Genomic DNA, 134,900 nt, shown 5'->3' on the forward strand with positions numbered 1-134,900 from the left:
TTGTATTTCAGCGAAGAATAGCCACAGGCTGTTATAAAATAGAGCGTAATACGGTACGCACAAACGCACAAAATAAATTGTCACCACAAAACAGATTTCTGGATAAAGAACGGAAATTTCGTCTAGCTACTACGCAAAGCAGAACTGTTTAATTTCTGACCAGCTTTCTCATCGACAAACTACAAAATGACGAAACTAATTGTCACATTTCAAACGCACATAACTCGCCTCTATGACGTAACAGTTAATATGGTTTGTTGTGCAATTTCACACGATCTGGCTGATGCAATATTTCATAATTCGGAATGATGCAAGACCTCAACGTTTACAGAAAATTCCATGACGAAGACTCCAGGTAAATTATGACGTTAAAGGTTTTATCTGGGGAACGATTGTAACACTAACCATCACGACGAAAAACTGCGCAGGCAAAGAAAAACTTTGAATAGATTAATGGAACGTTGAAACTTGAAAGCAAAGACAGGTTAAAAGCACCTGCTCTTGAAGTTATCCAGAAACTTTGTCTAGACTTAGCCTGACATTGCCTTAGGGAACGTTCAAATATTACGTAACGCTTTTTTTCCGAATTTTTGACCCCCCCTCCCCCATGTAACGCCAACGTAACGCTTTTTTCAATCCCCCCCCTCCCCCATGTAACGCTTTTTCACTACGAATTCAGCACAAAAAACTTCCATTCCGTACTCGAAAGCGTTACGTAACGTTTTGCTTGAACCCCCTCCCCCCCAATGTGACGCTAACGTAACGCTTTGCATAAACCCCCCCCCCCCCTCGAAGGCGTTACGTAATATTTGAACGTTCCCTTACTGAAAACTAAACTGTCAATCTAATTCATTGTGGTTGCTTTGCTTAATGTGAATTTAGTTTACAGTTAATTGTGTAAATTGCTATTGGTATGGACAATTTTGGACATACAGTACTTAAATTTTTTGATCAACAACGTCTCAAAACAAAAACAACAAGAGTTTATTCCAATTTTCTTGTTTTTTAACAGACGCATTAAAATGGCGATTAGCCCACATGTGCAGTGATATATATGAAACAACAACAGCAAACAGGACATGAGGTCGCTGTTATTGATCTTTTTCAAATGTTTTTGCCTATCCTTTTAAGTTCATAAGTTTGAAAATTAATAAGCTATCAAGCTTGCAATATGGGAGAGTAGAAAAGTGATTGTAAAATTGCCTGCTGCAAAAAATAACAAATCTACTGCTTTGTTGGTATCGCTTTGTTTCTTGGATTGTTTTTGCATCTCCCAAAGATGGATATCAGAAAAAGACAAGGGCAGAAAAGCAAAGTTATACATACGAACTTCAGTCAGTCCAGAAATCGGTTTTTAATGTAAAAATAAATGTGGAAATTAATTCGACTTCTCATGGAGGTTTCAGCAAAGTTCAGGGTTTAGAGTTAACTTGGAAAGTCATCGGTAAGATTTGTTGACATAAGATGCTCTTTTTCTTTTGTTACGTCTTTCTCTCTTTTTACGCCTCCGCCGGCGTCTCTGCCGTTCCTCATACTCGCTATCAGTGGAAATGTCACTGCTTGTACAGCTCTCCAGGTCCGACTGGGGTTGGGTAATCGCGTGTATCTTTTCTTCAATGGCACGTAAATACAAAATTTCTCGAATCTGTAAAAAGTTCAAGATAAATTTATTCTTTGTTGATCTCAGAATGTCATGTGATTATTTCAGGGCCTGTGCAATTATCTGTAAACTTTTTTCCTGAGAAGGTATTTGTTTATTGCCGCAAATTAACTGTTCATTTGTTTTTGCAACTCGATAATTTGGCCAACACCAAACAAAAGTTCTCCGATATTTAAAAAAATATTATTTCTGGTGTTATACTAATGCAATGAGACCCAAGAGGCCGGAGTAGCTGTTTGCTAATCACATTCTTCCAGAATTGATTACGATATGTTTCTTATATGCCTTGCGGTAAGCTATAGCCTAGTAGGCCACTTTTCAAAAGTGAACTTTATTTACTCTTAGCCAACTTCAAAGAAACTGCACTGTCACGTAGAAATAAAAAAGACACTCAGTCAAAAGTGTGTCGGCTATTGCAATAACATTATGATTTATTGTAATCATACTTTAACCCAGTCGCTAGGTAAAAATTTAACAAATTTACTCTTTTAAATTCACCCAAATTTTAATAGAAGCATCTAAAGGGGGGTTATGATTTTGTGAAAAACAGTGCAAATTAGCCATTAATACTGATCATGTTGATTTGATGCACTCCACGTCATGATGCACTCTGTATATCGGAAGTCGACTGCAGAAGACGCAGTTGCAGTAACAAACTCTGTTGTTTTTACGGGTCAAGTCATTGCGCGCTGACAGTACACTACAACTACATTCAACAGCCATCTCAACTTGATCGTTCATTAGATATCCAAACTTAACCATTGATACAAAAAAATTCAAATATTATAAGCGTCTACACTCACCATAAAATGTATGCAAATAAAATTGACAAGAAAAAGCAGAATTACGATGAGCCAAACCCCGATAAGGATAGGCGTGTTGTTCTTAAGCCACGATGCCATCAGGTTCAGGCATGGAGCATGTATTGTCTTTTCGTCGCCACCTTCAAAAAAACAAGCAGCTATAAACTTTGCACCTCACGTGCGTACGTTAAACGTTTGACACTAAGTGAATGATACAGGAATGGTACACTATCCCTAGAATGCTTTAACTTTTTTGATATGCAAAGTTAATATGCAAAGCCTCAATTTTTTTTGTAATTTTTAATTTTCAAGTTTTGCGTTGTTTATTTTTACCACTTTTGCTTCGTTCAAGCTCTGGTGCCGCCTAGAGCCCTAGACCTTCTCCATATCTGCTACTGTCTACAACTATACGAAAGTGCCAGGATTAAACTTCTAGAGGCATCTCAGTGCAAAGATAAAGTTTTCTGTAACCATTAGTGGATACGATTTAATAGTAAAGTTTTCCCCATCAGAATAATCTTTATTGATGCCCTTTCTCATCATACCTTTACCAGCTTCTTCACGTTTACAATCGATCTGCAACAAAAAGCACAACGTTTTAACTTAGGAACTGTTTCAGAACCATTGCATGGCTACGTTAACTAAAAGCAGTATTTTTTTAACAAAGAACACAACTTTTCTTCGACAGAGGGCTTGCTTACACCAGTGGTTGTCAATCAATATTGGTCTGCCCAGGCTGTTTGCAAGTACTAGGTTACCTACTTCTGTCAAACCTTTAGCATTTAGCCGGAAATGGTGAGTTGTAAGTATAGGTTACGTGCCGTTGTGTAACCTTCCTCTTTATAGACAAGAGAGAGAGAGAGAAACCTTTTATTTTGTCTGTTGCGAGAAAAGTATACGGTACAAAATATAGACAATGCAAATAAAATAGCACCATAACTAGAATCTACAACAGACAGGAAGCAGCGAAAGACTATATTAGTCATCGAGTCAGCTGCTTCCCGCATAACACATCGAATTCTCTTCATCAAGTGTGGTTGGTACCTATAGTCATTATATCACTGTACTGATGAGGCTTAAATGGTCGAAAAACATAATATATGAAAGTATTTTTAAAGTAGGCCTACTGTAGCCTACTGTACATCACTTACTTCATCGGGTCGGCAGCACGAGGGTGGCAGGGGGCACACAGCATTTACGCACGAAAACGCACTGAAACGGAATTAAAATAAGGTATACATACGCGTATTGTAAACTTAACCAAAATAAACATCAAACATACACGCTATTGCACAGGCTAATGGTCAAGTTTTTCGTGTAGGACTTTGTAATTGATTTTGTCACAATCTTACAGTAGGCTATCGTTTTAATACGCGGTTTGCTGCAGTTTTGAAAATATTATAGTAATCTTATTTTTATGCAAAACCTATTATTTCTTCAATTACAATCCGAGTTCAGCTGCAATGTATATTTAAGTAGCTGATTATTATAAGTTCACGGCAGTTTGCTTTGATTTCCGACCCCTGTCACAGCGAGAACAATATTCTTACTACGCAGCAAAGATGTGCAAAATAAGTAGAAGCGACGAAATGCGGACATTGATAATACCATCACAGGTTTTGTTGGGTAGCTTTTTAAACTGGAAGAAAATCCCAATAATACTGCGCTTGACGACAAAAAAAATTGGTCTTTATTGTAATAATCGTTTGATACTACTTGACTAACAGCGACTGGATAAACAGTTTGTGCAGATTAATAACATCATAAATTTCAGCTTGATATTTTCCTGAATTTTAAGCATAGGCCTACCTAAAAAAAAAGTAAAAACTATGACATGTTTTTTTAATTAAGGCTGAGTTTTGAAATCTACACAAATAACCTGAATTCCAGCCCAGCTCATACAATTATAGGTTACGCGTTTGCAAGTGCAGCCTATAACCTAACTACAATAAAAACGTGAGCTTGCAAATACCTATTATCTTTCCATTCATCAATTTTCTCCATTCCACAACATTCGAAATTAAGTTGCATTTGGTCAACAATAAAGTCGGCCACTTTTCCATTCGTGACGTTATATTGTTCTATCATATCTTTGAATGAATCTCTTACCTATGCAACGACAAAAACGCTGTGTACTCAATAAAAGAATTATTGGACTAGAGGTTGCATATTACTGTAAGTAACGTACACATGACATAACCAGTAAAGAAGAAAGATAAAAATGTACAGAAACGTTACAACAATACATATTGTTGTTTGCCCAGAGAAATTAAAATCCCAGATGTACAACGTCAACTGTAGCCTACCAGATAATTGTAATTAATCTATTTGATAGAATAGCCTATCCATGGCTCAGCCACAGTTTCTTATATCACAGCAGAAATTATAGGAGACTACCTGGTATACTGTATATAAGCTATATCTGATCCCTCATAATATTATCAAGAAGCCTCAATATAAATTAATTTTTTACTTGACATTAGGACAGTCAAATCGGTTTTACATTAGTTAAAAAAAATTATTTGAATGGTTTTGAAGTTTAATTTAATACAGAATTTAAAAAACAGTATCTTTTACAATTTTTAATTTTGTTGGAGACCCAGGGATAGGCCTACTGTATAACAGGATTCTGTCACAACTACCGTACCAAGAATTGATCTAGCATACAAACAATTTAATCTATGTGACATTTTTTAAGTAAAAATGCAACATAGGCCTAAACGAAGGTATAGCTTACATAAATTTTGAGCTATTCATATCCGTTAACAACCATTTTTACCCGCCGTGCCTTTACTTGCATTTGAGTAGGCTACGAACAGAGATGTACAGTACGTACACGCCGCAAATTTTACGCCGTAGACTTGCGGCGTAGACTTTTTGTTTACGCTAACGCTTACGGCCACATATTTTTGGATAGTTGTCGCTTGAGGCTTTTTTAGCGTATAGCGTCAACGCATACTTTTTAATATATTTTTTCGCTGCAACACGCCAATACCTTCCAGCGCTGCACTTGAAAGAATGTTTTCAATGGGCAAAGACATATTGAAACCAAAACGCAGCAAAATAACAGATGAACACTTTCAGATGCTTGTGTTTCTTCGTGGAAATTCAAAATAAAAATTGTTTGTTTCAAGTGGTTTATACCGTGTGAATGTTTGGCACCTAGCAAACAAAATGAGTTTACACTAGTAGCCTATATGCGCTGACGCTGACGCCGCCAACTTTTTTACAAGTTACGTTGACGCATACGGCGTATGGTTTTACGAACGCTTGCGTTTACGCTGACGGCGCCAATATTTTTTGTACGCGCGTACATCACTGGCTACGAATAAAGGAATGTGACTTACAAAAGGTGTAACTAAGCTATCTCTGAGAACCCAAAATGAAATTCCACCACCAACAAACACAAGGCTGAGAAAAACCATAAACCATCCGAAGAATCTGCAAAAATTGAAAAGTTTTGTAAGTTATCCTGTTATCCGTTATCCTAAAGTCACTCCATTCAAAGATTTCTACAGTGTTTTTTGAAAATGAAAAGCAACCTTAAAACTAACGTTTGCTTAAATTGCATTGATTTTCATTTTTAAACGTTAGAAATTGAGATCGATAACGTTAAAAATGGTATTATTCAAATTACAACAAAACCACAAAAACACGATCTATGTTACAATCTTCAGATATAGCGTACAGTACAATAATCGGAAATTTTCTTAGCGAGGGTGTGACGCTGCTTCGATAAAGTTTGAAATTATTTTCTTGGCTTTGTTGTGTAGTTTGAATAATGTTGTTTAGATCAATTACTTTATTGTTGAGTATCTGTTGTTGGAACAGATAAGTTGGTTCTCTACCAAAGTGATACCATTTACGATTTGGTTGAATAAGCTATGACCATATACTATGACAAATTTATTTGACTATTTACGTATACTAAATACATATCTCACTAGCAAAATAGTGAAGTTTTAATTAAAAAGCTGTTAAAGAAATGAGGAACCTTTGTAATAATATTAATAAAATAATAAAGATAAAAGCAATAATAATAATAACAATAATAATGATGATAATAGTTATAATATTTGTAATTATAACAATAATAATGATGATGATGATACTTTATCATGCAGATGTTGTCTCGAAAAAATCCAACCGCTCCTTGAAAGCAAGCTAACGTCATCACCACTCCAATAATAAAGATGGGAAAGATTGGGTTACGAAGGATATTTTCCGGTTCATCTAATCCCCAACTTACAAGATTAGCAAATCCCCAAATTCCCAACCCCAAAAGAGCAAGACCGACCTGGAATGAATTTTAAGTTGACCAATCAGAAACACAGAAGAGTTGAGGCTACACTATAGTCCGATATTTTTTAAATTGTGTTCCTCAAAACACTAGTGTTTTGAGGAACACGAGAAATTTATTAGTTTGACTAGTGTTCTATAGAACACCGGTCGAAAATCCAAATCACAAGAGCTTCACATTTGTCTTTCTGCAATTCCTGCCTGAATATCAACTTTCTATTCATTCAAACACGACTTGATATCCCAATGAGAAAAACTGAGAGTGAATAAATTGTTGTTGCGATGTTCATATATTGCATCATTATAAAGTTTCGTTTGGTGTTCAGCGAGATTGTTTTAATGCATAAAGTCTTTCGTGGCTCAAAAAGGGTTAAAAGCACTGTTATAGGCAACGCATATTTAATGAAATGAGCAGACAATGCTAGCTCTCCAAGTACAGTGTACTGCAACCAGATTCCAAAACAACTGTCTTTCTAGGTGAGCACAGTGTTGCTCATGAAATAGAGTTTCAGCATAGGTCACGACGACATGATATTTTAATGCGCAAAAGATGACATCCAAAATGATGGTGATAGACAGCGGTGTATGTGAAAACGAACTTTACATAATATGTGCAATTTTATTTGTTTGTTTTTCATATGTGCTCACGTCAAATTCTGATAAAAATGAAGTTGCTCTGACGAAGAATATATTATGGCAAAGCAGAATATATGGCTTAGGTTTTTTCACTTACTATGCCAAATATGAGATTTAAGATAAATATGAAATGTTTGAGAAACAAGTAGCAGCATGTTGGATTCAGATATTCTCGTTTATACCATTCCATGTATGCTTTGGAAAGATCTTCTTGACTTACACGATCTGTGCAGAAACAAAAGCAAAACGTATTAATAAATGTGAAGTACACCGATAGATTAACGGTTAAAAACACCCGGCTTTGCAAAGACCAACATTCTTAAGATCTAGTAACGACGACGTAAACTCTGGAGGTATGCAGTTGAACAACAAACTTCTGAGACCGCTGTTTGCTCAGTGACATCTCGTGGTTGTGATAATTTGCTGGCTGCGACACTTCAACTAATGCAAGCAACAGCATCATTCTTTTAAGCATGAAGTTATTTACAGCATATCATTTTCTAAACGTAGTGCTGTAGTTTCCATTTTGGGAATTTTAATCTATGATTTTAGACAGCAATCAGAAAATGCATCACAAAAGCAATCACTTTTGGCTGATACATTTCTATTATTCTAAAAAGCTGTTTTAATTCAGTTTCTCAAAAGGTATCAAGGATACAAATTATTTTATATTCCAACCTATACTATGTTGTGTTTTTCCTACTACGTTTAGAGAAAAAAGAGAGAGGGAGAGAGAGGAAGAGAGAGAAAGAGAGAGGAAGAGAGAGATATGGAAGGAGAGGCAACTTCATTTGCCAATAAGATTCTATAATGAACCATAGGCATACGAAGCCGAGCAACGTGATCAAGTTTAACATCTTCAAGTTTATTACATTTACACAAACACAAAACTACGCAACAAATTAAGTATCGAACGTTTTCGACATCACAAGATGTCCTCTTCAGGAATAATAAAGGACATCTTGTGATGTCGAAATCGTTCGATACTTAATTTGTTGCGTAGTTTTGTGTTTGTGTAAATGTAATAAACTTGAAGATGTTAAACTTTATCACGTTGCTCGGCTTCGTATGCTTATGGTTCAACAAGACAAACTCTCTGCCGAAGCTCTAAGATTCTATAATAGTACACAATATGCTGACATCACAATAACATACAATTTACAAACATGGAGAAACCCTTAAGTACCCTCACTGTTGAACAATTCAATCTGATTAATGAGAAGCAGCAAAAGACCATTCGGTCATCTAATCTGCTGCTTCTAAACAAAGCTTCTTTTGTTACTTACCCTCATCGGCTGCGAGTTGCCTTCTCGAGACTCTTCTTTTATTACCATAATCTGATTCCTCTGAAGAAGAAGAAGAAACTCGTCTGTGGGAAAGAGTGCGTTTAATATAAAATGATAGCCTTTGGATTATGCAATGAAAGCTGGCCAAAAAGCAACAAAACAGTTTCTACTGCTATTCAAGAACTTCTTTTAAAAGCAATACCAGTTCAATGGTAAAGTATTTGATTATACTAGATTTCCCATATTTGTGAAAACTTGTGTCACCCTGAGCAATAAGAATCAAGTTATTTCCACTCCTTCAACGTAACCACTTTTACTTGGTTTTATTTTTGTGGTGTTTCATACCCCACGCTTGCTTTATCCACCAGAAAGACTCATTTCAAATAATTTCTTTTTGGTTGACTTAACTTTGCATAGTCAAAGTATAAAAAAATCTCTTTTAAAACAATGTAACGCATTTGCAACAGGTAACTTAGAAATTCGTGTGTAATTTAACAGGTAAGCAGCAGGTTTTACAACTGTTCTTGTCATAAGGTTATCCCTAACTTTCAATCTCAGGTATGATGCTCTAGCTGGGCTCTCCTTTCACTCTCTCCTCACTTAGATATTTTATACAATCTATGAACAGAGATTACGAACAATCAAGAACCTTAGTCTTGACAGTGAGACCAATCCCAGATGCGATATATACTGAAGTTTTACTGAAGTGAAGTAACCAATTATAACTTTGAATTTTAAGTTAACCACTCACTTCGCTCTTGTTCTTCCCTCGTAGTTTGTTAGATCTATCCCACTGTCTCCCCCGTGTCGCATCCTATTCTCAGGTTGAGGGTTTTGCGGGAGTGATCTAGACAGAAAATGTAACCGACCCCTGAGAAGTGTCAAAAAGTAAACGTGCCATAGAAGTCAAAAGGACAGCTATACTTCCTTGGCAGCCTAAGTATTAAAGGTCGATCCAAATTTGCTTGTATCAAAACTGTGATCAATTGGACCTCTTCAGCTATGTTTCCCTTAGAGGCAAGCCTACGAATACTCTACTGTTAATACCACAGACGCAATAATTTATCTGCTTAATCGACTAAAATACTTTCATTTAAACCAGTGGTCAAGCCACCCTTTGACTTACTGAAAGAATGTTGCAAAAGTCAAAATATGACTACCCTAATATGTGTCAAACATTTCAAGGAAATTGTTGCACCATGCTGTTAGCTTTAATCTAGGTTATAGAATAGGTATTGTCAAGAATACAATGTTAAATACGCAAAAGCAATCAACTTGGGAAGAATATTGCTTTAAAAATTGTAAAATATTATAGGCTACTGCAGATAGGCTACTATTTTGTTTCTGGAATGTTTGTTGAAAGTTTTGTATTTTACCTGGTCCTATCCATCCAAGAATTATTGATTTCAACTATTGCATCCCGAGGAGGCGGACTGCTCTCTGTTCTGGGATTGTTGAAGACTCTTGTCTCTTGGGTGAGGATGTGTTGAGGTTGGGATACTACCACTGGTTGAATTTGTTGCTGCGGTGCAAATTGATACGGCTGTTGCACTGAAGGAGGAGCAGAGGGTACGACTTGAGGCTCAGAAAAGATCACCGGAGTCGGTTCTGAAGTTAGAGGAACAATTTTACTGAGTAAAAAGGTGGACAATGCACTGCCCGCTCAACATCGTTATTTTGTCGTATTTAGAACAGGAGCATGAAATCTGTGATTAGGCCACATATGAGCTGCTAATATAACTTGTGCAGGATGTACTTTAAAAGATTGCTGTCCGCAAACAATTTTAAGACGACACTTACGAGCGATTTCCATGTTTTTTTGTTGACCAATGAATCGTATGTCCAGCTTATAACCGGGACGTAACTATGTCAGTGAGAATGCAAACCAATGACGTAGACTATACATGCCCTGCTATTTTTTGCAATTCTTCGCTGCAACTTAGGCTTTTACAGTTTATTAACCAAATTTGGCCCCCTTCACTGCAGTCATGATTTGATTTGTCTAGGTGCCATCTGATTTGTCACATTTTGCAAACCTTGTATATTTTGCCAATTGTAAAGGTAGCCTTCATTTATTTTGAACAGCAAAAGAGTTAGAAAAACCACGCACCCCATCGACATTAAAAGCTGTAAAAGGTGTTTAAACAATGATGTGCAGGTCTACATTAATCCGACCTTGCACATACACCGCAAATAAAGTTACTTTTCGGTGTTTTAGGGGGCCGATTGCCCCAACTTACCCTTCCTGGATATTTCACTGATTGAAGCAGTAGTATCTTTATATCTAACGTAGATACTTCATGTCTATTTTGAGTATTTTATCATATGATACTTATGCCGGCGTATTTAAACAGGCCAGCAAATGTGTAGGCTATCTGGCGTGTAGACAATCTAAACATTGCAATTGAAGCAGTGTTAGTATTTTGATATTTAATGTAGATACGCAATACAATCGTACGAACCTGGTTGTGGGAGAGGACTGCCGATGACAACTGGAGCTATGTCAACCACTCTGTGTTGTTGAGAAGAAAGAGGAGGATTAACTTCCTCCGGAGCAGGAGGAGGTTGAGCTACATGGGCAATTGCTGTGATTGGAACCACTGGCTGAAGCTGCTCGAGTAAAGGGAAGTTTGTTAGTGAAATTATACAGAAGAATAAACACTATTTATAGAATCACAATGAAATACCGATCTCAATGAAAAGAAAAGTATATAATCAATGCTTTCTCCCAACAATGACATACGGAGTAGAAACATGGAACTTAACGAAAGCACTAACACTCAAACTACGCACTGCCCAAAGATCACATGAAAAAGTACTCTTAGGCATTACATGGAAAGACAGGAAACCAGCCAAATGGATACGACAACAAACACAAATCAAAGATTCAAACAATAAAAAGTTTAAAGTGGAATTGGGCAGGACATATCATGCGAACAACTGACAACAGATGGACAAGAAGAGCTACTGACTGAATACCGCTTGACAATAAACGCAAAAGAAGGAAACAGAAAACAAGATGGCGAGACGAACTCTACCAATTCGACAAACACTGGACACAAACGTGCAAAGACAGACAAAATTATAAAGGTATGGGGAAGGCCTTCATCCTGCAGTGGAACAACAATGACTGACAATGATAGAAGCAATGAAAACTTGTTGGTTATGGGAATCTTTTTCTCTCCCAGCCGGCTTTATCAAGCAGTGGCGGTTCGTGGCTATTTTTAATGGATAGGCTGCAAAAATGTTTTACTGAAACAGCTTAAAAACTTACTACCAAGGATTGGCATCATTGTTAACTGGATTGCATACTTCTGTTGATAATATACAGATGTACACTAGGACAAAAATATAGGTTCAATCACTAAAAACTTATCCTCACAGGGTAAGCTGCAGTCTTGCAGCCTATATAGGACGAGTCGCCACTGTTCGGCTATCAAGTTTGGTTAGAAGAATTTGTTTTCAAACGAAATCTAAGAAATGAATTCATAGAAACATTGAATTTTCGGATCAAATGCTTTCCAATAGCCTAAATAAAATTCAGTATTTTCCTCTCTACATGTTTGCGTTAGCAATCAGATTAACTCCGCCCAAAATAAGGAGTGTTTTCCAAGATATGTGAAAGAGAGCATAGCAGATGAGGATCATGAAGATGACAGAGTGCTACATGAAGGATGCAATACAGAAGTGGTGCATGTCTGTTAATTTATTTATCCTTAGTTTCCCCTTCAAAGGCCAAAATAGGTTTCTGCTGCATACAAAGATTTCTTTGCCATTACCGTCACCCGTTTTAATCGTAACCTATTAAAATAAAATATGACTTTTATTATTATTATTGGCACTTACTGTCAAAGGAGAAAGCTCTGGAGATGGTTCTCTTACAAAATCTGGCATCTGGTGAACAATGGGAAGTTCTTTTTCCTTTGGAGGAAGAGGAGGAGAACTAGCGCTCCGGATGTTGAGGTTGATCACATTTGGATCTTCTGATGGTAAAAGATTAATCTGAAGGTTTTTCGGATTGGCTATGACGGTGTTATCTGTATCCGAAGTTGATCTGCTGTTTCTTCCCAAAGATAGATGAATATTCGGAGTCTATTTGAAAATAAAACAGATTTTTGAAAATAGTCTTCAAAATGGATTAAATCAGCGTCAGCTTCCACAAACCGACGAGAGCCCTTTCGTGTGTGGATAAAATATAACTAACTAATAATAATAATAACAGATGCTCTTGGGCGCTGTAGGCCTACATGACTATAGTGATAAAATAATATGATACTTCCAGCCATAATGTGCAGAAAAGTAAAGTGTTTTTAAGCGAGTTTTGAATTTATTTACATTTTCATTCAACCGGTTAGGTTACAATTGGAGTAGAAACATAAAGAAGCATGATAATATTATTTTATATTGTATCACTTATTCACTACTGCCTTTCCTCAGTTCAATAATTATTATATTGAAGTTATTAAACTCTGTACGTTTTCTTACATCTTGCTTTGGTTTCATTTTCTTCTTAGAAGCGGGAAGTGACCTTGGGCCACTATATGCCACTGAGGATTCTGCTTTTCGACTTTCTGGTCCAACTGGGCCCCTTGTTACAACAACGTGCGGTGTCTGTCCAAAAAATGAGACGGGTCCAGGTTCCGGCGAAAAATCAGGAATACTCTTGTTTCGGCGCAAAGGTGCTTTTCCTCCAAGGAAAGGCAGAGATGCAGGTTGAATGTGAGAATTTGTAGATGGATCAGTTAGAGGAACTGCCATTATGTTATTCAAGTTTGCCCTCTGCCTGTATAAACATAGATTAGCGATAAGTTTTTAAGCCACAAAATTTAATCGCAGAAATGAATACTAATTCGGCTCTTGCCCGTTCAAGGCAAGAGCCTAATGTACAAGGCATAGCAAGACATTACAAGACACTTCTCTACTTTACAAGGCATTTAAGAATATGGTAATGCGAATTTATTAAAATTAAAAGCAGAGCAATGCCACAAAAAGGAGTTACGCAGAATAGTAACTAATAAAGTATGTTTATATAACGATGCATTCATGACAGGTATAGGTAACTTTCAGTGCTTTTGAAAGCAGAATTAAGCAAAAAAACATCGCATAGCAATATCTGAGCTCTTGGGTGATAGGCGATCTTAAGTGGTTAGTACATCACCCTTCATATCTACATTTCACTTATAAACTGTGTCAAGCAAGCCCGCAACCAGGGGGGGGCATTGGGGGCATTTGCCCCCCCCGAAATTTTTTGAAAATTTTTTAAACGTTCTGTGCAGTATGAAATGTACTTGCAGAGTGTAGACTATCGAAACCGAAAGTAAGCTATGTTGGTTGGAAGCCATGCTAACGATTTTGTTCGATAAATTAGGCTGGCATCCTCACTATCCGTTTCGTTAGCGTAGCCTATACATAATGTCAGCATCTATCATCACCATAAAAAGCGTTTAAAAACAACTAAATAATTCGAGATCAAAAGCAGCTGCGATAGCGTGGTGAATAAGCTACTCTGTTAGGCTTAGGCATTTGTAAATACGTCACATAGAAACATTTGTATCACAATTTCGCAAAAAATTGCCTTGTTCTATGATTGAGCAGATCGAAGGCTGAAGCGCATTTTGAAGTTAAACTGTTACAGTAACAAGCGGCATGGCAAATAAACAGAATTCTATATTGAGTTTTTTTCCAAAACGAAGAAAAATTGATAACTCAGTCGAAAAATCGATAACTCAGATAGTCTCTACATGCAGTAACAATACCTAGGAAAGCTGGTCGCCAATCAATGAGAGCAAACTACGAGACAAATGATCCGAAGATTTCTATCGTCAATCTGTATACATACCGTATGTAGGCTAGATGGCCTTCTACAAGAATTGCAAGGAAGATTTCATGAGCATTTTAAAACAGCTGCCCAAATTCAACTCATTGTGGCTAGAAATGTCGCTTCAACAAGGTATAGTGACATTGACAATACAGTAGGCTACAATTTTACAAAGGAGACATTAACTGCGAAGCCATGATAGATGAGCTTGCCAGGTGGAAAATTAAGTGGGAACGAATTCTTGAAAGTAAAAGGCCAGCAAGTGCGGTTGATGCGGTGTCAGCAATAGAATCCCAAAAAGAGTTTTATCTAAACATTTACAAACTCTTGATAATTTTGGCTACACTTCCAGTCACAACTGCTTCTGCAGAAAGAACATTTAGCTGTCTACGATGCCTGAAAAGTTACCTTAGAAAGCACTATGGGGCAGGACACGCTTTCTGGGCAAGCTCTCATGCAAATCCATCGTACTCAAATTCCAAGCGCGGAATTGGTGTTAAACGAACTTGCCAAATCAAGTAGAAAGTTAGACATTATGCTCTAAATTAAAATGTCATTTTGCATTTGCAAAGTCAACTTCTTTGGGCCTACAAACATAAAAACTTGTTGAGCCAACAAAATGTTTCAGGATTGTAATTTGTAATTACCGTGTTGAGTTTATTCATATGTATCTGTTTGTTTATGTTGATGTAAATATATGATATTGATTAATTTATGACTCCAGTCGTGCCAATGCAGTTCGTAGCCTGCAGATGTTGTATTTTATTTGTAATCGACTGAACACCAGTAGCGCACTCAGAAAAAAATGTAGGGGGGGGCTAATTCATAAATGTCGGCTGAGTGATTTGCGACAATAGTGACAGTGACAATAGGCCAATGCTCATCCCTTTGATTAATATTTAAAGGCACTTACAACCCACCGGTTGCCGATACATCAGGATTTGTTCTCTCAATCAAATTAAAAGTTGGCTTAGTGAACCCCATGCTACTAGCACCATCAGCATCCTCATCCAGTGGCGTAGCCAGGAATTTTAGACGGCGTGTTTACCTAAGACGAAATCCAGCGGCGGGGGGTCTGGGGGCCACCCCCAGATTAATTTGAAAAATTACTTTGAATTTGCTGCATTCTGAGAGCATTTTCAACAAAAATGTGGGTATGAATATTCCTATAAAATGGTGCTTTCCGGTGGCATAGCAAAAGGATAAGATCATGTCTTCTTCGGCATTTTTCGGAAATAAAGCTGAGTCTCTATCTTTTCTTGCTGCTAATTCCTGGCTGAGATATTTGAATGTTTGGTATTGGCAAAACTCGCTTTCTTAATGCAGTTTCGTTTAAAATTAGGCAAATTTGTTTTAAAGACATAAAGAGTCTGAAAGCATCATTCTCAATATGGTGACGCCACACGCGTGCCAAAGAGGGTGTTGAAACCCCTTAAAAAAAAACTTGGCGACGCCACTGCCTCATCCCTACGTCCACTCTTGCAATCTTCTATAAATTTTGACTTTTTCGTCATGTATGACAAAACAGAATTAGCTTTCCGTTTGCCAACACAAATAAGTGCGAAAAATACAACTAGCACGAAAACAGTTTCAAACAAAACATTAATTTTGTAGCCTAAACAATAAATTTGATGTGGACGTTTTTCCTACTTACAAAACATTCAAATTCAGTTCGTATTTTCAACTAAAGCCCCAGACGCCTTCGTCTCTCTGCTCAAATGTCTTATACAGTTTTACATGTCCGTGTGATTCGGCATTGACGTACATCGGTATGTCCACAGACATTTGACCACGAGAGTAGGCTACAGGAGCATCTGAACTTTAGGGAGTTAAAGAAAAGTGCCATCAAAGACGATATCATGGAATATTCTTTTTGCTTTGATCGAAAATTCTCTGCCGACTCATTTAAAATTTTGCGCAAAGGCAAATCTCAATTTGACACCAAAATCTAGAAAGCACTTTTAATCAAACGCTACAACCCAAATTTAAACAAACAATTATTTGCTGGAGGCGTGTCCATTCTCTTCAACATTTACTTGATGTATCACGTTCCCTGTGGTGCAAATTTTTTTGTAGTTATTTATGTAGTTGCTTTTTCCTAATGTAATTTTACCTTCAAGTTGAAATTTATTACATTTTTATAAATATTTTCGGATTCCTGAGGAGGGCTTAAGTTAAACCGAAAGCGTTCAACTGTTAAAACTATTTGTAAATATGTAAAATATATTGTTATAATGCTCAGCCCTGTTGTGTCTTATTCATACCTAACCTGTAAGCAAAATATATAAATTGAGAACATGCAAAAACTTCATTTTTAGTGGCAAGTTTGGGGGGGGCTTGAGCCCCCTTAGCCCCATGCTGGGTGCGCTACAGCTGAACACATTACTGTATTATCGTAATTTTCTTCCTTGGGTAGCTAAATGCTAAATAATAGCTAAATGAGAAAAGGATACAAAGGCTAGTTTTCTTTAATGCTGTACTAAACAAAAACGTGATTGACATAAGTTATGACCACTGAACCGTAACATGGTAGTGCCACACACTCTGTCAATGGGCGTGGACATTAACATAAAAATGTCACAATGCATCATTTTAATGTTTGTTCTTTGATAAAAATTAAATGCCCCCCCCGAAAATATTTGCTGGTTGCGGGCCTGGTGTCAAGTCTTATTTTATTTCTTGATTCAGTAAAAAAGTAATTTTGAAAAATGAAAGGGTTGAATGCTTGAAGCTATTTTCTTATGCTCCATAGAGAATAGGCATAGCTGATATCGGTAGGCTACTTTTACATTGTAGTAACCACAAAGCAACGTATTTTATTGCAAATGTACTTTGGTTGCGCTTTGCCTTCCTTCATTCTTCTCGGAAAGGTGCTGTGGTTTTTATTTGGCGCTGTACAGATTTGATAGTCTTCGTTGACAATAGGATTCAAATTGTTTCCTGAAATTGAAGCAATTTGGTTTTTACTTATGAAAGCTGCTTTTGCTACGCAAGCAATAATGTCAGCAGCTATGTCAACCTGTCACGAGCCAGCACCTAAATACGCCATGTAAATGGAAGATTTTATAATTTTTCCTGCCACCTTTAAACAGTCTCGTAAACACAACGCGGACAATTGGCATTGAGAATATATGCTTCATTTGTATCTTGCCACAGACATTGAGCGCTTTGTGATGAAGTACAGTAAATGAAATCATCTACAGGCAAAACGCATCAACTACAAGCAGAAGTGTCCGTGCTTCACCATAGTAACTTAGCCAGGATCACTTGTCCAAAAAATTCAAAGTTAAGCGAAATTGCGAGGATTAAGCTTAAAAAAAAAACATTCTCACTTCACAAGCAAAGATACTCAATCAGTTGATAATACTGTAATGCAATGCAGTTTGTCAAAACTCAAAATTGATATTTTTGTAACGTTGAGCTTTCACCACACAAATATTATTTAAAGTTGTTACATTTACTTGCAAAGATTAATTCTTGTAGCTTTTGTGCAAACATAAAGGAATGCACGAATTTACGATCGAACTTAATATGCTTTTCATTGGATGTCAAAATATTATTCGTACAGCATTACTAAAAATTTACTTTTTAATAAAATTGTGAATAACATCAGATTACAGGAAGGTGAGTGTAACTTAATATAAGTCGCCATTACCTGGTCCTTCCATATCTGTATCAGCAACGGTGTCGTAGGGTGTCACGTCGTGATGCAGGGGATTGAACTGCACATAGCAATAGAATTATTATCTGTGAACATAAAACTATAAACTACGAACGTTTAACTATAAACTAACAGCGTTTAACTATAAACTACGAACACCTCTCTACCAAAATAGAATTATTATATCTTTCTTGTGTTGTAAATCGTTTAATGTTTATGCTACTTTTAGCAATTCATACTTTTGCAAGATGCTTTATACTGCGCGCAGCGCATAATAATCAGTTCTCTTTCAAATCGAAGATTCAAAGAAACGAAACATACCATTTAGTAAGTATACCCAACTGTGGAGACACAAATTTCCTATATGAACAGTAAAACAAAAGATAGACACCGATGATGGGGTCTTTCTGTGGCCTTATATGGCTCTACCTAAAGCGACAATGGATAGATTTAAAACCAAATTACTACCGAACGAAGTTGATTATTAATTTCCTTTTCATCTACGTCAGTGGCAGAATCAAAATCGGTAAAGTCCGACGGGTAGACGTCACAAAGATATGGAGTATCTTCATTCGATTTCGATGCGTCTTCTGCGGGTGGTGAAGCAAATCTGAATAACAGATATTTATCATTAGATGCAGTATAAGGATTGTAAAACGGTAGAGTTTGTTGTTTTTACTATAGCGTTAATTTTTTTTGTAAGCAAAGAACTACCTCCCAGTACTCACAAATCAGCATCTAATGTTAAAAGTGGTTTGCATCATTTCAGGGTTTGAATATACAACAGTGTAGGAGGTTAGGTATAGGCTACAGTGTGTTTTAACTTACCTCATAATTATGGCTTTAACCCTGTAATTTATTTGTGTAAAAATATGAAAATAGGCCCAAAAGTATAGAAAAATATATTTCCTACAAAAAGTTTAATAAAAAATGTTTTCTGAAATTGTTTCTCTGTTTTGTATCTATAGAAAATTAATTTCACATGATGCAGTTGATTGAACGTTAATTTCATGTTACAATGTTGGTGTGTTTCTTCTGAAAGCACGAAATGCATATTCACTGTAGTAACAAGATCTCATGGTGTTGTGGGATAATGTGACAGCTTCCCTTTATATGCAAGACAGCAATAACCAAATGACAGTTTTTCCATTGGCAACCCAGTCAACAAAATCCTTCATGCCGACGTCTGTAGACGTTAAATCAATGTAAAAAAATGGGTTTTGTTGACTGGGAAGGCGCCGTCTCCGTATCGTTCTTTTTAGTTCAAACAATTTTTTATTAATACCTATTGACCTTCACTGAAGAGTTCAAGCGCAGATGTGTAACTACAAAACGTTTATTAATTGTAATTTCACGTTAATTTAACGTTATATTCAATTTACGAGTGACAAGTCTAGTCTAAAATTCAATTTCAATGATTTGAAGAGTAAAATTATTCCATTTGTTTTAAAAAAATTGAATCACAATACAATTAATTGTAGGTCAATAGTGCGTTAAGCTGAAACGGTCAAGTAATAGCCTATATTGATTTGTTAACATAACATTATTATCATAAAATGTATAAAGATATTATCTTATTTTTGAAAAAAATTGTATATGATTTTTTTCAAACAAATATGGGTAGAAAAGAAACTGAACCAAGAAAATTCGAAATACCAAATATTGACTTCTGCAATAATGAGGAAATAAACGGTCACGCCATTAATGGATAATTAGGCCTAAATATTAGCTGCTAAGTATTCGAGGTATTAAATAAAAAATACAGTTCGCTTCGGCAATAAAAGAAAAAATTTGAAGACTTTTATCTTAAACTTAAAACTAACAGTTTTTATTATTACGTAAGCCATGTTATTGGTACATTGATTGCCAACTCTGTAGAGAAAGTGATGGCTAGAGCAGTTGCTTGCTTTCATTGAAGTTTTCAATTGCACATCCACCTCAACGTCGTGATTTTGATCATCGCTTTACAGAATTAAAGTTTGTTTGTTTTAACATGAAAATGCTTTATACAGCATCTTAATAAACAGACTTTACTTGAATACAAATAAATGACGGTGCAATCTTCACCGAAAATCTGATTCTGCTAAAGATATCTCATCATCGCCATCTTGCGGATCATGTGAAGCAAGTAATGGTTCGTCTTTAATTGACTTTCGCTTTTTCGACAAGCTTTTTGGATACTCAGTGAATGGTCCTTGCGGAATAGCGCTATAAGGCAAAATAAAAAAGTAATTCAAGGTTTCTATATTTTTATATGACAAGTTTGAGCAATTTTAAATAAAAGTTTAAAGATAATGCTAATGTGATATTAAGTTGAGGTACAAAGCTCAGTTGCACAATTGAGAATTAATAAAAAGTTTTCTTTGTGAGGCTTTGACCAATGGTTGCCTTCTTACCTAAACTCTATTGACTGGCTAGGAATCGATCTTGGTTCCTGAAAAACATTAATTTCTTGTTTTCGATAACTTACCACCCAGACAGAAAATTAATTGTTTTTTACATCACGTCTGCAGACGTTGAATCAACGTAAAAAACGACTGATTTACTGTTATTATATTCGCTTATTTAAATAAACGTTATAAATAATTTGTTTTTGCATTGTTTGCCAATGGACATGAGTGCATCCGACACTCGACAGTGAGACAAATGCAAGCATCCTTGAAAAGCAATGGGAAGAAATTGGCTATATTTCTTGCTTGTTCTTATGTCAAAAGTAGGCGCGAATCTAAGAGCTTTTTTTAATTTTTTTCGAAATTTTTCGGGGGGGGCCCGGGCCCCCTGGCCCCCCCATAAATCCGCGCCTGGTCAAAAGTACACAGAATTTACGTCAAAAAATAGCCGGTTGACTTTAGTTGCATTTTGTGTTTTGACATAAGATTATAGCAAATCATATAATCATAAGAAAATGCAATGCTGCTATTTGTAGGTATGTAGTAGACTGTTGAGCTTGTGCAGTATGAGAGTAGCTAAGGTAGTATTAAATTAAAATAAGCTACTTACTGGGCTGTTTTGTTTAGCAGCCAGTTTGTTGAAAACATCAGGATATGAAGATTTTAAATTGTTTTTAGAAGACAAACTTTTTGGACGATACGATGGATAGAGAACGTCAACCGCCGAGTCGTTTTTGTCATTTGAATGCGGATTGATATCAAGACTGAAAAACAAATCGGTGTGATAAAGTTTAAAAAAAAAAGTAAATCTTGTACCTCAGTAGTTGAGGCAGTTGCGTTGGACTTTAGGCTGCAACTCGTCATTGAACAAAGTTGTTAAAAAGTTAGTGAAAGCGTTGTCCGCCCGTTAGCTCAGTGGTTACATGCCCGGCTCAAGATCACGCGGCGCTGGTTCGACTCTCGGGGTGTGCGCTTGAGCAACGCATTTCAGGACTGCTCTCCATTCAGCGGCCCCTAGTGAATGGAATAATTCCCCGCTAACAACACCTTTGCTATGTTGACGTGTATTGTTTTTGATATGATGGTCAGAAATAAAAGCAACTGAACTGAACTTCAACAATAGGAAAAACTTCACTCTGCCAATCTCGGTAACCGGCCCTGCGTTAAGAGCTTCTACAAGTATGCGAAATTACCAGGAATAACCTATCAAGGCTTTGTCAGTCCGAGGATAAAGATTCAAAACCAAACCAATATCTCGTTGGTAGGTAACAGTACAGAAGCATTTTAGTGAAAATTTTCTAGCTACATTGGCAACACTTCATTTCCATCAATGAATTAATTACCATGGGTTATCGTTAAACTGTTGGATTTCTCTTATGAGTAAACTGTAATCTTTACTTACGAATACAAAAATGCATTTTATTTGAAAAATTAAAAAAAGCTGTTCAAATATCATACGTCACCCTCAGGTGAGGCTGTCGGGTACGTCATATTGGCGGGTATAGGCTAGGCTGGGTTTACGACATACCTCATATTTAATATCATGCAAAGGGAAGGGTGAAAAAGCTGGAAATGGCATCATATGATCTTTTAACAGCCGTAAGTTCTAAAAATAGTTCTACTGTATTTACTTGTTTGCTTCTTGAATGAGTTTATTTAAATCACGATTGTCCTCTTCTTGTACTGTATCGTATGGATCTGTGCCTCCATTCTGATGAGGGTGTGCTGACGAGTGCAGACTTACCATAGCCTGTCTCTTATACAAGTCATTTATGTCTTCTGTAGGACGTCTGAATGAGAGAAAGAATACAATCATCCATAATTCTGATGGTTCATTATGTCAACGTATCCCTTTCTTGTCTGAAGCGACTGTTTCTGACTTTGACAGTCAACTTGTCGCTGGTAACGCAACCATTATGAGTTTAGTTTAGTATATTTTTATCACAGAAAGCTCATTATTTGTGAAGCCTAAACATTTTATTTAGTGAAACTACCAGCAGCATACATATATCCGCCACAATCTTTCTTTCATTGTCTTCTGTTACCGCAATTTATGGATAATTGTATAATGCATTGTCCTAAAACATTTTTTGCAATTTAATCTTTTTTTAAACAACTGGTGTTCGTTTGTAGTAATGCAATGACTGCATTGTTCATCTAATTTACTGTAAAAAATAGACCCAATAAAAGGAGATGCATAGAATCTGTTTTAATGCTTCACTGACGTTTTCCATGCCAAAACAATTTGCATCCGCAAAACTTACCTCCAAGTCAACTTCACGAAAAAAAGGAAAATCTTGACTTTCCACTTATGCGAAGATTAAATGTCAGCATATTGCCTAAGGCTGTCAGTGAATAACTAGTTTTAAAGTGCATTAACATCTAAAAACCTCATAACTGGTATTATAAACTCCTTCGCACAAGCAGCTTGTGTAGAGATATAATTGTCTGTCATGCATTGTCTTATCATACTCTGTCATAATTGTCTGTCAATTGTCTGTCAGACAATGTAATGAAAACTGTTCATTAAAATCCTTAACAGGCTGTTTATTGAGATAATAAAAAGGTTCTTATTCAAATATACTTCTATTTGAATAAGAATCTTTTGATGATCTCGATAAAGTTAAAATAACATGTTAAGGTTTTTAGTGAATAGTTACAGTTACAGTACGGCATTTGATGTAATTTACTCTGCTTGGCTTTTTGTTTGGCATTGACCACTTTTTTGTAGTATTTAATAGAATATTTTTTGGTTATGTTAATTTGTTTATAGTGTAGCAATTTACAATTTTTTGTATGTATAGTAATGTCCATAGTGATTGTAACTAGGCTATATACAATTATCTCTATAAATCACAATACCGATTATTATCATACAGTATTTCCGAAAAGTAATACATTTCGATTTTGCATATGCAGCCTACTGTAATCTTAACATTCACTTTATATTTCTTTAACATATATTCTCAAGAAAACTGGTCTAAATTTTCATGACAAAACACATACTGTCAAAAGTCAAAAAAATCTTTTAACAATCTTACCCTGATGCGTCAAGGTCACGTGCTGAAGGGCCGTGATGACGTCGGCCGTGATGACGTGATTTTTTGCTTGGCTTCGATCCCTGGATTTGACATGTGGAAAAATGCATATAAAAACAAAACTTTAAATCGGTTTTCCTTTAAGTGATCATTCGTTATTTAATCGTATTGGCAAATAATTACAAAACATTTAATTACGCAGAGCCAACTGGACCATGAAACCGAACCAAAGCAACTTATTTTTACGGTGTAGATTACCTTCTCAATACCATGGATGTCTATGCTGTTTGTCTTCAAAAGTTCAAACGAAGCTTCAAAATTCATTTTTTTATTGTTCAACGTAGGTTACAGTACATAAGTTAAATTTAATTTTATTAAAGTCATTTTAGGTCTTTTCTTTTCTTTCGAAAAACCACACAACCTCGTTGAACGAACTTGATTTAATCAAAGCTAGTTGATAGATTTCAAATCAACCAAAATCTGCCTAATTTACTTCGTTTCAACGCCTGGAGACGTTGAAATGCAGTAAAAAGCAACTTTAGCTCTTGGGCTTAACGCTGTCCAACACCTGTTTAATTGTTAAATTCAAGTTTTGTTTCTAAGAGAAGTGCAAGAAGATCAAAAGTGTCATCACCTGTGAAAAGTCGATCACTCTATCTGGTGGTGGATGCAAAGGTGCCCGCTTATGGGCTAATGGGGGCTCTTCTTCGTCATCATTATCTGACCATCTACCTCGAGACAAACTTGCAGTCTGGATAATCAAAAAAATAAATGTTGGAATAAATAAACATACGTATGTTGTATATTCAAGTATATTGCTTCGTTTTAATATATTTTTTATTTTTGAAAAAGCAACGTTAAAACTACAAACAAAACTTGATATTGGTAGCCTACTTCAAATATGCTATTGGTATTTGAGGAATATTACTTTGTCTGGAGCGTGAAAAAGTCCAAGAGGATTGCTCCTTAAAGAATTGGTTTTAGACTTAGGAGGTAAAGCAGGAGGAGCAGTCATCTTAGGAGGAAGAGTTGGGGCTGGAGGTGAAGTATAGCTCTTGAAATCATCCGCACTTCTCGCACGTATTGACATATCTTCAACATCACTAGAGGACGGGGAATCCTCACGATTCTCTAGGTCAATAACAAATCAAATATGTTTAAAACTAGGCTTTTTAGGCGTTTTTGCAGAACTACAAACAGATTCAAGTATTGGTTTTTAAATTCAACATCAGGTTATTTCGTTAATGAAATTTGTTGTTTAAAAAGTTCTATTTTATTAGTAATTCATCTGGTTTTCATTAAATAACGAAAATGATTAAATTCAAGGCTTAGGTTCAACAGAAGACTAATTCAAATTTTCTGAATTTGTAAATAGATCGTTTGGATTCAGAAGTTACATTATGACAAATGAACGAATAAGAACGATTTTGATTATAACTGGCCTAAAAAAGCAACAAAAAGAAAAATCAAATAACCCTTGTTTTCCTGTTGCTTGTCTCTTTCCTCCAAAGCCTTCTTCAATGACTGTGCGAGGTCACTTCTGCTTTTAGGTTGCTCATTGCGACTATCATCTTCACCGTCTATTGATGGTTCGGAAGTTTTATCATTTGCGTTTTGATCGGTATTTTGAGCATCCTCCTCCTTTTCATTTTTTGGCTGATTATCCTGTTTTTTATTTACATCAGGAGCATCATCATCACTTTCTGATGATGAAGAAGAGGAGGAGGACAATATGTCCTCTTTCGAAAAACTGGTGCTTTTGTTTTCAACATCTTCATCTTCTGAGGACGAAGAAGACGATGACGATTCTTTTGTTTGTGGAAAACTGATATCTTCTTTTTCAGGCTCTTGATCTTCATCGTCCGAAGACGATAAATCCGATTCTGAATCTTTTGGAGTCGAGGGTTGGTTTGGCAAACTATTTTTTTCAAAGCTACCATTCTCTTTTTCAGATATATTGCTTTCTTCTTCTTCCTCTGATGATGAAGAAGAAGATGATGACTCTGACGATGATGATGAATTCTTATCATTGGATGAAATTTTGTTTGTGAAATTATCGTTGTCATTTTCAGTGCGTTCTTCATCTTTTTCTCCTTCTTTTGCTTTTTCTGTATTGTCTGATGGAGGTTTTATATCGTTTTTCTTTTGATCCTCATCAGAAGATGAACTGGCGTCTAATGTTGTGGAGATTTTGTCATTGTCATCATCTTCATCAGAAGAACTATCACTTGATTGTTCTCTTTCCAGTGATTTTCTTTCTTCATCAATATCGAAGTGATCTAAAAATATCACTGCTGTTCAACAGAAGTTATACAATTACATGTCATCTTTCTCTGGAACAAACCACTGGTAACGGTTGTAGTTAAAACTTGGAGGCACCACTGTGTGCTTCATAAAGTAGACCAAGTCTTTGCTCGGGGGTTTTGGAAATGTAAACTATCCATAGAAAACGTTGAAAGTATTTCTTTGTTTTGTCACAATAAATTGTGCATGTTTTCATACTCGGCTGTTTTCATACTTTCATGATCGGCTCCTAATGCTCCCAAGCGCCTTGGTACGCCACATTGTAGCCTTAATCCATTTTGCCTTGAAAAATTAGTAAAAAATAATTTAAGAATAAACTGACCAGAATCATTGTTTCCACGACTATTGTTGTCACCTTCTTGATCGCCTAGTACCTTTTCTGCAACATCACTGATCTAAAAAGGTAAAATATGTTGAGTTACTTTGAGTTCCAAGAATGCTGAATCTTTATGATTGCAATGTTAACTTTTGGCTATTTTCTTAATCCTGTTTTATTAAAACCACCTTGATGATGAGTGGAGTTTTAGTTTTCGTTGTGTAAAAATCGTATTTGCTTGAAAAGTTAACTTGTCTTAAATTTACAATAAAAACTTGTATTTCAATCAATATAAGCAGCAGATCGTGGGGTAAAATGTAGCTGTCGTACAAAAACAGAGTTAAATGAATGCGATTTAGTTTCACAAGGTACTGAACAGTATTTCTAGATTACCGTGTAAGTGTTAAGTAATGGAACTTGCTATATCACGACTGAGTCGAATAAAGCGTCTTATAGTCCAACAAGAGAATCCAATATAAAGAGTAGAAGACTAGGAAAAACAATTATCAAAGCAAAAAAAATATTGCAGATTAAAAGATCTGTTGGATACGTCATCAGGCCTAATGCACTTTAGCAATAAAAACAACACAAGATGGTGAGAATAATCGAAGCTGACGGGAATACATTGCAATGCATACATTGAACGTCACAAACCCACAACAGTTGTGAGATTTAAGGGAGTGAACAAAAGAAAGTATGAATTTTTAGGCAATAACTTGTAGAATACTTGAAATAAGTTACTGGTCGCGCACAAAAACAATTTGTATACAACTCACTTCAGAACTTCGGCTCCCGTGTAAATCCATATCTCTGCTATTGTAAACTTTGTCAACATTTACCTGTGGAAACATACTGGTTAGTGGTTATATTCTAACACTCTGCTTAACCCTATCTGTAGCGACACAGGGTTTTATGAGGACACTCCACTCTATTAGTGAAATATTTCTCAGAAAGAAATATGCTAAAAACGTGAAATTTCTTGTTTTTTAGTTTTTGTTCTTTGCGAATTTTCTAAACCTACACTGGTAATTTTTCTACCTTCCTGCCTTTCACAGTAAGCATTTCGTCTCAGATGGCTAGACATTTTCGTGCAACGCTAGATATACTGTATATAATTTAATATAAGAACAATATAAAGGTTAGTGCAATTACTTTGAAATGTAAAATAATGCCAATATAGAACTGACCTATTTCTTCCACTTCTTTTGTGGTTTTCTTTAGCTGTTTTATTAGATATTTTGTTAGCAATTCTTTTTCCAGTAAATTTGAATAATATAAAAATTAGATTCTGAAAATATATATGAAAAGACAAGCTATCAAATTATTTATGTAGGCTTTAAATCTTCATAATCGGACGATCTTTACAAGCTTCAAACAACTTACAATCTAGGTACGGTAGTCTGCTTTACTCTATTTTATAACAATAGGCTGATAATCGTGTTTATTTTCAAGTACATACATACATATAAACTGTAATACATATAATATACATATAATACGTAAAAACATACAAATAAAGTATGGCAAATGGAAGGTTACAGTAATCCAACGCTTGAATAAAAGTATAGATTAATTTACATGCCCTGCTTGATGATTTCTATTTGTTTTTGAACCGTTCTTGTTTAGTAACCAGTTGAAGACATCGGGCAAGTGATAAGACCGGTTTTAGCGTAGTTGCCCGAGGCAAGTGTTACGACGCTGACTTGTTAGACCACATAGCCTATTACTTTAGCTATCATATTCATTTGGTGACGCAAGAGTTTCGTATGCAACCGATATCCATAGGCCTATATGGCAAGAACGGTAATCATATGGATGGATGGAATTTGTTTCTCTGGGCAAGAAACTTTACGATAATTGCCTCTACCCAGTGATCGATTTCGAGTAATGGGTAGTACCAAATTTAAGTCATAAGTAGAGTAGACAACCGGAAACAGACATTGCAGTCGGCTGCAGCGTGGGTCAGGTGTATGTCGGAAGGCGTACACCGATGCATAGCGCTCAAGTCCGCTTTCCCGCAATGCAGGATAAAGATAAACAAACAAACAAACAATTCCCCGGCAACTACGCTTCAACAATTGGAAACTTCACTCTGTCAATCTCTGTAATCGGCTCTGCGTCAAAAGCCTGTACAAGTATGCGAAACTACCAGGAATAACCTATCAAGGCTTTATCAGTCCGAAGATAAAGATTCAAAACCAACCAACCAACCCTAGCATATAATTTGTTTCTTATCGCTCTCCAGTCAACTGCTTTTTATGCGTACATCTTTATTAGATCAGGTGCAGATTTGACTCAATCTGTAAAAGATTTGCACCAGGCAAAGAAATTGTCTGTGTCCAACAGTTTTTATTTTTCTTATTTTTTTAAATCATATTAAAAATGCGACCATATTTTGAGCCACACTTGGTTTCACTAAAAAAAAAAAGAAGTTTTTATGACCAAACTTAGAAACGAACTAAGATCTGTCACCACAAACTACTACTCATTCAACCTGGAAAATTACTGTAAACTTACATAGCTTTGCGCTAGAGTTGACAGGGGTTAAGAGGATACTTTTGAACCCGGGCCCGGGGTAATTTTAGGGGCCAGCAACCTTTCCAAGGGGGCTGAGAACGACGAAACTACCTATACTTTAGAAGTTTAGATATACCGCATTTTTCTTAGAAGTGGTTTGATCTGGGACCCGAGGCTCTCATTAGTACCGGGCTTAAGTTATGCTCTCAATAACCCTGTAGCTATGTCATGACAATGCGAAAGGTGAAAGGTAACTTAGCCTGGAAGATACGGGTTAGAATTGCTTACACATAGGCTACTGGTAGGCTATTTTGATAAGGTTTCAAGTAGCCTACTTTGTTAACCAAAAGCGATCAAGCCTACAATAGACAATTTCAAACATTTTCATTTAGGTTTAATCTAGTTCGACAGTATTATTGCAGGAGTTCTTAAACCGATGTGGATGAATTCCATGTGAGTTTTTGGACCGATATTGGTGCAAAGGGGTTTCAATCTGTAAAATACCGTTTATATACATATACTAGTGTATTTCAAATTTAGCCAACCTGTTCATCTTATTTTTAAATCTAAAATGCTTCTGAGACTGTGTCACAAATAGATCTCCACTGTCCACAAACATGACATAGTGTAAGGGCCATGTTGAAAAAAGTTTAAGTAGCATAGCCTACCTACTCCTGGTTTAGTGCCCCATGTAGCGGCACTATTTAAAGATGGGCCACCCATATAGCCTACAGCTGCAGTAGTGCAACAACATTCCGAGCACGGTAGTGGTGGAGATGAATAGAGAAGGACGTCTATATTCTTCTTGGTGTCCGACAAATTGTTCATAAGCAATTGTTCGTAAAACAATTGTTCGTAAAATTAATTCTTCGTAAAACAATTCTTCCTAAAGCATTTTTTCGTGCATGCAGTTAAAATTTGATGTAGGCTATACGTAGAAATGCATTACGAAGAATTGTTTTACGGATTTCATTTTACGAAAAACAGTTTACGAACAATTGTTTTACGAACAATTGCTTACGAACAATTGCTTTACGAACAATTGCTTACGAACAATTTGCCTATAACCATTCTTCTTAGTAGGCTAGTTTATTGCGATAGCACAAGCCAACTTGACACATCGAAACAAAAGAGAATAAGACCAGTTTGGCAAAATTAAGCCAACAACAGAGTGCAAAACTGATTGAAATCAACCTTGAAACTGAAGCTCATAACGAGAGTTTCTAGAGTTGGAGTATAGACTTCTGCTCATCTTGAAAACTACTGAAACTACTTTTTTACATTAGAGTAGGCTACGGTAGCCTATTTGAATGCATGTTGAAACTTCTTGAAACATATTTGGTCACAGCGGTAAACCATAATTTCTTCGTGGGAAAATTGTAACTTAAAGTTCCCGGATCCTTTCGTCTGCATATAATGACCGAAGAAACACACACTTGAACTTCTTTTCAAAAAGTGTATTTCTGTAAAAATTAGCCCACGGCTACCGAAAACGAGGGGGTGCAACGCGTACACCACTGAAAACTGTCACTACAGAACAGATTACTTGGATAAAAGACGGAACCTTTGTCCAGCTAGCAAGCACTAAGCCAACAGTTAAATGTGCGGCCAACTTTCAAACAATCATTTTACGAATGACCAGAATAGATAGCAATATCTCAAATTCACGTATGCAGTACTGTGACGCAATAATGAAAGACAATTATGAAGTCATTCCAACAGGTGTTTAAAGCTGATGTAATATTTCCTGTTTAAACAGGCCCAAACAGGCCCAAACAGGTTTGACACAATTCTTATGAACGCTGGTGCAATTTTGGCACATGCTTTAGGAATTTCCATGACGTAATATTCAGTAGACTTGAACGGTTTTTATATGACGTTTGATTTGGTGAAATTGTCGGGAACATAGCGGCCCCTAGTTATGACAGTCTGACATGGCATAACTAAAAAGAAATGACGACAATTGTGAGCCAATGAATAAAAACACATGATACACAAATTGTTTGAATCACTCACGTTTAAGTTAATACGCAAATACAAAGGGCATGCAAAGAATGAACAGCAATAAGAATAAACACGACGATACATGAAATTGGTACCATAGGTACACGCTAAAATGACGCTATATACAATAGTTGCGATAATAACCGACTGTTCCGGGCTCAGACAAGGGTCGGCCACCGCAGACAAAACCAGGCTCAAACCCTAACACTTAGGTGTTCTTTACGGGGGCGAGGCACGAAATATCCCTCAACACGTAGTCTACTTTTACTTTCCCCGTACTCTCATCATAGTTGCAGACGGCAACTTTGGCTCTACGAACCACAGGCTTCCCTTTCCTAATTTGTGGAACTACCTCATGCACCCTCCCAAGTTGATACTTCCCACGTTTACCAATGTCTTGGAGAGAACCTACCACTACAAGTTGACCAGGCTCCAAATTCTCGGCCATTTTTAGCCATTTTTTCCGGCCCTGAAGACCTGGCAAGTAAAAATCGATCCATTTACTCCAAAACTGCTGAGAAAGTGACAAATTGAACCGATAATCCCTTCTTAATTGGTCACGATCATGTGGTTGCCCAACAGCACAGTATGGGTCTAAGTATGGGGTCAAAAGTGAGGCAGGGGTGATGACAGTAAAATCCCTAGGGTCGTCACTCAAAGGTACCAAAGGGCGTTCGTTCACGATCCGAACGGCACTACCTGTGTACGTAAGCAGTTCAATAAAACTGGGCTTACGTATTGAAGAGTCCAAAATGTGAAAAAATGCAATTTTAAATTGTTTAACCATTGCCTCCCAGGCGCCACCTTGCGCCGGAGCATACGGAGGTATAAATTCCCAGTTTATCTCTCTCTGTCTCAGGGCGTTGTAAAATTCAGCTGATTCTATCAACTCGGGTAACTTCTTAGATGCTGCCTGAAAGGTACTTCCATTATCGGAATAGATAGCATTAACCTGCCCACGTAAATCTGTAAACCTTGTAAAGGCAAGTAAAAAATCACTCAGCGACAATGACGTAACCAGCTCAACATGAATAGCGCGAGATGCCATACATGTGAATAAGAGTCCCCAAGCTTTTTTGTGACTCCTACCTTCAACAAAGGTCAATGGTCCAAGATAGTCCAAGCCGCAATCAAAAAAGGGTTTCCTATGGGCAGTTGTGCGAGACAAAGGTAAATCAGACATGAGCTGCCTTATAGGCCGAGCTTTCTCAATCGCACATACACCACAATCATTAAGATACCTCTTCACGGAAGCATTACCATTAGCGATCCAAAACTTCTGTCGCGTAGACAACAAAGTGTGCTGTACTCCACAGTGCGCATTTCGATTATGATGCGACAGTACAACAAGCCTAGTGAAGGGGTGCTTCGAAGGCAAAACAATCGGATGCTTTGCTTCTAGAGAAATCTCGGGAGAATTACTTAAGCGCCCTTCAATGCGGATTACACCAGCATCATCTACACAAGGTCTGTACTTTTTAAGTGAACGCAATCCTTTCAAGCGTTCCTTCTCACGTTGCGAAGCGCCAACACTACCCCGCTTTATCACTTCCTCAAGTGCATCCGGCGATCGTTTGGTCATTAAATGTAACACATCGCCATACACGCTTTTCTGAACAAACTTCACAGTTAAGTCTAAGGCTCTATCAAGATAAGAGGCGTCCAGTTTTGGCTTCATAAAGCTACGCTTTTTGGTTTTACAGCACAAAAATTCAACAAAAGCAACCAAATAAGCAATTCTCTTTTTCATAACATACAAAGAAGGTGCGGCCTCGATCAATCTGTGAAGGCCACCCTGTCCAACGTCAAGCGACCCCTCTTTGTCACGAAGATATAGGCTATGGACAGGTACTGGAGTGGGGTTTTCTACAGATGGAATTTCTTCACACTGATAGAGAAGACTAGAACCATTTAACCACAACTCTCGAAACTCTTTCTTTGTAATAAGATTTGGCCTTGTGCCAACATCAGCTGGGTTCATATCGGTAGGGCAAAAACGCCAATCCTGGGCTCCAGATAACATTAAAATATGCTCAACTCGACGCGTAATAAACTTATTCAAACGTAAATCAGGGTTCTTAACCCACTGCAACACAGTCCGAGAATCACACCAAAAATACTTACTGCAGTCGGGCATCTTCAATGCCTCGTAGGCCTGCTTCACGAGTCTTGCTGTATTTAAAGCGGCAACAAGCTCTTTCCTAGCTATCGGCCAAGAAAACTGATTTTTTACAACAATGGTAGATTTACCCAGAACGAAAGACACACTCGGAACTCCGTTAACCAGTCTACGTAAGTAAACAACAGAAGAGAAAGCTTGATTCGAAGCATCACTAAACCCATGCAATTGATATGAAACAATATCATCAGGACTGCACACACCAGAGTTTGCAAAATACCATCTCGGTAACGAAAAATCCTTAAGCAGGTCCAAAGAGCGAAGCCACGACTCCCACTCTTTAACAAAGCTATCAGGGACCTCGGTGTCCCAATCAAACTTGTCTATCGCCAATTGCTGAAGTATAAGGCGTGGTTTTAGAAAAAATGGCGCTCCAAAGCCTAGCGGATCAAAATTTTGTCCAAGCTGACTGAGCATACTTCGGCGCGTGTGTTTAGCTAAGGGCTTTAAGGAACATGCGATACGCATCTCGTCAGACTCGGTTTGCCACACACAACCCAATGTCTTCGCTGATGGCAAAGTCATATTTTCAGTCTGAAAGTCAATGTCACGAATCAAAGGTGAAAGCATCTCATTATCCAAATTTGACAAGACAATCATAGACTCCTTGTTAGCACTCCACTTAACAAGTTTAAACCCACGGCTATCAAACAAAGCAATTGATTCATGAGTGATTTGCTGAGCTTCCTCTAAGCTATCAGCCGAAAATATAAAATCATCCATGTACATATTATTTGCAATATTGCAGAGAGTCAATTCACCAGCACTGCTGGGATTCTGCTCGATCATTTTCTTTATAGCCAAGCAAGCGATATACGGGCTACTCTTTATTCCCCAAGGGTGTACACAAAAACGAAATGGTACCATCCTACCATTTTCAAGGTCATCATCTTCAAACCACAATATACGAAACAAATCCCTTTGCGACTCCGGTAACTTTATTTGAAAGAAGCATTTAGTCACATCAGCCATGAGACCAAATCTACCAAGCCGAAATCTAGCCAAGACATCTACCAGAGGGTTTAACAAGTCAGGACCCGAAAACATTACATCATTAACACAAGTTCCTCGAAATTCAGACTTGCCATCGTAAACAATACGCTTTTTTAATTGTGACGTCACAAAGTATGGTAAATACCATTCAAATCCCTTGACATTTCCTGCTTCACCAGCACGCTCAATATAGCCATTAGATTTAAGATCTTTCATGGTGTCAGTAAGGAAATCACGAAGTTCAGGTTGTTTTAAAGCCTTCTTCCTTAAAGCAGCAGCTCTATCTGACGCCAACACAAAATTGTTAGGTAGATCAATATCTTCCTTCAACGGAACAGGTATCTCAAATCGACCATCTTTCAACTCAATATTCGGTTCGACAAGTTCTCTAGCCAAATTATCATTGCGAGACAATTCACAGGTTTCATTTTGCAAAGTCAAATCCTGAATGACTTTATTCAGGTCTGCTATTTCCATATCACGAGACTGAATTTTACGCTGAAAGCCAGAGATGACATCCGACTCTGAAGACGTCTGCACTCTGCACACTTTAGCAACGCTTTCAACTAAAGGTGACTTACCACCACAAGCCAACCAACCGAGAGGAGTGAGTAAAGCATGCGGTTCACTGCGATTTTCACCAACACGTTCTTCTTTTGTCCACATCAAATAAGCGTTGTCATTGCCAATCAGTACATCTACAGTACTACAATCATTCAAATGAAACATATTCACGTCATGGAAATGACGGAAACCACTTAAATCTTGTTTATGGGGTAAAGTTTTAACATCGTCAGCCCAAGCTGGGTTAACCACCGAGGTTATATCACAAAACAGTTCATCAGTCTCTAACGACTGGATGTTGAGTTTAATAAGGTCAGCACAAGTAGGTTTCTGACCAGCCAGAGTATCTATTTTAAACGACGCTTTATCATACGGTTTAAGACCAAGTTCGCACACCAAGTCACTCGAAACAAAGGTCAACTGCGAACCAGGATCATGCTGACAATACACCAACTTCGATTTGCCAGTCATTGGATTCAAAACACGAGCAGCAGTAACGCGGTTAAAGGCTGCTTTAACATTTCCAATCTTAACATTACGCACAGGAACTCTGGCACCAGCATCATCTTTACCGACCGAATCCAGAGAATCACGTGACGTCACATAAAAATCATGCAGAAGAAAATAGTGTTTCCTATCGTTGTTAGGCCCACACTGACGACAGTTGTTTGCATGATTACAGTCCTTAACCATATGCTGGCGCAAACAGTTCAAGCATTTTCCAGCTTTCACAATGACATCTCTCCGACCTTTAGGTGTCAAGCGCAAAAATTCTTTACAATTAGACAAAAAATGATATTCAACTTGACCACGTGACGAACAACAAAAACATGCCGGTATGTCACTACGTCTGGCCACACCGCCGCGCGGTGCGCCAACAGCAGTCGAGTACTGCGAACTCCCTGAAATCACATTATCATGGGGTTTTACCGACGTCTGCCTAACCGGACATGAAAGCAATTTTCCTTTGCCAAACTTTTTAAAATGCTGCGACTCACCAGAATCGCCCATTAGCATGATGCTAAAATCAGTCGACTTGCGCGTTTCCTCCCGTACTACAAAATCAAACAAACTCTGAAAAGTAGGTTCCTCAGTGCTACCATACTGATCACCTAAAAAGTCAAGATAACGCTGCTTAGCGTCAAACGGGAGTCGTTTAGCCAAATCCAAAACAAAACGTCCTTCTAATTTATCACGCTGACCATAAGCTTTCGCGTAAAGCAAACACTGCGACAATTCATCTTTAAACTCTTTCAAATCACTGGAAGAGATAGAAGTCAATTTGCTACCATAGCGATACTTTCTAATTTCTGGTTCTGCGAAAAGACCTCCACGAACTCCAAAACGTTGGGACAAGCGAGCTAACGACATTTCTATCCTGTCTTCCTCTGACAAGCCAGGAGTGTCAGAAACCAAATTAGCAATCGTTTGTGCAGCTGTTCTAACACAAGCTGCTTGCAACAAAGTCAAACGAGTTCCCTTAAAGGGCGAAGCTGCCATCAAGGCCATAACACGATTTTTAAAGAAGACAAATGGCATATTATTACCATCGTAACCAATCAAGGCCGCCTTATCGAAGAACGTCCTACTATTTTGGTATTCAAAAAAGCAATCCTGCTGTTGAGAACTCGATTTAGCGGGAGAAGACAAGCTATATCCCTTAAGGGGCTGAGTGGGCTCAGTCACATGCACAGCCCGATCACGATCCTCACACACGTTAAAATCAGGAGACGCGATACGCCTCTCACAACCACCCAAATTACGTGTAGCTGGGCGATCAAAAACTAGCGGCGCTGAAAACTGTGAAGGGGGCAAAGCATTACTGCTAATGGCGGCCCCGTGACCTGTACGCTCTGGGGGAGGAGTTCGGTTGTAATTTGCAGACCTTGGCTCTACAGCCTTCGGAAGACCCTTAGCCGCGGCCCCGAGACCTCCTGAAACAGCTGGAAAACATGTGGATTGTACAGGTCCATTTACGGATTGAACAGGCGTCTGGAAAAGGTTAGGTAAATTAAACTGTGATTGATGTTCACTTCTGGAATGCCTAGAAGAGCCCTTCCTAGAGCTACGCCGAGAGCCCAACTCAGAACGATATTCAGCTAAAACTACCTCTTTACGTTGTTCGGCCCTCAACTGAGCGTCTTTGAGTGCGAACTCAGCAGCTCTAGCTTCGGCTCTCGCGGCGGCCTCAGCAGCTCTCGCTTCGGCCTCAGCTCTCGCGGCAGCCTCTGCTCGTGCGGCCTCAGCAGCTCTCGCGTCGGCCTCAGCTCTCGCGGCAGCCTCAGCTCGTATGGCTTCAGCTCTTGCGATGGCCTCAGCAGCTCTTGCTTCGGCCTCAGCTTGGATCTGGAGCTCCTCTCGTCTTAACTGTAGGTTAATTTGTGCAACTATCCGTGACGAGCTCTCAGACATCCTAGTGCTTACATTTGAGGCGCTATCCTCAGGATGTATGTCAGCATCCAACCTATCTGAGAACTCACTTTCTTTTTGTTCGAAGTTATTTTTTAACGAGTTAAATTCGGGATCTACCCTATCACGAAGTTCTGCCAAGATTGCAGAGTTAACAATTTTACTCAAAAGAGCATGGAAATGCCGTAATTCCTCTTCTAAAGTAGATAACTTAGATCTAAAAATTAACAGTTCCTGCTTATCACTCAAAGAACCTAGGGCTACAGAAAGTTTCCCAATTTGAGTCAAAATATCCCGTCTAAGATGCCGGGCCTCTCGAACTGACTTAGCCTCATCGTTAATGGGTCCCTCCCCAGAATGGCCTGCCCGACCGCAAAAAACATCATCAGGCTTAAACTCAGTCGAGTCGACGGCGGTCGAGTCCCTGTCACCACCGAGTGTAGACATATTAAATGTTAGGGCTAAATTTAACAATTAAAAAATTAAGTTACACAAACACACAAAATTACAGTAGTTATAAAAAACTTAACTGCAAAGACCGTAAAAATACAAAAAAGAATTTAAATGCACGATACCGTAGCTGTACGAGTATGTGAAGTCCAAACGTCCACAAAACTTGCTTGGATTCTTCCACTTGAATCTTCAAGCACAGATGGATTGCCTTTAATCTTCTTTCTTGCCAATAAATGTCAAAGTTATTTTTCTTCTGTACCAAACTGAGAAGAAATGTCTTTACTTTTTAGCTTAAAGTTCTTCAGTTGCCTACCGAGAAGAAATGTCTTTAATTTTCTTTGCTTCTTTAGACTACCAACCAATAAGATCTTCTTTTATTATTTCTTTGCTTCTAAGTGCTTCTTAGCCTACCAACTACAAACTTCGTCTTTTATTTTTTATGGTCACAGCGGTAAACCATAATTTCTTCGTGGGAAAATTGTAACTTAAAGTTCCCGGATCCTTTCGTCTGCATATAATGACCGAAGAAACACACACTTGAACTTCTTTTCAAAAAGTGTATTTCTGTAAAAATTAGCCCACGGCTACCGAAAACGAGGGGGTGCAACGCGTACACCACTGAAAACTGTCACTACAGAACAGATTACTTGGATAAAAGACGGAACCTTTGTCCAGCTAGCAAGCACTAAGCCAACAGTTAAATGTGCGGCCAACTTTCAAACAATCATTTTACGAATGACCAGAATAGATAGCAATATCTCAAATTCACGTATGCAGTACTGTGACGCAATAATGAAAGACAATTATGAAGTCATTCCAACAGGTGTTTAAAGCTGATGTAATATTTCCTGTTTAAACAGGCCCAAACAGGCCCAAACAGGTTTGACACAATTCTTATGAACGCTGGTGCAATTTTGACACATGCTTTAGGAATTTCCATGACGTAATATTCAGTAGACTTGAACGGTTTTTATATGACGTTTGATTTGGTGAAAATTGTCGGGAACAATATTATAGCCTACCGTACCAAACATAAATATTGAAGACCAACTCATTCCGTAACTGATCGAAACTTAGCCTACATATCAAGAGTTAAGAATTCTACTAGTTGTCACATAACAGACCAACGACACAAATAGACGCAAAATCATATTGATTGATTGTTATGGTTTGTTTTATGTCGCTTTACAACATCTATGGTCTTTTAGCGACAGTCATTATTATAATAGCTATTTAGCACAGTTAGAACACAACAGGGCATAGTGAAGGGTGCAATACGACCAGAGATGGGCGTGATATTGATCTTGAAGATCACAAGTGATCTTAGAAAGTGATCTTAGATCTTGAAGATCACAAGTGATCTAGTAGGAGGTTAGGCCCACGAAAGTCAGGTACTTCTTTGGAATTGCACGCTTGGTGTTACAAACTGAAACAAAATAAGGAAAGCCCAGCCAGCAAATCAATCGCCTTCCACACCGATTCAATGTCCAAAGACGCTGAATCAATGTAAAAAGCGATCGATCTCTGGCTGGAAGCAGACACGACACGGGTGCACTACAGTATAACATGGATGATTACAGTGATTAAAACAATAATTTAAATGAGCTTATAGCAGGAGTTTATAAAAGCCAGCAGATGTGTAGTAGTTGGACGATTTTCAGCAAAATTTTTCACCGATATGTTTATTCCACCTACTTGCTCAGATTTTGTTCAAGACACTTCCTTTGAGTTGCATATTTACTGCAATGAAATAGAAAATGATTCACAGTCTCAGGGGTCATACATGTGTCGCATAGTCCAGAAGTGTGGCATCCGATCTTGAAGAGGTGTTGGTTTAAACGGCAGTGACCGGTGATGAGTCTAAAAACGGTTGGATGGTCAGGCACTTTGTTTGTTCCTGCACTTTTGGTGTCAGGATATATAGATTTGTAGAGTTGGCCTGAGGTACTGTTTATATAATGATTATTCCATTTTTGCAGAGCTAGATCTTTGGTGAGGTTTTTGACTTCACTTAGGCTGAGTTTTGTGTTTGCAGAGATGGGGGTAATGTAGGGACAGATTTTGGTATTGCTGGTATGGCTCCTGACAGACCAACGACACAAATAGACGCAAAATCATATGAATGAAACGTAGGCTAATGCAAAAAAGCAAGCACGCGCTTTGTGAAATTCCAGCCTGAGGATTTGTGGCCTACGCAACACAGGGAAAAAAACCTATGAGCCTGTAAGGTAGGAAGTAGGGACTGTAAGGCCACACGGATTCAAGAACAAATTATGAAAAAACGTATGCAGAGCCCGCAGGAGCTACACCCGACTTTGTCTAAAAAGAAATGACAAGAACAAGCAACCATGGTTTTGAGGTGTGCTCTTGAGCAAGGCACTTTAAGTCTTTAAGGACAATTTTCAGTTTAAAAAAGCGGAAAACAGTTTTACTTTATATCTTTTCCTTCAGTCATGACGAATTTGTTTCTGATATTATTTTTCCACACCTTTCGGAAACAAAAAGATAAGACTACATCTCCATTCTGCGTATCGGCCACTTCCAATCAGTATTGTGTCCACAGGAAGGGAGCTCTTGGTCGTGTGCCGTGGCATCTAGCATACATAGAAGATGGCCAGACTCGGTTTGTAAATTTTAAAACTTCTTTTGAATAAAAACGTTTGTTGCGTTTTGTGCTAAGGGGCGGACGGATGTAAGCTATCTGAAAAACTTGCCCTTCCTCTGAACTTACTTGCCCCCACTTTTTTCGGAATTTTATTTTGAGTGCATTATGTACATCAGAAAGATGAAAAAGCACTTCTGTGCTTAGTGCTTACAACATCTAATATATTGTTTTTATTTCAAAAATCCGACAATAGGCTATAGGCTACAAAACATTCTTCATTTCATATAGGCTAGCCTATCGCTATTTAGGCTACACAGAAAACGTTTAATTCAGTTTTTAACTCAACATAGTGAGATGAGTTAATAATTGCTTCTTAGGCTACTTGTCTCCGTGGATAGCTGATGGCATATTTATAAATTGAGGTGTTACGACCGTGCAGTGGCGTATTTAGAAAGTTTGTTAGGGGGGGGCCAAGACATTTTGTCAGTCAGCCGCGTAGCGGCTGACTCGGCGGTGGAGGCCAATGGGGGTCTGGAGGTAGTACACACCGGGTAGTCTCAACGGTAGTACGGTATACACAGAAAGCTCAAATTTGGTGAAAAGGGCTGTTGATTGGTTCAAATGTTTTCTACTTGGGTTAAAATTAGACTTGTTTGACCCTTTAAAAAGAATGGGGTATACCAAAATGTCATATAATGCGTCAGAACGGAGGGATGGGGTTAGCTGAAACAGTCAGAATACCGTCAGATAAGGGGAGGGGGTCCAAAATTAAGAGCGAATCCAGAGAAGTAAGTTACTGTTCCAATTAATGAACCAACAAAAGATATCAAACACTTCAGAATATAAACAATAAGTTAGTCTTTCCAACCTCGAATACCTTTTGAACATTCTCGGCGATTCACTATGACAATTTACAGTTTAGTGCGATGGCTGTGCTTGGCAAATATATCAATGACTGCGTCATACTCGAGTACAATATCCTTGCTTAAATACATCTGAGCTAGACCATCCAAACGTGGCTCGGTCATGGTCGTGCGGTAATAATTTTTCAGGTAGCCTGATTTTTCAAATTAGTGAACTGAAACATCGCTCATTGGAGGCAGTTGTAACTGGAAGCGTAGCAAAGATTCGAAGTAGCCTAATTTATGGTTGATCGGATAAGTGCGGAGTTGTTCAGGAAGTTGACACGCATCCACAAGAGTCGCAGGTCGTTTATCCGCAGAAACTGCAAGCCAATTCGCTCTCCATCTTTGCAATTCAACAGTAGCTGCAAAGTAATTGCTTGGTTCAACATCCAGCATTTCATGGTAGAAGTCGAAAATCTCGTCGATCAGGCAGTCCATATATTCATGAATCAATGACGGCAGAAATGTGCTGACTTTAAAAACTAGCGAGCAGTGCTCATTGAATCTCTTGTGAATTTGTGCCATGCAATTGTCTAGAAAAGGAAGAAAAACTGTTCGTTTGAAATAGACCTCCGCATTTTCAGCTGGAATTTTAGGTCGATGTTGTGGTTAAGATTCTCTCCGGGGCATTCGGATTTCTTCGCCAAAAACTGAGCAAGCCTTTGCTAACACGTTGGTGAAAAAGCCTATTATCGCCCCTTAGGTCTTTCAACACAGTTGCGCAGCTTCTAACATTCATCATTGCAGAATTCAATGTATGTGTAGGTCCTTGTAGGAGCTTAGAAAGAGGCTTAGTAACCTAGAAGAATATTATTTAGAAAATTTTGTGATGCTGCAGCACCACAGCACCGTTAGACGAGCCGCCACTCTATATGCAGTGTATACTAGTGATTGCTTGCTTAATTAAATATTTTTAACTTACTGTAATCACGATTAAACTAGAAATTGATTTGGAAACTCAGAATATTATTGAAAAAATACATTGCAAAAAGTATACCCCCGCGCTAGGGTGAATCATTCAAGCAATTATGTCTTGCGCTAGCCTAAAACTTTTTTCTTTGCAAATTTTTTTTTTTTTTTGAAAACAAAATTTTATCTGATCATTAGGGGGAGGCCATCGCCCCTTATCCTCCCCCCTAAATACGCTACTGCGACCGTGCCATATTTTAAATTGATTGTCCAGTTTTGGTATTTAGTTGAGTTTGTTTTTATTTCTGACCATCACAACAAAAAACAATATATGACAAGCATAGCAAAGTTCTAGAAAAAGGTAGAAACGACATAATGTGGACATTATAACGTGCATGATACCAAAATAGGACAATCAGTTTACAACATGCCTCGGTCGCAACACCTTTGAAATAATGGTTCGTCTTTGTAATCTTTTACCCTTTTTCATTTTAAATATGTAGCGACCCCTCGCTATTTTATTTCAGTCATGCTCCAGTTACTCCAAGGCAAGGTAAATGTGTTGTAACTTCTGTTCTGGTGGTCTTCTGGTTCTGGATAAAGGAAGAACTAGTTACACCCGTCTGTCATTTTTTTTATTTGATTTTTTCGACACGAATTATGTCTCGCGCAAGTATAAAACGCCAACTGCAGTATATTTTATACCACCAGGCCAATAGATACAGTAAAATCTTTAATAGCATGTCATGAAATTTAATGAAAAGTTGTGATCATGACAATTCAATTCAATTCAATTTATCTAACAAGAAACATTCTTTGTTTCGGTAGGCTATCCTTAGTAAAGCAACAAAAAAAAAAGGACTGGTTTAATAAACTTAACATTTCTTTATAATTTGTAATATTTACGACCACTTCTTCTCCACTTATTAGTAAAGTGTTATTCCATACGTTATAAAAAATGTTCAGTCAACAATTCAGGGTAATACGATAGGCAAACGACCTGCTAGATACTACACCATGACCTGTGTAATGTGGATGTTACAGACTTAAAGCTTTAAACTTTCATAAGTGTAAACATTATATTTTAAAGAAATTCTAACATAATTGTAAATAATCAACTTTTTACTTGTAAAATAGACGTCAAGAAGACTTGAGTTATTTTATAAGTTTGTGAGTAACTCTGTAGGCCATTGTTTAGCTTTAGGCTTATTATTACTCTAATAATATATAGCTATGAATATTTAAAAAAACTTGTAATTGACAATTTATGCTTATGACTTTAATTTTATTTTCAAGTAAAAGCCACTTATTGTCATTTAAGTTTAGGCAGTGGCTATTTGACCGGCTCCGGTCTTTGAATCTGAAACACTATTTGACCGGTCATGACGTCACTACATAAGCACTTTTTTCTTTCAAAGCAAAAGACGATAAGCGCCTTAAGTTTTAAATTCAACACGTTTTCTTCAACTGAGTCCGTGGCGCATACGTAACGTCTCGGGCTGCCGTTCTAGAGAGAATGAGTTCGATACTGTCCAGAAGCGTTCTTTTTTTTTTTTTTTTTTTTTTAACTACAAAAGGATACAAACTGATATGAATGAATCAACAAGTGAATAAAAAAGTTTCAAAACGAATTAAAAAAGTTTTTTCTAGTCTTTATTTTTAACAAATTCCTTTCATTTCTTAGCACAAATTCTCTGAAAAAATCACACCTTCTAATAGGCTGTAAGATTACGTTTCGCTGAAGTCCGAAGTTAAAAATTAAATCCAGTCTCATTGTCGCACAACAATCAGTCAAGTTTCAAATCATCATCTAAACCAACCCTTCAAGACAACTTTCCACTTTCACTTTACTACGCTACGCTGAAGAGGTCGGGAGATCGAAACACTGGCCTTTGTCCGTAGTTGCTTTTCTTAATGTCTTTTTAGACATTCTTTTTGGGTCAATAATGTCTTTTTAGATATTACTTTTAAAGAAAAAAAAGGAGTCAAAAGGCATGTAAATTTCACTCTGTGTGGAGCTACATGTACTTGAGAGGTTAACTGTTATTCTTTTATTCACAAATTTAAAAAACTTAACTTTATTACTCACATTTGGAAAGATTTAAAAAAATGGGCTGTAGGCTACTCAAATTAAAAATTGACGACAAAAATGCACTTTGGGTCAAAATTTAGTTAAAAAAAAAAAAAAGAACGCTTCCGGATAGTATCGAACTCATTCCCTCTAGAATGGCAGCCCGAGACGTTACGTAAGCGCCACGGACTCAGTTGAAAACATGTTGAATTTAAAACTTAAGGCGCTTATCGTCTTTTGCTTTGAAAGAAAAAAGTGCTTATGTAGTGACGTCATGACCGGTCAAATAGTGTTTCAGATTCAAAGACCGGAGCCGGTCAAATAGCCACTGCCTTAAGTTTACTTTTGCCCTTGCACTAATAAATTCCATAATACCGTAGCTGGGATGAGTAGGTACAGCTGTTTGAAAACAATTTTATTTGGTCGTAAGATAACAAAACATATGGATAATTCTGTGAAGCAAAGTTTCAAATGAAGCGTAATTGTATAATATGAAACCTGTTAAATCTATAAGGCTATAGTTACCACATATATATGGTAACCATTCATAATATTAAGACAGTGGCTATTCGACCGGCTCCGGTCTTTGAATCTGAAACACTATTTGACCAAATTTGGTTTTGTTCCCACTAGTGGGAGTGGCCAATTCTTTCCTTGCAGTGTTGCCTTCACTTTTATGATCCATCTCATTCTATCTATCGCATCTTCTTCCTTCAGTCCAACTTTGTCTGCTTTAGCCTATCTTGTACCTGTTCTTTTTATGTTCTTTTTGGACGTCCCTGTTTCCTCTTCCCATCTACCTTCAAAGTCAAAGCCTTTTGAAGAAAACTTGCTTCCTCCCTTCTTAGTACAATTAGTACGTATGTCCATACCATCTTACTCCGTTTGCCCTGGCTAGTTGTTCGGGTCTGCTACTATTCGGTGAGTCCGATTCGGTGAGTCTGATTCGGTGAGTTCCTAACCTCTAACCCCTAACCCTAACCCCAACCCCCTAACCCTAAAACGGCAATGCTAATTAGGCTGCGGTACCCAATAATTTAAAAAAAAAATTGAAAAAATCCCCCGTTAAGGGATCAGACTCACCGAATCGGACTCACCGAAACGGGCCATTCCCAGTTGTTCAATAGTCTCCCTCATCTCTAGCATATCAATCATTTCTTCAGTCTTTTTCTCCCTCCTAGTTTTTACCCCACATTGCTCTTTCCATTCTTCTCAGAATTGCAACTTTACTTTTTCTTAGCACCCATAGCTCGCTGGCATACAGTATTGCAAGCCGCATATAACTTTGGTAAACTTTCCCTTCCTATTTTTAATGAAAACTTTTTACCATGCAACATTTCCCCTCATTTTCTAAACTTTGCCCAGCCTTGCCCTTGTCACAGCTGTTTCGCATCCACCGCTTTTATCTATTTGATCACCCTAATAACAGAAGTTGGTCACTGTTTCAATTCCATGACAGAAACTTTCCTTGTAATCTTCAAATAAATCTTTTCTTTCATCACACTTCCACAAACAAAACATTTTGGCAGTCTTGTTGTAGCTCTCTTGTTAACACAATTAACACATCTTGCATGAACCCACTTACTACACCCCTTGCATTGCATCAAATTTCTCACTCTCTTTCCACTCATTGAGAGTGGGTCGACTTTGCTCTTTACAACTATATCTTCCACTCCACTCACCATCACTTTCATTTTTTCTAGATACCCTTTGTTTCAAAATCTTTCTTTCATTTTGCAAACTTTTTTTCTAATCCCTTCATATTATCCCTGGTCAGCACCAGGTCATATGTATACAAAATTTCGCTCAGCAAGCCCTCCCGTATCACTTCACTCACAACATCAACCTTATTTAGCAAATATAAGAGGTAACAGTACTGATCCTTGATGTACCCGGACTTTCACAATTTTTTTTTCTGATTACTGACTTAAACCAACTTTTACTTTTGTTCTCGTACCTTCATGCATCGACACCACCACCCTTATTGGCACCTCTGATATTTGTCTTTTTCTCGTTGCCCATTCCATTACTTTCCTTGGGATTCTGTAAATTAACGAAGCACATGTACAGTAGGGTGGTCCAAAAAAAACTTTTTTTGTAAATGTTAATGTCTCACCCTAAAATATTGTTACCATTGATGAGAAAATGACATATGTGAATTTTCATAAAGATTGGTTGATATTTAGAGGTTGCTACCGGGGTTCAAAGTTTTGTCGTTTACCCCTATTTTAACGCTTTGAGAGGATATGATACAGATATGATATTATACGGTAGTAAAAAATATGATACAGTTCCATGGTATATTGCAAGAAAAATATAGTTTAATTATTACCATACTCTATATATAGTCTGTTTATAAACTCATGTGTCTGTATTACAAATTATACTAACTGGTCTACATATAAAAATTGTGCGACTTTGTAAAAGGTAAAGGAAAGGTGAGTCCCATACTTGAATACAAGCATCGGGGGATGAGAAGATAAGGTTCTCATTATACTAAGCCTTCGGCACTCACGAGAGTAGAGTGGCCAGTTCCTTTCTCTTGGCCGCTTTTACTTCAGCAACTACGCCCACCCAATTTATTACACCCTGGGTAGAGGTGGGCGGTGTTTGTCAACAACCAGCATAAACCGGGAGTCAAACCTTGATTGCATAATTGGAAAGCGAGCGTCTTACCCGCAGCGCTATCCCACCGCTGCGACTTTGTATGCTTGTGTTTACAATTCAGAGACTGAATTGGACATTCAATAACAACTGTAGAAGACAGTAAATAAACTACATGTACAAATGTGCGTGATGTAAACTAATATACATAGTACATACACACAGAAATTATTGCGCGAGGGTCTTTCTACTACAGTCTGGATATCGCTGACGGTGATCGGCAACGACACGCAAAAGATACTGTTTTTGTTCTTCGTCACATGTGTGTAATATGTTGTATTCCATGATCAACGCCACTCCGCGCCTGTCAATGTCATTTACAATCTTCATTTCACTCACAATTGCTCGCTCTCTTTGATTTGCGTCATTGGTCTCCCAGTTATCTGGGTCTATCTCCAAAAACGATGAACACAAATTCAGAGCCTTAAAAATCGGTTTGTATTTGATGTACGGTAACAAAATCAATAAAATACCATTTTATTTGAAAACCAAAGACTTGTTGTATTTGGCCTGCCGTCATCATATTCACGAGATAGTTCTCGAGGCAATATTTTCATGCGCGATGAGTCGCTCGACTGGTCCGGACATTCTACTCTTCAAGCGTTTTCAAATGAAATGGTCATTCATTGCAAAAGATGATGTACAATGTGCGTGAACTGACGACGAGGCTTTAAAGCATGTGACAGACGTAGCAGATGCCATAATAACCTTCGCTAATGAAAATGGTTAATACAGCAACATTGTGACGACTACAGAGAGCTCCTTGAGTTGACCATCATATTCTTGGGTAGAGTTCCTCTTCATGGCATCAAAATCATGGCTCCTGGTCCTGGTGCCCTTCATCGTGCCAGGAGGATGGCAAAAACTATCTATGCACTCAAAGTTGGGATGTACCGAAAACAGTACACATTGACTAAAAGGGTGGATGTCGCTTTGCACAATATCTGTGCGTTTGTTGTGAAAGTGTATGTGAAAGCTTGGTTTGTCGCCCCATCGCCGATTCTTGCACCATCTCACATTTCTCAACAACTCGATCAGTACAAGGATATTCATTCAAAGATGGCGAAGGCCGCAGTGAACAAGATGTTGTGTCATTTGTGGTACCTGGGAGAGGAGCTTATCGCGTTGGCATTCTTTGATAATTCTGTATCATCAGCTACTAAACGGAAGATGATAACTGCAATAAAGACATGTGACGAAGGAGTAGAGCCTAGTAAAAAAGCTGTAATAGGCCACAAAGAAATTGCAGACAAAAGTTTTGAAGATTTTGTTACATCAAATACAAACCGATTTTTAGGCCCTGAATTTGTGTTCATCATTTTTGGAGATAGACCCAGATAACTGGGAAACCAATGACGGGTATCAAAGAGCGAGAGCAATTGTGAGTGAAATGAAGGTTGTAAATGATATTGACGAGCGCGGAGTGGCGTTGATCATGGAATACAACATATTACACACATGTGACGAAGAACAAAAACAGTATATATCTTTTGCGCGTGCTGATCACCGATATCCAGACTGTAGTAGAGAGACCCTCGCGCAATAATTCCTATATGTATGTACTAAACAATAAAAACTATTAATACTACAAAAAGCGCTCAAAGTCAAGCAGAGCGAATTAAATCAAATATAGTTATTACTCTCTAATCTAAACCCTTGACAGCCTGTTTCACTCCAAAAGGAGGATCATCAGAAGGTCCTTATTCAGATAGATTCTATTTGAATAAGGACCTTTTGATGATCCTCCTTTCAGGGTGAAACAGGCTGTCAAGGGTTTAGAGAGTAATAACTATGTATGTACTATGTATATTAGTTTACATCATGTACATTTGTACATGTAGTTTATTTACAGTCTTCTAAAGTTGTTATTGATTGTCAAATTTAGTCTCTGAATTTTAAACACAAGTATACAAAGTCGCACATTTAGTATATGTAGACCAGTTAGTATAATTTGTAATACAGTCACATTATGAGTTTATAAACAGACTATAGAGTAATTATTAAACTATATTTTCTTGCAATATACCATGGCACTGTACTGTATTTTTTACTACCGTATCATATCATATCCTCTCGAAGCGTTAAAATAGGGGCAAATGACAAAACTTTGAACCCCGGTAGCAACCTCTAAATATCAACCAATCTTTATGAAAATTCACATATGTCATTTTCTCATCAATGGTAACAATATTTTAGGGTGAGACATTAACATTTACAAAAAAAGTTTTTTTTGGACCACCCTAATGTACAGTTTGTTTTCCTTTTCTTAATAGGCTTCTTGCATTCTTTTTAAAATGAACAAAGCATCTGTCACTTCCGGCATGAATACAAGTCGCATGTTATTCAATTCCACCCCCTTTCTCAACTGCTTTTCCAATACTTATTCTACAATTTTCATTCCATAATCTAACAATTTTACTCCCCTATATGCACTGCAACTTCCCACACCCCCCTTTCCCTCGAATAGTGGTACAACTATAATTTCTTTCCACTCTTGTGGCATTTTCTTACCATCTACTACTTTTTGACAAAGTTGCATCATCACTCCAACCCCAGCTCTCCACTTGCTATTGTCATCTTGGCATTCAAATCTGATAGATCGACTGCTGCATGCTGTTTCATTTTTCCCATTGCTTCCCGCCATTTCTTTTTGAGTAACCTTTTCCACAAGTTCCTCGACACTGAACGCATACACATGAATGCATCTGAATGCATCCTCACATACACATCTGGATGGACCCGGAGGAATGGCTCATTTCGGCTAGTCCGTTTCGGCTAGTTCCCTATTCGGTTACAATCTGATTCGGCTAGTCTGATTCGGCTACAGTTTTGAATTGTATTTTGTATTTTATTCCACAATATCGTTTCTTTTGCATTCCAACAAAGAAAAATAAATTGAAATGAAAGTTAGCGCAAAATGTTTAAACTATTAACTTGAAATGTTTGCTCACATAAAATTGACATGTATCCTACGGCACTGTCTGTATGCAAACTTAGAATATATTATAATCCTCAACTATTACAAAATTCCAAATCCAACGACGCCTTCTGTTTATTTAGAGAATGTTGTATTTTTTTCCACAATATCATTTCTTTTATACAGTAGAATTCGCCTATAACGGCTTCGTTTATAACATCAATTCGCCTATTTCGTCACATTTCGCTCGGTCCCGGCAGAATTCCCATCTTTTACGCACATTGTAGTTCGGCTACAACAGCATCTCCTATAGCGTTAATTCGCATGTAACAGCACCCTTTATTGGTCTCCAGATGCCTTTTATTCGTTTATAACGTCACTTTAATTCACCACCTTCACCACGAACGGTCAGTATTCCGAAAGTGATGCAAACGTCATAACTCGTGAAATAGTAACAGAGAGCGACATTTTGCATGACATACATGTACAAACTGCCGCAGAAGATGTCGTACAAGAGGAGGCCGATGACGATGGTGATGGCGACGACCTTGTAGAAGCCGTTTCAACCCCAGTAGAAGCCCTGAAGTCAATCAGACAACTAGACCGAATAGAAGTCACGACGATAGCGAGCAAATCCTACATTATTTAGCAAAAGCTGAACGCTATGTGGTAGAGAAATCCGTGTCAAAACCAAAACAGCTGAAGATCAATGCCTTTTTTGCTAATAAACAATGAACTTCTCTACTACTGTATGTAACGAGCTGTATTGCGCAAATTTCCTGTACCTTTCGCTGTAGGTTATTTTTTTTAAACAATTTCTTTGTTTACTGTATTTTCTGCGTGACTTTTGTCAGTTTGGTGGTACACAGTAAACCTGACTGGATTATACACCTCTTTCTTTAGTCAAAAGACAGTTTTGGAATAGTTTGCGGTAGTTCGTCTATAACGTCAATTCGGCTATAACGTCAGTTTTTGCAATCCCCTAGAGGTGCCGTTATAGGCGAATTCTACTGTAGTTGAAATTATCGAAGCTTTAGATGGGTGGGGTTTAGACCTAACTACTGAGATCTTAAAACTAAAAAGCGAATTTTGTATTTTATTCCACAATATTGTTTTTTTTTGCATTCTTGCATTTTATCTAGTGTTTACCTTTGAGTGCCTTCCCAGATGACAAAATCCATCATTTTTACATTGATTCAACGTCTGCAGACGTTGAATCAATGTAATGACAAATTTTGTTAACTGGGTGCGTTCAAAATAAGTGTTTTACATCAAAACAACATTTTTCATGATTAACAATAGAGGTTAATGAGCTAAAGTCTCAGCGAAAACGTGTCAACAAAAAAAAGACAGTTGCTTAATAGTCTGCAGACGTTGAATCAATGTAAAAATGACGGATTTTGCCGCCCGGGAAGGCACTCAAAGGTAAACACTGGATAAAATGCAAAAGAAACGATATTGTGGAATAAAATACAAAATTCTCTAAATAAACAGAAGAATTTAAGTTTGCATACAGACGGTGACGTAGGATACATGTCGATTTTATGTGAGCAAACATTTCAAGTTAATAGTTTAAAATTTTTCGCTAAATTTCATTTCAATTTATTTTTCTTTGTTGGAATGCAAAAGAAACGATATTGTGGAATAAAATACAAATTTCAAAACTGTAGCCAAATAGGGAACTAGCCGAATCGGACTAGCCGAATAGTAGCAGACCCGGATGGACCCTATGTATTTTTCATTAGTGACTCTGGGTAATAATATGCTTTCTGTAGAAATCAGTATTTACAATGATAAATATTAGAAATTAGGATGGCATGGTACTATGCTTATAGGTAATTTATGGGACATTGCAAATCGGCTTCCTAGTTACTGACATAATTTCAGTAAATTTCTTTCAAGTGTTATGTCTCTTGAAAGTAGGTAACTACATAAAAACTTTGCAAATATTGTGTGACTTCTTTATTTTCCTTTCGTACTCTAGCTAGCTACTAGGCTTGTCTGTAATTACTTTACACTCACCACATGAAATGCCTAGCTGCCCAATATTTTATTACCCACTAACGAAATTCATCTGTATTTTTTATTGATATTGATATATACATATACTATTGATACAACATTTACAAACATTAATGTACATTATGACATGTATGTATGATTTTGTTTGTAGTTGATTTGTGACAAAACAATCTGCTCAGCAAAAATGCTTCAAAATGTGACATAGCTTGTCATCTCTTACAGCGTCTCGTCGAATAGATTTAATAAAACTATGTTGTGAGTCGAAACTGGAGCTGTTACATTTTTTGTGGCTCCAACTCCACAGCAAGTAAACTTGAAGGCTCCAACCTCACAGCAAGCCAAGTTAAAAGCTCTGACTCCTTTAAAAAAGCTTGGCTCTGCAGCCCCGGTTGCAACTGGAGCATACTGCCCCACAAGTAATGTGGAACTTCAGCCCTATAAATGTGTGGCTCATTAAATGGAAACCGAATTAAACTTAAGTCTCCACTCTCAGAACTGCTGTTAAAAAAGCACTTAAAGCTGTTCATTTTCCAATGGTAAACTGATGGCTATCAGATGAAAATACAGTAGTACCCAGTTAAGCCCACGGTTAATAGACTCGCTCGTTAACATTTTTGCTTACTTATATACTAAGCCTAATTTGGTCTGGTCCGGAAATGATAAATATACTTGTATATAGCCTATTATATAGGAGTGGCAGAGAACCATCCGATGAAATTGAAAGTAAAATTAACAACAAACAAGATGGTTTATTGCTTCACTGACGTTTCGCGCACCATGACAATGCGCATCCTCAGAGCGAATAACATACAAAATAAAATTTCACCAGGTTATATACTACAGTGCGATTGAAGGCACGAAAAAATAAAACACGCAATATTTAAAAAAGTTGGCCAATGATGTGATGTCTTAAAATATTGCGTGTTTTATTTTTTTGTGCCTTCAATTGCACTGTAGTATATAACCTGGTGAAATTTTATTTTGTATGTTATTGGCACTGATGATGCGCATTATCATGGTGCGTGAAACGTCAGCGAAGCAATAAACCATCTTGTTTGTTGTTAATTTTACTTTCAATTTCATCAGATGAACGTAGCAAGTAGCAACTAGTGCTAGAAACGATAATTGTCCTGATGAACACCCAAACTTTTCAGTATTCAGAGAACCATCCTACATTTAATAGGCCCACCCACTTAATAAGCCCTAATTTGCCTGGTCTCAAGGTGGGCTTCATAAGCGGGGACTACTGTAGTTGAAACAGCTTATGCCTTAGTGCCAGAGGTGGGCAGTAGTGCGCTGCTTTTGTAATGCTGCTACTTCTTTGGTAGCGGTAACGCTGCTACGTTTTTGTTGGAGTAGTGGCTGCAGTACCGGTCCTACTGCATATATATACTCAAGTATAGGTCGATTTCATGTTTAAGTCGAACCCCTACTTTTGAGCTGAAAATGGGTGATATTTCCTTCTCCCATAAGTCGAATATCTTATTCCCGACACTACCATTCGATGATTCATCTAAGTATTGGCATTGACATACGGTGAGGAAATTTTAAAGTAGAGCATAGAGTAACTTACGCTGCTGGAATAGTCATGTAACACTATTCACAGTAAGTAAACCAGCTAAATTGGATGTGTTATTTTCAACGAGGTCTTCCCGCTGTGAGATCAATTATGATTCAACAGAACGCATTGTTTTGTTAACAGATGCACAAGAATCAAAATCCGCTCATTAACACATGAAGATTAGCACTTAGCCTTCCTGTATTTAATGGTCTTGTTCGTAGATATTGCCTGCATTAACGACGTCTCTTACCACTATTATCACCTAGCCAACCAGACATCATTGTTTTATATGCTTCTATTACGGTTTGACATCAACTTCAACAATCATGGCATGTTACGTAATAAGAATGATTCTATCCTACACGCAAAAATAAAAAAATTGATCGTTTAAAAACAGCTCATTTTGCTGTTTTGTCTTGTGAGCTTTGCATATTGCTTAGCAAGTGCATAAAGTTTAGAATTGACAAGAAGTCATTAAGTTCAAAAATTAAGTTTGAATCACTGCAAATAATCGTATTCAAAACTTTTACTTTGTCCGACGCCTTTTCACAATTCGTAATCTACGACGGCAATGATTTTGTCACGTCAAAAATGCATTAATTTTGAAGGCTGCCGAGCTGGAGACAACAGCATTTCCTGTGTATGATATAAGTCAAACCTGTCTTTTTGAGGTGAAAATCACTTGCCATAATCTTGACCTATACTTGAATATATACCGTAGGCCTACTTTTTCTTCAATGAAGAGGTAGTGAAGACATGAAGAGGCTCTACATTTCTTTTGGTTGCACTCCTGCTACTCGCTACTTTCCAATTTAAAGTGAAAAAAATAACTCAAATTTGGAGATTTTTTATGGAAACAATACATGAAAAAATCAAAGCACAAATCATTTGACTAAATAGTCAATATTGCGGGAAACATGAATACATTTTGATACCAACACGAGTGACACCAGTCACAACTACAACGATGAGTTTTTTGGTGTTTTGGTGCTATCACATGAAATGTTGGTATGGAAAGAAAAGTTAATTGTGGAGGCTTTTTTTAGACAGAAGCAAGTCCTTGAGCTTTTGTATTGGCGATTTATAATGTCTCCATTAAATACGGTATAACAAACACATTCCTTCACAGTGTTGCGGTGGAGAGATTTTTCTTTGTTGGAAAAGATGTGCTAAAGCCAAAGCTGGCAGGACTCAGTGACATGCATTTTAAAATGCTTGTGTTTTTTAAAAATGCGTTACAATAAACTTTACATAGAACGTGTTTTCTATAATGACATTAAAATTAGTGTAAACAAATGATATCATTATTTTTCAAGGTCATTTTGAGGTCACAAAGTGCTTCCTGTGTCAGTTTAAGACAAAAGTAGCTTCTAGCACTCTACTTTTATCGATTGATAGCGGTAGTGCGCAGCGCGCTCTACTTTTGCCTGAGTAGCGGCTATTGTGCTATTTTTAAAGTAGCATGTGCCCACTTCTGCCTAGTGCTCTGGTTTTCAACCTTTTTGTCTTGGTGGACCTCTTTTGGTGCCTTCAAAGCAGTTGCACTAAAAATTTTTGTTTGATGTTCAGGTATATCGCGTTTCCTAATGAAAACAAAATAATGTTTCATAAGTTTCAAATCGCCACACTTCGAAGAATTTGCTGAACTCGCGACGTACTTGTGACAATTGATGGTATTAATAAAGTTATTTGTTGGCCCACAGGGTCGAAATTAGTAAATCTATTTACTGATTTAATGTTTTTCTATAAAATTTATCAAAATTAAAAGAATATTTGCAACCTTTACACAACATTTCTCCCTTTTTTCAATTGTAATCACAGTCATAGCAAAACTGTGAGTGCTAATAAAAATACAACCATTAGTCTGCAGTGTAAGTTAAGCATTCATCAACAATCTGCTGTCTCAAGAATTAAGTTGAGCATACATATAGCTTTGTAGAAGTTTTAACTTTTTTTATGTTTGTGTGATGCCCTTTAAAACATCAAATGACTTAAGAGTGCGTGGCTACGCACAGTTTGAGAATTGCTGTAACACACAAATAAAGCACAGCCAGTTTTTAAATTTTGTAATTTATCATTCATGCTGCAGCCCTCGAAATTAGCTTCCATCTACGACGGCAAAAACATTGCCGTCGCCAAATCAACAAACCTTGGATTGCGGCGGCAATTGCCGTATGCTTTAATCAAACGAAATTTTATGCGCTTCTTCTTCATCGTGTGTCACACGGCGGTAGCCCAGAGCATCACGCACGCTATTTTATGTGCTGACAATGCTCTTGTGAACTGTAAAAAGTTTGCAACCTTATCAATACTGGCTTAATTGTTACGCAAAAGTTATTCTTTCATCGAATGCTTATTTTTGACCGGTGTCGTTGCGAATATAAAAAGTGGTACAAAATTGGATAAATGGTTCTTCGGCAGTAAAGGTAAGTAATGCTTCCGATCATATGGCATCGAGCGTTCATGAACGGGCAGTTTTGCGTCTTCAAGTATTCCAGTGACGACGCGACAACCTCATCCTCCGATGATTCCGATTCTGACTAGTTCTTTATCCAACAGACTTTGTGTTGCTCGCAGTATCCTAATTGTGCCGAAATTATGTTAGTGTAGCCTACTGTAACGTAAATCGAGGCAATCTTCTCGCAGGGAGCTATTGATTTGTTATCGGTACCTGATTGAGCAATTAACGTTATTTCATGATAATTTAGCGTCGCTAGATGTCGAATTAATGTAAAACAAACGTAAATTTCTTATTGGGCATTGTTGTTACGCAATATAACTCTACTCGCCGGGAAAATTAAATCGATTTGTGCTGACTCGAACGTTGAATCAACCCAAAATTAACTTACTTTCCCTCCCCCCCAATGAGTTATAACGTGAATCACCGTAGCAGCGTGCGTATCGCGTTGATCACTTTATCGCTACTTTTGGTATTATTACATCACAACAAATCAAACCGTGCGGTCGTGATAGACTATTCGATTATTTTTTTCTCTTCTCGTTGAACGTGCTTTGGTGCAACTTTTTCGTAATAAACGTTCGCAGCAATTGCCGAGGCAATTTCAACTTTTGCCGTTTGGCCTCGTCAACGTTTTTGCAAAGTAAAAATATGGTAATTTCGTAGTCTGCGTGAGTGCTCACAGCAAGTAAAATAGTGCGAGGTGAGGTCTTGGTGCGGTGTTTCTGCTGATTAAACTCCTGCTGATTAAACTCTTGCTGCGAGTAAATCAAACAGGAAGAAATTTTGAACAATTTTTGTCCGAATTAAATGCTCATTTTGCGACGGCATTTTTATTGCCGTAGCAGAATGGCCATTATGACGTTTGCGGCGGCATTTACCACGGCAATTGCCGTGTGCCGCCGCTAAATTCGAGGACTGATGCTGCAAAATATCAACTCACACAATATGTACTAAGAATTATCCAAAAGCCAGATTTTTAAAAACTGTAATGTGGGCAGTTGTTATTGAAATTATGGAAAACAAAATAGCTGTCATGCAGATCAATGCTTAGAAAATTGGCTAGCCTCTTTGACTGGTACGGTAACTAAATTTGCTTTTGTTTTTAGCTTAAGTTTGTACATGAAGTATACAACTAAAAAAAAGTGAGATTGTGTTTAAAGAATGCTTGAAATGTCGCAGACTGATGAAGAAGAAACTTCAGAGGTAAATCTAACTTTTAAAGAATTAGCCTGGAGACCATTTTTCTTTGAATTTATGTCTGTATATGGACTTATATATGACATATGCTTCATAAATTATAATGTTCTCTGTTGTTAACTCTTTTTTCCATATGATGTATAAAACAGTGCTAGGGTAATTCTTTGGTCAATGATTCTTTCATGTGCTCCTTAGAGTACCTCCAACATGATCACGATTCAGTTACAAAACGTTTGTTCAATTGAAATATAATCAGATGAGTGGTCTTTGGATGTTGAGTGAGAAAAACAGTTATTTATAAGTTGCGCTCATCACTTGTTTGCTTTCCATGTTAACATCATTTGGACATGATGAAGTTGCGTTGCAAAGTTGCGTAGTTTAAAGTACGGGTATCCAGTTTTGATTTCAAGTAAGCAAGATGTAGAACCTATCTGCAAAGAAACTTCAAAGAGACTTTGATTGAATCTTTATCCTCGGACTGTGAAAGCTTCTTGCAGAGCTTAATCCTGGCAGTTTTGCATACTTGTAGAGGCTTTGAATCACTGATGCAGGCCCGGTCACCGAGATTGACAGAGTGAAGTTTCCGATTGTTGAAGGCTTGTTGTCGGGGAATTATTCCATCCATTAGATGCCGCTGAATGGAGAGCAGCCCTTAACCCTTTGCTTTTCAACGTTTTTTTGGAAGTTAACTGCTCAAGGGGGGGCCGTTTTTGGATCAAATTCAATCAGCTGTTACGTGTTATCCGCTGATGCTATTTCAACAGAAGTTGCACTGGTGTGAAAGCAAATCATTTGTCTATAAGTTTGAAAACTCATTATTTTAAAATTTTATATGTTAAACTTGATATTTCAATTTTTGCAAAGGTACCCAAAAACGACAATTTTGATTTAACTTGCCGCCTTTAATTAACCGTGCTAATCCGATTTCATGCAAACTTCTAAATAACAAAGAGCTCGATCGAACGCACGAAGTGTGTGTGCGGTGTGCCGAATCATTGCATTGATTAGAATTTACGACTTGCGAGCAAATCTTATTGTAAGCTACTCACTGATTCTAAAATAGTTACAATCAGAGTAATATTGTTACACGAATTTGAAAAAAACAAAACTGCGTTTGTTGTCTTACATTTTTATCCTAAACTAATGCATTCCGAAACTCATGGCTAGCTTCTAGTTTTATGGAACCAAATTTCTCATAAGTAACACCTTAGCCTGCTTGAATAGCTGTTTACATCTTCGTTTGTGTATTTTAGGTCTACAATTGAGTCTGTAGTATGAATATTTTTAGTAGAGAGAAGACAATTGAACAAGTTGTTGAAATAATCTGAAATTTCTAAGTTCAAATTAGGTGCTTTTGAAATTGTGGATTTGTGTCAAGTCGCATCACAAATATCATGCAGGCCACATCATAAGTCATTTCGCTTACGGGTGTTTATAAACATGACTCATAAATTACATCCACAAAAAATACAGCATTTACATCAACAAAGCTAAGTTCGAAGCTCACTTTTTATTGAAGATTGTGTCAATCAATTTGAAAATACATTTTTAGTCAGCCAGCGTCGAAATAATGCAACAGCGAATTGAGGAACATGCGTAAACAAAAGAAATGTGAAACAACCCACAGTCAGCAAACCTACATAAATTTAACGTTTACAAATGTTGAATCAATGTAAAAGGACTGGATTGCTGACTGGGTCCTTATTGTTTGAAGCACTAAAAATACGCGTAAAAGCGACAACGTCAGCAAGGCAGTGATTATGTTTCTGGCCAAAAAAAAATAACGTTTGACTTCAAAGATAAAAATGATTATAACGAAGCTTCAAAGTTTATCGTAAAACATTTTACTGAGATACAATAAACATAATCATTTTGTGCCAGATTGTGAGAAGACTTCCTAGATTCTTTGCAACCATTTGCATGATTGCAAATTATTTTCTATAACTTTACATTGCTAAAAATGGCTTCTTTGTTGAAACAACGTGGCTACAATTCTATAAAAAATTCTTAGGCCTACTACATTGAAGTAATGAATTTTTTTTTTGTGATTTTGCTGATGACGTTTTACAATATCCGAGAAGTAAAAAATAATAATGATGAATTATTTTACAAAACCGTGGTTTGCAAGTGCTTCACAAAAAATTGTTTTACGTCTAAATTTACTATTAGACGTAAAACGTTTGTAAAAGAAAATTGTCGGTTTACGTATTTATAATGTTTATTGCGCTGTTATCGAATTATAAACTGCCTGTAAGCTATTGTCTACCTTTGTGGTTGCCGGCCAGCTTAGAGCAGCATGCAAACTAAGCGTTTATGGTATTTACATCGTGTTATGATTCTCGAAAATTTCCCACAAGGTCTTTATTTTTATCGTGATATTTTGTGCCTCTTCTGTCCTAAACTTAAAGTTATTGTGCAGCACTATCCACATCGGTTTTTAGACTCAGTCTTCATTGAAAATTTTTTGTGTGGTGCATCATTTCAAGTAGTGTCTTCCCCTAAACTGTTACACAAATCGCCCAGAACCAGGTTGATTATTATGTATCTTACAGCAGTTGAGAGCCCGTTATTGTATGTGTGGAATTATTACTGTAGATGTCTGACTAAATTCATGCCAAAGTCGAGCAAATTCTGCTTTCGGGATCCTTGCCGTTATTTACTGTATTTTTTGTTGATAAGTTTAGGCAGCATTTTTCCAAGATAAATGAAGACATCGGTATTGTTCGTCACTTAGATTTAGTTTTCTCAGCATTATTTATTCATTCTTTGATCCACTAGTTTGTCCCACTTTTGGTATAATCGGATCGTTTATAAATGGCGGGTCTTCACAATAGCCGGCCTCTTATACATTGGCGCAACGTATTCAGATGTTGAATCAATGATGAAGAAAGCTGATTTGTTGTTTGTCTTATGTGACGCCTAAATTTATGCCTCGTCTACAGTACAAAATATTTTGTAATGTACATTGTACATTTTGTTTGTAGGCCTACATTACAAAATATTTTGTAATGTAGATGAGGCATTATCATCTTTATTTTGCGCTCTTTGGAACAAAACACAGTGCACTGTGAAACAAAAATACAGGACATAACAACAAGTAGGCGACATAAAGCAGTGAAGGGACGCCATCGAGTTAGCTGCTACGTGTAAATGGAGCCTATCTCATAATTTTGAGTGTATCTCACAATTACTGTTTGCAAAAACGCTATTTCTCAGGCTTCTCCCAAAAGCATTTGCAGTGATACATTTCCTCAATTGCAAGTTTTGTCAATGAGAGCATTTCCATAGAACGTTTATTTCGAAACCAGGTTTTCGTGTCTTTATCCAAGAGAAGATTTCTTATTGTAACGTTTTTTATTCGTCAATGAATATTATCTGCTTGAAACAACTGTTTTGAATAGTTTGTGGCCTCCATAGCCTACTATTTTGATCGTGGATTGCTATTCTTCTTTGTAGAGCTGATAACGCAAAAAAGCTTGCTATTATTGTTTCTAATTAACAGCTTTGCGATCACTGGCTTTTCTTTGTAGCATAAGAAATAACGCGCTTTGTATTATTGAGGTCAAACCAAACAAAAGAAAGCAAGAGGATGCTTCTCTCTGCTCGCGCATATCGATGCACGAAGCAATTATGAGCTTATGGCTTGTCATCGCAATGTAATCCATTTCACGCTTTGCTGGAAGTTAGCTAGAAATAGCAAAAATTCACCAAAATCTTGAATTTACAAGAAAACTACACAACTTTTAGCATCAAATTTAATATCATCAGATCCGCCTGGCAATTTTAGGAAAAGTCAAGAAAAACCAAGTGCATGGCGTTACTGTGCTTCAAATAATTAAAGGAAATATGAGGGGGGGGCCAAATCTGGCCTCCCTTTGAGGAGCAAAGTGTTAACGTGCGTTGCTCAAGCGCACACCCCGAGAGTCGAACCAGCGCCGCTATTGATCTTGAAGTTTCTTCGTCGATAAATGGTGATGAAGAGAGCATGGTGTGCTAAGCAAAGCCATGACCTTTTCTAACACCCAGGTTTTAAGTTGAGAATCTTACTAAATGTGCAGTTGTGCACTGCACATTGTGCAGCTCCTCTATGACACCAAGAAATGAACTTGCTACAAGAAAAAGAAGGAACTTGCAATACTTTCTGCATTTTGGGTTTTTATGCTTTCTATTTTCGTTTTGATCACAAGGAAAGGAAATATAATTGCCTTTCAAAATACAGTAATATTCTTTCTCAAGAAGCTTAATTAAAACCAAAACCATGGCAGTGAGTGAATTTTACATTGCATGGCATAGCTGTGCTTTAAATAGCCCAAGGATCATACCTACTTTATGTGCTAATAATTTGATTAGAATAAAAACTGTTGTATTGATGTATTAAAAGTTTTCATATTGTAGAAATATTTAGCATGATTTCCTACAAAATACTTCACATCACTTAATTCAATCACTGTACTAGACCAATTGACCTCACAGGAATAAGACTGTTTCTTTCATTTCTAATCTTCATATTTCCTTAGTAGTGAAGGCAATTGCTGCAAGGAAAGAATCTGCTACCCCCACACCCCACTAATGAGGACAAAACCTAATTTGGATGATAATGATAATATTTTTTTAGGTTATACAGTGCATGTTAGGTTGAGTGAAAATCCACTGTATTGTAACGTATTAGTTTCAAAGATTAAACAATTTGGTAGCTTTTTTGAAGTGGTTAAAGTTATCTCATTGCTTTGCTACACGTGCTTCAAAGTAAATTTGAAAAGGAACGTGTCTTGTATTATAAAACGTTAGTTGTGCGATGTATTGCAAAGTAGTTTCACTGTGTATGTCTGCTACATGCCATGAGCGGAATGGCCCATTTCGGTGAGTCCGATTCGGTGAGTCCGATCCCTTAACGGGGGATTTTTTCAATTTTTTTTTTTAAATTATCGGGTACCGTAGCCTAATTATCATTGCCGTTTTAAGGTTAGAGGTTAGGAACTCACCGAATCGGACTCACCAAATAGTAGCAGACCCTGCCATGAGTGGTCAGCACAGACTGGTTTACACTGATTTCTCGTGTCATTTGAGGATATGTTGTCACAGGAGCTAACCCTAATGTAGTATTGAAAATATCACAGGCCTTAAAACTCGTGTTTTTTTCCGGCAGCCATCGTGGCCTACCGAGAGCTCCTTCTCGGCTGCCAAATCTGAGTACTTGGAGGCCAAAATACAATAACGATAGCACAAGTAAATAGCATTAAACTTGCAACAATGTTAAAATGATCACTTAGCGTTGTTGAAGTCTGGGCGACGTCTTTCAATAGAATCGTTGTACCACGCATTAAATGCTTTATCGGGATTGTAATCCGGTATTGCAGGACTATCTAACGACCCTAAATTATTTTAACTGCTTGCAGCTCAGTAAATTGTTTCAACTGCATACCGCCTTTCATAAAACCTGACCATTTATTCCGTTATGATGTCACCATTGAGGGTGTGAAGTCACTAACCCACAGCGTTCTCAACTATGAAGTTTTACCTACGGATGTCAACTAACCTAGTTCTCCTTTTTAACAACGATTCAATGTTATTATAAAAACGACAATATTGCCAGCCGATGTAAATTAGCACTTCGGATTAACACTTCGTTAAAATAAACATCGGGAATTGCAAACAAGACTTACAGCGCTGGTGATCGCAGCTGGATGTATTCAATAGTGACTATGATGCGCTGACCTAATTCTGCGTCACTCTTTGATACTACATATTTTCGACATTTAATCCACGATCATTCTATTGCGAAAATAAAATAATTGGCTAGAAGAAACCGGCGGCCAAACTTGGCCGACGGAGGAGGTAGCACAGGCGGTCATTCAAGCACTACTTAGCGGCCATGGCCGCGATGGCCGCCGGCTGCTTTAAGGCTTGTATCAGTATATATATCATAATATTATATTTATAAATAAATTTTGGAGCAGATTATTATAAATGTGTGCTAGGTTGAATGTTGAGAGCAAGAATGATTCGTTTGTTAGCCTTGCCAATTCTAAGTTTTTGCCATGCCTTGTGGCCACAATGCCCTTGGGTGGTTTGTATGACCTGTTGCCCTTTGGGAATTGTGTTGTAAACTTGTATCTCACTGTCTTAAACTCAAATTCTGTGTTATTCTTAGCAATCTTAGATCGAATTTATGACTGCTTGTTAATTTCTATAGAAAATGTTGTGACTTACATCTTTACTGTTTAATCGTTAGGCATTATTGCGATTCTGTTACTTAAATATGCAATTGCATCACAGAACGTAGAACTCCGACCGAATATGCATAAGAATATTCACAAATATTACTTTTAAAGATTTATTATTCGGTTTTGAATCCTTAACAATCATCGTTGAAGTAATTGATTAACTTTTCTCCTTTCACCTTCTTGTTTCAGTTGGAATCTTATGTCTTTGATCAAGATAGTTTGGGAACTAATCACTCCACTCTTGCCTCCAAATTGGCATTACTTGCTGCCACTGGCCATGCGACGTCAGGCGAAAGCAATAGCGACGACCAAATATCTGTAGATGCTGAAACCCAAGCCAGACTGGAAGCTCTTCTTGAAGCTGCTGGTCTGTTTGCACGTTTTGATAGAAGATAGATCATAAGGATTTTTGTTGGCCGCCATGTGTAATGCAACTCTTCGGTTATTTTTTGCATTTAAGCACTGTTTTGACCATTTTATTTTCCGCGAAGCTTTACTTTTGTACTGTGACATATTTCAGTTGTAAGTTTTGCAAGTTTTGCTTTGTTTAGGAATCGGTAAACTCTCCACCTCGGATGGAAAGGCTTTCGCCGACCCGGAAGTGTTACGTCGCCTGTCGTCATCAGTGTCATGTGCACTGGACGAGGCAGCTGCCGCACTTTCCAAGATGAAAGCTGACAGTGATAGCGCCATTGAACCAGCGCAAGGAAGGTAAGTATTCTAGGTTGTACCACGGGTCTGCTACTATTCGGTGAGTCCGATTCGGTGAGTTCCTAACCTCTAACCCCTAACTCTAAAACGGCAATGATAATTAGGCTGCGGTACCCAATAATTAAAAAAAAAAAATTGAAAAAATCCCCCGTTAAGAGTCGGACTCACCGAAACGGGCCATTCCGGTTGTACCACTAACGTGTTTCTACTCAAAACGTTCTAGTTAGCAAAGAACCGCTTCTGCGTGGCAAAATGCCACTATACTGTACATCAAAAGGTTGGAACAGCAAAACCTATTCCTCATACACTTATCTTTTACTTCCCGTTATTTATTTTTATCGTTTTTCTGGAAATTCTGGCCTAGATCTAATCCATTTCCGCGACGTATGATGGTTATCGGAGTTTGACTGCTTCGTTGTAAATTGTAACTGCAATACGGTATCGCACTATTTATGAAAATTTGTTGTTCAATGATTAAAATGATTTTTTTTCAAGTACTTTTTCATTGCAAAACTCTGTACTAACCCAGTACCGACAACATACAATCCCGTATCAGTTGTCACACACCCCCAGTGAGAACAAGTTTACCGTTGTTATGACATTGAAACGATGTAAAAGTAGAGACTAGTTTTGTCTTATCGTTTCTGCAATATTGACTTATCGGTGCCATCCTAACAACCGGAATGAAACCCATCTTAGGTACTAGAAGCAGTGGTGAGGGTGTTAAATATAATACTTCGTTACAAAGCAAATTAGAAAGCAACTGCCTGCCTGATTGCGGCACGGTTTGAGATAATAATTAATAACACGTATGAAGATTCCCGCCTACTTTCTTTGATCGCCTTCTGATTCTACTCTTCATTTATTGACAAAACTAGGATCAGTTTACCGCTTGGTGATTGAAACTTTAATAATAATGTAACTTTTAATGAGACCTTTATTGAAAGTGTGATTGAAGATCAGTGTGAAGAAGATCTTGCCGATGGATCCCAGGCGTTATTGTCCTTATTGTACTTGTTGTAGAGCAACGTTGCATTGTTGTCACCGTCAAAATATTTATCTTCCTACTCCATTTAATATCAAACTTATGCTTCTAAGTTGATGCAAAGCGTACAACAATTCAATTATCTGCTTGTATAGAACTTTAGTGGAAGCTTGCAGCGACGGTGACGTCAACACAGTACGCAAGTTTCTTTTTGAAGGTCGAAGTGCAAACGAAACCACAGAAGACGGAGAGAGTTTGTTGTCACTGGCATGTTCTGCTGGTTACTATGAACTGGCCGAGGTTTGTTAGGTTTTAAATTATTCATTGTCTTGGTGATGTTGCATATTTAGACAGTGATGTCAAATATTCTTTCCGTTTTAAGTTCTGTTGCATTTAGACAGTGATGTCAAGTATTCTTTCCGTTTTAAGTTCTGCTACCATTAACATAACTTTTACTTCCTTTTGCCAGAGCGTATGGTTAAAAATAAGTTTCAATGATTGTTGATTTATCATCGGTATCAGTTTTGTGTAAATATTTAATAAGATTAATATTTTTCATTTGCCATTGTATCTCGTGAAGATCCAGGTTTTTAAAAGCTGCACAGTACCTTGTGAGACTTAAATTCAGTTCTTTGACCTTTTTGATCTCTTCTTTATTTTCCTAGATTTTGCTTTCAGTCCCTCCTTATGCAGACGCTTCAACTTATCTTACAAACAAGTCCAGTGAAAGACTTCGAAGCAAACTCAACTGTTGCTATCTTGCTCTTCTAAACCAGCAGCTTACGAAGGCAACCTTTGCGCATTATTCTTATTATCTTTTCTTTCTTTTCCACTTCATATTTTCCACTGCTTTTTCAAATCAACCAGTTCCCAGACAACAAAATCCGTCATTTTTGCACTGATTGAACGTCTGCAGAAGTTGAATCAATGTAAAAATGACAGATTTTGATGGTTGGGTTATTCTACGTGGAAAACGTCTTGCATTTTCTCCACTATATCTTTTTTAAAAATGAACTAAAAGATATTCAGACACTTAACGGACAGACACTTGACTTCCGACTTTGCAGGTCTTGCTAGCCATGCATGCGAATGTTGAAGACAGCAAGGGAAAAGGAGAATGTACCCCACTTATGGAAGCCGCTTCTGGGGGCTACTTGGATATTGTTAAGTTGCTAGTTTCTCATGGGGCTCAAGTTAATGCAGCCTCTACCACAGGTGGGGAATATGCTAACAATCAGTACCGTATTTTGCGTGAAAACAAGCTATTGTATACTATCATTACATAATATTTTTTAATCTACGTCATCGTGGACCTTTTTCGCCTGTTCAAGGAAGTTCTGTCTGTCACAACTCCTGAGAAGTGGCGGTGACCTGAACTACTGTAAATGCCAAGGGCATTGCTGCCCAGCCATTGCATTGTGTCGTCATCCAATTCACGCAGATCACAAACCCCCGTTTGTGGCGCGATAGGCGGTCTGTAGTTTGTCAGTTAATAAAATTGGGTTGTAATTCGTAACAAACAAAAACCACTATATTTTGTAAGGCAAGTTGAACCTGTGTCTACATAACGGCCCAATTTCAGTTAGTTTTCAACCTTATTAAACTTGTAAATGTATGAATCCAAAAGGTTTAACTGATATAATTTTGTATCAAAAGTTAATTTGCTTGTTATGGTTTCTGCTGAATGTGTGCGTAGATCCATTTACAAGAAGCAAAATATATCTAGCTGGCCTGTCATTGTGTTTACATTTCAAACACAGGAAATACAGCGCTGACCTATGCCTGCTGCGGGGGTTATGAAGATGTTGTCGCTTATTTGGTTAGCGAGGGAGCTAGTTTAGAAAATCCGAACGCAAACGGCCACACGCCGCTGATGGAGGCTGCTTCTGGAGGCCATATTGAAGTAGCCGCTATTTTACTCAAGCATGGAGCCGGGATAAACACACATTCCATAGAGTTCAAAGAGTCTGCGCTGACTCTAGCTTGTTACAAAGGTACGTCAATCAGATCTGTGCAGAATGGGCTGCAATGCCCAGTCTTGTGATTTTGTGAAACTCTTGTTGATCTTACGAATTTTGAATTATTGTGTTTAGGTCACTTACACATGGTTCGATTTCTTTTGCAAGCTGGCGCTGACCGGGAACACAAGACAGAAGAAATGCACACTGCTCTTATGGAAGCGTCAATGGTTTGTTGTTGATTTCAAAACGTGTTCTTTCTCAAGTTTGTTTTGTGCTAACTGCACGTTGTGCAAGGCCATTGATTTAGTTTGATGCTCCTGACCGAAAAGTCAGTAGCATTGCCACGTTGAAACTACATAAAAAGTGTAACCAGCGTTGTTTAGGATTACCTTAAAAGGTAAGTTTATGTCAAAAACAGGCTGGATTGGTTATAAAAGAACTTGGCCTTCAAACTCGAAAAGTTCAGTTTCTTTTTGTTGTATTAAACTAGAAAAATCAAAATCCTCCACATGAAAGCTGTAGCAGTGCCAGCCTGGAAATAAATTTACAAAAGTATTTTATTTACGTTGGCCATAAACTTCCTAAGACTTAAAACTTTACGTTTTATTGAAGTAGATAAAAGCACTATCGCTTTAAAAAACGACATCGAAAAGCTAGAACCCGCAGACTTTTCAACTCAAATTCAAACAAAAATCGATTCATCTTTCTTAGTTTTGCTTTATTGAATTGTTACCGTTTACAGGACGGACATGTTGAGGTTGCTAAGTTGCTGCTTGATCATGGGGCAAAGGTTAATATGCCAATCGATAGCTTTGAGTCTCCACTCACACTCGCTGCTTGTGGTGGTCATGTCGAACTTGCCGATCTCTTGATTCAAAAGGGAGCTCTCTTGGAGGAAATCAACGATGAGGGGTACACTCCATTGATGGAGGCCGCCAGAGAAGGACACGAAGAGATGGTTGCTCTTCTACTTACCAAAGGTTTTTTAGTTTCTACTTGGTGAAGATTTAAAGCAAGGGTGCTCAACGTTTTTTTGCCACATGTCGCTTTTTGCGAGTTTTAGCGACCGCATTGCATTTTTAATCATTTTTCTTTGAAATTCGGACTAAGATTGCATATTCTACAACTCAGATGGAGAGTGGAGACCTCAGGTAGTGTTCCTGCTGGCCGCACTTTGGGCACCGCTGATTTAGAGAAATGAACTTTGAACGCCAATTGATTGTCGTATTGTTCAAGTCGTTTGCCTTGTATCTTTTATTGCTGTGTCGCCAATTTCCTTTTGGAAACTATACCGATATTGCAAACTCGATTCACCATATTTCAAGTCTTGGGTGTGGAATTAGCTTGAAATCCTTTGAAATTCATTACAATAAGATGTAAATTTTAATCATTGTCATTTAAATCACTTCGCCAGTTGAAGTATGTTTTCGCGGTGCCAAGCAAAATTCAAAACCCTTGCTATTTTGTTAATAAATTTCTGGAAGTTGCTAAATCACTGTTTTCTCGGTGGTTGTTACAATGTAATTACCATCAATTTTTCTTTTCCCATTCGCCAGGTGCTGTTGTCAACACAAAAACCGAAGAAACCCAAGAAACAGCGCTAACCCTCGCCTGCTGTGGCGGTTTTCTCGGCTGTGCCAAGCTCCTGCTTAGCGCCGGAGCAGATATCGAGGCCGGATGTTCCACTCCTATCATGGAAGCTGCACAGGAGGGACAACTTCACCTCGTTAAATATCTATACGAACAAGGCATGTTGAGCAAGTTCGCTTTTTTTGTCACAATATCCTGTTTCAAATACGATTAGGCCTTGCCAATTGTATTTACCTCTTTTCACTGCATGCTGCTAGTTCTGGTAGTTTCTGCTTAAACTACTTAAAACGGGTCTTAATTTTTTCCTGGTTATTGTGTGGCTTGTAAGCATTTTATTTCTGCTTCCGGGATATGTGCGGTATTACCTTACAAGTACCGCAGTATTGTTACCGCAGCAACAGTAGTGTTGTTTGATCTACATCTACATTGTATAATGTATATATGTAATGTACAGAAGATTAGAAGCTGAAGTCAAGTGATTTTTTAATTTCATGAATAATTTCGAAGGGACAGTGCTCATCACATGCTGCTGCAATTAACAGCTTTGTTGTGAAATTTGATTTTATTGCAGTAGTTGATAATCATAATTGGTATGTCAGCTACGTTTTAGCATGGATTGGTGATGTACATTAAATGTTGCTTAATTTTTCAGTGATAATTGACTCTGCTAACTTCTACAAGATGTGTTTCTCGGCAGCCGATTTGTAGCAAGAATTGACAGCGATAGACACCGTGTTTTGCCCATGAGGCTGGGCTCGTCAGTATCGCACCACTAATTCTGCCACAAACGTATTCGACCACCGCTTTACCAGTCAGTTGCTCAGCCTTGTGCTGATAGCCGGGAAGAACGCCCCTTTCTTCACAATCTACAAGATGTATTCATGTACTAAAAAAGGCTTTATACGAACATTCCTAAACGTGTTTTTCTTGCGGTAATAGTATCAGAATGCTCTTTTGCTTTTTTCCCGTTGCATCATTCCCGATCTTGTTCACAGGAGCAAACATAAACGCAACAACATCGAGCGGCGACACTGCTTTGTCCTATGCGGCTGAACACGGACACACTGACGTTGCCGACTATCTTTTAGCAGCGGGTGGCGAGTTGGAGCATGAAACTGAAGGGGGTCGCACCCCCCTGATGAAAGCTGCTCGCGCGGGGCATCTATGCACTGTACAGTTTCTTATTTCCAGAGGTGAGGCAGTTGAATTTTTTTTACGTTATTTTAACCGGGGACAGTGTTAAAACATTATCATTGTAAATACGTGTGGAATATTATATATATACAACTTGAGTTTTGTGAAAACTGACTAAGAGAGAACTAAAATCATATTAATTTGTCGAGAAACTGTTTTATCTATCCACTTGCGTTTAAACAAAAAGGTTGGCTTAATTCCTAGTTCCTACCCTCAATCAAACTCCATCTGAAATCGTGTTGATGATATCTGAGCTCAGATTTTGCTCATTAAGATTTCATGTCTTAACATCTTTTCACTCCATAATTGTCCATTGCAGGTGCTGATGTGAACCGAAAAACCAAAAACAACGAGCATAGTGTACTATCCCTGGCATGCGTCTGTGGTCACTTGTCCGTTGTTGAGCTCCTCTTGTGTCATGGTGCCGACCCGAATCACAAGGTGAGATTGACTTCGGAAGTTGCACAACTGTCCATTGCTTTTCTAGTAGGCTCCCAGCCAGCAAATCAGTCCTTTTTTACATTGATTTATCGTCTGCAGACGTTGAATCAATGTAAAAAAGGCTGATTCGCTCGCTGGGTTCTGTTTTTTCAACCTTGCCAACATCACTGCGTTTGGTTCCAATGACAATGCATCCATGTCCACAAACACAGCCAAGTCTTTACGTCCATGCGCAATTGCGCATTGACATGCTTTTTTAAGGATGTGCATTGTTATTGTGCGCGAAACGTCAGTGAAGCAATCAAACAACTTTTATGTTTCTGCTTTAACTTTCGCATTCATCAGGTGAACGTTGCAACAGGTGCTAGAAGAGTTTGACTTACCTATGCCTTAAAATGACCTGTTACTTTGCCAACCTTCGAATATTTGTTTCAGCTCAAAGATGGTTCAAACATGTTGTTGGAAGCTGCCAAGGGCGGCCATACTACGATCGTTCAGCTTCTTTTAGACTTTCCTCATAACTTCATGTCCCTCTCTCCCGAAAACACACAGGTTTGACGAGCGATACTTTTTTTATTCATTTACAACAAACTCGATTTTTCCAATTATAAATGAAGAAGCGTTTTTGAGTTTTTATCGTAGCATTTGGCCAAACGTTATTTACAAGTCAAATTTTAAAGCATATAAACATCATTCAAACGTTGTTACGTACACCACTGGTAGATATGTGTATTTAGCACCAACAGCTTGTATTATGATTCCATTAATTGTATCATAGGCTGCACTCGCTGTAGCATTTTTACTGTTGAAAGTGGCTATTCCATAAATGGTAAATTTACCGGTTGAAGTTAACGATATGTTTTTTCTCAAAACTCACCACGAGTTGAAAAATTTGACGTCAACGTTTTGAGTTCTTGCTTCTTTTTTGACATGAAAGTCACGCGGCCATCAAATCAGTCTTTTTTGCATCTGTTTAACGTCTGGAGATGTTAATTCAATGTAAAAAGGGCTGATTTGTTGGATGGGCAGTTTCACATATTTCAACAATACATTTCGTTACGAAACCTCATCTCTGAATTGAATTTATCCTCAAGGTCACTTCTCCTTCTCCTGAACAATCGACTCCCCGGGTCCCCACCCAGTCCCTGCCCATGGTGGTTCCTCCACAGGAGCCGGATCGGGCTCCAGAACATCCTCTTGTAGGAGGAAGTAATCCTTCTGAACTTGCTTGTCTAACCGATGCCCGTGACATGCAGTTGCCAGAAGATAACGAAAAAACCGCCAGTGAGAGAACATTTCAAATTGTGTTTTCTGTCCACGCATCTCCACGGTGCCGTGAGCAGTTGTTTTGTCTTAGATTTCTGGTTCTCTTGGTGTTTTCGTGTTCATTAAGATTTCGTTTTGTTTTTCCATTTTGTTAAAAGCTTAGTTGGTGTATTTTCCAAAAATTTGCCCTCACAAAAATGCCTTGTTCAGCCCTATCACGAAGTTTCTGCGTTTATTTTGCAAAGTATTACCAACCAAAAGTTTTGAAACTAGTGCCGATTACTTCCCGTGTCTTAGGTTTGAGGGAACTTTTTTGGCAGTGGAGGAAGTGATTATGCCAATGACATGATTCAGTAGAGCTGCCACTTGTTTTTACTTCGCCGTAGCTTTAACCGAAACGCTGTAGTTATTCATTTCATTACTCATACATTCTCATCCAACTGCTGAGTAAATAGAGTGGCGGATTGACAACATTGAGATTGAACTCATGCACATTGCTGATACAAGATTAAAATCTCAATTCTTATTTCACGGCGACCGCTGTTTGATTCAGTTGTTTTTACTTGCCTGACTTGCAGCACAAATTAAGACGTTTTTTCTATGTGTTCAATGAACCAGTCTTTTTGGCTTTTTTAACTAGTCTAAAATGTCTTTAAGCGTAGATTTATTCTAACTTTGCTGCAGCTTCGTTTTAATCTCTTTCCATTCACCCAATCTCAGGTCAGCTACAGGCGTTTTACCAACAGCAGCTCCAGTATTACCAACAGCAGCAAAATCTTTCTGGGCCCCGGAGCGAGGCCCCCTTCAACACCACCGCCCTAGTCACCCATCTCATGCAACAGGGTGGCCTCTTGTCCCAGGAGTCTTCCCAATTATCCCCTGAAGGCAAACTGGCTGTGGACAAGGATGTCGCTTCCACAGTTGAATCATTTCTCAAGTCCATGGTTGGAGAAAATGCGGGTACGTACGTGAACTCAGCGTTCTGCAACGTTGAGAAATGGTCTAAATTCTATCGCTTGCACAGTTAAAAATGTTTCATATTAGGTCGAGGCCGTTTCGGCTTCGAATTCCTCCAGTTATAAGTAAAAAAATGGCTATGAAATTGCATCATTTACGATTTTATATTGTCATCAAAAAGAAAGACAATGTAATTTATATTGTCGTTTCCATGTAATTCTATGAACAGATACGACCAAACTACGGCACGAGCAATAACGTAATATACAAAAATAAACCGAAAATTGCTATTAATGAATTGTATCTAACATAAAAATGTCATGGATTCTTGTATTTAAAGCGTTATCATTTGACTTTCTATTTCAAGTTTTTATTGAACCAAAGTTTTGTCTTCACTTAAGTTGTGATGCCATTAAAACGTTAACCTAGACTGCACCGAAATGCTAGCTGAGCAGCCAATTATTGTTTTATCATCAAGACGCGTAAACCTTCCCTCACCGGTTGAGTTGTTTTATTTTGATTCATTGGCATTTATGAGTGCTTTCAAATATATGTTGTGTTACCACAGACAAGTCCCGAACTGCCGAGTCCATAGTTGAAGAAGCTCAGGGAAAACTAACCGAGCTAGAACTGAGAATAAAAGAAGCAATTGAGAAGAATGCCCAGTTAAAAAACGTGGAAATGATGCAGGTAAGTGGATAAAGTTACATTTTTACCCTCAATATTTGGCAACACCAGCTATATATCTATATATAAATCCGTGCTTGTTTACATTGATTGTACGTCTGCAGACAGTGGTCGATTATTTCATGCTCTCAAGAAATTTTAAGATTAAGAATAACGTCTATGGTCATTGGTCAGATGTACTGGGGGCGTCCTCGTTTGGAAATGTTTAAGAATCTTTTAACTTGGACAAAGCAAGAATTTTTAAAATTTAATAAGAACAATGGACGATCGATCGTTGTGAAAACTCGCGGTAGCCTTATTCAGGCATGGCCAATGATGATGATGAATTCTGTATGACAGGACGACCATTTACGGAAGGAGAAAGTGGAAGAACTGTACAAGACAAGGGAGGAACAGATCCAGAAAAAGCAGAAGATTCTCGAAGAATTGCAAAAGGTAATTCATGAAAGAACAATACTAGATTAGCATGATGTTTTTTTTATCATTTCTGTGTTTTCTTTTAAAGATTCTTTTTTTAGCATTTTCATGGAATTTATTTTTATTTTTTGAAAGGTGGAAAGAGAATTGCAGATGAAGACACAACAGCAATTGAAAAAACATCATGCAGGTACTGAAGAAGAAACTCCTTCACCAAGAGGTTTGTTAAGCGAAATGGTCTTTGAATACTAAGTTTTCCCTAGATTTCAATTAGTAGAATACCCTTTTACGTACCTTAACCTGGTTGATGACTTTGAACTGGCCAAATGGTAAGTTTCAAAAGTAACTACAACATTGATCAATCATACATTTTTCTTTAAAAAAAAAAACGTTCACTTTTCCTTAGCAGTTAAAACGCTCTCTTCATACCTGTTTTGAACCTTTCAAGATGCACACCATTCCAACAACTCATAGACTCTTCAGCAGACTGTCCGTTCATTTGTAACCAAGACACTCTATACAAGTGGTTTTTCTATTGGATGACGCCACCAATCCGAATAGTAAAATCCTCACCATCATTGGTAGAGGGGTCGGCAACAACACTAAGTAATGCTTCCACTCAAGATGTTGCTTTTGTTCATGATATGTTTTGTGTTCCAGGCAATCCTGATGGCAGGGAGGTGGCAGCGCATTCCAGTCCATCTGCGAATGTAAGTCATTGCTTGTGTGAGGAGTCGGTAGCCAACTTTTGATTGATTTTTTGGATTTTCTTGGAACTGATGAGGCCTAAAACTGACAAAATTGCATCTTATGGTCATGTTTTCAATAAGTAGCATAACAATACAGTTTGTCGTAACGCAAACAGATTGGTACTTCCATTTTCAGCAGAAAAACGTGCTTTTCTTATAGCTTGAATTGATGTAGTAACTTCATCTTCTTTCATACATTCAAGATTTTTATGCTGGTCAGACGTGCTGTTTCTGAAGATGCATTTTGTTGGGTGAACAGTGGACACCTTCAGTAGTGACTTCTCCTTGTGCGTATATATTCCAACTAGGGTGACACAAAAGCTTTTCGGTTTCATTTATTTTAACCATTGTCTTTTTCCTAGGCTGCCAACGATACAGTGGAACAAGGTGGTGAGAATCACTCATTTGATAAATAAACTTTATTGATATGGAACAGTGTAGATATTAACTTTAACTTGTTTACATTGAAATCGGTCTTTCCGTATTTGTTTTAAAATTTTACGATAACAATCTTTGCAGAAACAACACAGCAGCAGTCTCAAAGCACCAACAAAGTGAGTGGACAGCACACAATTTTTTTTTTGCAATATTTTAGAAAAGTTTTCACCAAAACGTAAAAACCTAACCTTAAGCTGAACCCTTTATAACTTTCAATAACGTTGAAATTACGTCATTATCATCGTTCGTTTGCCGGCAAGGGTCTGAAGATCATCCAGGGTCATCAAGGTTGTGATGTCTTCCTGCGATGTGATAGATTTATTTTAATGAGAATACACGTGGTTACATTTTAGGTGTCATCTGCTGTGGCAAGACGCGACAATCCGGTACCGACTCTCCCGACAAACCAGCAGCTTCACAACGGTGAGTCGTGAGTGTGCACTGTGCAGAAAAGAGAAATTCTAGTACTTCTACGTCTGCCTACTGCCTCTAACTTCTACTTGTTGCTCTACGACAATAACTGGATAGAACGCCCCAATTGTTGCATCATTGGTTGTAACAATCGATTGTTTTGTTTTCATAGGGCCCATGTGCTACAAAAAATCTTACTTTGGTTAAACCAAAGTACCGTGTTGATGTGTATTGGCGATGTAGTAATGTCGCAAATATGTTTTTCAAACGGTTCTTTACCAGGTTCGTCCGGGTCATTTCCTCAACCAATCAAAGACATGGACGAATCTTTCTGCCAATGTGTCTACCATCCCTGCTCGCAGCTATCTCACCCCCAGGCAGAAGGTAGCCAGAGAATCATCATTATTCTATTGCTTTAGTATAATTAGCAACGTAAAGTTTTAACCATGCAATGAAAAAAAACTGGTGTCGCAGTTGATCATTCAAGTTGTACGTTCTTAGCCAGTTAAATGTGAAGTTTTGATATTCTTGTGTCAAAGCAATACATACCGGTGCTATTTACATTACAAAAAGTATTCAATGCCAAGCAAAAAAGCCAAACAGAGCGACGTGTATCAAATATAGTTGCTAGTCACATAAAAACCTTTACAGCCTGTTTCACTCCAAGTAGGGTTACTGTATCAGAAGGTTCTTATTCAAATAGATTTGAAATAGTAGATTTTATTTGAATAAGGACTTTCTGATAATCCCAATTAAGGTGATGCAAGCTTTAAAGGTATTTAGGTGAATAGCAACTGTATTTGTTACCTCCTTTCCCCTAGCCTCAGGTTTTGCCCAATCAGGGGTTGTGCCATTCCCGAATTTGGAAATCGATGGCCACACGGAAAGCAATCATGACACTCCCTTGACCCTGGCTGCCGCGGGGGGACACGACGACCTGGTGCAGTTTCTCATATGCCGAGGAGCAAACATCGAACACAAGGACAAGAAAGGTAACAAGCTTGAAGCAGGGACATGTCAGGACACCAGTACTGTGGCATCATGCTCACAATTATGTGTTTCATTATTTGTTATGACATCTATTCTGGCAATGACTCTACTTTAGTACTTATAGAAACGCCTTTAAAGATTGCACTGTAAGCTTTGATGCCTATCCGGCCAACAAAACTTTTCCCGTTTGCTAGCTCGGTGCTAACATCAACGTTACGTGACGTCGAGCGGACATTAACAGCCCATTGAATATTTATTCAGTGGAAAGTTATTCGGGAAGTTCCATTGTTTTTCACCTTTGAACTCATCGACCTGTATATTTCCAATTCATATTACCATGTCTTACATTAATGCTGTTGAAAACTTGACGTGGCTCTTTCACAGGCTTCACTCCCCTGATACTTGCTGCCACGGCCGGCCATATCAGAGTGGTGCAGCGATTGCTGGAAGCAAATGTGGACATCGAGGCTCAGTCAGACCGCACCAAGGACACTCCCCTCTCTCTGGCTTGTTCTGGGGGCCGAAAGGTAGTTGCTGATTGTTATCAATACGTCATACAGCATTAACCATCAGTCATTGTAAGTTCATCGTCAGTCACTATTATGTCAACATCAGTCTCAGTGCAGGGTAACCGCCTGCTCTTTTGTGTAAGACGCTTTGGTGTAGATATGTTGGGTTGGGGCTTGGCAGAGAGTGCTGCCTATGAGTGTCGTGAGGTGCAGACGACAGGCTATATATTCAAAGATTGGCCGCTGCACAGACTACCTCATGCTATGGAAGGTCTAGTTTCCATTGACGATGACACCAAAGAAGTGGCTAACCGATTGGTGCCCTGACATTTAGCTACAATACAAAAGAAGTCTGTGTTTTAGCGTTAGTCGCAGTTCTTTCACCCTCAGTCACAGTTATATAATCCTGCACAAGCTTTTAAAGCTGCCAGAGTCAAACTCAAGACACGGCTTCACTTAGAAGGATCACTATTACAAAAAATAATATTTTTTTAATGCAATGCAATTAATAACTTTGTGGCAATGTGACGTTATTTAAGAGGGGTGCTGGTTGTTCAGTTGTTTAAATCAACTCCATTAGGATTTCTGCTTGACAAGAAATTCAAAATGTTTTCTGTGTTCCCATAACTGATGCAATTTATCTTTTCCAGGATGTAGTTGAACTCCTCCTCATGCGAGGAGCCAACAAAGAACACAGAAATGTGTCCGACTACACCCCGTTGTCTCTAGCGGCCTCTGGTGGTTATGTCGGCATCATCAAGATTCTGCTCAGCAGTGGAGCAGAAATTAACTCAAGGTTCGTTAAGATCGATCATTTTGCGTTGAATTTATGTAACATTTTTGTGTTTTTTCTGATTATTGATAAATTGTTTCAGGCCAAATCTTTGACATCTGTCAAGTCTTAACCAGAAAACTAGTTCAAACATTTTACATTTCTTCATCGTTTACGTTTATAAAAAAAATATTAGAAAAACAGCGTTGTGGATTCAGGGAGGTTACTTTCTCAATTCTGAATGATTATCCTACAACGGAAGATTTAAAAACTCACTGCTTTGTATTGGCGTCATATTTTTCAACGCAGTCATTGTTGCAAATACATTTCTAGAAGGTTCAGTGGTTCCAGTCACCGTACGGTTCTTTCTAAGCCAGCAAATCAGTCATTTTTGACATTGATTCAACGTCTGCAGACGTTGAATCAATGTCAAAAATGACTGATTTGCTGATTTGGATTGCATTGCTACGTATTTTTTCCTTAGAACTGGAAGCAAACTTGGTATTTCACCGCTGATGTTGGCCGCCATGAACGGACACGAAAATGCCGTGCGGCTGCTGCTAGATATGGGAGCGGATATCAACGCCCAGGTATGCGAATGAGCAAAAATAACGCAAAATTACCTTCAACTTTACTTTTGCAAAACTGATTTACCGGCTGGGATTCCTATGTTTTGTGACGAGTTCGTTAATTTCAGATCGAAACCAACCGAAACACGTCGTTGACTCTTGCCTGCTTCCAAGGCCGACAAGAGGTGGTGAAGTTGCTCGTGAAGAGGAAGGCGAATGTGGAGCATCGTGCCAAGACCGGATTGACTCCTCTCATGGAGGCAGCATCCGGCGGTTACGCGGACGTAAGATCGCCTTTGAAAACTTTTGCGTTTTTTTTTCTACATTTGTTTTGCTACAATACAAGGAATCAAAGGCAACGGCAGCTGCCTAGCCAAGTGGTGAGAACGTTGGTGTGACGATCAAAAGGGCGCCGGTTCGACACCGCTCAAGAGCATGCGGCTGTGTCTGGCATGCCTGGAGGAGTGGAGGTAAACATGAACATTTGCCTTTTCGTCCACTCAATTCAAAATTTTCAAACCACCCGATGTCAACCACTCTGAAGATCATTTTTGGGCTGCGCGCCATAATCAACCACTCTGAAGACCGTTTCTGAAGATCATTCCCAGGCGCTATGGGTGATACAAAGGAACAGCTGTATCATATACGAGTCACGAAAATTGTTCATTGTTTTAATCTTACCAGACGTTGAAATCATCTTAAAAAGACAACATTTTTAAGTCGTGATGACACTTTTGCTTGCTAATATGGCAGGGGTCACATTTGACACTTTTGCTTGCTAATATGGTAGGGGTCACATTTGACACTTTTGCTTGCTAATATGGCAGGGGTCACATTTGACACTTTTGCTTGCTAATATGGCAGGGGTCACATTTGACACTTTTGCTTGCTAATATGGCAGGGGTCACATTTGACACTTTTGCTTGCTAATATTGAAGGGGTCACATTTGACACTTTTGCTTGCTAATATGGCAGGGGTCACATTTGACACTTTTGCTTGCTAATATGGCAGGGGTCACATTTGACACTTTTGCTTGCTAATATTGAAGGGGTCACATTTGACACTTTTGCTTGCTAATATTGAAGGGGTCACACTCAATTAAACAAATTTTACAAGTTTCAAAATCATTGAAGTTTGTTGCTCAGCAAACACGGTTAATCTGTTATGTGGCAACAGTCAAAATCATTACTTTTTGACATAGATTTAACGTCTACGTACCGTTAATTAATATAAAAGGTGCGGGTGTTGCTTGGACAGAGATATAGAGACTTTGATAATATTTTTGTTGTAGGTTGGCAAAGTTTTGTTGGACAACGACGCCGACCCAAACGCGGCACCTGTGCCTTCGTCACGTGACACAGCTCTCACCATTGCGGCCGACAAGGGACACATTAGGTTCTGTCAGTTGGTTCTTGAAAGGCAAGTGCATAATATCTTGATGTTGTCCAATTTTGGGCTGCGCGCCATAATAAATTTGAGGCTTTCTGCTTGCAAACTTTGTCACCTTGTTTCTAAACTAAAATTTGACTCGCCAATTGTTTTCCAATGTTTTAACTTGTTCTGTTTAAGCTTTTGTGAGGCGGCTTACTCACCTGTTTAATGTTTCTTCATCACGTCCAATGTTTTGCTATGCTTCGATCGAAATTAGTCTCAACTAAAAAATGTAATTTGTTGTATTTTCTTGAAGTTTGGTCAAGAACCAGTCCACTGTTATCAAGGATCGCACTTTAATGTGCCGGTTATCTTAAGTTCTTTTTAACCATCGTATAGTTCTGATCTTTTCGCAACGTTATTTAGACGTGATTTGAAGTTATTTTGACACCATGTCCAGTCCCCCTTTTAACGAAAACTTCTTTTACCAGGGGCGCACAAGTAGACGTTCGCAATAAAAAGGGCAACACCCCCTTATGGCTTGCTTGCAACGGGGGCCATTATGAGGTTGTCAAGCTCCTGGTTAACGCAGAAGCTGACATCAACGCTGTTGATAACCGGAATGTGACGCCACTAATGGCTGCCTTCCGTAAAGGTCACGTTCAGGTGATTATTATGCTATGCATTGAACAAGAAGACATTTTTGTGCTATGTGTAAATTCCGGAAGAAATTGCTTGTTGCTTTACAAATTGTATATTTTTTCGTAGTTTCTGTGATCTGTTGTGAAATTTCTTTTTTAGCAATGCTTTATTTATCAGTAAAAAAGTGAAAAAATAGTTTCTGTAAAAGAAAAGTAAAAAATAGTTTGTCATCCTTTAATAACTTTTTTAAATAAATTTGAAACTTTAACGCTCTTTGCCGCTTTTGTCGGATAACTAATCCGTTACTGGAAGAACAACCACAACCACAATCATTGCTCTAAGTCTAACCTAAAACCTCTTTTTTCATCAGGTTGTGCGCTGGTTGGCCACACAGGTTTCTCAATTCCCGTCGGACGCCGAATGCATGCGCTACATTGCCACCATCTCCGACCGTGACCTTCTTAAGAGAACCCAACAATGCATGGAATGTATCGGACAGGCGAAGGAACTCCAAGCCCAGGAAGCCAACAAGTTTGCCTCGGAGTTGCTGGAGGAGATAGACATGGAAAAGGTTGCCTACGATGTTTTGATTCGCTGTTGTAACGACGTTTAATTAACGTTAACGCATCTAACTATAGAATAGAAGTCTAGCAAAGGTTGATTTTCGCATCTCATTTTGACAAAAAATATTGGAGATTGATTAGAAAATCAAAATTAGTCGTCATCATTCTTCGTTTTCCTCAGAGCCTGAAGGAGGATTTGAAAGAGAAAGCAGCGCGAAAGCGACAGAAGAGAAAGATGAAACGGAAGCAAAAAACAACGAAGAAAGAAGACGGGAAAGAAGATGCGGAAAACGACACAACTCAAAGTAGGTTATTTCATCATCGTCATCCAAATTCAGTTTTGTTCCCACGAGTGGGGACGATCGATTCTTTCCCTGTAGCGATTCCTTTAAACTTTTATAAACTTTACCATCTATGCCATATTACCTTCTTTGCAATATGGCATGGTTGTCTTATGAGTTATTGTGAGAGCCGTGTCATCAGGCATGATCTGCGTTGGAAGCCACAAGGTTTTTCACTTTTGCCAGCCCTTTCTGCTTTGATCTTTTTTGTGTGTTTGGATTCTATTCTTTTTCAAGGTACTTGAAAGGCTAATGAAATATATCGCTCTCTTACTGGGCTCTTCCAACATTAAAATTACGTCTTAGTACGCTTGTTTTCTGTGAAGTAGTTCGTTATCATCTTTTGTCTATTCAGATCATAAAGAAGCGCCACAAGAATCATCTGAGTCATTAGATCACGTGATTTCGTCAACCAGGGATTTGAGAATTACTTCTTCCACGACCATTACCCATGTGACGTCACAAAAGGCACCTGTGACGGTACCTCAATCAGGTGGAGTTAGAAATAGTTGTTCGTTTGTTTATTGATCTCTTTTCAAAAACTTTACCAGAATGTAGTCTCATTTTATCACAGTTGAACAGCGTCGTGAGTTTTCTCTTATGCATCACGTTTATCAGAAGATCTATTTGACTGGCCTGTAGAATCAACAAAGACTTAAAGGGCGGGGAAACCCAAATTAACTTTTCGCGAGTTTTTTGTTTCAGCGTGATGTCATTGTGTACAACATGCGTTTTAGCAAAAAAAATCCAAATTTTGTTGCCCTCGTCTCGCTAAGACCGCTTTTGTTTGATACCCCTTTGCGAGGTCTCGTTGCGCATCAAGCTGTGATGCTGTTCGCTGTGACGTTACAAGATACATAATATAGTTGTGGCCGAAAGTTTAAGACCAGACTTGATTTATGACGATTTTTGCATTACTTCAAGATACTGCATCAGATATAAGATGATGCAACTGAAACAATATCTGATGCAGTGTTTTGAAGTAATGCAAAGATCGTCATAAAACAAGTCTGGTGTTAAACTTTTGGCCACAACTATATGTACCTTGTGACGTCACAGCGAACAGCATCACAGCTTGATGCGCAACGAGACCTCGCAAACGGGTATCAAACAAAAGCGGCCTTAGCGAGACGAGGGCAACAAAATTTGGATTTTTTTTATTGCTAAAACGCATGTTGTACACAATGATATCACGCTGAAACAAAAAACTCGCAAAGTTAATTTGGGTTTCCCCGCCCTTTAAAGATTCATCGGTAGTCCAGTCTAATAGAGTTACCAATTTCTTATGGTTAGACCCGAGCTTATCTGTGATTTTAGTATCAACTTGCTGAGTTTTGTGTTTGCACTTGCTAAATTTTAGCATCTACTCTCATCAACTTGTTGAGTTTTGTGTTTGACCTTGCTAAATTTTAGCATCTACTATTCTACTCTCATCAACTTGTTGAGTTTTGTGTTTGCACTTGCTAAATTTTAGCATCTACTCTCATCAACTTGTTGAGTTTTGTGTTTGACCTTGCTAAATTTTAGCATCTACTCTCATCAACTTGTTGAGTTTTGTGTTTGCACTTGCTAAATTTTAGCATCTACTCTCATCAACTTGTTGAGTTTTGTGTTTGAACTTGCTAAATTTTAGCATCTACTCTCATCAACTTGTTGAGTTTTGTGTTTGCACTTGCTAAATTTTAGCATCTACTCTCATCAACTTGTTGAGTTTTGTGTTTGAACTTGCTAAATTTTAGCATCTACTCTCATCAACTTGTTGAGTTTTGTGTTTGAACTTGCTAAATTTTAGCATCTACTCTCATTTAACATTAGATAGCAGAGAATACTCGTTATTTGCGAACAGTTATTTCGAACTTGCTTTTTACAGCACCGAGTACTTCCACCATGCTCGTTGAAAAACCCGCAACGAACGAAAAGAAGATGTCATCTCCTGCAACAGAGAGCGCTATAGACTCAACAGTGTTGCCATCTTCTCCTGTCCGAGTGAAGCTTGACACATCGGAGATGAATAGGAAAGAGCAAGAACCACCACTCAGCCGTGAAAAGTATGAATAAGACTTTGTTTATATGAGAGAGTTTGTACTCGAAACTCATTGAAACATTTGACTGATTTGTTTTTAACTGCTTTTAATGAATCAGTTCATTTATTTTGCTTTGTCGAGATACACAGTACATTATGTTTAACCGAACAAAAAAAAATTATGAATGAACCAGCATGAGCTTATCATTTCACAATTCTTTTAATATAAAACTTTACTTGTACAAGTTCCATGGCAGGAAATGCAAACGCTCCCTCATTGATCGAACACCTGAAGTTCAGTTCAACAGGCCATAGCCTCAAGAAGGGCCGTAGGTATTTCTCTCTAGAGCAGCGTACTGTTCATAATCATGAGAGAAATCAAGGGCTATAGTCAAAGGGGCGCCTTGACCTGACAATTTGCACTTTCCCATACGGTTGCCAGTTTATTTGCAAAGGAATGATCATCAATTACTTAATGCAAATTAAAAAACTATTGTTTTATCTCATTCCCACTTGTCAGCGTTACTTCCAATCCTGGTGAGACATCTCCACGGCAACCAGCTATAAGGAAAGTGCGAAAGCCAACTGAAACGACGATGAAATCATGGCCAAACAACCGGTAAGTCCTCAATTGTGCAGAGATCTAGGTTTTCAACCATTTCGGCAACGCGACCGCTGCACCTTCCATCACAGCTGCCGTTTTAACGAGCTTTGTCATGCTCTTCCAGTGACAGGCTGTGTAGATTTGAAAAAAAAAGGCTTTTGATGGAATCATTCTGCATTGGCGATCCTCATGGACTTTTTTACTTGTACTTTTATTATCGTTTCTTTTGCCTAGCGTTTATCTGGTTTTTGAAAGCTTCTACACTGGGACATTTATTTCTGACAGGGAGACAAATTCTTACGACAACGCTGAGAGCTCTGGCGAGTCTATGTCATCAGTTGTCAGGTCGTCATCTCGTTGCCCGCCGCTTTCAAATAACAACAACAGCCAGCCAATCACCGCTCGAAGCTCGGTGACCACGCCCAGCAAGCGCTCACTGCGCAGAGAAGAAGGATGGAAAGAGGTTGCAACAAAGAGGTGAGAAATTACTGTGACTAATTTTTGCTAATGTCAGTCCCAGCACCTCACAAGGGTACATGGTTGTAATGAGATGTGTGATCTTTATACGACGACGTTTGACCGAATAAGTCATTTTAGCTCACAAGCACTGAAATGTTCAAAATACATTTCTCTGCCAACGAAGTGTGTAGCTCTGTGGCTTATAATAGCAAGGAAACCTTACAGATATGAGTCTGGAAAAGGTGTACACCTTTTCCAGTTAGTTCTTCCCACTTTTGAGATATGAGTCTGGATACGATTATTCTGTACAACTTCAAAGTGGACTTGCTCTAGTTTCTATGGTTTTTCATAGTAATTTACTACAAAACCATTTTTTTAGGGCTATGCATCATACCTTGTCAATTTTTCATATAATCTCTGTTCATTTCTTTACGTTAATGTCACTTTTACGTCATCTTCAGTGGGAAACGCATCATGGTGTCGTCAAATCTGATCTCGCGTGTGATTGGACGAGCTGGTTGCAACATCAATGCTATTCGTGAGGTCACAGGGGCGCACATTGACATTGACAAGCAACGAAAGGGAGCTTTGGAAAGAACTGTTACTATTAAGTATGTTCGCTGTTTTTCTGCTTGCATCACTAATTTGATTTCAGTTAGTAATTGGCTGATGTGCCCGACCCAGCTTTTTTTCCCAGACAGCAAAATCCGTCACTTTTACATTGTTTCAACGTCTGTAGACGTTGAATCAATATAAAAATGACAAATTTTATTGTCTGGGTGTGAGGCTGCGCTGAAACTGTCTGTCTTGCAAAGCGCTAAGAGCGATGCACATTTGCGGTGGCTACAGTGCGATATAGAATTTTTTATTTTTATCAAATCCGTGCAGTTGCAATTTGCCGCACTAGTAAACCGGTGATTTTATAAAACATTTTTCAGGATCTTTTCTTTATAACAGTTCATAGATCATAACTATCCAGCTCGCAAAACCTGTCCTTTTTACGGTGATCCAACGTTTGCAGACGTTGAATCAATGTCAAAACGACAGATTTTACCAATTGACTATATTCTACTTCAGAGGTGCGGCGGACGCCATTCGCTACGCTCAACAGCTGATCACCGCCCTGCTGAAGGAAGACAACACGGACAATGAAGTCATTGACGTCATTTTCAAAGCACAGGCCGCTCAAAACCAACTCCCTGTTGCGAAACCAATCCAGCACAAAGCCACAATGGCGGTTGTAGCCGCCCCAATCCCGTCTAAACCGGCTTGGGTGGTACCACCATCTATAGTGGCGCAATCGTCTCGCCAGGTATGCAATTGTTGCCCACACTTGAATTACAGAACTGAGATGATGTGAAGTTGAAGAGTTGAGTTTGAGAACTACTCAATTCACTGAAGTGTTGCATTTTCAAGATTCTTTGAACTAATGCATTAAGCTTGTCAAAACTGTCATTTTGATTTTCCCCAAGATAGGTTAGAGTTCAACTAATTTTTTTGAGTTTTTAATACGACCTTTTTGTAAGTCAACCTTATGAATTATTAAAAATATTTCAACAGAACCACCAAAACGCCATCACTTCGTCTGTTGGAACCGATGGTTGGACTGCCCCTGTTACAATGTCAGCCACCTTGAACAACAACGCGTCGAACGTGCCGGGAAAATGGCCCCTTCCTTCTTGCTCAAGTACGTGAGAAGATTGCTTCTGTTCATATTTAGATCCAATACCTGGTCAAGTTTCTGTGCGATGCAACGTATTCGTAGGAATGGCTTGGTCGGCCTTTTCTTTTAAACAAATCATTCCCTTCAGTCGTTCAGCGCTGTATGTTGCATCTTGAATCTTTTTGAAAAAAGAATAGCTACCGTGGCGGTAGTATTGCACATAAAGTGCTGTGCATTTTCAAGTCGGGTATTTAATCGTTTACATTTTCAACTCGTCATATCACAGGCTCTACCCCATCCACTGATGCTTCATCGACGATCCAAACAGCAAGAAAAGCTCTTTTCGCGACACCCCAGCAACCTCCAGTCACTGCAGCCTCTTCCCCATCAGTGTCTTTTGCATCAAAGCCGCCAGGTAGTGTCAGCTCTTTTGTCAAAGCATCACGCTGTCGATTTTTATTGGCTTGCATCGTTTTGTGAAAACCGTTTTCTGGAAAGCATAATCAGCAAAAGTCATCTTTTTTAGATTGATTTAACGTCTGCACATATTGAATCAATGTGAAAGCAGTTAATTTTGATGGCTCAGACATTGCAACAATTTAACGTTGATTCATGGGAATGGCAATTTATCGATCATGTTATTTTCATTTCGTAGAATTTGTGAAGTGTTTCATTCTCTGGGTTAAGTGGTTCTGTGTTGTTGGAGCGTCGTTCTTTTGTGTAATAAGTGCATCATTCACGCTTGTGCTTTGTCACAGCGGATAAAGCGGTTTTTATATGATTTAACGTGTTTTCTTGCTTCTTCAGATAAGGTCGTGAGTAAGCCCGTGCAGCCGGTAGCACCAATGGTGTCGACCAAAATCACGTCAACGAGTGCTTCGAGAGTTTCCAAGTCTTCTTATGGTCCGGTCGGATCTGGAATTCCCTCCCAGCATCAAGTGTATCCCGTCATGTCGCAGCCCCAGCTGCCGTCAGATCGTCTCTGTGTGTCACGGCCGCAAGGTGGTATCCCATCTGTCGTTGTTGACCGAGTGAACCAGAATCACCCTGTTGTCTCGGGCTCCAGCAACAGTTCAAACGTCGCTCAAAACTCGCCTTCTGTGCACAGTGTTGCCCCACAGAGCCTCGTCAACTCGGATCAAGCTGTCGGTAATCCCATGCGGACCGCGACTGCATCTTCAGCTTCCGGCCACAATCCACTCATGCAGAATCAAAGCTTTAGAACTTCGGTTCAAAGTTCATCCATAAGTCACAACCCTGTCACCCCACCACACACTGGCCAACCAATCCAGAGGGTGAGTGGGGGTGTCGCGCGGACTCCCCTCCGAAGCTCTAACGTCGCCGGCGAATCGTCTGGCGCTTCAGGTTTGTTGTTACTTTTGTGCAATTTTAACGTTTTTTTTTTTTTCATTCCAACCTAACTTTATGCTGATAATGCCTCAAGTATTGCAAACAGTTGAAATGAAATCTCTTTATTATTACAATGAATTCAGAATATTGTGATACGCTGTCAGTATCTTCAACAGGCGAAGTGAATAGAAGTTACCCGCACATTCGGTCGGATGCCAACGCGGTGGCATCCCCCACATACTCGCCCTTCAGAAGCTCGTTCACACCGAACACTGCTCTGTGGAGCAACGAAGCTGCGCCCGGTATGGTAACTGTGTTACAACTGTGTTAATGGTTTTGTCGTTTGATTCAGGCTTGTATATTATTTCTCATTAAGTGTTCGCCCCTGCTTTCGGGAAGGTGAGGAAGCTATTATGTGGCCACCACTAAGCATGCCATTGAGTGTCTTGGCTAAACTTGAGGAGTTTAGAAACGTTTTTTTAGTCTTCGTCTTTTGCTTACTGTCTTTTTTAATGTTTTTGTGTGTTTTATATTATTTACAATCATTTCATACATTTTTATGTACCAATAATTTCCATAATCATAATCAACTATCGAAGTGAAAGTGAGGTAAGACTGCAGAAGAATGGCCGTTGGTTAGCCTATTTTTAATGACATTAGTTTTAAGTAGTAAGTTAGTTTGTTGTGCCTACTTGGTGCATTTGCTGCGAACGGCTTATCTCACCCGCATCTAGGCGCTATTGAGCGTTTTGCTACTTGAAATATGTTCCCTAAATGTTTAATTATAATGAAATAGCAGAAGATAGAAGTTTATTGTCATTTTGGTGACGTTAGCTTGACCCAGCTGAGCGTCGAACGAACGTTTGTTGTTACTCTACCTATGCGAACAAATACAGTGGCAGTACTAAGAGATTACGCACTTTACTGAGCCATTGGCACGAAGACCAGGCACACTGTTCAAAGCTACTACTGTTGTTTAGAATGAAACTCAACCACCTGCTTCGGAAACCTATTTGCTCGTACCTTACAGCTACATTGTTCACCTTTTACTGCGAATGCTGGCAAATCAGTCTGCATATGACAATTGCATTTTTGATTTTTGAATTCGTTGTAATGAAACGATAATGTTATGTTGAAAGTTTTAGCTTGAGCGTTCTTTATCAAATTAAAAAATGCCATGTTGTGCAGTTTCACCCTACGACGACCAACGTGGTACTAATCCAACCACTCTCATTGAACCCGATGCGCCAAAAGCTGTTGTCGACCAAGCGAAAGCTCCCGGCTATCGAGGCAGCGCCAAATCACCAGCTTCCGATAACACAGCGATTGGAAATTCTGCCATACAAGGTAAATTGAACTTAAACTCCCACCTCGCGTCCACAGCGTTATAGGTGGATTTATGCTTTGAATGTTCTGGAGGTTGCAAACCGAGCTTTTTGCACGAATGATATGAATTTACGGAATGACTCTAGAATTATTTGTTTATTTTATCAAATTCTCGCGCGTGTAGCGATTGGAGTTTGCTTAGATCAGTGGTTCCCAACCTGGGGTTCGCGGACCCCTTGGGGGTCCGTGGGAAAGCATTTGGGGTTCCTTGATTACCTTGATGATTTTTGGAAAAAAAAACGAAAAGGGATTTTTTTACTTTCATTTCTCTTTTTAAATGCAAATATGTCAAGCTCAAGCCCGCGAGAATAAACTGTACCGCCACAGTACCGGTATGTATTAAAATAAATCTATGCTGCTGCCTACAATGTGTACATTGACCTTAAACTCTATCTACCACAACTAGAGATGTAAATGCAAAAAAAACGAACCGTTTTTTTTTTAAAAAAAACGTGTTTTTTTTCAAAAAAAACTTGGGCCAAAAAAAAACACGCGTTTTTTGTTTTTTTTTGTTTTTTTTCATATTTTTCTGGAAAAGTTGCTAATTTTTTACAATTTGCAGCTTGGTTTCAATATTATGCTCTTGAAAAACATTAAACTAGTAAAAATGGTTTATTGGTGTGCTGGAATTCCTAAGTGTTTGTGCTTGGCAGCAGCAAAATATGTTTTTTGCATAGTCCTATGTTGTTTCGCTTTCTTCTTCATTCCCAGGCATGTTTGTGGCAGTAGACCTGACAAACATTGAATTAATGCAATTTGATACATGACATAATGTAGATGAGTTAATTTCTTTTTCCTTTTATGGAAGTTAGCCTACGATGTTAGTATACTGGTAGGCTACTGGTTATTCTTGTACACACTCAATAGGTTGACGAAATTTTGGCAAAAACAAGATGGCAGTATTCAGAACACACATTACCTTGTTTGTGGTAATTTACTAATGCAAGCTATTGCCAATAGCTTGTTTAAACATGTTTTTTAACTGATAGCTTAACAACGATGTATATGCTTTATAAATTTTGAAACAGAAGTATTCTTTTCGTGTGTTGTAAGGTCTTAGACACTTTGTCATTAATGCTTCCTGCAGATCATTTGTGACATAATGCAAGAGATCTTATCACTGATATTTTTAACTGTCAAAAGTAAGTGCATTTGTCAGAAAGGGTTTAGGTAAATGTTCCTTTCAAATGCCCACCACCCATGTTGACTATTGGCAGTAACTACCAACCATGAATGAAGAAATTTTTCCTTTAAAGTGGAGTTTTTCAGCACTGCTCAGTGTTCACATAGTGAATAAAATGCTTCATAATACTTTTCCTGACAAGTATACAGTTTTACCCATATTCTCGCAATGCACGATAAAGATACAAAACAAACATCAAAGATGAAAACTTATTTTATTTGGGAACTACGCTGGAGTAAAAAGGAGTGAGAATTGATCTATTGTCGTTACGCACCAATAAAACCATGATGCGTAACTTTAATTTTTTTTTTTTTTATTGGGTAGTGGACAGATTGATGAAAAGTTTGGCAAAAACAGAAAAGTGCTAAAGTCTCAAAGTCCTGCAAACTAGTTCAAATTGGATGGATAAGTGCAACCATACTTCTTTTAAAAATGTCTATGACAGCACAATAGTGTAGTTAAGGGAAAACAAACATGACTATGACATCACAAAGGAGTATTGAACCTCTTCATGGAAAATAAAAAACATCAAAATGTTTCCATCTTTCACTACATTTAAATGTGATTTGGGCTAAAAGTTGGGACCTTAGCACTACACTGCTTTTGCCAAACTTTTCATCAATCTTTCCTCTACCCAATTAAAAAAAAAATTTTTTTTTAAAGTTACGCATCATGGTTTTATTGGTGCGTAACGACAAGAAGTTAATTTATTATTATCTAAAAAAAGTAGTCGCCAAAACTTGTTTTAATGTTCATAAACAGATAGCCCACCCAGAAAACATGGGGTAAAGCTATAAATTATCTAAATATGTTGAGCGGTTCTTGAGATATTGCCATTTTTCTGTTGCTTTTTATCTATGAAGCCACCTAGTGGCTAAGGTTATTTCACTTATAACTCGAGAACCGCTTGTGTGATTTTCATCAAGTTTGCACCAAATGCACATCAACTGGAACAACCTCTTGACGTTGTACTGGAAAAGGTGTGGAGAGCTGGTCAAAAGTGCCTTTGTTAAGTAGAGAAACAAGACACTGACCACCTGGTCCTAACATGCCCATTAACCAAAATCCCAGGTGGCTTCGAAACTGTACATGAGTGTGGTACTGCATTTAACAACTGGATTGACCAAATTACAGACAATGCTTGAGATGTGCCAACCATAGGACACTGTTACTACTATTTGAGACAATGAGAAATCTTTATGGCTCGTGTGTTGAGACTTGGGATCTACAAAATTGCAATGAAAACATAGGCCTATACCAGACATATAGTCTGATTTGAAATAAGCTATACCAGTTATGAGACTGTTTCTTTGTTGAAAGAGACGCTATTGCAATGAGTTTACCCTAATTGCTGCATATTGTGACATTTAATGTCAAAATAGGTAAAAAAACAAAAAAAACAAAAAAACGATAAAAAACAAAAAAAACAAGCTCGTTTTTTTTAAAAACAAAAAAAACCGTTTTTTTACATCTCTAACCACAACACACGTCGAGTAGGCTAGGCTACATTCTCATGATTTCAGATCAAAAGAGTTATTACGCATTGAATTTCATTCAAAAGCTGTGGAAGAATTATGGTGCTCACAACTGCAAACCTACCCATTCTTGGCAAAGCAAGCAATTATTGTTTTGTTTCCATTCATAACCACTTACCTTTGCGAGGCAGGATTCTAAACTCTTGTTACAATAAAAATTAAACTTCGAAATCGCCTGGACGTTGAAGATGACATGCGTGTTGCATTGTCAAAAACTCAATCACAGTTCAGTCGTTTAGTTCAGGAAAGGCAACAACAGCCCTCTCATTAAATTTGATTACGTTGAAAAAGTTTCGGCATGGCGCTTTGGATCACCTTAATATTCAAACACTGCTGACATTTCTTGAACAATTCATTCATTTTCTTATTTGAGCAACTGTTTAACCTGATATTTGCCGCAGGAGTCATAGCGGCAATGCAATATGACACAGTACAGTAGTTGAGTAGCATAATTATTACAATAGTCAATAGTATGTTAATTGAGTTTCAGGCAAAATTTAGGTAGGGGTCCGCAGAATTAATAATTTGTCTAAAGGGGTTTGTGACAACCAAAAGGTTGGGAACCACTGGCTTAGATTGACCAACATTTTCAACCTTTACATGTAATTTCCTTTCTTTTAAAATATTTCTCTTATAGGCTTTAAAAGGGCTGTATGACTAGCCGAAACGTTTTCGTATTGTTTTTTTTTTGTGTGTGTTTATAATGTTAAATGTAGTGTTGTTGCTGAGTTATGTCTATTAATGGTTTAAAAAACTTACCTCTCTACCCAAATGGTATTTGCATGTAAGTTTTTACAAACACATTCAAGTTTTCAAAAAGCTTTTCGTCAAAATATCAAACGTTTGCGCTTCACGGGAGTCCTTTCAACACACGTTTGGAAAATCTTGTCCAAAATAACAAAATTGCAGTAAATCGTGATCTTAAAAAAAAAAACGACATAATTCGTGATTACGATGAATTACCGTGATGTATTTTTCACATGAGCGGTTTCCACGAATGGATGTGTGCTTGGGAAGGCGTTGTGCCGTTCATTCGCCTCTTTTGAACTTAGTCTTTGTTTCGAAGAGGCGGTTTTCTCGATGAAACCCAGATAGCCACACAAGCCTCAACTGGCCAGTTTAAAAGCGCGGGAAACTGCTGTTTATTATGGAAATATCAAGCCTTGTCTATTATATAGAATTGTGGGACTTCATGCAGCATCATGGGCGGATATGGGACCGCATTGAAAGTTAATTTGAGGGCGATAACGCTGATCATTTGTCTTCCATGATCACAGCTTCAGGGTGCGGTTATTTTTCTTTATCTTGACAAAAGATAAGTACTTTTACGTTTTTTCAACATCTGCAGACGTTGAAACCACGTAAAAGAACTGATATGCTGCCTCAGTGCACACACCACTCTTATCGTAGCATCCAAAAATATTTCGTTTGCATTGATTCAACGTCGTAAGTCGTTAAATCAATGCGAAAAGAATACTCCAAGAAGTGTTGGTGTGCAGACATGCACGACTAAAACTAATTTGTTTATGGACAGACACGTATTGCTGGAGCTAAATGTTTACCATGAACCGGCTTAAAAAATTTTAATTAAAATTTACATCTTTTCCTCTCAGGAAGATCAACCGGTGCCAACATTTCCGAGATTTCTACTTCACCAAGACCACAGCAAGGTTCTCCCGATACAGAAAGCGAGGTTAATGGACCGTCTAAGCCTCGTCCCATCGGCACGGTACTTCGAACGGCTTGATGTCATAACTTTCTTGTCGCTGTTATTGAACCTTCCATGTTGTTGAACTTCTGGCTGAGTTCAAGAAAGCGATTACTCTATTAGCCTTTCTGACTTCCACTGGTCATTTTCTCTTTACCATTAGATCGCGCTTAATTTCACCGCACCATGACGAAGCTAAACAGGTTTCGTTAATCTTGTGGTCCAATCCGACATGAACAGTTAGGTGGTCTTGGAACGAGGGAATCACGTTCCTATAAAATCGGTGGTCCGATCAAGCGGTTCGACTGTATTGACATGTTCACAAAATCCAAAACTTTAGCTGTTGCATTGCTGATAAAAATCTAAAGACAACTTTAGTCGTTTCCCCTGACAGTTCTATTTGCTCAGATCAAGATTTTTATCCATTTTTTTCATTTCCCCATTGCTGCACTGTATTTCAGTCCACGGGCAGTCTAAAGCCGAGTGCTTATTCAGACAGCAAAATCCGTCATTTTTACATTGCTCAACAGCTTTATGTCAAAATTCAATGTTTATTAAGCGATAAAAAATGATAATCGATGCCATTGGTGAAGTTTTTTTTTAGTTATGTGCTTTGAAAAACATGATCATTTTATGTTTATTTTGTTACCGCAACAGGAGAGAGCAGCACTCCACAGAAGGGCGAATCCCCCTCCTCCCATAACCACCCTTGTAGGCTCCCAACCGGCCGATATATGGTCGTACGACAAGTTGACACCTGAGCAGATTGGAATGCGGCCGCTGGAACAACAAAACTGTAAGTTGTTCATCATTTAAAACGGAAACTTTTTGAGGGGTGGTTGCTTCGACCACCTCGTGTCAAGCTTGCATTGAGCATAACACCACATGACCCGGAATAACAATTTAATTTAAATTTAAACAATGAATACTATTAAGACAACAAAAACTGCTCAATGCCAAGCAGAGCAAATTACATCCAATATGGTTACTATTCTCTACACCTCTACAGCCTGTTTCACTCTAAAAAGGGGGATCATCAGAAGGTCCTTATTCAAATATGGACAAATAAAATTCTATTTGAATAAGGACCTTCTGACGACCCCCTTTTAGGGTGAAACAGGCTGTAGAGGTGTATAGAATAGTAACTGTATTTGATGTAGTTTGAATTTATGTTTTTGACTCACTATAAAAAGCTTATCGTCTCCCAGGGTTTGATTTTGTTTGTTTGATCGACGTTTTGATTTGTTATACGTGAAAGTTGTTTTTGCATCAGATGCCAACTGGTCGACTGTCGCACCTTTGGGTCGCAACAATTGTGTCATTACCACTGCTACTTCCCAGAAACCGCAGGTAAGCTATTCTTGGTGCACTTCTCTGGAAACGACCCAAACAGCAAAACCCGTCATTTTTAAATTTTCCGAAGCATGTAACAATGACGAATTTTGCTGTCTGAAAAGTCTCAAATTTTCACAGTTTTCGATTAATCTTGTCATTAGTGCGTCGCGAATGCCACAGAGACATTGTTTGTCTGGCCATGATCTTCAATAACTTGTTTGGATGGAACTCATTGTTGCCATAGTCAGCAGATTAGAAATGGAAATGTTTTGCACTGTACGTCAACTTGCCATGACCAAACACATGCGTCCGAAAATAAATTTGGAGTTTTTTTGATGACATGCAAATTAATCGCGTTGCCGGCTGGGTTTTTTTTCTTCGCTTGTAAGTACAATTACCCAGCCAACAAATCAGTCTTTTTTCCATCGATTTAACGTCTGCGGATGTTAAATCCATGTAAAAATGTATTTATTTTTTAATGTATACTGTATTCCCGAGCCAGTAGGCGAAAAATGGAAACTGTTTATTTTTCAAAACGAGCATTTCTAGACCACAACATGTTTGTTCTCGTGTTTTCAAGATTGTCTTTATTTCCAGGTCACTGCTTCTGAGATTTCTTCATCTTCCAAAGCACCCACTGTTGAAAATCAACCCCCTACAACCCAAGCACCGATCATGAGTTATCCCCCTTACCCCCCTGGGCCTCCCCCAGCTGGGCTGAATGAACAGGGTCACGTTCATTCCAACAGCAGTCGGTTTTCCCAAATTTCCAACCCTAGAAAAATGGCCTCTCACGCGCCTATAGGGAGTCATTTAGGGGGCAGCAGCAGCGTTGGTGTAGTGGGCCCTCAACAACAACAGACGTCCTTGAAGCCGATTGGGTCACATTTAGGTGGAGCGGGTCACATTCGCAACAACCCTACTTATCCTCAAATGCAGCAGGTAAGCATCTATGCAATAATGATACTAACAATTATATAGCGCGACATCCATAGTAAAAAAACATGTTCCAAAGCGCTGGACCAGTCAATAGCAAACAAAAAATTTTGCCAATTTCTTATAACGATTTGTAAAAATCAGACATTTTTAATGCCAGTCGTAATTTCATTTTTATTCTCAGCGTCTTTTGTAAGAATAGGCCAACAATTGCAACAACCGGGAAGCTGTCATATTCAGTAGTGCGTTTTGTATGAAGGTGTTGCATAACAGCAGTTAGTTAAGAAAACGCAAATTCCTGCCGGGATTATAATGCATAGTTTTAGCAGATATGGCTATGTGCCAAACCATGTAAAATTTTGTATACAAAAGACATATTTGGAAGCACATAAAACGTATACTGCATTTGGTAGTTGACGAAACGTGGTGTTTATCGTCTTTTGTGCACTCTTATACGTCCTGATATAGTGGCGTTAGCAAAGCTCGGAGATAAAACCTTTCAGCATACCATGTGTCGGGCGGAGTCAGTTTTTTCTTTTAACCGCCCAACGTTTAAAGGAAAAAATCTATTTTTATTTTTTGTTCGAATTTCCTCTTAAACGACAATCGAGAACGATACATTTTGTGCCCCCTTTTTTCAATAAACATATCATCACAGGTTCAAAGGAATTTCCCAGGCAATCCAATGCAGCAGCAGCAGCAACAGGCTCACACACCGCGCTACCACCACGTTCCTTATTACATGCAGCAACCGGAAATGTCAAGATATGCTCAAAGTATGGGGTCGGATGTCAATTGGCAGCAACAACCACAGCAGCAGCAACACCCCATGTACAATCCATCTTCCCGCCACCCTTCCGTCGGCCAGTACCAACACAAGGTAAACTGCTTCCTTGGTGTTAATTTAGTTTTCAAAATCCGTTAATATAACGTCTGCCGACGTTTAATCAATGTAAAAACGATGATTGCAATTTGCAACACCACCTCATTAGACTCGCTGATGTTGCTGTGGACAAGAATCGAGATTTTGTGAGGGAATTTCTTTATCTTGTGAAAGTTCATATTAGTATCTTTGAGTTGATGATATGACAATTTAACAACGGAAAGCGAAAAGCCCTCGAGCTTTTAAGCTCATCTTACCCTTTTCGCTTCATGGTTTTTGCTGTTTCTGTCTACTTTAAATATCGTTAATACAAATAGGACATATTTCAAGGATTTATATTTTAATCTCTGTCGAGAATTATCAAAACTATAGTTTCGCATATTGTTCTTGTATTTGTTTCAGATGCAAAAATGTGGTTTTGTGTTGTGATCGTGCTTGCATTGCAGTATATACTGAGATTAAGCCAAAACCACTATATCTCTTGTTGTTTGGCAGGAAATACTCAATAGCAATGGAATGTACGGTCCCTTTCCCCCTCCATACTCCAACAACATGCAAAATGCAAACGCTAACCAAGGACCAGTCATCCAAGGCTATTCCAATCCGGTTCTGACCGACTCAAACCAGTCGTTTCAAGTTCATCCCGACACGCAGGCGAGTTACGTGCGTGAAGACGAGCACTACTACAACGGTGGGAACGAGTATGTGATGCGAGGTGTGGTGCCGAACAACTTCACCAACCCATCCCAAGGCGGAAACGCAGATTGGGATCACAGAATGGGTCGAACGGGCTATCAACTTGCCAATGCAGGTAAAAAGGCCTTTTTTAATACGCTTACTAAGGAACGTGCAGTTTAGATTCTAGAATTTCAAGTTCAGAAAAATCCAAATATGAAACATTAATTTTTTTTCTAATAACGAACGGTTATGAAAGAAAATGCCATTATTCGAACAGTTGGGCTCCTAAGAATAACAGTAAACCCGAAAAACGGGAAGAGATGATACTTTTAAGTTAAAAATATTTTCTTGCCAAACAACAACGATTTCAACGTCAGAATAAGACAAGAGATTTCAAATGCAATTTTATTGTAGTAGAGTTAAAACTGGACTACAACCACCACCACTACTACTACTACAGAGGGTTTGATTATTCTGGAACACTTCGCCATGTGTTGACTCCTTAAATTTATCCATACTGTCATAGTGGTGTATCGTTGAAAGCCATAGCGTGAGCAAATTATTTTTCGTCTAAATCCATGTGTTATGTCCAGGTGTAAACGGTCCTTCTATGGTTGGTCCAGGACCGGGCTTTGATGCAGAATCGCAGCAGCAACAGCAGCAGGTGTGTGGCCTTGAATTTTGTGGTCTTGGAATACCTAGAGCGCCATGAGAAGCGGTAGATTTGTGAAGTTCGTACAAGAAATTCACTAGAAATTTCGAGATGATTTCATCGTTTAATTATAAAAAAAAGCTTAACGGACTTCGGACTTCTCCCGGCTTTATGTAAATACTTGAAAGATGTGTTTGGAAACCCGCGAAATATTTGTTCGAAGAAACCAATGGATTTCTTGCCACCGATCAAATTAGTTTCTATCCGCTGTGAAGCTGAAGGAATTTTTCGATGACAGTTTCCTAAGTTTCAACTACTATTGCTAATCGCACTATAACCAGTAATATAAAAAGTTGACAAGAGAGTGAACTATGGTAGTGCTTCCATCTGGTAAGGCATGCCACGGCTATTTTTACCAAATCTTAACGATTTCCTTTTGTTGAAATCGCTTGCTTTCGTACAACATGTCACATCAGATGAGAAAAATTACAGATATTTAGCACTGTTGAAGCGCTCTGATATAAAACCGCTCAAATTTCATTTGCAGATGTGGAAGGATTGGTAAAAGACCTTTCCTGAATTTAACCCTTCCCGGATCTTCTCTACTGAATTTCTCACTTTGTCGGTTTAACCACGATCTTCCTGGCAAACAACTTATGATCAAATATTCTGTGCATGTCCTCGGTGTTCATCTTTGTGTTTGTACTGCCTGTAGTTATGACGAAGAACTTAAAATCAGTTTGCAGTTGCAAATGGATCGGATTTTGTCTTCAGCTGCTTTTGTTCGAAAAGGTATGTTAGCTTGCTTCGACTTCAGAAGACGCCTCGTTTGATTTCAACAACTACAACCAAAGCGTCGCTTATGTGACGAAACTTTTTGAACTTTTACGACTTGATTGGCAATTCGGAAGCAGTGAGTAATCCATTATTGTACAAGCTTGTTCTACTGCCAGTACGTTTGTCGAGAAACCCCCCCTTATTCTTGGTGTCGGCCATCTTTCATTATTTGTCTCTCGTAACCCTACTTTGTGACTGTCTTGCGGGTATTCAATTTATACGCTAATGTCGTATTAAATTTGCTTTGGCATAATCCATTCACTGTCTCTTGCACCAGGCTTGGCAGCAAAGGAAGAGTTGTAAAAACGTCAGAATAGATTTTGTGGCTGATGAATTGTTAACCGAAATTTTTATATCAAGTTTCAGGGAACGGTGTTTCAAGTACTTTAACTGCAGGTCTCATTTTCACCCAGCCATATTGATCCGATGTAGATTCAGTGACACGCACACATACATACGCTTGCAAACAACCAGTTCGCGTAGGTGATTAAATTCATAGGGCGGGTTCGAAGAGGCTGATGCGAACCGGTTAAATTTCACCATGACGTGGTATGCTGATGTAAGATCAGTAGGCTATCCGTAGGTTGCAGACATGAATTGGTGGTTGAATTTGAAAACGAGTTTTAATCAATGCTCTGCTCAAGTTCAGGTCATTCGAAGCAAAGATTGATTTGAATATAAAGGCATTCCGCGAAATTTTTCATTGACATCGAGAACCGCAACTCAAGTGAACTTTCTTCAGGATTTGTGGTTTGTTTGTTAGAACAAAAATCTAAGTCTCTCAACCGTCATATGATGCAGGCAGTGAAACATAGAACTTTGAAAGCTGAAGTCAACATATTTTGCCAAAACCTGTTCCTATGTTCGACCATTTTTATTTGGTTATGTACAATTAGTGTCTTTGTATTGTGCGGCCACACTTCAACAAAGTCACACATACTATCAGTGGTCTTCAATCGGGGGTCCGCGGACCCCCATGGACTGACTAAAGCATTTTGTATTAGCAGCATCATAATTCCCCCTCTTGTCACTATTCTGCAGTCCGATACCATCGAAGTACAGAGCGTGTAAAATTCTTGTTAGACATGATTTTGTTCAAACAACCATAGTAACTGAAACCATACGCAAAGTTTAACAAAACATATTCCATTAGCTGTAAATTAATCTTCCTCTGCAGTAGATTAATCATATTTGATCAGCTTTAGCGTCTTGGGTCATAGCAAGTTCTTGGGTCACATCGCAAGGAAAGGCAGATTTGAAGATTTATCTTTGAGTGAAAAAAAAACTGTCGAAAAGCTCTAACATTTATACTTCTACGTAGTTTTCAACAATATAGTGAACACCCTATTAAAGTTTGGCAAGGCGAACGAGATTAATCAAACTGGAGCATCATTGTACAACGAGGACCGTATCAGTTATGATACCTACAGAGAGAGAGGGAATCTTTCATAAACTCCTTCGTCTATTTTTTTCTATCTTTCGGTTTGGTTACCAGTTCAGGCATGTTTTTTGCGGTTGTTAAAATATTTACAAATACATGTTTTGGTCCTTTGTTCTATTCCAGTTAAAATTTCATTTTCTGATTAGTTGCTTCTTGCAATTTGTCCGAATTATCGTAGTTTTTTAAGGTGTTTTTTTAATTAAATTTCAGTTTACAGTCTATTTTTTTGAAAACACATTCCTTTATTTTTCTAATAATTAAGTTACACAAATAAATGCACAAAAAGTGATCATTTTCTAAGATATTTTGTTTCGACGAAACTTAATGTGCCTCAAAACTACTTTGGAACCGCTTTGATGTGACTATCCGATCTGAATTATGTAAGCATCAATCTACCAGATAAGATTAAGTCTTTATGTAAACGCACGTTCTTGTTTTGATGAAAGTCTGATTAACAAGCTTCTGTTGTCAACATCAACAAGTTGGTTGAAAGTAAACTCAAAAATAGAAAACCGGTTTGCTAATCCACTGCCTCTCTAAAATTTGAAAAAGGCCAAACTGCGTATAACGTCGTTGTGGGCAGACAAGGTAACTTCTTGTAATATACATTATTTTCTGTTGCGCTGGTGTGACGATCGAAAGGGCCTTGATTCGACATCTATCAAGATCGCGTGTCTGTGTCTTCGGCGATGCACTGAAAGACATACTTGAAGGTGCAAGGGAATTGGCTTTCTTGCCTTCCCTTTGACCTGGAAGAAGTCTTCGACCCGGGGAATAGCTAGAATACGACAAAAGCCACACTGCTGCACTAAATATTGTTTTTCTAACAGGTTAACCGGATAGTAAATCCAAACAGCTCTATTTCGAAGTTTATACAATACGTATAATAAGTCGGTCCTAAAATCCCATAATAGTGCCACAATTCTTTATTTGTAGCCTATTGCACATTGCCAATGTCCACATATGAACAGTATACCCTGCAGTATTGAAATTGTATTTTTCCGAAAAAAACTTTGCTGTTTTATTAATAGATGGCAGACAACAGAGTGGGCTAACCGTTAAATAAAAAGGATTCAATTGTAAGAACGACTGTAGCAGTAACGAAACAAATTCGAATGTTTTCGGTGCAACACTTAAAAGTACAAACACTTTAGAGTACAAAAAATACGCAAATAAGCTCACTAAATTGAAATACATTTCCAAGCAAAATTATATACATTCGGAAATTGAACTGAACAAATCTTCCCCACGTAAAGTATGGGAAGTCATTAACTCACTGCTGCCAAATAAACAAAAATCAAAGCAAACAATCAATTCCATTAATATTGATGGAGTGTCATCAAACAAACCCATCGAAATGGCGAACCAATTCAATAAATTCTTCTGCAACGTTGGAAAAGAGATCTCTGACAGCGTTCCGCTTGCCAACGATAACAACTTCACATCCTACCTTACAAACCACGTTCCTTCTTCTATTTTTCTTGAACCAACGACTGGCGATGAGGTACTCAAAGAAATCCGAGCTCTAAAACCCAACAAAGCAACTGGCTACGATGACATTTCAGCATATTTCATACAGATCGCCTCCGTGATTATTGCCCTGCCCTTCTCAAATCTTATTAACTATTCCTTTCAGTTCGGTATTTTCCCTGATACATTTAAACTTGCCAAAGTTGTACCCGTCTTCAAATCTGGAGACAAACTTGAGGTAAATAATTATAGACCTATCTCCCTTTTATCGTCTTTCGAAAAAATTTTGGAAAAGCTCATATATAAAAGGGTCTCTTCCTTTCTAGACAAACATTCTGTCCTTGCTCCTACGCAATTTGGATTTCGGTCTGGCTCCTCTACTTCATATGCCGCTATTGATATTATTAGTGCCACCTATGAACACGTAAAAAGCAACCTGTACACAGGTTTGGTTCTCTTGGATCTCAAAAAAGCCTTTGACACAGTATACCATCCCATTCTACTATACAAACTCAACCACTATGGAATCCGAGGTACAGCAAACGAATTATTCTCCTCCTACCTAAAAGACAGAATGCAGTATGTCGCGATTAATGAACAGGAATCTGAACAGAGATGCATAACACACGGTGTACCTCAGGGTTCAACGCTGGGTCCATTACTGTTTTTATTGTACGTAAACGACTTACCAAACTGCACGTCTTCTGTTCCAAGACTTTTCGCAGACGATACCTGCCTGGTAATTAACGCTCCTAATCTAACCTACTTAGAAAAGGAAATATCGTCTGAATTACTTAACATCAAGAACTGGATTAATGCCAATAAATTAGTTATCAATCCTTCCAAATCAAATGTCATTGTAATCCCTCCTAAAAAATGCAGCTACCCAGAAGATATCAATGTACTTTATAATTGTGTTCAGATCGAACAAGTTAAGTTTGCCAAATACCTTGGCATTATTTTTGACAATGGTCTAAATTTTGAACCTCATATTAATATGCTCCACAAGAAACTTTCTATATCTGTAGGGATATTGTCGAAACTCAAATACATTCTTCCAAACAAAACATTATTACAATTATACTACGCACTGGTACATTCTCATATCGTATATGGGATAACGATTTGGGGTTCATGCTGCAAGACACAAATGAACAAGCTTAGCACCTTACAAAATAAGGCTGTCAGAATAGTAGCAGGTGGCAGGTGGTCTGATCATGTCACACCTTTCTATAAGAAACTTAACATACTCAAGCTTAAAGATTTGTACGAACATGAAATTGCTAAATTCATGTTTAAATTTGATACGGATGTATTGCCTCTGCCTTTCGCACACTACTTTGAAAAAACCAAACTCATGTATAATGCACGACTTACTAGACACTCTTCCAATGATTGTTATTTTGTCCCACGTTACGCCTCATCCCGACTCCAGCGCAGCATTAAATATGCCGGAGTGAAAGTCTGGAACTCCTTACCAACGAGCTTGCGTAAATTGTCATTTTATTCTTTTAAAAAACAACACAAATACTCACTCATCGCCAAATATTAGCACGATTAATTTTGTATTACCTTTATGCTACCGATAGACTACTAAATATATTTCTCTATGACCATCTTCTAACACCTTGTCTCAATTTTCGTTATTGAATTATTCTTATCGCAATTTTAGAACTTCTATTAGAATCTGGGGTATCTGCTTGACTCGAAGACCCATGGTCTCTTCGCAGATTCCCGTTGCTGGAAATTCCTTTTTTATTGCTGTATTTATTGTATTATATTTACCTACAACGAAATAAAATCAATCAATCAAACACTTGTTTCCTCTTCAGAAAAAACAACCACCTGTAGCTAAAGAAAGCGACAATTGTCTATCTGCAATGTCACTTAAATGCAATTTCTATCATAATTTTTTTTTTAAGTCAAATCCTTATCAAGCAAACACTATTGCGTACAACTGCGTCTATTGTAAAACCGCCGTTGCAGCAAGTGCTGCAATCATGCACTTCACCTTTAGGCTATTGGCGTTTTGTCATATACGTGTTGATAACTGCTTCATTAAGATGCTTCTTTGCTTTCGTAATGAAGTGTCTGGTGGACATACCAATATGTCATGTTCAAATCGCATGAAAAAGTTAATTGATAAGCATCGTTGGAATGCAGAAGCCGGGAAATAGAAGATATTAACGAGAAATGCTTCCGTAACCTTTCACCTGCTAGTTTTGAAGGTTCTGTAAATTAGGAAAATATCGTAAAGAATTCCGATCTGTCAGCGAAAACGTATTATTTATTTTCGAAAAAATACAAAAGTGGAAGTATTATTGAATTTTATGACATCATCATTACTAGCCTAAAGTAAGATTTTCGATTCAAAAGGTTTTAAAGCTTGGTCGAAGAAATTTCTGGGATCGGCCTGACCACTGACATGCAGCATGGACTTAGGTTTATTGATATCATTGCTGTAGGTTGTAGAATGTAGAGTATCATTTGTCTGAGAAAATAGTCTGTGTACTGTTTGGCATGTACAAAACTAAACCAAACTTCCATTTAATGAGACAGACCAGTAGCAGATTTAGAGGGGGTTACTTGGTCACGTACTCCCCCCCACCCCCCCAAAAAAAGCGTAAACAAACAGGCAAATTTTTTTCGTTTTTGAAAAATTTTCTTGCTCAAGTGTATCGTAAGTTGATTTTTTATCTTGTTAAGAATTTTTAATTTTTCTTTAACTGTTAAATTGACCCAATTTTTTGTACGTAGCCATTTTATTCAGGCGCTTAAACCCAGGGGCGCCGGAACGGTTTTTGACTGGGGGGGCAGGATTATGAAAAAAGGGCACTTTTGTTGTTGAAAGGCCTTTTTTTGTAAGTTTTAAGTTGAGATATAGCGATAATGCTCATCCATCAGCACATCATCGAATAATGATACAAGTGTCCGGTATACAAAGAACAACGGCACGGAAGGGCATCAGCCGCATCATGCTATGTTATAATGATGTAGGCTAATCTACCGTGATAAAGAATTTTGTGTCTTGAATATTATTTCGAGGCAGAAATGAAAGATTATAATTAGGCTGAAAGCGAGTAGCTGAAATTGTTATATCGTATTGCAAAATGTGCAGTGGCTTACATGACTTTAAAAGGGCACCATTGCCCCCCCCTGCCCCCCCATCCACAGAAAAATTGAGGGCAGGGGAGCATTCGCCCCCCCTGCTCCCCCGCTTCCGGCGCCCCTGCTTAAATCTTTGTGTATTCTACGAAACAGTGCAGCATTCGGTGCTGCATCATAATGACTGTAGCCTGTGTTTAGTTGTAGCCTATAGCAGTTGGTCTTATGATGTCATAAGCGTATTTTTCTATTTATTTTGAGTCTTTTTTTCTTACATTTCTTTTGTTTAATTAAGGACTTCGGACAGCTTCATTGCCTATGATGGGCAGCCAAGATACATATTTGAGGAAAGAGTAGTGCATAGCTGCAGACAGTTGCCCAATGCTCACCGTTTCGGCCTTACAGCTTCATCAGTACAGTAGGTACAGTACACTGGGTATGACCACAGGCCGACCTTCTTACTTTTAGCAAAAGAGTTTTGAATGTGTGATCTTATCAGTAAATTCGATTAATTTCTCTAGCCGTTACAACCTACACCGAAGCTTGCACAAACTTATCTATTGCATCACTTTTTGTAAAGCAGGGCTTGCGTATAAAGAAGCTAGTATATCTGCAGCTTTGTTTATGGACAGCAGGGCTTGTTGATTCCCATGCGCGTATCTGATGTATCTTGTATGCAGTGTATACCGATCCTATAAAGTTGTTTATTTAGCATGTCTTTTTTATCATGGTAATCCATCTAACTGAAATAGAATCATCTTTTGCTTTTTTATTCAACAGACATTTTTAATTTAGGCGGTAGTGCAATGTTTTGTAATCTCTGGGAGGTTTAGTCAATGTATCTAGGCTACTTGGTGCAAGGAGATTAAAACCATTGATGATGAAATAAGGGTCAGAGTATCCTTGTAGGCTCGCATTGATCGTTTATCCATCACCTACGCATTAAGTGGCTACATGTCACAAAGTGCTTTCAAAACTCAATTATAAAAACCCCTGTCACAATTTCTCTGTAATATGTTTTTGGAAGTCATGAGTAAATTTTATTTTTTGTATTCTATTTCTGTGATTCATAAGAGAACAACTCATTTTGCATTATTTCCTCCATAGCTTGCAGTATCGCGTTGCAGCTATAAAAAATGAAACAAATTGACAATAAGATTTATACGAACGATGATGTCATCAATGAAACGTTTGCAAATTTCAAAGTGCTGAAGCGTTTCAACGGTGGGCAAAAGGAGATGCCAGAATATATTTCATTTTCTTGATAAGATTTATACTGGGTTTATTTGTTGTCGCTCTACAACAGCTAAGATCTTTTAGCAACAGGGCTCATGATTTTGTATCAGATTTACGATGTCATCACATTATTAGCCGACTTATTCTCACTGCGTTATGCAAGAGAGAACACAATCGATACCGTGTTTAAAATCGCAAGTAGGCTATGCAAAAAGTCGGCTGCATAGCCGAGTGGTGAGAGCCCTAGAACGGCAATCGAAAGGGCGCCGGTTCGACACCGCACAAGAGCATGCGGCTGTGTCTTCGCAGGACACTTAAAGGCATGCCTGAAGGTGGACACGAAGATTGGCTTCCTTGCCTTCCCGTCCACTTAATCTAAATCTTCAACCACCAGGTGTAAGCCTGGATACGAAAAACAAAAACAAGTTGCAAAAAAAATCAGTACACAGATATCATGAAAAATAATTTCAAAGCAATGAGATTATGGAGGCTGCTTTACGTCAAATAAATTAAAAAGCGAGTATAAAGTGAACGCTAATTTTCCTTCCAACTTGTCCTCATTCCCAAACAAAAAGCAACACTTTACACATCGTGGTAAACAAATGCCCAGACAACAAAATTGGTCATTTTTACGGGGCTGTGGACTCGGTCAAAAAATATACGACTCCTGCCTTTATAACGAGCCAACTCCGATTCTGGCTTCAGTGTCTCTTGATTGTGGAGGGTTGCCAGATTTTACTGAAATTTTGTCCTTTTTCGTTTTTTTTTTTTTTTTAAATTAATATCATGAAATTTCTAATCAAAGTTGAAACAGGGACTTTTACAAAACTGCCAAGAACCAACACTTCTATTTTGTGGTAAAGGTTTAGAACGCAACACAGAGAATAAGAAACTATATTTTGAAAAAATGTATTGCAAATTAAAATTTTACTGTTTATCGTTTTTCATCAAACCGGAGTCGGTGTCGGCCGTTTTTTAACGACTACGGACACGTCAAAATCCCACCGACTCCACGACTCCGACTCCACACTCCACAGCCCTGCATTTTTATGTTGAGTCAACGACTGCAGACGTTGAATCTATGTAAAAATTACGGATTTTGCAGTCAGGATGGTTGTTTATTCTCTTTCCCTTAGTTTAGTCTAGATTATTTGCAACTTGAAAGAAAATCTTTCAATTTAGTGAATATATAGCCTACGAAAGCGCTTAAAACCGCAATCAAATCATTTTGCTTGTGTATAATTTCACTTTAGCGTATTCTGTAGACCAGGGGTTCCCAACTTTTTTTACACCGTGGCCCCCTTTGAAAAGTTGAAAAGTCAATTGCCCCCTTATTTTTTTCAACCTTTTGAAAAAATTAATAAACGTCACTTTACAACTTACATAGAAATCTTATATTATTATTTTTGAAACAACCGGAAATTAAAGACCATTTATGAAGATTTAGGCAAAATGTACTAGTTTTTTATTAAATTTTAATTTATTTCCTTTGTTATATATTGTTGGAGTGGACTTAGAGACGATAATTTAAAAAAATACTATTTTTTAAACTTTTCTATGGCCCCCTTAAAAAAGGCTCATAGCCCACTAGGGGGCCATGGCCCTCAGGTTGGGAATCCCTGCTGTAGACCTACTATTATGATGATGTTTACATTTTTTAATTTTGTTTCTGAACAAAGTACTTTTAAAATTAGTCTGCATTAAGTTAATTGCCTTATAATCAACTTATAATTTACAAACTTGGAGAAGTACGATACCAAATATATTTAAAATATTAAACAAACAATAAAAGTTGTTAATCCTACAAAAAGTGCTCAATGCCAAGCAAAAAGCCAAGCAGAGCAAATTACAGTAAGCTTACATCAAATTAAGTCACTATTCTCTAATAACCTCCACAGTCTGTTTCACTCTTGTTTGGGTTCATCAGAAGGTGCTTATTCAAATAGAATCCCTTTTTATTTGACTAAGCACCTTCTGATGAACCCAAACAAGAGTAAGACAGGCTGTAGTCTGTAGAGGCTATTAGAGAATAGTAACTAAATTTGATATGTAAAATATTAAATAGATGAAGGATATTAGGCCTACTTATTCTCCATCTCTAAAGTAACCCATAGACAGAGATGGCCAAGATCACCAGTTTTGGTGATCTTGAAGATCAAGATCACTTTCAAGATAACTTTTGTGTGCTTGAAAGAATGAAGTTGTTGATCAATGATCTTGCAAAAAAAAAAACACATTTTACCTTACGCAACCTGATTAAAGGTAGTTGGTATTACTATTGCTTTTGATTACTCGATCGCTGGCCTAAGAATTGTAATATGTTGGCGACTGCTGCTATTAGGCTTATCAATCGTTGTCTTTGTGTAGAATCGCGACGTCGCATTGAAAAAGTCACAGTAATGAAAAATTCAGCAAATTTGCAATCAATTTTATGCTTTTTATTAAAAAAAAACACCTTTGAACTACATTATTTTTCACTAAATTTTTGTCGGGTTCATTTGAGAAGCTTTCATTCGTGTTACTCAATATTTTCAACTGTCACTGGATTACATCAATGTTTATTATAGGCTACCATTTACCCATCTGACAATCTTGATAGTTCAGTGGTCTGGGGTCAGATGATCTGCTCCAAACAAAAATACAAAACCTATACAAAAAGAGGCAGAATATGTTTTCTCATTTAATATAGCTTACTTGTTTATACTCAGACCTTAAACGATGAATAGTCTAGTTGATTTGCTGCAATAAACTGCTTTTACATGACCAAACTCGGCTATAGAGTACAGTTTTTTTAGCACTGCCATTCTAAACTTTTTAAACATACAAAATTGGATCAAAGAAAGCAAACATTTTTTTCACAAAAAAAGAATTTTCACAAAACAAACAATTTTTTCACAAGAACACACAAAACAGAACTAAAGTTGAATCATTTTTTTTTATCATACGTCAATGTAAAGTATAAACGGAAGCTGACTTATTTATTATGACCAATATAGAAAACTTTTTAAATTTTGAAAAGACAACACTGACAAAATTAGATTAAAACTTCAAATCGATTTTTTTTGGACACACATATCAGGGACACATATCATATTCAGTAGCTTAATGTTAATAATATAATTGCCATTAATTACTTTGTAGAGTACAAGTTTTTAAAAAAAAATCTTCTACTGTAGTAAGTAAACCTCAATTTTAAAAAGTGAACTTGATCTTATTGTTTTTCAAGATCACACAAATAAAAGTGATCTTTAAGATCAATATCTTTGGTTAGTTTTGAATCTTTATCCTTAGACTGACAAATCCTCTGATAAGGTATGCTTGACAGTTTCGCATACTTACAGAGGCTCTTGACGCTGGGCAGGTTACCGAGATTGGCAGAGTGAAGTTTTCCGATTGTTGAAGTGTTGTTGCCGGAGAATTATTCCATCCACTAGATGCCACTGAATGGAGAGCAGTCCTGAAATGCGTTGCTCAAGCGCACACCCCGAAAGTCGAACCAGCACCGCTTGATCTTGAGTCGGGCGCGTAACTACTGAGCAAACGGGGCGGACTATCATGCCCATTCTGCCCATAGCAAGCTTTACAATTAAATATTCTATACCAGCAGGTTTAGAAATTGTGCTTTCCTTGACATCTTAACATGGTGAATGACGCTAAATCTTAATGATTCACGTAAAGTCCACAGAATTATTGAACAACATAACGATTAATTTAGACGTTAATTGCAAGATAAATTCACCAGTGAAGTTTTGCAATTCCGGAATAAAAATAAACAACAAAACAGATAGACAAAAGAAAACTATATTTGGACAAAAACATACTGCAACGTCTTTTTCTTAAAAATAGGTGCTTGTAATAAGCTATAGCAACAATTATGGAAAAACGATAACGAAAGTGTAGCTTTTACAGACGCCTTACGTAACTTCAATCGTTAATGCAACGAAAAAAGCTGAGCTCAAAACGTCACCTGAGGCCTGAAGAAGTATTTTGCTGCCACTGAACTTTCTTGCCGCAACCTTACTGTGACGTCATTACAATTATTCACTATTTATAATTACGTGTATCTACGCCATTCTGAAAGCTTGAATGAGGGGATTCACGGGGATGTACTCCCTATAAATAACCATACATTTCCTTGAACATTACAATATGACAAACAATTCTCGTTAGATCAGCATTGATTTCCTGAGTCTGATTAGCATAAATCGTTTGTTGAATGAGCTCATCAATATAAATCCTAACCATGGGTAGAATCATGAGTTAGATTTCATTGCAGTCCAACTGACAGTTAGTCCAAGTGATAGTTCACAGACCCTAGCAAACAGAAAAACTTTCTGAAATTGCGGCATACCCTGCAGAGTTAACGGAGAACAGGAAAATGAAAGGCTTTTAAAACAGGACATTAAGAAGAGAATTGTATTAAAACCAGGTGTGAATTATTTGCTTTCTGATCACGGAAGCGTTGGTTAATTTCAAATAATAATCAAATTGCAGTGCTATCGATTTTAACACGAAGAGTCTAATAAATAACGATAGGCTGCATGGGCCAATTTTTTAAACGTCATTTAAGAAATAAATTATGATGGCCACATCCAGTTGTATGAAAATAACACATGCAGCCATCCGCTTTAAGATGCAAGGAAGAATTTGTAGCTGGTTCTGATAACATTAAAATAACAACGCTTGTGATAAAACAACGCATCTGCATGCTTTGGAATGCATTTGGGTTGCAATAAACTAGGTTGCTGTACTTGCTTTAACAATTATATGATTTGTTGCAAGGTAAGACAAAACAAGTTGGTGAATTTTCCAGACAGCAAATCAGTCGTTTTTTTTTACATTGATTCAACGTCCATAAACGTTCTTTCTTGCATAACGCAGTGATTATATTTCTGGTACCGTAATATTGTGATGACATTCTAAATTTAATACAAAATAGAGAATGAGCCCTGGCGCTAAAAGACCGTAGCAGTTGTAGAGCGATAATACATAAAACCCTAACATTATTATTTTTATCGTTCAATCATTACCAACGTCAGCGATCAGCTCTTTCTGTTAGTGGTCTGAAAGCGAGTGTCAGCAGAACCATGGGAACGCTTGACCTCTTTTTTTCTGATTTAAATCGTATTGAAATTTGAATGAAATCATGGTCCACTGCATTCACAAAATTGCTTGTTTTCAATTTAGTTCATTTTTTTTTTGCTTTTGCTATTAGTTGTTTCAAATAGAAATAGGAGAATTGATTAACCTTGAAAAGAAAGTACATTAAGATTTTTTTTCAAAAATTACCATTATTATAACCATGTTGTAACAGAAAAGTTCATTCAAACCTCATACAATCACTGCGACTCTGTTGCTGGTTTACTGTTTTGTTTTTTGTTTGTTTATCTTTATCCTGCATTGCGGGAAAGCGGACTTGAGCGCTATGCATCGGTGTACGCCTTCCGACATACACCTGACCCACGCTGCAGCCGACGGCAATGTCTGTTTCCGGTTGTCTGCTCTACTTATGACGTAAATTTGGTACTACCCATTACTCGAAATCGATCACTGGGTAGAGGCAATTATCGTAAAGTTTCTTGCCCAGAGAAACAACAGCAAGTGCGGGTGGCTGGAGTCGAACATGCAGGCTCTTGACTGCGAGCCCAACGCGCTAACCACTCGGCCACGGCTGTTAATACGAATTGTCTGAGGCATCCACTCAAAAGGATAATTCTATGCCCAAAGGCAATGCAGAAGTCCCAGTCAAATTGTGCAGAGCCAATCGTGTTTGTCCAGTATATTTCGTCAATTAAATTGCTTTTGAAGATTAACATCATCATCATCAGCATGCCTGAATACCGCGTCGGCTATCGTAAGTCGACAAGTGGCAGTAAAATTCCTATAGCCAAAAATTCCGACTGTAAATCCTCCAGCAATAAAACTTTTAGCTGCAAAAAGCCCGTTATGTCATAGTGAAATTTTCATTTGACTGATCCATGATTGATTGTTATGGTGGAATGGTTGAGTGCTGAAATTTCACGTCGGTTTTCATCAAATCGGGTTATAAGTAGGGCAACCAATATTTTGACCTAAAAACTTGAAATTTTGACTTTATAATTTACAAATTTTGACCTAATTTTGACCAATAACTTTCTGCGTTTGCAACTCAAATGTGAAATACAAAGCACATTAGAAATCAAACCGTTATGTAAGGATATCTTCTTTTTCTAATGAAATATGAGAAAAATGTGGAAGACTCAACGACACCACAGCTAATGAACAGGTAGTGAAAATCACTCGAAAAACTGCAAAAGATAAATATGGAGTGTCTTTGATGATGATGATGACGGCGTATGAGCGATCTTTCCAGGCTAGATTGGAGGGCAGGAAATCTTCAGCCACTCAGCAGTCTCGTCGTCCAGGATTCTCAGACCATGCGCACCGTGTGGAGGCCGGTGGGTTAGGCAGTGGTGGATGACATGGTCTGCGGTCTGTTCCGTGGCACCACACTTGCATTCTGATGAAGGAGCCGAGTGTCCTTAAGTGTGCCGAGTGTCTTTAAAAAGCCGAGTGTCTTTAAATATCCCGAAATTACTGAGAGGGTTCTGCAGTATTATACTTCAACATCAAGTAATGTTTCACATCATCGCCTTTGAAGTTCCTGTCTCTCGCCAAAAATTTTCCTAAAATAGAGAAGCTTCTCTCTACTGATACAGAAGTTGCTTGGGAGTTCCTCAGCAGGATATATAATGTGGTGAAATATCATCTAGTTCCATTTTCACAATGCACTTGATGTCATTCCTTGAGATTCTTGCTTGAATATACAATATTTTCCAATTTGGCAGCCATCAACACCAAAGTTAAGGGACCTCATTTTCTGGTAAGCTTCTTGAATGGTGTAACAGCTGTCTTCCATCTTCTGAATTATATCAAAGAGTGCACTGTACTGCTCCTCTATTTGTACAAGGCGAGTAGCTAAATTGGGAGCTTTCACAGCATCTTGAGCACGCCGCAAGACACCACCATCATGGAAGCCTTTCACAACATTTCTTACTTCTGGTAGACTTCTTGAATAATAGTAAGCAGCTTTCAACCAAGTGCCCCATCTAGTTACATTTGGCTGTGGAGGTTGGCCAATGGAAGTAAAACTAGCTCTTCTTGACCTGTTTTTAATGGTCATTGCTTTAACCCTGGCAACCAACTCATCAACAGCAGGGCAATTGGCTAATATTCAATCGTCAGTTGTGGGCGAAACAAAATTATTACCCTAGAAATTGCAACAAATCAATTATTACGTCGAAATAGCAACAGAAATTGCAGCGAAAAAACAGTATTTGTGTAGCTTTAATACAATATTAAAAGAGAGAAGAAAACTGCGTTAAAAGAAAATTTTGACCTAACCATAAAATTTGACTTTTTTTTTACTTAATAACTTTGAAACCTCTCTTCGTGTCAGCCTGAAATTTAGTTTGTGGACGTTTTATAAACTTTGAACAAGGCAGAAAAATTTTGACTTTATTGACTTTTGGTTGCCCTAGTTATAAGTTTAAGAAAAACTTATGAAAAAAAGTCATACAGTAGAATCAAATGTGCAAACCACCTCATGGTATAAAATAGATGGAAGGTCTAGTCTTCATTGACGATGACACCAGGCAGTGGCTAACCGATTGGTGCCCAGATATATAGCGACAATACGAGAGAATCAGATTATATTTCACAAATAGATAAGACATCTTCAATTTCGTTTCAAACTTTACCAGGAATCATAACAGAAAAAAAAAAGTTTCAAGAAAAGAAAAAAAATTGTTTGCCTAAGAAAAAATTTCAAACTCTTTTAAAACTTTTTCTTACAACTCAACACACACAACAGAAATCAGAACTGGGGATTATGCCGGTGATAAATGTGAGGTCGGCCATATATTTTGGCTGGTCGCAGATTTAACGGCAAGACTACCACGTGAGGTTATCGCCATGAATCGGCTACTCAAGTGCTGCTTAAAGTGTCTCGTCAAAGGCCTAGTTACACCAAACCTTGGCTTAGCAGTTTTCTGAAACAATTTTATTATTCAGATCAAATCCGGATTGCATCAACTAAGCAATGAAGTTCAAAACCAAAACTTTCAGAGACAAACTAACAAGTTTCGGATCGTGTTTTTGCTGAAAGTATTTCTTGCTTAGAGGTCAAAATACGGAGAACTCAGCATTTCGTCAGTCCCGCTAATACAATGCATTTGTTTTATCCACAATGCGGAAATGATTCACCGTGAATACAAAAAATAATAATTAACCAACGATCGAAACTGGCGCTGAATCACTAAAATTCGACATTCCAAAAAATCGGTTGTTTTCTTGAAGTTCTTTTGTGGTTAAGCTTTTGTGTTTTTCAAACATATATATATTTTTAAATTTGTGGTATTTTTCTGACTATCACAACAAAAAACAATATATACCTTAACAAAGCAGAGGTTTAGAAAAAGGTAGAAGCGGCAAAACGCGGACGTTATAACGTGCATGATACCAAAGCAGAACAATCAGCTTAAAATATGGCACGGTCGCAACACCTTATTAGGATTTTTCAAAATTTAGAAAAAATAAACAAAGAGAGAAAAAAGGAGGCAAGTAAAATTTTTTTTAACAATCTGTGCAAGTAAAAAATAAATAATTAAAAAAAAAAGACAAAAAGACAGCTGCCATGTTGATCGACTTTGGTGCGTTATTAAAAGTGCTGATGGTCTTGAGGGGAACACTCTTGATGCGTTAGCTCATCATGAAGAGAAAGGTAGAAAAAGAAATCCTTCTACGGGCAAAGCCGTTTGAGAACGCAACGCACCAGGCCTTGCAAGACATAACAAAAACGATACAGTGGATATTATTAACTGGGTTCCGAAAGCAGCTGTTAAAAGATATTTCTTATGGTTAAGAATTTTAAATACAAAAAAAAGAAAAACAAGCTTTTACATAAAGCTGTAAAACTGCTTTGTGATTGAGATACTTTTCTGGTAGCCAGTATTTCTCAACCTTGTAGTCACAAACCTCTTTGGACTATGAAGAATCATGGAAAACTATACGTTTCACCAGCGATTTAACCAACAAAAATTCGGTTTAATTGCTCTTAAATATAAAATTTTCATGTTTTAACTTTAGTTTTTTTCTTAAAATAATAGTATTCAATGACAATTCAGGGGTTCCTGTGCCCCAGTTTGAGAGTTACTGCTTCAAGTCGTATAACCAAGGTTTGATTTCCAACAACCGTGCAAACAATACTATACCTCATTGCACTCGTAAGCTTATTTTATCGGCTAATTTGTTTCTTTCAGAAATATAATCACTTTATTTCACTCTGAGGATGCGTATTGCAATGGCACACAAAACGTCAGTAAAGCAATAAACTAGCTCGTAGAATACATTTCATTTTACTTTTACGTTTCCCCAAATGAACATTACAAAAAAGTAAGTACTCCCGATAAACATGCAAACTTTTCAGTATTCAAGTATCACTTCAATTGACTGGCTTAAAATTGAACTAAAAACAGGAACACGTGCAAGAGGTACCAGCCAACAATTATTTTCGCTCTACAACTGCTCAGGTCTTTTAGCGACAGGACTCATGTTTAATTTTATACCAGATTTACGATGTCATCATATTATTACCCGATTTATCCGTTATGCAAAGAAGCGTTATGTAAGAAAGAACATAATCGGTTTCGTTTTTGAAATCTTAAAAGCGGTCCGACCTGAAATCGATCTCAGACCTACCAGCACCATAGCTGAAGGCGATACCTACTCGCCACTGAGCTGGTTCGCAAAAAGGAAAAGCATTTGACAGTAAAGCAACTCTGACAATAGCCACATCATCAGAACCAGAGAGGAGACACTGGAGTTGGCTGCACCGTCATTTTCCATTCACAGCAATAACGAGATCTAAAATTGCCTACGAGTGACGATCAAAGTGGTGCCCTTAACCTGGAGCAGGATTGCTTCAAAAAAGATACCCTGAAGTAGTAATAATATATCACAAAGTAATCTAATATAAACAAGACCCGGACTAAACCTTTACAAGTTGAAAATGTCACACATGTTTGCAAAGCCAGCAAATCAATCTTTTTTGCATTGCTTTAACTTGTGCAGACGTTAAATCAATCTAAAAAAGATAATTTTGCTGGTTAGGCCTCTTCAAAAAAAAATACTTTTCAGAAAAAGATAAAGGCTAATAGTAATCGACAGGGTGATGGTTTGCCAAAAGAGCCAAACCTACCTGGTGGTTTTGTTGAGAAAGATACTGATGAGGAGGAAAATTTATAACATTGTTATTAGTTGTGTCGTGAGATGTTAGAGCTGGTATTGAAAGCACTTTATTTTGAAGTTAAACCTTTGGGTTCAAACAGTGTAGAATAAACTCATATTTCACATTTGTTTGCACGGACTATTAACGGATTAATGATGGAATTACAATGCAACATGGATTAATTACCAAAAGGATTATTCAGTGAAATAAAACTAACGAAGATAGAACAAAGAAAGAGGAGATATCAAGGATCGCCTAATTCACTAAAAAGATTCTGGGAGTCATGAATATGACATAAAAGGCTAATGAAGTGTTTTGTGAGCTTCAACAAAAAGATTTCAATGCGTTGAACTACAAGCTATTTTCCGGCAATTTAAAAAAATCAAAGTTAGAATTGGAGGTAAATTCTCTCCCAGACAGCAAATTAACCATTCCTTATATTGATTCTATGTCTGCAGTCTGCACACGTCTAATCAATGTAAAAAGTGGATAATTTGATAATTTGTTGTTTGGATCTTACACAAATTTCCTAATAAAAGAACTTTTTAGTTTACATATAGTTATACTTGTTTTATTATTTTTGTTTGTTTTATTATCTTTATCCTGCATTGCGGGAAAGCGGACTTGAGCGCTATGCATCGGTGTACTGTACACCTTCCGACGTACACCTGACCCACGCTGCAGCCGACTGCAATGTATGTTTCCGGTTGTCTACTCTACTTATGACTTAAATTTGGTACTACTCATTACTCGAAATCGATCACTTTACATTTATCGTAAAGTTTCTTGCCCAGAGAAACAACAGCAAGTGCGGGTGGCTGGAGTCGAACATGCAGGCTCTCGACTGCGAGCCCAACACGCTAACCACTCGGCCACTGCTGCTTTACTTGGTCGATACCCTAAATAGGTGGTTTTGATATTCAAACACAAACATAAATTCAAGTCTGGTTTATAATAATTGTATGAAATCCCAACACAGTCATCACCATCGACTGATTTAAACCTGTGTTGCTTGCGTTATCCATCATTTCTGTACAAAATAAACAAAGAAGTAAATTGTTTTTTTTTCAATGTTAAATGATTTTTTTTTTCAATGAAAAGCAATAGTGAGTAAAGTAAATGAGGGTAATAAAACAGGGCTATTGCTACTAATGTTGAATTCTTTTTCACATTATTCTGTGGACATTTCTGCTGTGTGCTGCTGATGATTGTCATGGCTTTGAGAGGCAGTCAGCTTTTTCAATGCTTGCTATTAAACAAGAATTTATCTTTTGATATTTTTGTCAAATGAGAAGCTAATAAATTATGTTGATTTGTTTTCTGCAACAATAAAAGTCGAATTCTGCTCATTCTAAAAACGATATAGATGCCACCATTTCTAAATTATTATACGATTTTGATAGAGAGGTGATTTTTTTAACCATAGACAAATAAGACCTAACAACCAGACGGTATTTAACATAATAACATGAAAATAAACTAAAAATTACAAACGTTTTCGGCCATACTAATGTTAGCCCTTTTCAAGTTACTTGGCGGAGGGCAAATGAAACCCTGCCACAGGAATATTTCTTGAATTTGTTTTTATGTACCAAAGACAGACAAGACACAACAATAAAACAAGATTGAGCATAATATCAATATATTTTACATTATTACAAAAAGTTTTAACATTTTTATGTACCTCAGATTCGCTATTTGATGATTAATTTGATAAGATGCTACACAGTGGCGTAGCCAAGGGGGGGGGGGGGGTTTGGGGGTTACAACTCCCCCCCTTTGGCACGCGTGTGACGTCACGATATTGAGAATGATGCTTTCAGTCTAAAAAAAATTGCCTAATTTTAAACAAAATTGCATTAAAAGAGCAAGTTTTGCCAATACCAAACATCTCAGCCAGGAATTAGCAACAAGAAAACATAGAGACTTAGCTTTATTTCTGAAAAATGCCGAAGAAAACATGATCTTATCCTTTTGCTATGCCACCAGACACCACCATTTTACAGGAATATTTGTAACCACATTTTTGTTGAAAATGCTCTCAGAATGCACCAAATTCAAAGTAATTTTTTAAAATTTTCTGGGGGAGGCCCCCCAGACCCCCCGCCGCTGAGTCGTCAAAACCCCCCCTCCTTTCAAAATTCCTGGCTACGCTACTGATACTACATTACGGTCTATACAAGGTATAATAAGTATAAGAATGCGTTTTATACTTTTATTTGTAAGCTTCGTAGAACTAACCGTGTTAGTGCTAAAACATGTTGTAGTGTTATTGTACTGTGCTCTATAGTTGTGCGCTTCGCTCCAACTGAACAGGTGACAGGACGTGGTTGACGACTATCGCAGTTTCAAGTAAAATGGCGCTGTGGTTATTCAACAGCAAGTTGTTCTTGGAAATTGCATGTGCGTGTTGAAACTTGAATGAGTCGGCAAAACGCTGAAAGTTTTAAAGCATGCGGAACAAAATCGATGATAAACTTAATAATAAACTCTTTTTCGCTTCTTCGTCTTTTGATTGTTAGCAGCACTGCATTCTAAATGTATTTTTCTCCATGAAAATAATAATTTAAAAAAACGCTTTCAAACGGCGTTGAAAGTAAGATGTGCAGGAGATCTTGTGCATACGGTTGAATTAACCAATCTTTGGGCCAAAATTTTGTTTTAATGTACAAATAAGTTACTAAGTTTTGGTAAAAATTAAGTGGTTGTTAATATAGCCTAAGTGCAGTATTTTGCACATTTATATTTTAAGATAGAAAACAATTTCGACGGTTGAAATAGTGCTCAGCGTGGAAAGATATCCTTGTTACACATCACATTAGAGAATCTTCTTCAAAAATATAACTTGACCATTTAAGGACGTATAAGGATTTCACAATATGGGCGTGTTCTTTTTCAGCCACTTGGCTGGTGAAAAAATAGTTATGGGTATTCTAATTCAATGGACCTAAAGTGAAGAATATTTTTAAGCAAGCAAGCAAAACAAATCGAAAGAAAATAAATGAAACAAAATTGCAAGCTGTGTAAAACTAGTCATGAAAAAACGAACCATTCAATCATGAACTACTGTCAAATCACAGCTTCTTTCAACCTTTTATGAGTTAACCAGGATGTTAAAACAAATAGTTGCAAAAGCTGCTAGCCTATTATCGCTTGAACTAAGAAGGAAACTGTATGGCTTTGAGGTTAGGCATCTGAAATGTATTCAGGTTATGGGATAAAACATTTTGAGTTTGAAGGAACGTCTGTGTGATTTTATTGTGAGAATCTATGACAAAGAAGTATTGGAACATATGGCTGCAACGTTTTCAAATACATTTTGAATACATTTTGAGAAAAAAAAAACTGCAACGTTTTCAAATACATTTTGCCGCCATTTTGTCTTCAGCAGCCTGTCTAATATAAATCACAGTCACTTTTTGGCTTTTGCAAAACAATCTTATCATTTAAATTTTACCATTAACTTCAATTCAATTTTATTTTTTTTGTCAGAATGGTAAAAAAACGATGATGTAAAAGTAACATACCGTACAGAAACTAAACTAACATAAGAAAAATATGACAAAACCGCAATTGTTTAAGACGTGCATGTGATAAAGATTTAAGGTATGTGCATAGATGAAAGCGTGCTACCATCAAACCATCAGTTCAAATAAACAGATGGATTAGTTCAAAGGATCAGTCGTTGTTTTGAACCTAAAATAACTAAAGAGTACCAACTGCTTAAAGCAATGCGACAAAGGTGTCTAAATGTTTCCCCAAAAGATCCAGAGTCGATAAAGCGGAAGTGCCGAGGGCCAACAATCTTTCATAATTTTGTTTTTGCGCAAAAAAAATGCTTGCATATCTACAGTAGTGATATTGTGTTACTTAAAGTAATTTTGATACAACAAAACCATATGCAGGTTTAAGTAGGCTATTTTGTTACGTACATATCACCAGATATGATAAATCAGGTTATATAAGATATCTGTGCAGTAAAACCATCTACAATTCCTCAATTAGAAGTTTATTTCGCTAAAACGCGGCAAATATTTTTTTAAAGTAATACTAAAGAATCATACAGTATCACAGCAAAAATATGATCAAATCTAAACATTTGAGAAACTTCTTTACTAGCTCACACAACATGATAACTGAAAAATTGCGCAGCACAACGAGTCAAGTATTTGAGAAGTAAAATTAATTAATTGTTCAGAAAAGGACTCAAGCAGATTACGCAAGAAGGACAGAAGCACAACATGGGAAAATGGCACAAACAAAGCAAAAATACGAGAAGCACAAGACGTGACAATTCAGTAGATAGGAGGCTCCGCCAGCAAATACAGTAATTGTCTGTTGAGCTCTGGGTTGAAAGATTTCATGATCAATGCCTCTTGAATCTTGGTGTCGAACTAGAATAAATACTTAAGAACAATTCGAAGGGCTCCAATGAGGGTTTATTGTGTGAACATGATTGGCAGTTTCTAATATGATCTTTAATTGCACTGTTTTTATTAAAATTAGCTAAATTCACATGTAGCGTGGTCATACCAATGAATGTCGAACTCGCCTCATGCGAGCAAATGAACTTATACACGACGTTTGAACATAAGAGGAAAGGATATACTGTAGACTTCAATTGAAAATGGTAAGCAGCTTTAAATGTTTTATAGACGGGTAAAATCTTAACGTTAAACTTCAAAGTAATAAATCTGGACAAACTTGTGGCAAAACGTTTTGATTCCTTACCAATAAACGGGATTGTTAGAAAGTTCTTTAAGTCAGGCTCCTCAATTGGAAACGTAGTGGAAATCGAATTCAAAAACCCTCTAAGAACCGTACTGAAAAACCAAGACGGATAATGATTAGCACCAAAGTATGAGCGTAATTTATGGATTTCATTATTAAAACAGTCATTGTTCGAGCAAATGTCTCGAGCTGGCGAGATAGGGGCTCAACAGGGAATTATTTGACATTCGTGTACTCCGTCTTTATTTTTGTATGCTTTTTGATCTTTGACCCTTTTTGGAATTCACGATTTGTTTAACGAATGTTATTTTTAGAGTCGCGTTATTTCAAACGTAAAGTAGCTTATATGAACTGCAGAAGTCATGTCATTAGGCTGTTTATTTTTGCATATAATCATGATCATCATCATTGTGGCTCATCCAGCAGACTATTAATTGTCATTAATTCGACGCGCTCTTGCTCTGAGATGTAGGCTATCTTCACGGAGCAATTTTGTCATATTGAGTTACTTACTTTAGTCTTGTGAGGCCATTTTTAAATAAGTGACATTCGTGACAACTAATATCTTAAAACTGACGCCACTTCATTATTCAAATGTACAAAATTAGCAAAAATTGTAAATAGTTTCTAAGCGTAAAGATTTTTTAGCTTTTGGCTTAAAGTGAAGTTCAAAACAGTGTTTCCCATTTTTTTATATTTTAATATGCAATTGGTTTGTAAAATAAAGGCATCCTTAACTCTATGAGCACGCGGAATGGAACTCATTCATGAAGCAAGCCTGACGTCTAGTGTCAAACGAGTTTCGATAAGCAAAAGCTTTCTTTTTTATTTTTAGAATCTGTCGATTTTGAAGAGAAAAAAGTTCAACCGTATATTTTTTCACAAAAACTGAAGCATGTGATTCCAAAGAAAATGTTTCCACAAAAAAAGGACTAGTTTTAAAAAAGTCTTTTTATATCAATAGAGCAAGAAAAAATCAAGCGGGTTATTTAAATGCGTAAATTTCTGGTTTTACTTCAGATGTCAGCGGGATAGCGTATACTAACACCGCTAAAGCGTAACTTCAGCCTAGAACACGAGTAATTGTTAAAAACAATAATTTGACTTTTTGAAAAAAGTCTTCTTGAAAAATACCAGGCACAAGAATTACATTTTCGGTCTTACGATTAATTGTTTCTCGTGGAAGACACAAGGATTTTTGTTTTGTACGATATGTTTTAATCCAAAGATTAATTGAACTCTTTTGACGATTTATTTATAACTGATGTCCCACTTTTTAAAAGTGGAGTAGAATCGTTTTAAGAAAATTAATATCTACTGCACTTTTACTGTATATTTGTTTTATGTAGACACCGATACCAAATGCATAAATTTCAATTTGAAATACAGTAGTTACTTTGTTTCTAAAAAATATTAGACTTTCAATTTACTTTTGGCTTCGATTTTAAGACAACAAATTTTAAAAACTAACTAAAAGAAATTAACAAAATGTACTCTTTTTCTTGATGCTTTTGTGAATGTTGTGAGCCCATTTATTAACTAACCTCGAGCATGTTTCATTGCAATGGCTTGTTGGGAAAAAAGATTATGTAAAGAGGTCTCGAAACCAGATTTAAAGTAAAGTAAACAATTTATTGAAAGAAAGGCTTGCACAAGAGAGATGTTTGTCTTACTGCCATCCCTTGCAGCGCTACCATTTTGCTAAGACAAAGATGGCATAATGATGGCATAAAGGTGACCAAAATGATAGGTGTAAATTTGCAGTAGCTAGCTATGTTTTTTGCGATAGCTTTGTCAGAGCCAGTTTTAATTCAAAATGATAAGAAGTCAGTGAGACGAATCGATTTGATTTTTAAAAGGAGGATTTATCAACGACTTGGAGTGCTTTTTATTCGAGTTTCATCTTGGTAGTGCTGTGCATAGTTAGAGTCTCTATAGAAAAAGAGAGGTCCTGCTGAAGGTGCCAGTGAGTTTGAAGCTGCGGTCTGTAGTGGTATTGCATTTTGGAGCTAAAATTGTATTTCATTCACGTAGAATAATTGCAAAAGGTTTTTTTTAAAAAGACTCTATTTTCTTTTTGAAACCAGAAGGGTATAACCGTATTTCTGATTCTTCAGAATCTAGAGTTGGCAAATTGTGTGACTGTCAGAAGGACTTGAATTCAATCGCTGAGAATGTTCCTGGAATGGACAACCGGTGTCGGTAAGTACATATGTGACAGTCCGTTTACCCACACACATAAACAAACTACGTGGTGTGCGGTGTATACCGGCTCGAAGCGTGACAAGAAAGACATGTTCGATAAGCCGCAGAAGCCGCCTTTCCTTTACCGACTGATGACTGATTTCTATTGACTCGTGTGAGATTAGTATACCGGCTAGACAACAACAACCTTTGAGCTGACATTCTTATCTGGCGATCAGGCGCAAGCTGTAAAAATGCACCAGAATATGATTGCTGCTAACAACACAATCAATCATACGTTTACAAGAGTGATTAATTTAAAAAAAAGTAAAAAAGTTGTTTCATCTTTTCAGTGCTGTCCCTGCTAATCCTTTCAAACATCGTATTGTGCATGCCGATCGATATCAGCGAATGCAACGAAGAGAAATACTGCCCATATGGACAGTGTTTGGGTAAGTTTGTGAAATGTTCCTGCTCTGACCTACTATTTAGTGGAGCTACATATACAAATATGCGGTGGGATGGTGCAGCGGATAAGGCGCTCGCTTTCCAATTATGCAAACGACTCCCGGCTTCAACTTTTTGTTGAAAACACCGCTCACCTTTACCCAGGGTGTAATAAATTGAGTGGGCGTAGTTGCTGAAGGAAAGGCGGCCAAGAGAAAGGAACTGGCCACCCTACTCTAGTTAGTGCCGATGGCTTAGTATAATGAGAACCTTATCCGATGCTTAGATCAAATATGGGACTCACCTTTACCTTTTACAAATACACAAAAGGTACAACCGCACTGCAACTGAATATTGAAAAATTGAAACGTTTCATTTATAAATTCAAACTTTGTATGGACACGAGACCACAAACAATCACGGTTTTGATGTTAAGTTCATTTTGAACATGAAATTACTGCAGTCCTGGTTGAAATAACAAATGAAAATACCCTATAAAAAGCTTTTATGCAACCAAGCATTGTTAACATCCATCTCATTCGTTTAACATGAGCTTGTAATCTGTGAAGATGTAGAATTCACCATTTAGCTAGTTTTTAATTTCCTTAATAAATAATTATTTTAGAATTAAAGCATTGCTAAATCAAGGAGTCTTACACAAAGATAAAAAGCCGCTTAGTCATGATGAGGCGTAAGGAATTTTGTCTACTCAGGATTATGACGTAAAAGTGTATGAATATGTTCAATACTGTATGGTAATTTTCGCGGAACCAACTTTGTCTTGATCAAAAAACAAGTAACTTGTTGGTTTTCTCCGTCCAAAATAAAAAAAAGTTAGTGATGAGAGTATTTTTTAATGAAACGTAATGCAATAAAGCGGTTATAATCAGTTTTTTTTTCACTCAAAAACACACATAGTATCACATATCATTTTTGCGTATCAATGTTTACATTAGCAATAATGTCGTATAAAGTTGAATATTATTCTGAGGAGAGGCAAAGTTACAAGAAAAGATGAATTTTTAAGTCTGTATAAACATTTGCTTTGTTGAATCATGTGATGTATTTTTGGTGCCTGTGGCTCTAATTAGTGTTCATGCGGACGTTTCGTTAATCAAAACTCTGATTCATGGATCATGTGCCTTACTGACCATTTATTGTATAAAATATAGAAGTGTTTATTTTGTGTTGAATACTATCGTAATTTCATAATTTTATTAATACGTGTACAAAGATAACCTATCATCGACTTATAAAATTACAGATGAGAAATGCCGCTGCAATCTTCAATGTCAGAAGTTTACCGCAAATGAACTGGTTTGTGTCCGAGGGGTCACACAAATTAAGACTTTGTGTGAGGCACTGAGCGACGCATGTGTTGGAAATATAACCAGTGGATTCCGTACAGTACCCGACACAAAGAATTTCACTAGTTGTGACCATGTTTTTGAAAATACAGGTAGGCTAAACTTGATTTAAGTATGAGAACTATCTGTGGACAAAATTGCGCAAGAAACACTTTTGCGCACCTTATGTTTTCACCATTGGTTCGTAGCCTTTGAAACTTGTCTGCTTTTAAAAACTAAGTGTAGTTTATGTATAATATTTATAGCATATCATAATGTTATGAATATATTAATTCATAATATATTTATAATATATATAAGTTATAATTTATAACTGCACGCCGTTTCGACTTAAAGGGTTCGCCAGTGCAATAGGTAGGCTACACAGGGTAAGACCACGGAGGTAGACTATGTGATTTATGTGTATACATATTAATTTGTAGATCCTGAAGAAGATAGATTCTTTTGTAAAGATCAACGTGTTTGCTCAAATAATGGTGTGTGTGTGCAAGATACGAATTTTAGCCAAGGTTATTGCAGGTAAGTTATCTTTTGTTAAGTCAAAATTGTTTAATAAAGTGGTTAAATAGTATTGTTCAGGATTTTTACTAGAATTGTTGGGAACTCGATTTGTTTAGCCGAAGCGAAAATGAACTACCAGTACTCCATAATCTGTACAGTAGTTTGGAACAAAAGAAAGTTTAATACTGAACAAGAAAAAAATTTCGACATAAAACTTCAGTTTTTATTTATTTGAAAAAAATTTCGAAATACAGTAGTTTTATTTTTTAACACTGCTAGTCCGAGTAATTATTGGACAGTGTTTGCTATACATAACAGTTTAATAAAATATGTTTGATGGCAAAACGAAAATTAAGACAATAGATTCTTGTGTGCAAACGCCAGAACGTGGAACAAAGGCGTTGTGAATGCCAGTAGTGGAGAAATAGTTCACTGACAATTTGGAAACGTTTCTGTTTACCGCGTGAATATTGTTGGTCAGGCGGGCACTGTTTTGTGTTACTGTAGCCTATACACTAACAAAAAGTTTATTACATAGCTGCAACCATGTTTTCTTATTTTGACTTTTCCAAACCGGAGTGTTGAAACAGCCAAGGCAAAATCATTGTAACTTCTCTAAAGCAAAAGATTAAATATTTTTCCTTCAAAAATCTGATTTGATAAAAGTGAGCTGCTGTCATTTCGAAATTGCTGGGTTGATTTACTTTGATAGGCTCCTGGATGCTAAGTGCTACAGTGATGAATCGTCAACGTGTTGTAGTAGATGTTTGGCGTTTGCTGTTTAAATTTGCAGAGATTAAGCCTGTGCCAGCTTTGTTGCCTAATTCATTAATGTGTTGTTGTTGTCATATTTGTTGTTTTTTAGATGAATTGAGTTATTTTTCTGATGAGGGCAGAAAGTTTTGCCGAAAACGTTCGAATTTTGTAATTATCTTTTATTTTATGTATAGTTTATGAATTATGCAATTCAATCTTGTCAAGTTGCTAGCAATTATCTGTATATGGTATTCAACAAGTATCTCTCTACCAAACCTATACAATTCATTAAAGTGGTCCTACTCATAATCCTCTCTTACGACATAAGCAAGATCTGATTAAAAATTAGCTGAGTGGGCGCTATAGGCTCTATTGTACTCATGTCTCTGTTACATTTTTAAGTAAAATAAAGATATACTTTTTCTTGAAGGTGCAATGACGAATTTACAGGGCCTAGTTGTGTGGAACGAAACGAACGTACCTCTTCTCAATCTTCTGTAAGTATTCATCCGCCAACATCAACCAGCACAATTTCCACCACTACCCTTTCACTCCATAACTCACCGAATGGTCATTCAAGCAATCTATTATCTCCAACACCAATGATTGCAATAGCGACATGCATGTTGTGTTGTTGCTTGATTTTCGTCACTGTTCAAAACAGGTTGGTTAATTTTCATCATGTTTGCTTGTTGATTAGCTTTTGAGCAAATTTATAATTTTTTGCGCTGATCGTAACAAAATCATAGATTAGATGGTTTTTGATTTTTCACAACCATTGTCATTTTTGTTTTATGATTTCTTATCATTTTTATTTATCAGAAAAATAATTTCTTATCATTTTATCAGAAAAATAATCATTCAACTTCTTGTCAATTTCTTATTTGATGCTAAATATAAAACTGAAAATGTCTTGGAGGGTTAAACTTTGTGGGGCATAAGTGTACTTGGAAGGCAATTTACTAAAGCAGAAATGGCAAATTTAGTATAAACTAAGAATTTTCCACAGCAATCCTCAAAATCGCTTGTTTTTAGTTTGGAAAACAATCGCAATATTTTGTTTAATTATATGTATTTGTTTTGTAATTTGATGCAATCGCACAGTTTTGCTTTATTTCGATTAATTGCATGTCAAAACTGACAATCAGTTTCAAAAGCTTGTTTTTTTGCACGTAGCGTTAATTTGTAGCGTTACGTTAATTTGTAACGTTGAATTAATTAGTAGCGTTGCGTTAATTTGTAGCGTTACGTTAATTTGTAGCGTTACGTTATGCGGCTTTACGTAATTTGTGTAACACAAATGAAACAACTTTTTCTTGCCGTATTTCATTCTGCCGTCTCTTTATGCCATGTGCATGTTGCTTATTGGCCTATCTTGTAAGCTGCCAAAGCAGGAACAAAACCAACTCAAGAATAATTAGAACTCAAAAAGTGATTGCTAATTATGTTTAACTCTATATAAGACATCATTATAGGTTAATGTCGGATTAAATATTATTGTGTGGCCTAACAGCAAAACATCAATCATACATTTCAATATGTCCATGATATTTTTAACTATAAAATCTTCTATCCGTTAAACAAGGTTCATGGATTGAAGAATTGTTTTAAAAGACTGGATAGATTTAAATAGTAGACCCGCCGTTCCAACACGTTGACTGGTTGGATGTGTGTGTTAAAAGTGTCCTAGCTTTTCCTTGCGTGCTAGCACAAACTTTTCAATTTAATCACAGTATCACACATATCCAGCATTCTTGGGCAGGTTAGCAAGGTCTGGTGCTTTGAAGCAACTTTTCATAGTTTTCGGCCTCCTTTGAGTAGCCATCAGTTGCCCAAAACCATTAGCTGTTGTAAAGTGACAAAAAACAAACCATAACAATCAATCAAGTAACCATCGAATCCCGTTGCCTCTACCAAATAACAATTAAAAGCAGTGGCCCTTACTCAAAACACATCGTAAAAGAGTCTTTAAGTAACATTATCAATACGGAGTCATGGCCTTTAGAGTTACGGCTAGCTATGTCACATTTTGTGAGCAATTTATAAAAGGCCTACTTGTGTTTTCTTGATTTTTTTAAAAGCAAAGAACTGTAGCGTTTAAGTTATGACAGTTCGGGAAACTCGTTGCAGTTGTTTTGGCTTGACAATACTGCAAACAAAAAAGGCCTTTTAAAAATTGCTCCCAAAATGTGACATGGCTAACCCTAACTCTAATAAAGGCCATGGCGAAGGTTATCAAAGCCAACGAAACGAATCAAAACGAAGATAAAAAGTGAAATACTGTGCACTTGTGTCCTTACTATAGTTTATAGGTGTGTCTCTGGTGAAAGGACTTACACTTGTGGGTTGTGGCAATCTAAAAAATATTATATGGGCAAAATTTTATAGTAGATCGTCGATAACTTTAATATCAGACTGAATTGAATAAAAATTTTTAAATTCATAGCTCTTGATGCAGAAAACTAGACGTTTGTCTGGTTTGTCCTTGTTGTGTGCACAAAATAAACATTGCCATGTTGACTAATTCAAGATCATTGCGTTCTCGTGACACTTGAGCAAGTGTCAGATGCACTCAGTTTACTCATTAATTTCCTTTATTCAGTAACGATAGCCTATATTGGGTATCTGTCCCATTTGGATGAAGCTTTGATGATCAGTTGCAAAATATTTACTGTAGCTCAGTTTGTTTCGGTGGATGATGGGAAATGCTCTGCATTCAAAGCCTTGCAACATAATATCATTTTGGAAGATTTGATGTAATTAGGTTAAAAAACATCACTCAAACAACAGCGAGCAAACAAAATCCCTTGCGTGCTAGCTAACCGGTCGTTGTTAACATTGACTCAACTTATGGACAAGTTAGTCAAAAGGTCAAACGCGCTGGTAGAGATATTATAGTCCTCACTAGTAAAAAATCCAAGTCATAGACCAAACTTCCTTACCGAATCTTAACACTACTAAAACTGTGTTTCCTGGCAGTCGAGTGTATTAAGAATTGACAGCAATAAACATATGTTTCGCCTGTGAGGCTGGGCTCATCCGTATTCTACCACTAATTGATCCCACAGTGTTTTCGATCGCTGAGTTTGCTTGTTAAAATAAAAAAAATGTAGTTAAAAATCATTGCGAGCTTTTCTGCATAAATACGCTTGTTTAGTCAGCATTATAGCAAAATAAGGAATGTTGTGTTCACAAATCTTCTGTTTATGTCCTGTAGTTTTATGTAGTTTTGATGGAAAGCAGTTTTTTATTGCTTCATGCAGGTGGCTAATTGATTGCATAATAGTTTAAGGAGATGTTGCAATTATTTTCTCTCCATTTCAGAAATAGAAAAAAGGAAAAAAGTACTGGATGTCGCAACAATGACGACGCTTCTCAAGAGCACAAACAATCTTTTCAAAGTTCTCTCACAGAAAACAACAGCAAGAATAAGTCGAATTTTAAAAGTCATTGCATTTTCATGGAATCTTCATCAATGCGAAAAAATGAAGATAAATGTTTTCAAGAACATTTGAACAACAAAAACGATTTAGTAATCTTAATGAATTCACAGCCACTAACAACCGTTAAATTACTCTAATTAAATTCATGAAACCTAATTAACATAAAACAGCTAAAGGATACGTGAGCCCTTATTTATTTAAGTTTTTATATTGTGTGTACAAAACAAAGAATCAAAATTTTATTTATGTATCACACTGTGTCCGACTTCAGCTCTAGGCAGCCTCGTTCTGAAATGCAGCTGCATGACTTACTTTCAAGGATTTCATTACTTGTAAAATTGCTGATGTCCCAGACAGTTCAGTGAAGCTTTTGTTTTCCAACACGAAGTGTTGTATTGCAAACGATAGGCCATGTCGTTTTGCTAAATTCCGCTTTTTTGCTTTGCAGTATATTTAATCAAATAAAGTAAATGAAAATATTTTTAACAAAGAACAGGTGTCACCAAACTGTTACTGCCAATTTTCTTAAGTTAAGCCCTCTGCGTTCATTTGTGACTCGTTTGTTAATATTTGGATTTTTTCTCTTTTGCCGACCACTGTACTAAAAAAGCCACCTGTTTTTGTTTCTCTTTTATATTGTTTGGCCTCTTTCGCATATGCGTTTGGCACCTGTGGTCTGTTTTCGTTAAATCAGTAACTTATTAGTCGACGATACAACGTCAGTTTTCATTGAATTATACAACCATTATGACCTATTCGTTTTTCAATAATTGTCAATCCTTGAGAAAGGGAATTCGTAAATTGTACTGTAAATCGATTTGTTTCATTCTACAAAATTGCTTTTCTCTGGACGGTCGCAAATTAAGAAATCTCAAAGTTACCTGTGTTTAAAAGATTGTCTAAAAACGCACATTAAAAGAACACGTGAAAACCAATTCAAATTCATGTGTCGTGTTGTTGGAAGCAATCTAGACAGAAGAAACTGACCAGGCAGTTCAATAGAGCGAAGGTCAACGACAAACAAAATACGTCACTGTAACGTAGCAATCAAATAGACAAAGCGGACGTTACATTTCAGTTTTTAGACATTTCAATCAAGAAAGTCGTCGTTGTTGACAGTGAGCGAAGTTGAATGTCAAGAAAATGGCAACAAATTCTGTAAAGGAGACAGACGTGGCAGATAAATCAAATGCCGAAGAATCAACAAATCCAGAACCCCAAACATCAAAGGTGACAACAAGATCACAATCAAAAATGCTCTACCAAGCAGAAAATGGCAGTCTGCACCCAAGCGACAGCACCAGCAAAGTTTCCAGCAAAAGCCGCTCCTCTACAATGAGCGCTAAAATTAAGAAGGCGGTAATATTAGCTCGATTGGAATCACAAAAAAGGATCTGCGAGTTGGAACAAGAGCAAGCGAAAGCAAGGGCAGAATTTGAAACAATGGTCCTAAAACAAAGTCAGCTACGTGAAGAACAAGAAAGAAAATTCCTGCAACAAGTCCAGGAAGCTAAACTAAAGGCAGAGCTCCAAGAGACAATTGCCCAACTTTCGGAAGAATCGGAAGAAGATGCTGGTGAGCGCTATAAAATGTCTAAAGACAATGTTGATATAAACGGACAATTTCAATCGAATTTAGCAACTAATGTAAACAATAATTCTGTGTATCCTATGTTATCCCAATTAACGTTGAGTGGCGTAGAAGCCAGGTCTAACATTCACGAATCTATTGTCGTTTCAAACAAAATTAATCCTTCACAAACAGTAACAAATAAATCGTTTGTGAGACATGAGCCGAGTACGTCGTATGCCCAGACCCCTGTACTAAATCAAATAAACAATAATCAATCAGTAAACTCGAAACAAATTCCAAATATTACTATCAACCCGTCCCCACTGTTGTCTGTAGAACCCCCAATCTTTGATGGAAATTCTGCTGAATACTGTGGTTTTATAGACGCATTTGATACGTTAATTGATTGTAATTTCACAGAGCCTAAACGTAAACTTTTTTATCTGTTGCAATACACCAAAGGCTCTGCGCACACTTTGGTAAAAGGGTGTCAATACATGCTTCCCCACGAAGGTTACACAAAAGCAAGAGCTTTGCTACAACAAACCTTCGGTCAAAAATTTCAAATAGCTCGCGCATGTGTTGATTCCGTCATAAACGGCCCATCTCTTCAAAATTCTAACAAGGATTCTCTAATCAAGTTCTCTTCGGAACTAACTTCCTGCATATGTACTTTGTCTGGCATGAATTACTTACAGAAAATGGACAACATGGATACCATAACAAAAATAATAAGACGCTTGCCAAGTGGCTGGTATTCTAGCTGGTTACGCGAAGTTGACGTAATTTTGCATGAAAGAAATCAAGAAATAAGCCTTTCAGATCTCTCACGGTACGTCTCGCGCAAAACGAGAGAAACGACCAATTTGGCATGCGATATTCTAAAATCTACTAAAAAACAATTCGATGATTCCAACTCCAAACGTAGGAGCAGCGTAACCTTTGCAACGCAAATAAAATCGTCGAACCATGAAAGGACATGCCATCTGTGCAGAGATAAACATTTTCTCAATCAATGCAAACAATTTCGAATGATGAATATTGACCAAAGGCTTAAATTTGTAATCGACAACAAACTCTGCAAGTGCTGTTTAAATGCTGGTCACTGGGCATATCAATGTAAAAGGAAGGACCCTTGCATAAAACTAGGATGCACTGAACGCCACACTACTCTCTTGCATCCCCCAGATGCAACACAAATCACCACAAATATCACACCTAAAGACACAACTCAAAAAATTAATATCAATCAACCTACACAAGCAATACGCAATGGGTTTGTCAACACACGAACAAATTCTCGCAGTCTGCTTCCCATAATCCCAGTAAAGGTTCGCCTGCAAGGAAGTAATCAAACTATCACTACACAAGCGTTTTTGGACAGTGGAAGTACAACATCTTTCATAACAAATGATTTGATAGAAAAGTTGCAAATTGCCGACTGTCAAGAAACTAATATTTGTACCACCACGCTAAACAACACTGGCAAACGTAACAAGGTAAAGGTGGTCACAAATGTCGAAATGTCAGATTTTGACGAAAACAAATACATTTCTCTAAGCTCTCTTTACTCCACTTTTCAAATTCCTGTTTCAAATACAGATATTCCTACCCTAGAAGACACTAAACACTTTCCAGAATTTGCAAACATCTCGATTCCCGATGTTGACGCAGAGGTAGGACTTCTTATCGGCAATGACAATCCGTACGTTCTCCAACCACAAGAAGTAATACAAGCAAAAGGTGGCTATTATGCCATCAAAACGGCCGTTGGCTGGCTAGTGAATTGTCCTAACAGCAAACAGGATCAAAGTAAAACTAAAAATTTCTTTACCAAAACTTCTACCCATCCAATGTGCGACATGTGCTTTGACGCTGTTGACTCAATTGTTAACTGTAAACCCGAATTATCTGTTCAACAAGCTCAATTCATGAAATCTGTTAACTCTAGTATCAAACTTTTGGAAGACTCGCACTACCAAACTCGACTTGCACCAATGAAGGCAATGACGATTCCTCGATTGGAGTTATCAGCTGCTACAATCTCAATTAGCTCTGAAAAAATACTACAAAGAGAGTTAAAGGTACCTTATCTTAATAAAGAGTCAATTTTTTGGACCGACAGCACAACTGTCTTGCGCTATCTCAACAACTCAAACAAAGCGTTTCATACCTTCGTCTCAAATCGAGTTCAACAGATTAAAGATGCTTCAACAATTTCCCAATGGAGATACGTTCCCACTAAATGTAATCCTGCTGATCATGCTTCAAGGGGTCTCTCAATTCCAAACTTTCTTCAATGCAATCAATGGAAAAACGGCCCTGAATTTCTATGGAAACCACAATCTCAATGGCCTAAGCAACCAAAATTTCTCGAAGTCGTGGACAATGACCCAGAAATTAAACAACCAAAGCAAACGTGTTTTGCAACCCAAAGCGAATCCCACTTTCTGGAAGATCTTTTGGGTAAGTATTCTTCTTGGTACAAGCTGAAAAGAATCGTTGCTTGGCTTTTCCGTTGTAAGCATAAATTTCTGACTTTAAGACTGACTAACCTTGCAAATAAACAAAATGCCCCAGCACACAATCTTTGCTTGTCTCCAGATGAGCTCACAAAGGCACAAGACTTTATTTTTACCTTTGTTCAGTCAAAACACTTTGCCAACGAAATCAGCCAACTGAAAGCACAAAAGCCATTAAACAACTGCAGTAGCTTAATAAAATTCGACCCTTTCTTAGAAAACAATTTACTAAGAATTGGTGGCCGCATCAAAGCTGCACCTCTCAAACACGATGCAAAACATCAAATTATCCTTCCAAATCGCTCCCAAATAGTTCCTCTCATCATTCAAGAAACGCACGACACATTTGGTCACAGTGGCAGGGAACACGTCCTGTCTGCCCTGCGCGAAAATCTATGGATTATAAAAGCCAATTCAGCAGTCCGCAAGGTTTTATCCAAATGTGTTGATTGCCGCAAAAGAAGCGGAAAACTCAGCACACAAAAAATGGCTGATCTTCCTAAAAACAGATTGACACCAGACAAACCTCCATTCACCTATGTTGGTGTAGACTATTTTGGCCCATTTATTATTAAAAAGGGTAGAACAGAACATAAAAGATACGGTGTCATTTTTACTTGCCTTGTAATAAGAGCCGTACACATTGAAATCGCAAACTCTCTTGACACTTCATCTTTTATACTCGCTCTACGACGATTCATCGCAAGAAGAGGGCAAGTAGAAGAAATTAGATCTGACAATGGTTCAAACTTTGTTGGTGGTGAACGAGAAATGAGAGAAGCCATCAAATCATGGAACAACAGTCAAATCGAAGATGCTTTAACACAGAAAAGCATCAAGTGGATCTTTAACTCTCCAAGTGCATCCCATCATGGAGGTGTGTGGGAAAGACAAATCAGATCCATTAGGAAAATCTTATCAGCTATCTGTAAAGGCCAAACTTTAACAGATGAAACGCTGACTACCTTCATGTGTGAAGTAGAAAACATTATTAACAGTCGTCCACTTACAAAATCGTCAGACGATCCTAATGACATGGAGGCTCTCACACCGAACCATTTGCTTCTTCTAAAACAGCAAATAAACCTTCCTCCAGGCTCATTCACAAACAAAAAAGAGCTTTACTCTCGAAAACGCTGGAGACAAGTCCAATACATGGCCGACGTCTTTTGGACACGGTGGGTAAAAGAGTACTTACCTTTGCTCCAGCAAAAACAAAGGTGGACCAAAAAATCTCCTAATCTGACTGTGGGGGACATAGTTTTAATCGCAGATAACACACCCCGAAACAATTGGCTCATGGGTCGCGTAATTCAAACGTTTCCCGACAAAAATGGCATTGTCCGTAGCGTTAGCGTTCAAACTAAACAGTCCTTGATTGTCAGACCAATTCAAAAGTTATGCTTGATCGTTCCTGCAAAACCAATGTAAATTTGTGCTGATTTTGTTTTCTCATGTTGTTTATACCTGTGTATTTGAACAAATGTACGAGGCCTTAAAGGGGAGGGAATGTTACTGCCAATTTTCTTAAGTTAAGCCCTCTGCGTTCATTTGTGACTCGTTTGTTAATATTTGGATTTTTTCTCTTTTGCCGACCACTGTACTAAAAAAGCCACCTGTTTTTGTTTCTCTTTTATATTGTTTGGCCTCTTTCGCATATGCGTTTGGCACCTGTGGTCTGTTTTCGTTAAATCAGTAACTTATTAGTCGACGATACAACGTCAGTTTTCATTGAATTATACAACCATTATGACCTATTCGTTTTTCAATAATTGTCAATCCTTGAGAAAGGGAATTCGTAAATTGTACTGTAAATCGATTTGTTTCATTCTACAAAATTGCTTTTCTCTGGACGGTCGCAAATTAAGAAATCTCAAAGTTACCTGTGTTTAAAAGATTGTCTAAAAACGCACATTAAAAGAACACGTGAAAACCAATTCAAATTCATGTGTCGTGTTGTTGGAAGCAATCTAGACAGAAGAAACTGACCAGGCAGTTCAATAGAGCGAAGGTCAACGACAAACAAAATACGTCACTGTAACGTAGCAATCAAATAGACAAAGCGGACGTTACACAAACGACTGCCCGCAAGGTTTTCCACCCGGAAAAGTGCTGTAATTTTTTCGGAGGGTTATTTACCAAGTGAAGTATTTTCCGAGGAATTTGTTTATTCAACGTCACCGGGCCTTTTCTC

General features: G+C 37.7%; 4 protein-coding genes across 5 annotated transcripts; 3 read left to right on the forward strand and 1 right to left on the reverse strand.

Annotated features, from left to right (window-relative positions):
* Positions 1-783: 783 nt before the first annotated feature.
* On the reverse strand, positions 784-27,046 carry LOC145765005 (uncharacterized). 2 transcript variants are annotated; one of them, XM_082576736.1, is made up of 28 exons: positions 26,988-27,046; positions 26,218-26,290; positions 25,695-25,870; positions 25,067-25,592; positions 24,520-24,722; positions 24,226-24,342; positions 23,595-23,674; positions 22,185-22,343; positions 21,164-21,317; positions 20,560-20,597; positions 20,231-20,371; positions 18,632-18,773; positions 18,158-18,224; positions 17,334-17,442; positions 13,170-13,467; positions 12,531-12,776; positions 11,147-11,294; positions 10,061-10,292; positions 9,436-9,531; positions 8,685-8,767; positions 7,496-7,623; positions 6,576-6,760; positions 5,811-5,904; positions 4,436-4,572; positions 3,615-3,675; positions 3,009-3,039; positions 2,464-2,603; positions 784-1,645 (listed from the first exon to the last, which is right to left on the reverse strand). In XM_082576736.1, the coding sequence occupies exons 1-28, from the start codon at positions 27,015-27,017 to the stop codon at positions 1,439-1,441; spliced, it is 4,101 nt and encodes a 1,366-aa protein (XP_082432862.1). In that variant the 5' UTR covers positions 27,018-27,046; the 3' UTR covers positions 784-1,438. The 2 variants fall into 2 exon arrangements, with proteins under 2 accessions (XP_082432862.1, XP_082432861.1); XM_082576735.1 differs by having other exon boundaries at positions 25,067-25,870.
* Positions 27,047-56,606: 29,560 nt separating this feature from the next.
* On the forward strand, positions 56,607-97,911 carry LOC145764379 (ankyrin repeat domain-containing protein 17-like). The gene is made up of 50 exons (XM_082575995.1): positions 56,607-56,648; positions 63,056-63,233; positions 63,418-63,577; positions 64,718-64,862; positions 65,630-65,777; positions 66,323-66,556; positions 66,656-66,750; positions 67,266-67,503; positions 68,080-68,271; positions 69,109-69,306; positions 69,627-69,748; positions 70,184-70,300; positions 70,843-71,032; positions 71,735-71,974; positions 72,540-72,661; positions 72,998-73,093; positions 73,211-73,295; positions 73,736-73,785; positions 74,187-74,214; positions 74,344-74,378; positions 74,616-74,685; positions 74,956-75,057; positions 75,495-75,665; positions 76,048-76,190; positions 76,823-76,968; positions 77,429-77,534; positions 77,642-77,797; positions 78,806-78,933; positions 79,377-79,551; positions 79,898-80,098; positions 80,272-80,395; positions 80,787-80,924; positions 82,302-82,479; positions 82,975-83,073; positions 83,344-83,535; positions 83,979-84,128; positions 84,595-84,829; positions 85,078-85,204; positions 85,467-85,595; positions 85,988-86,545; positions 86,707-86,832; positions 87,719-87,877; positions 92,248-92,363; positions 93,000-93,138; positions 93,616-93,692; positions 94,275-94,619; positions 95,272-95,493; positions 95,992-96,307; positions 96,768-96,838; positions 97,374-97,911. Exons 1-50 carry the CDS (start codon positions 56,607-56,609, stop codon positions 97,389-97,391), a joined length of 7,632 nt encoding a protein of 2,543 aa, XP_082432121.1. The 3' UTR covers positions 97,392-97,911.
* A 24,117-nt stretch (positions 97,912-122,028) lies between these two features.
* On the forward strand, positions 122,029-128,791 carry LOC145786897 (uncharacterized). Its single transcript, XM_082598640.1, has 6 exons — positions 122,029-122,115; positions 122,451-122,549; positions 123,809-124,003; positions 124,334-124,430; positions 125,599-125,832; positions 128,493-128,791. The coding sequence occupies exons 1-6, from the start codon at positions 122,088-122,090 to the stop codon at positions 128,746-128,748; spliced, it is 909 nt and encodes a 302-aa protein (XP_082454766.1). The 5' UTR covers positions 122,029-122,087; the 3' UTR covers positions 128,749-128,791.
* A 963-nt stretch (positions 128,792-129,754) lies between these two features.
* LOC145764380 (uncharacterized) lies at positions 129,755-134,137 on the forward strand. Its single transcript, XM_082575996.1, has one exon. The coding sequence runs from the start codon at positions 129,755-129,757 to the stop codon at positions 134,135-134,137; it is 4,383 nt and encodes a 1,460-aa protein (XP_082432122.1).
* The last annotated feature ends 763 nt before the right edge of the window (positions 134,138-134,900 follow it).

This window comes from Aplidium turbinatum, chromosome 2 (genome assembly GCF_918807975.1).
Source record: "Aplidium turbinatum chromosome 2, kaAplTurb1.1, whole genome shotgun sequence".
Taxonomy (NCBI): Eukaryota; Metazoa; Chordata; class Ascidiacea; order Aplousobranchia; family Polyclinidae; genus Aplidium; species Aplidium turbinatum.

Coding starts and splice junctions, on each gene's coding strand:
- LOC145764380 (XM_082575996.1), top strand. CDS start 129,755: ATGGCAACAAATTCTGTAAAGGAGACAGACGTGGCAGATAAATCAAAT.
- LOC145786897 (XM_082598640.1), top strand. CDS start 122,088: ATGTTCCTGGAATGGACAACCGGTGTCG. Junction 124,004..124,333: donor CCATGTTTTTGAAAATACAG/GTAGGCTAAACT, acceptor ATTAATTTGTAG/ATCCTGAAGAAGATAGATTC. Junction 125,833..128,492: donor TTCGTCACTGTTCAAAACAG/GTTGGTTAATTT, acceptor TCTCCATTTCAG/AAATAGAAAAAAGGAAAAAA.
- LOC145765005 (XM_082576735.1), bottom strand. CDS start 27,017: ATGGATTTACACGGGAGCCGAAGTTCTGAA. Junction 17,443..18,157: donor TACAGATATGGAAGGACCAG/GTAATGGCGACT, acceptor CTTCAATTTCAG/GAAACAATTTGAATCCTATT. Junction 1,646..2,463: donor TTATTTGCATACATTTTATG/GTGAGTGTAGAC, acceptor AACTTTTTACAG/ATTCGAGAAATTTTGTATTT.
- LOC145764379 (XM_082575995.1), top strand. CDS start 56,607: ATGCTTGAAATGTCGCAGACTGATGAAGAAGAAACTTCAGAG. Junction 74,379..74,615: donor AGTCTCAAAGCACCAACAAA/GTGAGTGGACAG, acceptor GTTACATTTTAG/GTGTCATCTGCTGTGGCAAG. Junction 76,191..76,822: donor CTTGTTCTGGGGGCCGAAAG/GTAGTTGCTGAT, acceptor TATCTTTTCCAG/GATGTAGTTGAACTCCTCCT.